The 143,735-nt window shown below is 34.2% G+C and overlaps 2 protein-coding genes and 4 non-coding genes across 6 annotated transcripts; all 6 read left to right on the top strand.

Moving 5' to 3' along the window:
- Window positions 1-234: 234 nt before the first annotated feature.
- On the top strand, window positions 235-1,268 carry LOC133330348 (ankyrin repeat domain-containing protein 54-like). Its single transcript, XM_061538811.1, has one exon. It carries the CDS (start codon window positions 303-305, stop codon window positions 1,257-1,259), a length of 957 nt encoding a protein of 318 aa, XP_061394795.1. The 5' UTR covers window positions 235-302; the 3' UTR covers window positions 1,260-1,268.
- Window positions 1,269-22,283: 21,015 nt separating this feature from the next.
- On the top strand, window positions 22,284-85,173 carry LOC133330337 (voltage-dependent calcium channel subunit alpha-2/delta-3). The gene is made up of 22 exons (XM_061538800.1): window positions 22,284-22,412; window positions 22,496-22,577; window positions 31,362-31,466; window positions 31,601-31,868; window positions 39,524-39,915; window positions 44,986-45,435; window positions 47,992-48,132; window positions 48,202-48,285; window positions 48,645-48,701; window positions 55,872-55,952; window positions 61,681-61,755; window positions 61,832-61,939; window positions 62,014-62,085; window positions 62,151-62,353; window positions 62,435-62,577; window positions 65,823-65,867; window positions 72,059-72,152; window positions 78,488-78,598; window positions 78,673-78,931; window positions 79,007-79,231; window positions 81,354-81,836; window positions 85,057-85,173. The coding sequence occupies exons 1-22, from the start codon at window positions 22,291-22,293 to the stop codon at window positions 85,147-85,149; spliced, it is 3,693 nt and encodes a 1,230-aa protein (XP_061394784.1). The 5' UTR covers window positions 22,284-22,290; the 3' UTR covers window positions 85,150-85,173.
- On the top strand, window positions 50,873-50,990 carry LOC133330359 (small nucleolar RNA SNORA11). Its single transcript, XR_009754342.1, has one exon. It is a non-coding gene; the product is annotated as a small nucleolar RNA SNORA11 (small nucleolar RNA).
- Window positions 51,731-51,848, top strand: LOC133330382 (small nucleolar RNA SNORA11). Its single transcript, XR_009754345.1, has one exon. It is a non-coding gene; the product is annotated as a small nucleolar RNA SNORA11 (small nucleolar RNA).
- LOC133330367 (small nucleolar RNA SNORA11) lies at window positions 52,653-52,770 on the top strand. The gene has a single exon (XR_009754343.1). It is a non-coding gene; the product is annotated as a small nucleolar RNA SNORA11 (small nucleolar RNA).
- Window positions 53,278-53,395, top strand: LOC133330374 (small nucleolar RNA SNORA11). Its single transcript, XR_009754344.1, has one exon. It is a non-coding gene; the product is annotated as a small nucleolar RNA SNORA11 (small nucleolar RNA).
- Window positions 85,174-143,735: the final 58,562 nt, after the last annotated feature.

Below are 143,735 nucleotides of genomic sequence, written 5' to 3'. Positions count from 1 at the left end.
AAAACAAATGTTATCGATTCTGATTGTTTTTCAGTCGATTGTCGACTGCGAATGCTGAGAAAAACAAAATGAATAAATAGAAAAAACAAGGAAGCGAAGAAGAGAAGAAAACACAAAATACACAAAACAAATCAAATTTTCTTTCATCGAGGGTCGAAAAAGTTTTTTTTGGATTGGTATTTTTCTTATTCCCCACATAAAAATAAAAACAATCAATCGCCGAGCGGTAGGACAAAATCGAAACGTCCAAGATTAAGGAATACCGTAATCCAGCACAATCTATTGACGAGGCCGACCACGGCATGGCAGCAGCAAATGACTCAGGTGTTGACACAAGTAATGATAGCAATGATGGAGTTACAGCCAGTGCGAGTATTATGATAACACCGCCACCGCCAATAATGCCGCCCACACCAACATCGTCACCGAATACACATGAGTGGCCCACCATCAATCCCAATGCATTCCATTTGAATTCGGAAGAGCATTTTGCATTTCCTACCTTGCCGCCACTGCCGCTGAACTCATCGTCGTCGCAGTCTCCCGACTATATGTCCAGCATTATCCATCCCAGCACCCTGCCCTCCAGCAGTCACAATTTCAAAATGCGTCCCCGTACTTGTATCAAGAGCAAACTGCGCTTCAGCTATAATAATATTTTTGCCGAATCTGCTGGACGGAAACTGCGCTACGCCGCCTGTACCAATAACATAGAACTCCTGACAAAGGTACTGGAGGCTGGTGCACAGCCAAATGCGGCGGACGAATACAAACGCAGTCCGTTACATTTGGCCGCCTGCCGTGGTTACATACAAATAGTCCAACAATTATTGAAATTCGGGGCCAACCCCAATGTGGTAGATTCTCTGGGCAACACTCCACTCCATTTGGCTGTTATATCTGCAAGTTCAAATAATTTTAATGTGGTGGTACGTGTTCTACTGCAGGGTGGCGCCAGTGTTCATATGTATGATCGTAGTGGCAAAACGCCATTAGAATTGGCCGAGGCCAAATTACGGTTACTTCGTACACGCTATGAGAATCCAACACCGGAAACCAGTAAAATTCTCGAAGATATGTGCATGTTGACGGCCCTCATCTTAAGATATATGGCGAAGCAACAACGCGAATTAGAAGATCTCTCAAATCTGGAGAAACGCCTGCAAGACCTGAGCACCCGCGATGATCAAGAACAGGTTGTTTCTCAGACGGCTGATGAATTATTGGCCAGTATCGAAAGTCTGTCAATAAACAAATAGAGAGTAAATGTTGAATTGAAAAATAAAGTAAATAGATATTTGCGGGTAGTAGAAAACCAATACATATAGAGCATTAATGGATGTAATGGAAGATGGACGGATGAAAAGATGCTGATAGATAATTGATACTCGCAAATTGTCATAATTGTAAGTATTTTAGGTTTTATACATAAATATATTCTATTATATAATTTTGAATGTAGGGAATAGTCCTTAAAATGGATGCATACTATTTAAACAGTATATAGTTAATGTGGATATAGTCGTGATGTTAAGCCTTTCATTAGATGTGAAGTGAGATTGTTGCCACATTTAAGAGCTTTAATAGTTGTCGTTGTAACTAATTGACTGTAGTCGAAGGTTCTTTTCTGAAAATGTCGATAGAAAACCAAGGAATGAAGATGGAAAATCTTTTAACCAATGAATAAACAGAATTGGGAATGGCCCGATAAAATGTACTCATCCATTGGCTTAGGCCATAACAATGTGCTCCTGATATTAATTAAGAACCTTACTATATCCGAACAAGTATGATATCCCTTGGCCTATCGAAGGCCTTCGGTACCGTCAAACCATGCCAAGCTGTTCGAAGATATAGAGAAGACAAATATCCGACCATGTTTGAAACGTTGGATCATCAACTATATGTGTGGACGCCAGTCGTATGTGAAATTCAGAAACAGGAAGTCTAAACCCCGTAGTGAAACAGGGAGTTCCCCAAGGAGGAGTCATATCTCCGGAACAGTTTAACCTCTACGTTTCTGATATTCCACAAAATAGAGATCGTAATGTATGCGGATGATTGTACGATTATTGATGACATATGTGAATAGTTAAACTTCTAAATAGCTGATCTCGTAAATTTCTTCCATCTGGCACAAAATCAAAAGCCACACTGTTCACCACATGGTTGAAATGAAGCTCCCACTGAACGTGATTGTCGATGAAGAAGTGATTCCGACCACAAACTACCCCACGATAACGGGGGTAACGTTCCACTGCCTTTTCAAGTCGTCTTCGCAAGCCACTGCTTTTTGCGATTGGCTGAGAAGTAAGAACAAGGTCCTCAAGTCACTAGCCGGTAGCACTTAGGGCGCTGACAAAGAAACCTCTTATAAAGCATTTGCCGATCAGCGGTAAGCTATGCGGCGCCAGTGTGGTTTGCGAATGTAAGTGATACGCAGTGGAAAAATATCCAGACCTGCCAGAATGCTGCTCTGAGAACTACGACTGTGTCAATGGACGAAGATCTTACCCGTCCATCGACACAATTATATGTTGTCATAGTCCCAGGCACGTCAGGAAAAGCCTTCATGATCTAGAGTGAGAGGTCCAAGGATGTAAACGTGAATCTCTAGATCAAGAAGCCTATCAAGCAGGTCTGAATAGTATTCACACGAACGCAGTCGCTCAGGCACTAGAGCAATATCGTGTGAATAGCATAATCGGAGACTGACATCATCCTGGTCTCACTTTGGAGATGATCGACGTTCGTTACCTGGACATCGTTCCTGTTTACATCCAGTCTTGAGCTGCATTATCTAGTACATTGTTCGTAGCTTGCACTTTCTGCTTTATGTAATTGGAGTGGGAGAGAAATACAGGAGGTTATCGAATATCACATCAAGGATAACCACAATATAATCATATAAGAATCATTTACGGATGATTTCTCGTATTAATGCTTTAATGATGATCTCAAACAATACACAAAATATGAGAAACGCAACGAAACGCTTTTGTATCGATAATTCTACGTTAGAATGTAGTAGGAAGCCTGACTGCAAACTGTAACAACTCGATTACTTATCAATCGAACCCAGGATAATTGTATGGGAACTCTATTTTTTTATTATCAAACATAAAAAAATGGCTCAATGAAAAGAGACTCCTTTCAAATTAGAAACAAATGACTACCATTATTAAATTGTTATTATAGTTTTTAAATTGCTAGTATAAATTTCTCGATATCATCCATGAATATAAATTAACAAAGCATAATTTTTTTTGTTTTCATTTCAGATTGTTTTTGTTTCCTATTTTGGCTGCCGTAAAATATATCGTCTGGATAAATAGTGATAGTAACGTCGATACTTGGACAACAAAAAAATGTTAGAGTTTATATGCAGCAATCTTGACCACTACACTCTATTTGTTTTTGTTTATTTCCCCATTTACACAGACGATGTAATTTGATGAATTCTTAAGTTTATATTTAATATACATACAAACATATATATATATATATATATATTTCTTTGTTAGTTTTTAAGTGACCACTGTTCTATAACAGAAACAATCAAATCAATCCTACAACATGAAAAACAAATATGCATTGAGTTTATTCCTCTATATGATTGTTATGTAATAGACAGCCAATAGTTGGTATGTAAATTATATATATAAAAATACTTGTTTATGTTTCATTTTAACCAAATTATTCCCAAAAAGGAAGATCAACTACTCTTAAACAAAAAATACAAATAAAAATCAAATGTTAATAATTGGTAATTTACAAAAGAGAAAATCGAAGCGCTATGAATTAATTGAACTATTATTGATTGACGATCATTCAGACAAATGTTTTCGAATTTCTATTATTTGAAATTAAATGTAATTGAAAAAAAAAAACAAACATCATCATGTATGTATAACGTTTTATTCTTATGTTCAATTCAGTAGTTCATAAATACTAATGCTTATGTATTTATGTAATATTTGAAAACCAACAAAATAAACAAAAAAGAAACTGCATCTTGTATTCGTAATTAAACACACATTCATATTTGTAGTTATAGCCAGCATACATTCAAAATATGAGTATTTTTTAAAATATATCTACATTGTAGATACAAACATTTCGATAACCATATCGGTTTTAACACAAGATAATTTGATGAATGATGTATGTATATGTATGTATTTTATATGAGTTTCCATGATATCCAAAGCCTCCCGATAACATAACAATGTTTATTAGAACATTTCTCATGAAACAGAGAAATTTATATATCAATATATATATTGAAAACAATCTTTAAATATGTATGTGTGTCTATGATTATAAAGCAATTTACTTAAATGAACAAATAGATATTTCTATAAAATGTAATAAAACGTGAAATCCAATTCAATCTATGAGTGTGAAAATAAAGGCATTTGCCATTATTATAAACATAAACGAACATGTGTTTTAATGAGATGTGTGTGGTATTAGTCATGGATTATTAACAGTTTTTATTACACTAACTCATGAAAACAAATTGGTAAACTTTTATAGGAAAAAAACAATCACCCCTATTCCGTATGTCGTCGTCGTTGTCGACGACGTTTTTCTTTCGACATCACTTCGCATCGACATCGACATCACTTCGACACTGATTTGGTATTCTGTAACACTCATGCGACGATGTCGACTATTTATCGATAATATCAATAAAAACAAAAATTTTGTTGCATATTTTTGGGCAAAAATGTGTTTGTATCCTTCACCGCACTGTGGCACAGGGCATTATGTCTTGGTAAATGTGTTTGCAACGACCAAAAAGAAACGAGATAGACCCATAGTTACTTTTTAGTATATAGTATGTACATAGAATTATTTTTCAGTCGATTTAAGCATGTCCCTCCATTCATGTATTATTTTAAACAAGTTACATGCCACCATTATGATCCGAACGGGATGAAATTTGGAAAAAATCCATCCAATTGGGATGAAATTTTATTTCCACATAGACGAGTCCTATTGACATTGGTCAAAATCGGTTTAGATTTATATATAGATCCCATATATTTTTCTTTATTTACACGTTATTTTGTATTAAGTATTGAATAGATTCTAGAATGATGTATGCTGTTCTTGTCCGGTCATGTTGTTTTTTTTAATTTAAAAAAAAAATGTTCAAACGCTTCAGTCGTCAACAAAAACTATGACGAAGAAATCTTCGACATCGTCGTCGTCACACATTGTTACGGAATACCAAAAATCTTTCAATAGTTATCGATAAATGTCGACAACGACATAGGGAATACCAATTTGCAAAAGACGACTCTCTTCGACGTCGATTCGTGTCGACGACGACATACAGAATAGGGGTGAATATCAAAAACTGAAAACCTTATCGTATACCAAGTCCAACGGTTGTAAACGAAATTGACCTTATTTTTATGATTGTCATCGTATAAAGCAAAGAATAAATCTAGTGTATTTAAAACGGATGGTCTATTCATATGAAAGCTTTTCTAATACATGGTCATCAATTCTTAACTCTTAGTCGGAAAATGTGGTCACGGACCTTATATTGGGACCACTTTATATGGAACCAGGCTAATTAATCACGAGCACAAGATACTACTTCGTACACGCTATGAAAATCAAACATAGAAACCCTGTGGTGAATTAGAATATCTTTTAAATCTGCATAAATATCCACATGACCCACATGCCAGCAATGATTATGAAAAGGTTTTTTCTCAGAAGTCTGATGGATAATTGGCTGATATCAAAAGTCTGTAAATAAACAAATAGAGAGTAAATATTTAAGAAATAAAAATATGTATATATTTCCGGTATATATGAGTGTGAGAACTGGTGCAACATTCGTGGGCAAAGTAAAAGACTCGGGATATGTGGGATAAGATACATTCAGTGTCTGACTCATCTAATTTATCAGCAGGTTCATCTATGACACATTTCATGACCATAAAGTTTCATTTTAATTTCCGTTATATGATTAAATGTACATTCGAAATTTTGCAAAAAGTTCGGGACACTAGCAGGTCCGATATACAGTTTCGCCCGATTTTAGGTTAATGGTGCACCAAAGTGCCTGAAAATCATTCGATTTGCACGAATTTTGGCATAGCGAATAAGTCTAGTATGATGTGTGCAAAGTTTCGAGAAAATCGGTTTAGATTTAGATATAGCTCCCATATATATTTTCGTTCAATTTAATGTAAATGGTGTACCAAAGTCCCTATATATTTTTCGATTTGTACGAAATTTGGTATAGCCAACTGAATTAAGTCTAGAATGATGTGTGTAAAGTTTCGCGAAAATCGTTTCAGATTTAGATATAGCTCCCATATATATTTTCGTCCGATTTAAGGTAATTGGTGCACCCTATATCTTTCGATTTGCACGGATTTTGGTATAGTATACTGAACTAAGTCTAGAATGATGTGTTAATGTTGCACTAAAGATCCATAGCTAGGCCGATTGACACAACGTACTGAAGTTAATATAAATTAATCTCAAGCAAGTTCCTTGAAATCGGTTCTGATATCAATAGAATAGCTTCCATATATAATTTCTACTTATTCATGTTAATTGTCATGGTATAATAATAAAAGGTAACAGCAAGTGTTGTTGTACAACAAACGATACAACAACCACATGGAAATTTGTTGTTGTAAGTTCTACTAGTGTCAATTCTTTTGACAGAAAAATGTAAACAAGAGACAAATTATCATCAATTATTTTTATTTTGAAAATGAAATATTTTTAAATCCACAAAATAAAAATTGAAAAACATGAATGAAAATATATCAAATTTATATTTCTATCGCTTCCACATCTTTACTATAATTGAGCCATTGCCATATATATGTGTAACACATATGCAAATGCTGGGAATAGCGAGATGTTCCTTGAAGAAAGATTTGCTTCATCAAACGATCCCAGCAGGCAGATTGAGTAAATTGAATACGGGAGGACATTTAATAAAGAACAATTTCGAATTGAATAAGTTCCCAATTTTCCTGTTGGGTGATTTTTAAAAACATAATTTGTCAAATGCATATTGACACTAGTATTACGTTGGAATCAAATCAGCTGGGATTTGCTGTTACCTTTTATAATTGTACCATGGTTAATTGTACACCAAATAATCAATGGGTGTCTGATTGAGATTAAGTTTTACTTTAAATAGATTTACAAAATTTAGCATAGGTTGCAGAATGACATGTGTAGGGATTGGTGTTAGTCGGTTTAGATATAGATAAAAATCACATATTTAAGTTTGTTCAATTTCATTTCAAAGTTCCTTCAAAAAGGCGACGTATTTTAGGATATATATATATGTAGAATATACCCAAAGTGGTGAAGGGTATCATATAGTCGAAAAAATGTCAAACACAACAATTGGATGCGTATATTTATTTTATATTTTGGCAAAAAAAGCCACCACTTACATAGTTGTTTTTTTTTTATTCAACTCAAGCTGCCCTACCTTGTATCATGGGGCTACCATAAAAAGTGGACCAATACCAAACATCGTAGGAGTAATTGGATTAAAGCATATATATAATAACTAGCAAAGTACCCGCTACTTCGTATGCGGAAAGGGAATAAAAAAATATTTCATATGGAAATCGTGAATGCCGAATAATTAGTTGTACTATAGTCTGAATTCCAAATCTGTTCCTACATTTAATATCAAGTTTATTACCATTAAGTACTCTTCATACACATAAGCACTATTTTCCGAAATCCACACTTTAGCAAAAACGTACAGGTTCCACATGTAATTCCATTTAGAACTTTTCGAACACATAATTATACATTTTCAAGACTACCTCTATACCGTCACCTTCACTAAATTTAGTACCAAAAACCCTTTGGTCCTTCTTTCTAACGTCAATGACCAACATTCTAAATTTTAGGTTTCCAGATCTCTCCGTTACCCAAATTCAAATTATTCCAAATTTAGTGAATTTTCTTCCACCATAGTCCAAATTGTTCCAAATTTAGTGATTTTCGTACTCATAAGTACAAATTTCCAAATGTACCTCAATCCTTCTTTCAAATAGTCCAAATTTAAGAATTTCAGCTCTGTGTGAAACCATTCCGCACTTTTCGTACCCATATACCAAACCAATCTCAATATTCCAAACCTGCTTTCAATCGTAAGTCCAAATTTAAGAATTTCAGCTCTATTTGTTCACTAAACTGTACCATATTTTTTTTTATTTTTTATTTTTATTTTTTTATTTATTTTATTGCCACGAAAAAGCCATCTGGCCAATAAATATCGCAACATGCCAAAACTACAAAAGTGTACTTCACATTATAAAACGTATCTTATAGCTATACAGTATATATCTTAATATAAATTATGAATTCTAAGTAACAAACTTTAAAGCATATTTAAATTCATTTTAAAACTAAACAGTTCATATACTAACATAATATATGGATTTTAATTAACAAACTACAAAGCAGAAAAGGCTCCCCAGCCATGTAAAAATAAAGCAGTAAAGACTATTGTTGGTAATATCTAAGCAAAAGAACTGAATAAAGTCGCATCTACCATTAAAAATTAAAAAAAAATTAAAAAATACATTAGTCCAGCATGTAATTAACAGCAAAATCTTCAAACTTGCGTTGAAATACACTGCGCGAAAAAGAAAAATGTCGTAGTTCAACAGGAAGTTGATTCCACAAACGTGACGAACGAATAATAAAAGATCTTTCATATAAACAAGTGGAATAGCGCGGGAAAATTAACTGAGTGTTCCTGGTAGATCTAGAGAAAACAAGTCGATCACGCAGGACACCGGGAAGATCTAAAGTGACAGATTTATATAGAAATGAAATAACTCTTTTCTTTACGAAAACAGAAAACGGTACTCCTAGAAATTCAGCCGCATAAGCTGAAACATGATCTGATCGACGTAAATTATAAACGTACCTTACAACCATATTGAACAATTTTTCTATTTTGTTAAAATGCTCATGTGTGGTGCCAGATACAACTTCTATACCATAAGAAATAAGCGATATTAACAGAGAATTAGCAAGATTTCTCTTTACAAATCGTGGCAAATAGAATTCAGTTGAGTATAATTTTCGAAGAATATTCATTACTCTAGGGTGTAGAGCATCAATATGAGCAGAAAAATCAAGTTTGCTATCAACAATAACTCCTAAGCACTTTATGCGATCAACGAACTCAATAATTAATCCATTAACACGTATATCTATACTATTGAGGCGACATAAAGGACCATATCCCATTGCTTTTGTCTTTGTAACATTTATTACTAGGTTATTATTACATAACCAACGCGATACTGCGGACAAGGTATTGTTAATGTTAAACTCCAATAGGGAACTAGATTTGCCATTAAAAAATAAGTGAATATCATCGGCATATAAAAACGGTCGACATCCGCTATTATGTAAACAGTTACCAATGTCATTCACGTATAAAACAAAAAGAAGGGGACCTAAAATTGAACCTTGAGGTACACCACTGTATATATTAAGTTTATTAGAAGTCTTGCCATTTAATGAAACATACTGGGAACGCCCAGACAAATAGGAGAGAACTAAATTACAAGCTGTATTATCAAAAGCATAATTAGATCGTAGTTTTTGAATTAGTCTCGAATAATCTACACAATCAAATGCCTTGGATAAGTCCAAGGCCACGAGAACACCACTTTCACCTCCATCAATTGTCTCTCTGATAAGATCAGTTAAGTCTACTAAGAGAGATGTAGTACTGAGCCCACGCCTGAAACCATATTGGTATTCATTTATATATTTCCGCTCATCAATAAATTCTTGAATTTGCTCCAATATGAGGTGCTCGGCAACTTTTGAAAGTGCGGGTAAAATGCTTATTGGTCTCATATTTTCTATAGTCGGTGTTTCTTTAACTTTGGGAATGGGGACTACTCTAGCAACTTTCCACGCTTGCGGAAAGACCGATGTAGTAAACATAGTGTTAAAAAAGTGGGTCAAATGCCTAGATATGTATGGGTAAATCAGTTTTAAAAATTTAATAGGTATACCATCTATACCCACAGATTGGGACTTAACCCGCTGAAAAGCTTTAAAAACATCAATTTCAAAAACACAATTAAATGATAAAGTATATTCTTGTCTATCAATATCGGGTAAATCTACATACGCATTGCTAATACTGTTGTTCTCAGTAAAATATGAATTTAAAACATCAACATCTAAATTAGTTGTAAAGTTAGTGTCACTACCACATTTGGTACCATTCTGTACTTTTCCTACACTCCCTAAGTTGCAACATTCAGGAATCGAGTTCTACCCGTTCACCGAAGTCCAAATTGTACCAAATTTTTTGGTTGTCGTACCCAAAGTACAAATTTCCAAAAATACCTCAGTCATGCACTCCAATAACAACCTTAGGTCCACATTTAAAGATTCCAGCTCTATTCGTTCACTAACATCCAAATTGTACCATTTATTACTTTTCGTAGACGTAAGTATGAGTTTCTAAAATTGCCTCAATTTCCCACTGAAACAGTAATTTTATTCATTAATTTCAGGATAACAGCAATATCTCTTCACATAGATCCAAATTGTACCATATTTAGTACTTTTCGTACTCATGAGTTCGAATTTCCAACACTGCCTCAATCCTTTGCTATAAGAGTAATTTTATTTTCAAATCCATCCATCTCTATCCTTTCACTCAAATCTATATTGTATAAAGTTAGCACCATTTAGTACAGATATTTACGTATTTTTAAAACTACCTCATCCTACACTCCAACCTTATTTTTAAGTCCAAATATTAGGATTCCCGCTCACACAAAACGAATTGTACCATATTTAGTACCAATTAGGTCTTCTCGTATCCATAAGTACGAAATTCCAATACTTCCTTAATCTTACTTACTTACTTACTACTTACTTATTATCTCTATCCGTTAACTCGAATCAAAATTGTACCAAATTTTTTTTTTACCATTTACCATAATGAAGAATTTTAAAAAATTACCGAAATATCTCAATTCTGCACTCAAACTGTAATTTTAATTCAAAATTTCAGAATACAGCCCTATTCGTTCACACATTTGTAAGTTTTTCGGTAGCATTTAGTACTTTTTGTTTCTATAATTAAACATTTCCTAAACTATGTCAATCCTACACTCTAACAGTGATTTAATTAAAAAATTCGGGAGTCCAGCTCTATCCGTTCACATGTAACCAAGTTGTACCAAATATAGTACTATTTAGTAGTAGGTAGGTGATATGCTTCCATATCTCAATTCTATATTCAAACATCAGTCCAAATTATTGGTTTCCAGCTCTCTCCGTTCACCCAAATCCATCTAGTGCCGTTTAGTACTTTCCGTACACATAAATACGAGTTTCCAAAGATGTCTCTATAGCTCAATCTTCAACAGAAATCTTAATTCCAAATTTCAGGGTTTCAGTTCTATCCTTTTAAGCAACATCCAAATTGTACTATATTTAGTACCATATATACCTTTAGTACCAAAAAGTGTCCTACACTCCAACAGTTATTTTAATTCCCAATTTGAAGACTTCAGCTCTATCTGTTCACCTAAATCCAACTTCCACCAAATTTAGTATCAATTAAGTACTTTTCATACAAATAAGTACGATTTTTTAAAGCTAATTCCGATTATCAAGATTCCATCTCTACTCACTTAACTGAATGTAAATAGTACGGAATTTAGTACCATTTTACACTTTTTATACACATAAGTACGAATGTCTTAAACCATTTCCGTACATCAACACCACTTCCCAACATGTTTTCCATTTAAAATGTCAAGATTCCAGCTATATATGTTCAATATATATACAACAGGAAATAAATTCAGTAAAGTTTAGTACCTTTAGTACACTTATAGGTCGAACTTCCAAAAACCCTTTTGCACATCTTTCTAACTTTCCATCAGTGACCAACATTCCAAATTTCAGAATTCTAGCTCTTCCCGTTCGCTAATAAAAAGGGTACCATATTTTGTGCATTTTAGTACTTTTCATACTCTTCTACTTCCAACAAAACTTCCTGCATACCCCTATCCTACACCCCCATAATGATTCCAAATTCAAATTTAAATGTACTAAATTTAGTACACGGTAGTACGAATTTCCAATACTTCTTACTAAACCCACACCCCCACAGTTATCCTAAATCCAAGTTATGAATTTCCAAAACCTCCAACTTACCCTAACCCTACAACCCCACAGTGACCCTAAATCCAAGTTTCAGGATTACAACTCTATCGGTTCACTCACAATTCAAATTGTACCAAATTTAGTACACAGTGGTACGAATTTCCAAAACCTCCAACTTACCCTAACCCTACAACCCCACAGTGACCCTAAATCCAAGTTTCAGGATTACAACTCTATCGGTTCACTCACAATTCAATTTGTACCAAATTTAGTACACTGCAGTACGAATTTTCAAAACTTCCTACAGACCCCAATCCTACACCCTCACAGCGATCCTAAATCCAAGTTTCAGGATTCCAACTCTATCGGTTCACCCTCAATTCAAATTGTACCAAATTTAGTACATAGTTATACCAATTTCCAAAACATCCTAAATATCCCAATCCTACACCCCCACAGTGATCCTAAATCCATGTTTCAGGATTCCAACTCTATCGGCTCACCTACAGTTCAAATTGTGCGATATTAAGTACACAGTAGTACGAATTTCGAAAACTTCTTACTTACCCCAAACATAGATGCTAAATCCAAGTTTCAGGATTACAACTCTTTCGGTTCACTCACAATTCAAATTGTACCAAATTTAGTACACAGTAGTACGAATTTCCAAAACGTCCCACTGAACCCAAACATTCACCCCCAGAGTGATCCTAAATCCAAGATTTAGGATTCCAACTCTATCGGTTCACCCACAATTAGCACATTACACATTAGCAAAAATTTTTAAAACTTCCTACATATCTCGATCTTACACCCCAACAGTGATCCTGACTCCAAATTTCATGATTCTAGCTCTATTGGTTTGCATAAAATTCAAATTGTACCAAATTTAGTACCATTTAGTACCCATGAATAAAAATTACTGAAACTGGGTAAAAAAATTCCAAAATTACGTACATTCCCAATCCTACACTCCGACGGTAATGTTAATTTCAAATTTCAGGATTCCAGCTCGATTTTTATCTCCAAATTAAATTTGTACCAAATATAGTATCATATAGTACTTTTCGTACACATGAGTACACGCTTCCAAAACCATCTCCTTAAATGGACTCTACATCTCATCCCTAATTCGCATTCCAAATTTCAAGTTTTTAGCTCTATCAATTCACATGGTACAAAATTAAGTACATTTTAGTACTTTTCGGATATTTATAGTTCGAATTTCCAAAAACCCGTTTATACATATATCCTACACTCAGCGCCCACCAATCCAAATTTCAGAGTTCCAGCTCTACCGGTTCGTCAATACAAATGGTATCACATATAGTACTTTTTAGTACTTTTCGTACCGTTCTAGTACGAATTTCCAAAAACGCTTTTGTACATCTTCCTAACTTTACATCAGTGACCCACATTCCAAATTTCAGAATTCTAGCTCTTCCCGTTCGCCTAATACAAATGGTACCATATTTGGTACATTTTAGTTCTTTTCGTACCCGTCTAGTTCGAATTTCCAAAAACCCAGCCTTATCTCACGCCTACACACCAACACCAACCCACACTCAAAATTTCAAGCTTCTAGCTTTAGCCGTTTCGTCTGGGCGATGATCTGCCAGTCACTCACTCACTTAACACTAAGCTCTTTTATATATATAGATGATCATCATTGACATTTGGTATGTTCTTGTACTCAAGAAGTGGTAAAACTTTTCAAAATTATAAAAAGAAGTTAGAAAGAATTATTTGATTGATAGTATATTGCCGTAGTTTCTGGAACAGAACTTGTGATAACAAATATTTCATCATGTGAACTTCTTAATAAAAAACATCTGTTTTTATAATCAATTAAACAGCTGACTAAATCTAAACAAATCAAAATAAACACAAATTTATATGATCTAAATTTGAAATTTTACGTGTTCACTTTGTGTTCAAATATTTATATTCTGCTAATATATAAATTTATTACAAAACAATATAATTAAAAAAATTATTTTAATTTATAGCAACAAAAATTTATAAACAAAAAAATCTTCGTAAAATGACAAAAATTCAGAAAATTACGACTGAAGATTGGACGGTAAGTTATTAATTCAATTAATACAGGAAATTACTGTAGTAATTGACCTTCTTAATATGGCTTTTGTTTTTTCGCTCCAAGGATCTGCCTTTACACACAGTCATCTTTGAATGGGCACACAAGAATATCACCGTACCATCGGATATAAGTAAATTTATAGCTTATATTGCAATGTTTCTTATACTCTGGTATACAATAGTTTGGACGACAAGATTTGTTATTAGCATTATATGGCCGCTATTTTTAATAACATCAGCAATTGTGAGTACATATGAGTAATTAATTATAAATTCTATTTCTATATTTATGTATGTTTTATATTATAGGTTGTGTTTCGTATACTCCAGTATTACGATTTGGATGAAATTACGGAACTTATAAAACAATCATTTACCTATGCTGCAGACACATTTGTAAGATATTTTTCGTGATTATTTTGTAGTTAATATAAGCTGTACGTTAGAATGAAATGTGTGTCGGCAAGTTTTTCATACAGACATTCTGGGTTATAAATAAAATTATTTTCAAATTAAAATGGAAAACAGCCATCATTTGTACAGTATATTTTTAAGATTCCATAATAGATACCAATAATTTGACCTAATGTAAGAGTTAGTACAGCGTCAAAAATACCAGCCATCGTTTGTATAGATGTATTTTTAATATTCTATAATAGATACCAATTAATTGCGCTAATGTAAGAATTAGTACATCGTCAAAAATTATGGGAATTATGAATATGCCAAATTTCGTAATATTAATATAGACTTAACGAATAAATCTTGAAATTTGATATAAGGCTGTCTCGCGCTCTTGGTGAGTGATGTCGAAATTTATGAAAATTTATAATGTAAATATGGACGATTTAGTAACATAAAATGGTTTTAAAATGTTATGGTGATTAACCATCCAGAGAGTTCAATTGCTATTGTATTAAATTGCTTTTGGTGTGTTGAGTTGAGATAAGAATGTGCACCCTTTGAGATGAAAATGTTGCTACGGAACATTTAGTATATTGATTGCTAAGCTAAAGGAATTGGTATCCTTAGCATTATTTCTCTTACTATTCTATTCCTTCGTTGTCATAAACTTTTCATTACAGGAACATCAATTACAATAAAATAGCGAAATCGTTATTTTGTCGTATTTACAAATAAAAAGAAAATGTGAATTTTAACCTCGAATTATCATTATGTATTAAAAGATTTATCGAGACACTATCATATATATAGTGTATAAGTTTTCTGTAAAATCTGTGGATCAGTTATAACAAATCCATTTGGCTAAATCATTACATATATTCGAATTCCATTTTCGATATTAAACATTCTAAAATTTCGGGATATATCAAATCATAAAAAAATCACCCCCCTTACAGGCAAAAACTCAAATAAAAGTTTTGAGTTATATGCATAATATTGAGGGATTTATCATAATAAAAGGAACAAAATCCTCAATTTTGAATATTATACCAAATCATGAATACATTCAGTCTCAATAATAAATGTGGTACATTTTTTTTCCAAATTTCTTAACAATTTTTTTTACTTTTTCATTTTTAGGTTACGGGCATGGCAAAGGCTTTAGAAATTATTTTGAATGTCTTTCAATAAATGGAAATAAAATGTATACTCTTCTATCAGCACAAATATGAGATATGGAAAAAATTGAAATATCTAAATAAAAGAAACACATGCTGTGTTAATATGCCATCAATATATTTAAATTTTATTAAGTGTATATGTCAAGGTATACTCTGCACTGTATACTCTTCCATCAGCACAAATATGAGATATTGAAATAAATTGAATAAGAAACACATGCTGTGTTAATATGCCATCTACATATATATTTTATAAATTTTGTTAAGTGTATATGTCAATATATATAGTTTTTTAAAATTGTAAATAAACTATTTTACACAAATTTATATTTATACAAAATTTTTTGTTTTTCTTTTTCATTATTAAATTTAACGCAATTAAAACAAATAATGCCAGTTGCTGTGCGTTTAGTTGAGGTCTTGACGTTAGTTACGCTATTGGGCATATTAACGGGATTTTCCATTTTTATTGTTGTGGCACAAAGGCTTATATTTTTGTTGTTACTCCTAATAACGGTAAGTATTTGTATTTAACATTTATGTATGTATGTGTTAAGCAATGTATGTAAACATGAATTTTTGTTGTTGTTACAGCCATTGACCTATGTTATCCATAGTATGTTGTGTTTATCGGAGAAGATTCTTGTGGTAACCCTAACTGGGCTATTAAGTGTAACAAATAATGTTGGTGACAATATGGACTAGTACATGGTGTTATCAAACATTTGTACACACATCCGTTTATAATATTGGTTATATTCTTGTACGGTTAAAGTATGAAAGTAATTTTCATAGTGGGCCCAAATCAACTACAATATATATGGAAAAAGCAATATTATTATCTCAATATTACATTTTCTGAATATCGTAAAAATTAAACAACCATTAGTATTAATATTTTACTATATTCCTTATATAACAATGTTACATGTAGGTGCAGAAATTTAAGTTTAGATAATAGTAAAGGTACTAACTCTAATACAATTGAAAATGTGTGGATATGTGGAACAATCAGGTGAGGAGTTGGTAGTAGAAACATACACTCTCAGTGTAACGAAAGTTTTGAATCGAAATACATGTATTACGATTGGAGCTAGGTTTACGAATAGAATTTTCGTTGAGGATCGTTTTGAGTATTGACATGATTACTCAACGTTTGCACAATAATATAATTGCAGAAGATGAAAGAAAAATAAAAACAAGATCTGTTGAAAAAAAACGCTGGCAATGCAATTTCACAAACATTCAATATGGGGTCAAAACATCAAAATATGGATATATATATATACAATTTTCTGCCAAGAAGACCTGGAAAACAAAATTACAACACTTTCGGCCATTAAATGGGAATTGGATTATAAAAATTCTAAAAATATGTCGGAACCCTGCACAATGTTTTAATGTGGGACTTATTGGTTTAATCCTTCTAGTACCTTTCCCACAAAGATTCGAAATTTTGAAATATGGAGCGAATGGAATATCCGATTTCATCAAAACTTTTTCATATATATATTTCCTTTCGTTGATCAAGCTTGAAAATGGGGTCTGCGGGTATACGCCGAGCATCAGAAATGCTGCTGGTGCTAGAAAATTTTACTGTTCAACATAGGTGTTTTTCCTCGTTTCTTTCAGTTGTGACTGATATATTTTCTCATAAAATATATTCTGTACTACTCGAACAATCGATTTGATATAATAAATGCAAATATTAATCGATATTTCCTGATATAAGGCTTTCGAAATCGAATCGATCCTTTAGGTTAATTCCCATTTTTTTGAGTTTTTATTTCAAATATTTATTTATTTTAAAAATTAGTTATTGCTTTCTATTAATTTTAGATGACATCAAGAAATAACTATATTTTTTTTTTGAAAATTGATGGTTGAATCCATTTGTTTCACATTTTACATACATAGCTAATCTAATCGATATTGTTGTAGATTTCTCTTTATTGGTCTGTTCCCGTACTGCAAGAATCTACTATTTTTTACTACGATAACGAATTTTCCTTTATGATATCGAAGAAAATAGTAAAATCGAGTAGATTCTTGCAGTACGGGAACAGACCATATATATTTCGAAAGTTTTTTCACTTTATGCCATGTACAGACGAGCGTTGTTCGCTCTCTCAATCGTTGTTCGACCCTTATGCCATGTCCAGACGAGCGTTGTTCGCTCTCTCATTCGTTGTTCGACCCTTAATTATGAAGTAATTACTTAGTTCCCCATACAAAATTATCTGAGCGAACACCGACTTTTGTACGTTGTTCAATACGAATCACTCTCTGAATCACAAATAATTTTGTCCCATCTCTAACAATTGAGAGAATTTATCGAAAATAAATTAATTTTGACAGCATGAAAAAATTTTTAAAATTTTCAAACTTTTTCAGTAAAATTGAAAATGATGAATGAAAAGTAACCAAAATTCTAGTTTTTATATATGCAGAAGGATGTAAATTTTGTAGTCTACATAATGCAATACGCATTTCTTTTCCCTTGGTTCTAATTAGCGTACAAACCGAGAAACAAAGGTGGGGAAACCCAAACAAAAACTCTCCAATTTTTAAATGTGACATTTGGACTGAGAAAATATAAAAATTTTTTGAAAACAACAATTTTTTCAGAAAAAATGGAAAACATGAATTAAAAGTAAAGAGATAGGGGTTGATATTATAGTCAGGAGAAAGAGAATTATTTTTTTCTATTTAGATCAGAGTTGAACAGAATTAAATTGAGAGTAAGTGTATGAGAGCGTAAGTGAGAGATCCCATTCAAAAATGATTGGCCAAGAGAGAAGCAAAGAGAATACGTGCTTAGCCATCACCGCTATCGTACTATTTTGTGCATTAGTGATTTAGATCCATATGTGATTCACGCAAATATGTTACAATTTTGGCGTAAAACAAGAAACAAAATATTTGAAATAAAAAAAAAACTCTGATGACATGAATTAAGAATAGTGTTGTATGAACGGGTTAATTCATGTACGTTATTCTGAGAGCGAACTACGTTGTTCGAATGCCCGTCAGAACATGGTATTAGATTCTGAAACCGACTTCATAAATGGTCTGTTCCCGAACTGCAAGAATCAACTACTTTTTACTACGATAACAAAATTTTCCTTATGATATCGACAAAAAAGGTAAAAACTAGTAGATTCTTGCAGTACGGGAACAGACCAAAAGTTTGCAATAAACAAATTAGTAAACATTTAAGGCACTGCATGTTAAAAAAAAATAAATAAATAAAAATGGAATAAAGATGACATATTTTAGAAATAGATGACAGATAGAGGACATAACTTTTATAGATGATATCCAGTTAAAATAGATGATTGTCCTCTTTTTTTCCACAATCATAGAACAAATTACTGTTAACAGGTTTAACAGATTTAGGATATGCACAAAATTTGATTTTGCTACATCCTTGCATTCGGGAGATACAGTACATTCTTTCGGAAAAAATTAAAGCCCAATATCAAGAAAACCAAATGCAAAATCGACAGAAAAATTATTTTAAATTATTCTCTATATTAATTTTTACTAGAATCAAAAATAATTCTGATGACAGAAATCGTAAAATTCGAACAATTGTATTCGGGAGATACAGTACATTCTTTAAGAAAAATTAAAGCCCAATATCAAGAAAACCAAATGCAAAATCGACCGAAAAATTATGTTTAATTATTCTCTATGTTCATTTTTACAAGAATCAAAAATAATTCTGATGACAGAATTCGTACAATTCGAACACGAAGCGATTTAAAAAATTTGGACTGTATACACAAATTAGTACCCTCTCCTCTATATTAGTATGCTCATAACTTTAGTCTGGGTTAATACATGCAACTTTATTCTCTTCTGAAATCCTTCCCCCTTGTCACTTTTTACACCTCTCACTTCTAAAAACTCAGCAGAGTTGCTTACAAAATTTACATGTATAAACCCAGACTTACCAAAATTTTGATTCTTTTGGGGTTTTCTTTGATATATGTCGCCCATAATCAGGTCTTGACATATAAAATCCAATTTATATATACTAGCTGCGTAATTAATATGAACTCTAAAACATTTTGTTGTCTGTGGGCAACATTGGGGCACAAAGGGTTAAGGGTGATTTTCCGAACGTTAGGTGTACTGTACAAATCGTTGCCAATTTTAATAGATTTTAGAGATTTTACAGTTTTTTTTTTAATTTTATATATGTAAACGATTATCGGTGCTTAGTTTACTTAATTTGACACATTTAAGGGGACCCCCCATTCTCGGGGTCAAAAATTGTTTTGATTTAATTCGAATCTACACTAATTCAAGAATGTCCCTACAAAACTCTTGAATATATAGCCGATTTATTGTGACAGCATAACGAGACGGCTAAAGAGCTTCTCAAACTTGAAACACGTTTTTCTCTTTTGTGAATGGCGGGCACGATTACTCAAAAACGAATTACCCAATCGATTCCAAATTTTTACACGTTTCTCTGTGAGTGTATAGCTATCGTATGAACTAGGATAAAGCCAATCGGTTAAGATCTTCCTTATTTTTTAACTTGGTTTTTGGTCAAAAATCGGCGATTTTCCAAAAATATTTTTTCAAAGGTCCGCCATTTTGTTAATATCAAAGCGAAGTCAATAATCCTAGTTCATACGAGAGCCAGACATGTAATCCTTTTTTAAAACACCGTTAGAATTTTCGGATTCCGATGTTCCAGTGAGGAGTTATCATGCCCGCCATCAAAAATGAGGACTTTTCTTTAATTAAGTGTTCCCTTAAGGTTTTTTTTTTCAAAAAATGCAGTAAAGTAAAAAGCAAAGGGTTAGACCATGCTTTTTACTTTACTGCATTTTTTGTGACCCAATGTTGCTCACAGGTAAAAAATGTTTTAGAGTTTAATGAGTACCTGATTATGGACGACACATATCAAAAGTAAAATCTAAAGAATTGAAAATTTTGGTTAAGATATGCGCTTTTCAATATAAAGAAAAGGGCAACATGTGTACAGTACCTAGTTGTGTATACAGTACAAATTATTTAAATCACTTCGTATTCGAATTTTACGAATTATAACCTCAAAATCCTTTGTCATTCTTGTATAAATCAACCTAAAGAGTATTTTCAGTGATTTTTTCGCCGATATTCCATTTGCTTTTCTTGATTGTATTTTTATTTCTCGGAAAGAATGTCTTTAATCTCCGGAACGCAAGGATGTAGCAAGATAAAATTTTGCTCATTTTCATTTTCACACTAAATTTTCTTCTATTTTTACACTAAAAGTATTCTGAATAAAAAATATTTAAATACTTCCAACGAATGTATATGTATATTACTTCGATGTAATTACTCATTTCATTTCCTGGTGTCACACCCGGCCATTTTAAATATGTCCACACTCACGGATGTATGCATGCGTGAGTGTAAATGTATTTGAAAGTAATGTATTTAAAGCGAAAAAAAAATAAAGACCAACACACCTTTGTCACTTTACAACAGCAGTGCCAGTGACCTATATTCGAAGCGAATCTTCAACCGGCGATGAATGAATGTTACATTTTCAAGTTCAGTAAAAAAGAAAAAAAAAAAAACAAAGACAACAACAGCCCACAATGGTGGCCAACTGTTGAACATTGGTACGATACCATTCATGGCCTAGAATTCCACTGGAATATAAACCGCGAATAACACACCAACAACGATAACGGCGGCAGTGTTTGGTCAATGAAATCAGACATAAACAATGCCACTGAGCAGAATCCAAAAGTGTGTTTATATTTACGCGATTACCCACCCGCACCACCATCAACCTAAGGAAAACAACCACCTGTTGGCTAACACCAAAATACCGCTACACGTGTCTTCTGGAACACTGTAAACATAAACAAATGCACATGGCATGCGTCGGCTAATGTCAGCTTCTGCGCACAACTCGGCCAGAAGAGTTCAGCAACTATGGACTCCACGTTGCACTGGAGGTCTCTGTTGGATACATGTAAGGCAAATGATGAACTCATCGCTACGTTGTAATTCCGATTGAATTACCAAAAAACTCCAGTATAGATACATGAAAAGTCCATTTTCGTTGACAGCTAAGAAAATTTTAATTCGGAACGGATAAAACTAAAGAAAAGAAAATTCCAGCAAACGTTTCACAAAAAAATATGTTAAAAATTCGTAAAATATTAAAGTGAATTATAAATATTGATGTAAATTTTAAATGAAATTACTGGAGCAATGATAATACGTGAATGATATTGAGAGAAAAAAACGTTGAAAACGAATTGCAAGAGATACGGAAAACTTCTTTGGTATCGGTGTCGTATAGTTTTTTTGATTAAATTGAATTTATATGTCTATACATTTGTGCAGTGTTATTTAATAATAATAAAATAAGAATTTCCTAGGAAATACAAATTAATTCTCTAGCAAAATGTTGCTGAGAAAATTCAATTTCACAATTTTATGGAAAATTTTGTGCCTTTGTGTGATTGTGCTCAGCCCCAAAAATGGTGTCAACCTGGTGGCGACGGCTGAAAAAATCAATTATATGCTGTAAGGATGATTTTCACTGCAGTTTTTGCTTTTCGATTATTTCCCAAAAATATTCAATTCAATGGATTTCTTTTCTATTTCAGAGTTCATTCGTGGGCTGATAAATTGGGCATGGAATTATTTCATTTGGGTGATTTCATTACACGCCGCAAAGAAGTCCAAGAGGTAAGTAGTCCAGAAACTGTGTGTGTACACACACACAGAGGAACATTCACATACAAAAAGTATGTCGTGTGTATGTGTATGGGAATGTATGGGAACATAATGCTGTAATGGTTATAAGGCAGACACTCAGTCGGTCGGTCGTTCGTTTGTCCACTTGAAACATTAGTCCATTGATTTTTTTTCTTCCTACAAATAAAACAAATGTCAATGCAATCGAATGTGGCATGGAAAAATAGAAACAAAACAAAATATCAAAACTAGGCTAAATATATATTTGCCGATATTGTACCATATGCGGATTATTTAGAAGCACTTGTAAAAAATATACGGCTATTTAAACATATGGTTGTTGGTCGGAAAACCAAAACACTTGAAATACATAAATATGAACATACAATGTCAACAAATTTAGAACGCCAAAGTAAATATATGGAATAATTAAAGTATGCAATTAAAACTGCAATTTACCATTTTGTGTGTAATTATAACCGTGAGCGCCTAGATACAGAAGTTCGTGTCAGAATATTGATATTTTTGAAAATGTACAACTAAAAACCAGTGAGCGGAGCAGTATAGTCGGACGGGGCCGACCATACGATACCCTACACAACTTCCAACTACCTTTCTGTGGATCTATATTCTGAGCTTGGACATTATTTCGCGATTTTTGAACCATCTGGACCAACTATTACTAATGTTCAGTACAGCACTTCAAATTACTTGTCCAGATTCCCTTCCCTTGTAAAAATTCGCGATGTTTGGGTCATAATTGCGGCCTCTAGAGCGACCAGAAAAACCGATAAAAATTAAGTATTTGGTCCATTTCATCCCCTAGATATTAACCGATCTTTACCAAAAACAATAGAGGTCTTCATTGGCCAGAACCCATCCTATATGCAAAATTTCGTTAAGATTGGTCCATAACTGTGGCCTGTATCGTGTTTACATAATATAATGGACAGACGGACGGACACACATGTCTAGATCGACTCAGCTAGTCGAGATATGACGATAGTTGTGTAGGGTATAATTACAGGGTATAACGGTATCTTATATGCCGAAGTAAGCAATATAGACACGCTTGAGGGTACACATGGAATCAAGCCGGTTTAATATTGTCAGATCGTTTGTTTTAGGCCATGGAATCAGTATAGAAATGTATGATCGATTTTATTCAAATACTAGCATAGGCCCGCTACTTCGTTAGAGAATGTGAGAATTATTTAAAACCCAATACCGACCATAATTAAAATTTTAGTAACATTTAGTACCCATGTTGTCTTATAGTACGTATTGCCAAAACTACCTCCATATCTCAACCACCCATTCTGACCGCAACAGAAATCCAGATTTTTACATAAATATATCATTTATTACCCTCTTTGTACTCATGTAGTACTTTTTCTAAATCCAAATTGTACCAAATGTCATTAAGTACACATTTGTAGACATTTGCAAGACTTCCTACATACCACAATCCAACACCCCAACAATGATCCTAACTCAAAATGTCATGATATGGCACCAAATTTGTACAAATTAAAAAAAAACGTTCTATATAGTTCAATCCTGCTCCCCTACAATGAACCTAATTCCAAATTTCAGGATCCAAGCTCAGTCAGTTCATCCAAAATGCAAGTTTTACCAAATTCAGTACAATTATGTACCCATAAGTATGAATTTCAAAAACTACATCGTTCACACCAACAGTAACCTTATTTCCAAATTTCAGTGTTTCAGCTCTATCGGTTCATCCAAATCCACATTTGGTACTATTTTGTACAAAATTTCCAAAACTTTCTACATATCCTAATCCTACACCCCAACGGTAGTCCTAACTCAAAATTTCAGGATTCCTGTTCTATTGGGTAACCCAAAATGTAAATTGTACCAAATTTAGTACACATTTGTACGAATTTCAAAAACTTCCTACATAGCTCAATTCTACACCCCAACAGTGATCCTAACTGCACATTTCAAGATTCTAGCTCTATTTGTTCACTCTATTCCACATTTGGTACCATTTAATATACATTGGTGAATTAGTACTTCCCACACATCCCAATCCTACACCCCAACAGTGACCCTAAGTCCATATTTCAGGATTCCAAAAATACATCCATATTCCCAATCCTACACTCCATCAATAACCTTCTTTTCAAATGTCAGTGTTCCAGCTCTATCAGTTCCGGTACCATTTAGTACACATTAATTAAAATTTCTATAATTTCATACGTACCCCTCTTACACTCCGGATCAGGATTTTAGCTCCATCCATTCCTTCAAATTCAAATTGTACCAAATTTAGTATCGTTTAGTACTTTTCGTATGTATCCAAAAAAAAAAAAAATCCCTCTTCTTATATCGACCCTACTTCTCAACCCTAATTTGCATTCTAAATTTCAAGTTTTTAGCTCTTTCTATTCATATGCTACGAAATTGTACCAAATTTAGTACATTTTAGTACTTTTTGTATACTTATAGTTAGAATGTCCATAAAACCCTTTGCTACAATCCTCAATCCAGAGTTCTCACTGCACCGGTTCACCAAATACAAATGGTACCACATTTAGTACTTTCCGTGCCGTTCTAGTACGGATTTCTAAGAAACGCAGCCTTATCTGACCCCTTTGGACCAAGAGTATAGATTGAACATTGTAATCTTTAGTAAAGATCGAAAATGGAGAATATTGTTGCCACTAGTTCTGTTACCTTCTCTACGAAGTGGTCAATATAAAAATGAGGTTGACATTTAGAATATCTAAAATTAAGGGGGCTCCTAGGAAAAAAACAGGTTGCACAAAAATTCGCTCGCGAATGATTCAAAATACATTCTTTTTGTTTTGTGCTCATTTTAAGAATGAATTTATGACAGGCATGCTTACCCATATACGCTACCGTAACTGAGGGTCGATGGGTAAACACATTTTCTCTTTCTTTCTCTTTACGTCAGTCGTTTTTAATGGTGAATTCTCAGTTACGCTCGCACACACTTGCTCTCAATTTAATTTTGCCCAACACTGATTTATGACGATAAAGAATGGTCGCACACACATAACAAACGAGTGAGAGCACACAACAGCGTACGTTCGTTTGGTGGTTGAAATTCTTTCTGACATTCTCTCACGAATGAAAGCAAACATTCCCGAATTCTCGCGAATGCTCAAAACGGCAACTACAATAAAAACAAACGTTCGTGAACTCAATAGTTGTTGGACATGTGTTTTGTTATTCCACACACTTTCTGCTACACACACATTCTTTCGTTGTTTGTGTGTGTTTTTATGATATTTTTGTTTGTGGCTTTTTTAACAGTGCTCGCGAGAATTCCCGAACATTTGTTTTTTGCGTTTTTCAAAAGAATATTCTTCAGCAACAAATGCTCGCGAAAGAATGAATCGACGACGCTTGCAGCGAAATTTTATCGTTCGTGAATTTTCCGTACAATGCGAACATTCGCAAGAGAATGCAAATGCTTGTGCATTCATTGGAACTTTATCATTTACGATAAATTGAAAACATTCAAATTCTCGCCCGTGAGCTTTCGTGAGAAAGAGCGTATTTTGATCATTCTTCACACCCTGGAAAAAAGTCATGTTATGAAAAGACATTGATCATACCGAAAAAGACGCGAGAAAAATATTTTTGAAATTCTCAAATACCGATACCAAAACGAGGATCTATATTGATAATTTCTGGTGGTGAGATTTGACATTCAAAAGGAATACAGGGTAGCAAATTACAGCAAATTCGGTTGAACATGTAACTTCCGTTATGAAAACGTAAACAAAATCAATATTTTGGACATTAGACTTGAAAAAAAAAAACAGATGACTTTCGCTTGATTGGTGACCTAATTAATAGGTCTTGCTTAAGACTATTTGTGTCTGTCTAGTCAGCTGTTTCTAATTTGTTGCTATGGATGGTATCTATGTTCAGTATTAATACGGCCTTCTGCCTGGCCGACTGCATCTGCATGAATTATAATCAGAGCATCCCGATAGGCATGTTGATTTTCAGTTTAAATCTCTATCTCTAGAACAGGATATTTCGCCTGACGTTCCTGGACGGGAGAAGTCTATTCATAAGGCCGTGTCAGGTTTTATTGTTATAGTATGGGATCCACCTGACTCCTGAGAAGATAACTTATTCCATGCGATTGACAATGTTGTTAGCTTTCAAATGGTATGCATACAGATTTATTCTGTTGGTGAAAATCTGGTTCAAAATTTTAGTAATCCGAATATGTCTTCCTGGAATATTTTTTGGTAAAAACTTCAGAAGAATCCGACAGCTTTTCATAATGTTTTCTGAACAAGGATCGGTTAAAAGTGGAAAAGGATGATGTAAACATGCGAATATCCCTTCTTCCCTTTTGGGGACCCAAATCATAAGAGGAAAAATTTTGTAGAAAATTTAGAGGTAAAAAGCTCTAATTTTGTGGAAGTTAGTTTGCGATTCATGAAAATATGGACGAAAATACCGACAAAGGCTCGAGACAGAGGGATGATATGTTTTACAAAAATATTTCCCATTCGATTTGACTGAAGACTTATCTGATTACAAAAATAACCTGCAACAGCCGCAAATAAACATACAGATCTTTTTCTTCGTGAACTTTAGAATTACCAGTAATGCTTGACCTAGTCTTTCTGGGCTTTTAATACAATCGCCGTACGTAAAATGGAACAAAATAGGATTTTCAGAATCCTCCTAAAACCATAGGACCAAATTATTTTTTTTTGTTTTTTGTCCAAACTTGTTTCAAGGTGTCCAAAACGGTAACACTACTCGTCACGAGATTTCATTCACACAAGATATTTCCACCCGCCAGACTACGATCCACGATTTACTGTCACACTGATATATGAGAATGGTAGAGGTTGAACAGTTCTGGAGAAATCATTCCACCTTGAGGAACTGCCTATTTTACTCTATGTGTTCCTGTTTCCGAATTCCACACATATAGTTGAATATCCAAATACGGCCAGAGGTTTGTCTTTATGTTCTCGAACAGTTTGGGATGGTTGACGGTATCGAAGGCCTTCCATAGGTCAAGTGACACCATGACAGTTCGGTTGCACGGTCTGTTCTGGTACAATGCTCTCCTTATATGTGTGGATATGATGTGCCATGCTGTTGCACTACTTGTATTTTACGGAATCCTCGTTGGAAAACTGTCTCTAATCGATGGGAAGAGTAGTGCACTTAGTGTCTTTGCTATTGGCGACAGAAGTGGCATCGGCGTGTACAATTCATCCAAGCTGCCAGGCTTACTAGGCTTCAGGAACTATGATGTTGCTAATGACAAATTGTGGACGACTCCGTGTTCGTCCAGGTGTTTAAGAAATACCATGGCAATTAGGGCAGAGCGCAAAGATCTGGATGACTTAGCGTTCTTGATGACATTTACAACATCACTCTTGTAAATTGTGGCCTTACTTCCTTAGCTGAGAATACTCTGAAGCAACGTGGCATACTACTTTCGGACATGTATTATGTCTAGTTGATATGGGTTGAGATTTTGGATATATGAAGTATACTGAAACTTCATATATTTTGTCGAAATGGAAGCTATATCCAAATCTAACAAAACCCAGCATAATGCAATGCCGGTAGTGGATAAAAAAAAACTTGGCGACTATATTTAAAAGGGTTTTCCGTGTTCGAAGTGGCAGTCAAATTATTTGTATTTTTTTTTTTTTTTGCTTATAGGTCCCTGTTTTGACAATGCCAACATCCCATTATTGATATTTCGAATGTTTCATAAGTATTTTCCAACGAAGTGGCTGTAAATCGGCATTTGGAGTTCGTGGAAGGTGAAAAACATTTTTGTAATCTTCGATATAAGTTAATGTTTTGACATAGTCCCCACAATTTGTATTTTTCTTGGAGGGTTGAAAACTTTTCTGCAGAGCATTTTGAATGTAGGTCAATTTTTTGGGATACCCCGAAGTGGCTGTAATTTGGCATGTTGGGTTCGTGGAGGCTTAGAAAATATTTGCATTATTTGATATACATTCGTCCATGTTTTGACTTAGCCTCTATTTTCGGTTTTTTTCTTGAATGCTTTGATAACATATTTGCAGAACATTTTCGATTTAGGATCATGTTTTAGCATACCTCGCCCACAATTTCGGTATTTTGAAGATTTCAGTGCGTGGTTGTAATTTGACATTCCGTATTCGCGAAGAGTGAAAACAATATCCAGATCCATGTTTTAACATAGACCCGCCCCATTTTATTGCAGAGAATTTCCCCCCATATGACGGGACCGGACCAATTGGAAAATGTTCGACATAGATCCATATTTTGACATAGCCCACATATAAACGTTCCGATCCATTTTCAGTATTTTTATTGTTTTAAGCGAATTTAACTACCGAACTGCCTAAATTTGGCATTTCGTATTTTAAGAAAATAAAACAAATGGTTTGCAGTAACTTTCCTCTATAAAGGTATCGACAATTTAGCCGTATTCAAGCCACAAAACAGATTTTAATTCGATATACCGGGTTCTGGGAGGGTAAAATATTTTTGCAGAACATTTTCAGTATAGCCTCTTACTTTGAGATTGCACCCAAATAATATTTCGGCGGAATTTAAGGTTTTTAAAAACGATTTTTCATAATTATACTATGGAAGTGATAGTGTTATGGAATTGCAGGTTCTCGGAGGGTGATAAGAGAACCTAAGGGTCGGTAATTTAATTTTCTTAAAAAGAAAATAAAAGCCCAAATAGAGGTTCCGATCTGTTTAAAATAATTTTCATTTGTGTTGGAGAGTATAATTATCGATTTTTACACCCTTCACCATAAAGTATATTAAATTGTTCCTTCCGTTTTCAAAAACAAAAATTTCGGTCCGTCCGTTTGCAACACCTTGAAATATTCACCGATGACTCCGCAAAGTATATATATATATTCTTGATCGCAATAAAATGCTATGTCGATTTTTTGTTTATTTTGGGTTCACATGGTATAGCATATCTCCGTACCAATAATGATTTGTATTGATCCAAGTTTCAAGGTAGCCCCCACACAACGGAATCCCAAAATATTTGGTATTTAGTGTATTTGTTATACGTTTTTCAACGGAATTGGCTGTAAATTAGTATTTTTGGTTCTCAATTATTGTTACTGACTCATGTTTCAGGTTAACCTCCTTATAACGGTACGCCCAACATACGTTATTTTTTGCATATTGGACACACGCAGATCGGCCCATAGATCTTTCGGAGAATTTTCTTCCAAACACTCCAAGAGCACATCCTTGTATTAAAAATTATTAATATTATATCAAGCCTCCATGTAACGATGTAGGGATAATCTCTGTACTAAAAATGATTTCACTACCCATAATGACCAATATTGATTCAAGTTTTGGTATTGCCCCACCACTTCACCACTCTGTGGTACAGGGTATTATGTCATTGTGCATATGTTTGTAACAGGCAAAAGGAAACGAGATAGGCACATGGTTCCTTCTGAGAATATGCATCGAATTACTTTTTAAGCCGATTTATGCATGTCCGTCCGTCTGTCTGTCCATGTTAAATTGTAAACAAAGTACAGGTCGTATTTATTATCCGAATTGGATGAAATTTGGCGTACGTCACTTATTTGGCCCAAGGACGAACCCTATTGAAATTGGGAAAATCGGTTCAGATTTAGATATAGCTCCCATATATATATTTAACCGATTTAATGTAAACGGTCCCTATATAGCTTTCGATTTGCACGAAATTTGGTACAGCCTAATCATTTAGGGCTATAATTATGTCTGCCAAGTTTCATGAAAATCGGTCCAGATTTAGATATAGCTCCCATATATAGTTTCGTCCGATTTCATGTAAATGGTGCACCAAAGTCCCTATATATCCTTCGATTTGCACGAAATCTGGCATAACGTACTGAATTGAGCCTAGAGTGATGTTTGCCAAGTTTTGAGAAAATCGGTCCAGATTTAGATATAGCACCCATATATAGTTTCCTCCGATTTCATGTAAATGGTGCGCCAAAGTCCCTATATATGCTTCGATTTGCACGAAATTTGGCATAACGTACTGAATTGATGCTGGAATGATATGTGCTGAGTTTCGTGAAAATCGATTCAGATCTAGATATAAATATTTTCGTCCGATTTAATCTAAATAATGTACCAAGTTCTTATGTTGTATAGCGTTTTGAATTTAATCCAGAATGATGTGTGCCAAGTTTCGTGTAAATCGGTTGAGATTTAGATATAGGTCCCTTATATTATAGATTGATTTTAAGTAATTGACGCACCAAGGAACCAATATATGGCTGATAGGAACAAAACGTACTGAAATTAGTATAACCTAACCTGTGATAAGTTTCGTTGAAATCGGTTCATATTTGGATATAGCATCCATATATAAGTAAATTGTGCATCAAACTCCTCATATATGTTAGATTGACATCAAATTTTGCACAACGTACAAAATTGAGCATAGAATAACGTAGTTGGGTTTTCTAGAAGTACAGACCTAGCCCAACGGATGACCTATTGATATTTGTATGAAGTCGATTTACATAATTTTGTCCCGTTGTAACAAACGAATGACATGTTTATGGATAGATCTAGGTCGTTTCACATTTAGATAAATATCACATATTTTATTTCATACAATTTCATGATAATAGTCCTGTTTAATATACCCATAGTGGTGAAGGGTATCATATAGTCGGACTTTACTACTTTCCTTACTGGTTCCATATTAAATTTTAAATATAAAAAAAATCCTTTCTTTTCATTTTTCAGAGTTTCAAACAGGCCCAGGTTGTATCAAGATCTGGATCAAAAATTGTGGAGAATATGGCCAATGAAGTGAAAACTATGATGGATTTAAAAATAAGTGCTGTTCGCGTAAGTCGGAATTATTTTGATTTTGTTTGCCAAACACATCGTCCATTCAAAGCTTTATACCAAACATTAAATAATAATATTAAATATTTATGCTAACGGATATTTTTATTCTACTTTCGAATATACATATTTAGCGCATTATGGATACCGCCGAAAATACTGCCTTAACATATCAAATGGAAAAACCCAACAAATATTTTTCTTATTATAATTCGAAAGAAATGATTGAGCCACACGAACCAGTACCAACGGAACCGCCACGCGATCTCGAAGATGCGGGCGGGCCGAAAATTTTCATAACACCTAAAACGATTGTTCTAACACCGAAAGAGGAATTTTTTAATACGCCCGTCAATATGACTGTTAGCTCAGTGCATGTGCCGACGAATGTTTACGATAGAGGTTCGAGTTATTTGTTATGTTTATAATTTTCTTTTGTGTTTTTGTTGTTTTCTTTAACTTTTTAATTTTTTGTGTGTATCTATTCGTCCACATCAGTTAATTAGTTGGTATTGCTAACAATAATAACAAAAGTACACTAGTTTTATTTTTGTTTAAAAAATTACATATTTTATGCAAGGGTTTCATAAAACGCACACATTTTGTAAAAACATTGATATTGAATGTAATGGTAGAAATTAATTTTATGTTTTTTCGAAATTCGAATTTATAAAGGAGATTTAATTACATCTAAAAATCATAATAACTTAATTAACCCTTTGTGGCCCAATGTTGCCCACAGGCAAGAAAATGTTTTAGAGCTTATATTTTATATGCAGTAGTAGATATGTATTATTTGGATTTCATATGTCAAGACCTGATTATGGACGACACATATCAAAAGAAAAATAAAAAAAATTAAAATTTTTGTAAATTTATGAGCTTTTCAATATAGAGAAGAGGATAAATTTGTGTACAGTACTAATTTGTGTATACAGTCCAAATTATTTAAAACGCTTCGTATTCAAATTGTAAAAATTTTACCCTCAGAATTATTTTTGATTCTTGTAAAATTGAATATAGAGAATAATTTAAAATGATTTTTCTGACGATTTTGCAGAATGTACTGTATCTCCCGAATGCAAGGATATATCGATGTCAAATCTTGTGCATATCCTATTTAGGATAGTTTCATTAAATCTGTGAACAAAAATTTGTTCTAAGATTGCGGAAAAAAATTCGGGGCTCAAAGGGTTAACAATAAGATAAGGATTATATTTTAGACCTATTTAACACTGTTTTTATGTGTTCTTCCATAATTTGCCAGATTTTCATGTTCGTATAATAGTCCCTTTCGAATTCCATATCCCAGTGTGACTTATACTCCTAGTGTTATAAAAAAATCCTCTCATGTTATACCTTAGTTAGTTTTTTTTTTATTTTAGTAATTTTGAAACTCAAACTAGTGTACTTTATTATAAAATAAAAAAAAAAAAAAAAAAAAGTATCACACTAACATACATATACAAAATTATATATAATTTTTTATCATTAAAAATGAAACCAAAAATATGTGCACCGCTTTTGGCAGTTAATTGTTTATTTATTTTATTTTTTAATATTAAGAAGCACCCAACTTTTTGAAAAAAGTATGATTTAAAGACTAACACGAAAAGGATTTCCATTGGAAATTATTCCGCAAACGTAACCTATGACCGGAATGTACCTAATAATAATACACTTGAATACACGAATACACGCCTCAAGCAGCTCACCAGCAAATATCATGGTTACGATTGCGGAAATTATTTTAATGGAAATTCAAAAAAAAAAAAAAAAAAAACAAAGAAAAAATTGAATGGCTTTTAAATGCTTTTTTTTTGTGGACACTATGCATACATTTACAAAGCAGAAAAAAATAAGACATACACAAATGTAAAGATGAAGGTTCTATTAAAGTGTTACATACGAACATTTTAAAAATCGCAGTGATCGTCATATTTTAAGACCCACCCATTCTCAGTTTCAAAAAATTTACATTTGTTATACCCTCCACCATACTATGGAGGGTATATTAATTTTGTCATTCCGTTTGTAACTCATCGAAATATTCATTTCCGACCCTATAAAGTATATATATTCTTGATTTTTTTAAGTGATTATTTATACTCTTTCAAGTCGAGCTTGATGATCTAAGTTTTCCAAGGAAAAGGAAAGCCAGGAGAAGAACCTACGTACCCACCATTATGCGACGCGTTTCGCCGTTGGTTAAGCGGCTCATCAGGCATATTGGGCTATGTGGCTTTACAAAGGTCGTACGTTGATAACTTGTATTTATTCCGCCCTGATGCGAAACTTGCATATGCGAATTAAATTCAAATTTGTCAAAGTTCGACATTTGTCTTCATTCTAGGAACAGTCCTTTTCAAAGGAGATATTTGTTGTAGCGATGGATAATTAATCCACACACCTACAATTTCTTCCATGGTATACACATGTTTTTGCGCAATGGTTTTGGAAGTGTGTTGATGGCTCAGAACGTTAAGTGGTCTGGCAACATTAGTGTTGCTCCGAGGACCTAGGTTCGAGCCCTAGCCGTGCTCAGCTGAAATTAATTATTGTTTCAAAGTAATTTTAAGTGATTATTTATACTCTTTCGAGTCGAGCTTTATGATCTAAGTTTTGCAATGAAAAGGAAAGCCAGGAGAAGAACCTACGTACCCACCATTATGCGACGCGTTTCGCCGTTGGTTAAGCGGCTCATCAGGCATATTGGGCTATGTGGCTTTACAAAGGTCGTACGTTGATAACTTGTATTTATTCCGCCCTGATGCAAAACTTACATATGCGAATTAAATTCGAATTTGTCAAAGTTCGACATTTGTCTTCATTCTAGGAACAGTCCTTTTCAAAGCAGATATTTGTTGTAGCGATGGATAATTAATCCACACACCTACAATTTCTTCCATGGTATACACATGTTTTTGCGCAATGGTTTTGAAAGTGTGTTGATGGCTCAGAACGTTAAGTGGTCTGGCAACATTTGTGTTGCTCCGAGGACCTAGGTTCGAGCCCTAGCCGTGCTCAGCTGAAATTAATTATTGTTATTTGAATTTTGCCTTGTAAGGGCAGTGATCATTTCAAAGTAATTTTAAGTGATTATTTATACTCTTTCGAGTCGAGCTTTATGATCTAAGTTTTGCAATAAAAAGGAATCAGGGTAAAATTCTAAGACGATCTCGCCATGTCCGTCCTTCTGTTGTAATCACGCTATCTTCTGAAGGAATTGAGATAGGGAGCTGAAATTTTGCATAGGTTTGTCTTTTGTCTGCAGGCAGGTCAAGTTCGAAGATGGGATATGTTGGTCCACGTTTAGGCATATCTCCCATATAATAGTACCCCAAAATTTTTGGGGTTCATGAGCGCGTTTTCAACCAAATACGTTGAAATTTGGTACATTGAGTTCTTATTGGGCACTAAATGTCTCCACAAAAAATTATAAATATAGGTCCACTTTTTCTGGTGGTCCCCATATAACGTTAACTCAGTATTTTTCAGTATTTTGAGGGTTTTGATCGTATTTTTCCACCGAATTGGTTGTAATTTAGTGTTTTGAGTTCTTAATATGTATCAAATCTCTCCACAAAAAATTATAAATATAGGTCAATTTTTTCGGATAGCCCCCATATCAGGGTACCCCCAAAATACCGAAATTTTGGGGTTCTTGAACGCTTTTTTCAACCGAATTCGCTGCCATTTGGTATTTTGTAGTCGTATATGGTAACAAATCTTCCTACCAAAAAATTTTAAACATTCACCCCCTTTTTGGGGTCGTCCCCATATAATCCCCTTTTTTTATATTAAAATAGTTATATGATTTTTTCCGTGTTTGAGTTTGGTTCTTAGACTCTTACTTACTTACTTAGCTGGCTTGTTACAGAACGGTTGTTCCATAAGCCGAGGTCTTGTGCGTATGTCCACCAATTTGGAAAACCACGTTCCAATATGTTGTTTTCTACTTGGTCTTTCCATTTAATTCGTGGCCTTCCCCTTCTACGGGAACCATCAGAAGGCTCATTTGTATATACCTTTTGAGCTGGGACATTTTCATTCATCCGCACAACATGGCCTAGCCACCGTAGTCGCTGCAGCTCAATACTACTGACTATGTCGATGTCCGCGTATAAATTGTAAAGCTCATGGTTCATTCGACGCCGATATTCACCGTCGACGCATATCGGCCCGTAGATCTTTCGGATATTTTTTCTCTCAAACACCCCAAGAGCTGCCTCATCTGCTTGCGCAAGTACCCATGCTTCTGATCCATATTGTTTGTTTGTTGTTGTTTGTGAGTTTGGTTTGGCGGGAGCTGGCCTTGTTTCTAAACTGCTTACTTAGACCATAGTAGCATCTGTTGGCCATCACAATCCTTCTCCGAATTTCAAAACTGATGTCATTCGTTTTATTTATGGCGGTACCAAGGTATATAAAGTATTTAACTACCTCGAAGTAGTAGTTCTCAAGTTCCACAGTTGGTCCGAGTCTACTGGTCGTCTTGCGCGTTGATACCATCAGCTTGGTCTTCTCGCCGTATACTGCCAGACCCACTTTGGCAGACTCCTTTTCAATTTGTTCAAAGGTGGCTGTTACCGCTCGCAATGTTCGACCCATTATATCGATGTCATCGGCGTAGGCGAGTAACATGTGTTGTTTGGTGTACAGAGTGCCATTTCTGTTCACCTTTGCGTCTCGTATGACCTTTTCCAGTAGGACGTTATAAAGGTTCTTAGACTCTGTTGTAATCATTTCATCTGTTGAAGATACCAAAAAAAAAAAAAAAAAAACTAGAACATAAGGTTCGATAATTAACCTTTTATATATATATATATATATATATAACTGTTACCCGTATTTAGCCATAGCCCCTGTATGGGAAGTACCAGAAGGAGTGGACCGATATTCCCCATGTTCGAACTTGAACAAATTTTGGAAGAAATATAACGATGGGCAAAGTTTGGATGAAATCGAAATTTTCTAAAAAAAAATTGTTCCAAAAAACATGGGGTTTAGAACCAATATTTCGATGAGGCTCATTTTCACCGTGTCAAAGTTTATACACACTCATCAGCCATAAGGCTGAGGGTATAATTATCAATAACAATTCTGAAATTTGTATTATGGTTTACATAATCGGTTTGTAGAAATGTCGGTATAGATGCACTTTTTGGTATTTTCCCTATATTTTAATTTCAAGTACCTGTCAGTATATCTATGGTGGAGGGTATCCAAAGTTCGGCTGGCCTTGTTTCTTGATTTGATTCGAACCTACACTAATTCAAGAATGTCCCTATAAAATTTCAAGTGAAAATCTCAACAACTTTTGAAGATATAGCCGATTTATTGTGTCAGCATCAAGTGATGGCAAGAGTGATAACGCGTTTTTCTCGAAACAGTGTTCTTACGAATGGCTGGGAACGATAACTTAAAAACGAATAATCCAAACGGTTCCAAATTTTGACACGTTTCTCTGTGAGTGTGTAGCTATCGTATGATCGATTTAAGTAATAGTAGAAGGTAACAAATTTTAGGGTAAGTCAGAGATTTCATTGCGATATCTTGAAAAGCTGAATAAATTATGCTATGAGTACTTGTTCGTTTGATATGTAACCTATCTTAATGGGGCTCCAACCAACCAATTGGAACAATATTTTTCATAGAGCCTTTGCTTTCTGGAATCCCACATTAAATAAGTGAAGTAAATTTGGTATGATAGCGTATAACTAATGTCAACAATAATACGCACCAATAACTAAAATTGTGTGATCATTTTAAGAGTAACCCTCCCATTCTCGATTTTAAATTTCTAAGATTTCCTCTGGCTGACGAATGTGGGTGCAATATTTTGAGGGCATGCAACTTGGTATATAAGTACATGTTTTTTGATATATTAAAGTTCCTATTCCAATTTTGAAAAAGCTGAATAAATTAAGCTATGAGTACCTTATTCGGGCTTCAACCAACTTAATTCGACCAATATTTTTGTAAATTTGGTACGGTAGCGTATAACTAATGTCAACACTAATACGCACCAATAACTAAAATTGTGTGATCATTTTAAGAGTAACCCTCCCATTCTTGATTTCAAATTTCTACGAATTTCAACCGGCTGTCAAATTGCCGTGCATTTTATTTGCGTGTAACTTGGCATGTAAGTACTTGAAGGCATAAAGGATAAGAGAGTTAGTAAACACCCCTACAAAATGTTCATTATTAGTACCTTTTTCTCGATAGATTGTAGATCCTATTCCAGTTTTGAAAAACCTTGAATTAATTATGCTATTCGGACTCCACCCAATCAATTTGTATCAATATTATTTAGAAAGAATATTCTTTTCTGGAATCTCACAAAAAATGAGTGAAAATTTGGTACGTTAGCGTATAAGTAATGTCAAAACTAATACGCACCAATAATTTAAATTGTGTATCATTCTCGATTTTCAATTTCTTCGAATTGAATTCAAATGGACGTGCGTTGTATAAAATATGTATAACTTTGCATATGAGTACTTGTACACTTGAAGGGTAAAAGGTTTAATAAACGCCCTTACAGAATTTTCAATATTTGTACATGTTTTTCGATATATTAAAGATCCTATCCCAGTTTTGAAAAAAAAAACTGAAAAAGTTATGGTATGAGTAATCGTTCATTTGGTATGTATAGCTCGATGAAGCCCGAATACTTCATCGAACCAAATTCGACCAACACTATTCAGAAAAAATTTGCTTTTCTGGAACCCCACATAAAATGAGTAAAGTAAATTTTGTACGGTAGCGTATAACTAATGTCAACACTAATACGCACCACGAACTAATGTTGTGTGACATTCTCGACCTGCCGATTTAAAGATAACAAAATGAATAGACACAATTTTGTTGTTGTTTTAAAATTGTTATTTTTTTTTAATTAATGAAAAGTTATTCCTTTCGACGTCGGATATAATTTTGATCAAATTCAAAAAATCCATTCATTCGAAAGTGTACATGTCAGGCCCTGGTATGAGCTAATGCTATAAACATCGCACACAAATTAACAAAATCTCAGGCCTATGAAACTTGATTTTTGGAAGATTTCCTATTTTTTATCTGTAAGAAAATAAGGATGATATTGACCGATTACATTTATCCTTAGTACAGAACATCGTTGTTAAATCTTGGAACCGATTGAATTATTAGTTTTTGATTTATTTGAAAAAAAAACATGTGTTTATAGTTTGAGAAACACTATTGCCGTCGCTTGATACTGACAAAATAAGTCTCAAAAGTTGGTAAGATTTTCACCTGCAATTTTAAAGGCACAATTTTGAATTAGTTTCGAATTAAATAGAAAATTCAAATTCATTTTTTTGAAATCGAGAATGGTGGGGGATCCCTATAAAATGTCGAATAATTCTATGCTCTAATGCCAAATAAATATTGTTTTTTTTTTTCAAAATGAATTCGACAGATTCGCGGTAGCGTATGATTAATGTCAATACTAATACGCACTAATCATTAAAATGGGTCAACATTTTTAAGATCATCGTATGTCAGAATAATAAATGATTTGTGTTTAATATTTCGAAATAATCTGTATTAGCGAGGTTCGGATAATCGAGATTTTACTGATGAGATATAATTATAAATAATATAACCATGTACCTTCGTGAAAATATTTTTGTCGAACACTGTAACTCTACAAAGGTTTAGGGAAATGGTTCAAAAATTAGTATTAGCATATTTTACTGAAAATATAGCATATATCTATGAAATATTTATACATAATAATTTTAGGAACCTTTATCTTTACATTAACGCTTACACTATATCAATGGACAAATTAAAAATATATACATTATTATTGTTATTTTTTTCTCTGAGAATTTTTATAATATTTGTGTTTCCTTTTTTTTGAAACTGAAATTATTTTGTCTCGTCTTTTTCAATAACACTTAATATCAAAGGACATAATAATAAAAAAAAACAAAACAAATCGAAAAAAGGAAATCTAAAAAATGTGACTATATAAATTAATTGGCCATATCTTTTTTTTGTTTGTTTATTTTCATCATCATTTATAGCATCGGACACCATAAAAGCCATTGAATGGTCTGAAAATTTGGATCAAATATTTCGTGATAATTATAAAAACGATCCGACGCTGTCGTGGCAATTTTTTGGTAGTTCGACCGGCTTTATGCGTCAATTCCCGGCATCGAAATGGAAAATGGAACCGGTCGATTTGTATGATTGCCGTTTACGGCCATGGTATATGGAAGCGGCGACAAGTCCAAAGGATGTCATCATCCTATTGGACAGTTCAGGCTCTATGATGGGGCAGAGGCTAGATATCGCAAAGCATGTTGTATATACAATACTTGATACATTAGGTACAAATGACTTTGTGAACATCTTCACCTTTAGCGATAAAGTCAAGCCTGTTGTTGGATGTTTCGAGGATACACTCGTTCAAGTATATATCAATTTTCTTTCTTATTTCAATCCTATCTATGAAAAAAATAATTAGTATTATTATGATTTTGTTTTTATTTATTTTTGGTTTATTATAATATTATTTTTTTTTTGATATATTATCTATTTGTATACACACGCGTTTAGTATAACCAAAATTCCCATAGTATATAAGATTATCAAAGAATAACTAACTCATATATTTCCAAAAACAAAACAAAAAAATCATCGTTGTAGTTGAAATGTAATATGATGTGCTATAAAAGTATGGCTATATTTTAATTTTGAACACACATCTTAAAAAAAACAATAACAAAACAAACCAAAATGCTAATAACCGAGTCTTTAGTTCGCCTTACTTTATTTTATATCGTGGTACAATAAGGGGTTTGAAATGCAACATCAAATGGAACTATTCGATTCTAGATTCCAATTTACCTTTCTTGTACCACGATTGATAAAGTTAAAAAAAAAAACTCAAAATATGCTTTTCTGCACTCTAAATTTTAAGTTGTATTTATTGTCCTACCTAAATGTTTGGATCTAGGATGCATATAGAATGCTAGACTGCATTTTATTGCAGGCTAATATATTTCTATTTCAGTACTGAGTCAGACAATACTACCAATTGTATAGCTAGTAAATTTCCTATGACTATTTATGTGACATGGAACACCGTAGCGTATGAGTTATGTCAACACTAATATGCACTATATGCCCACAATAGTCTATCTGTATTTCTTTATAGCATTATACGTTTATTTCAGTGCACACTATTAAGGTATTTCGTTGGAAAGACGAATTATCACAAGAAGCAGTCCATGTTTGGACATATTACTTTTTTCTGACGGAAATTTGGCATTTCGTGTTCTCATTTACCAGAAGATTTCCTGACAAAAATGTTTAATACAGGTTTACAATTTTACATAGCCCTAATATAATATAACGGTTCAAGCTTCGGTCCTTGACCCTTTGAAGACTCTACCAATTGAGTGGGAATTTTGTGTCTAGGGATTCGAGTGCCGGACATTTCTACGGCTCAGTGGCTAGAAAATCTTCTTTTCAAGAAAGATTTTCTTTTTACATTATGATGGGTACACCAAAGTGTCACATTATTTTTGGCATCAGAATGCTGTTGTTAGAAAGTCTAATATGCTGAAATTCTTTGTTCCTATCAAATGTAGTAAAATAAGTGCAACCCACGGTAGCGTATAACTAATGTCAACACCAATACGCACCAATCATTAAAATTGTTATCTAGGTTATAGAATGAATGTTGTTTACAACAAAACTGGAAAAAAATTAATGTATTTTTCAAAATGAAAGCAATTGCATCTTAATTTTTACACATATTAATTAATGACACCATAATGTAAATATGCACATTGATGAACTCGCCATCGTATTGTAGAAAATGTAAATTTCGAATATGAAATAAAAAAGTTTAATTCAACTTTTCATCATGTATATTTTCTAACCCCGATATACAATATTTCATAAAAAACAATTTATATTCGTCCAGTTTAATAACTACAAAAAGATATTGTCGTTGTTCCAATATTTGTCTGAACGAAGTGCGTTTTACGGTAGCGTATGATTAATACACACCAATTATTGAAATTATTGAACTTTTTCAAGTCATCAAAAGCCTGCTGAGCTGATTGAAAATTAATTGTAAATTAATTTAAGTAATAATTAATTTATTCCTCAATCAGTTAATTTTTATTCCCTCTGTCTTATATCTAAAGAGGGTACTCTTCTGAGACCCAACTATAACTGCATCAAAAAATCCCGGTCGATTATAGCGTATCCCTTGTCCGACGTTATAAGCGATTTCGACTGTTTATTTAGTTGAAGACTATTTCACTGTAACGTATGACTAATGTCAACACTAATACGCAGCAAATACTCAAAATAATTGAACCTTTTTTAAGTCATAAAAGGCCTGCTGATCACTCTAAAAGTTAATTGAAAATGTATCTAAGTAATCCAATTCTGATAAACCTATATTTCATAATAAGTTATGCTACATAGGTTTTTTTCTTAGACCAATTTCTGATTGGATAACATTGGCTGCATCGTGGCGTATCGTGGCTATAGTATTGATGGCTATAGAAGAGCATTGGTTTAGTTTATATGTTTGAATGAAGAACGTTTCACGGTAGCGTATGACTAATGTCAACACTAACACGACCCAATTTCTGATTGGATGACGTTGGCTACATAATAGCGTACGACTAATATAATCACTTATAAAAAATATATATGTGTGGCCGATCGTTTTCATGGCTTTTAAAGAATATTGCCTTAGTTCCTATATACATTTGAATAAAATCAGTTTCACAGTAGCGTATGACTATTGTCAACACTTATACGCACCAAATACTCAAAATGATTGTACATAATCTAACTTATCCAACTCAGATAAACCTATATTTCATAATAAGTTATGCTACATAGGTTTTTTTCTTAGACCAATTTCTGATTGGATAACATTGGCTGCATCGTGACGTATCGTGGCTATAACATTGATGGCTATAGAAGAACATTGGTTTAGTTTCTATATATGTTTGAATAAAGCACGTTTCACGGTAGCGTATGACTAATGTCAACACTAACACGACCCAATTTCTGATTGGATGACGTTGGCTACATAATAGCGTATGACTAATATAATCACATATAAAAAAATATATATGTGTGGCCGATCGTTTTCATGGCTTTTAAAGAATACTGTCTTCGTTCCTATATACATTTGAATAAAATCTGTTTCACAGTAGCGTATGACTATTGTCAACACTTATACGCACACACACAACTTATCCAACTCAGATAAACCTATATTTCATAATAAGTTAATTTTTATTCCCTCAGCCTAATAGCTAAATTTTGGCTATAAATTAGCTATTAAATTGTCGTGGCTATAACAACAGTACTAAAAAGTCTGGGGACTTTTTTTGATATCGTCCCTTGATCGTCGTTATAAGCGATTTCGAATGAACATCATTTCACGGTAGCGTATGACTAATGTCAATACTAATACGCAGTCATCAAAGCTTCTTAGACTCTTGGTTGGCTGACGTCCGTTAAATCGTAGTGTATGTCTAATATCAACACTAATACGCTCCAATTTTAAAAAATGGTCAATTTGTGGCCATTTAGTTTACTGATGTCGTCTGAACATTATAATAATCAATATGTAGATCACAGTTATGGACCAATCGTCATGAAACTTAGGGTTATAGTGAAAGAAGAAGCCTAAAGTTTTTGACAGTACTTTCTTAACCCTTTATTGCATGACTTCTTCTTTTTTTTAGCCGAAAAAAGTCAATATGATATATTTCATGCTCAGAATGCAGGAAAAAATATTTAAAAAAATTAGTATACATTTGTATGGTGATACAAAAAACAGCATGGTGATATAAAATTCAATCATATGATATTTTTTTATTTCACTTCAAACTTTTACAGAAATCTATTTAACAGAAATATTTATAAGAAACCGTTTTTATACCTTTTTAAAATATTTCATTACAAGAAAATCATTTAATTTAGATATTTTAAAGACCCACCTCATGGTGTTGGGTGGTAATAGTTCCAACCGATATTTTTACTGGTGTTTTACAAAATCCGTCTTTATTTCTTCAACAAAGTACGATCAAAATCATATCATGGAAATATAAATACTCATACGCACCATGATCGTAAAACAAACACATTGAAGTACTCCTTAGCAAATGCCCATTGTTTTGGCACATCCTCTTTAAAAACAAATATAATATAATAAGAGAAATATTAATTCCCTACATATATATATATGTAAAATGTATGTCTGTATGTATTTGGCTAGCACGCACATGCACCACCAACACAAAAAAACATATGTATATATAACTGCACAATAATCATTTTATTTTCTTTATGTTATTATTGCTAAAAACGGAATAATCGTTTATAGCTTTTGTGAGAGTAAGAGATAAAAAGCTCTCTGTAAAATTAAAAACAAAAAACACTGCACCCAAGTAGATTCGTTCCAAGCACTTTTTTGTGGCTTATTTTGTAATAACTGGATGGATGAATTGAAAGAAACTTGGTAGTTCTATGTGCAATAAATGATACGTCCGGCTCACGGGATATATATATATATATATATATATATTTAAGTATGTGTATGTTGCCAACTATTTTTTTGAAACACTAACACTAAAAACAAGTCTAGTGGCAATTCAATACATGTGCTTTCGCAGCATATTGCTTCCGCCCATATGAATCTCTGTCGGCAAACCATAGATATTGCGCTGCTGTGATGTTTTTCGACAGGATTATATAAAAAACCGCCAAACTCGCAGTCTGATCAGATAGCTAGCTAGGCTGTTGTACATCGATCAATGTTTTTAAGTGTCAAAAAGGATATCAACAGGATAATATGTAAATGGTGACTACGTCAATGGATACATCAACTGAGTAAACCAACACAGAGGTCATGTAAACAAGAAAAACGAAATAAAAATAAATGATTGGAAGAATTTGTATTTCAACTATGACGATGGAATATATGTTAATAATTTGTGTTTTATTTGTTTATTTGTAATTCATTTATTTATTTACATTATTTTACTTGATATTTATAAACATTATTATTATTATTATGTGTTTTAATACCCTCAACATATTGTATGCCGCCTATTTTTAATGTCACTTCTGTTTTTTTCCAACAAATTTCTTTTAATTTTGAAAATCAACAAAATTCTTATGCTCCAATGCCATTTTACGAAATTCTGCTGCATCCCAACAAACAACAACAACAACAAAAAACACATCTTCTTCTACTACTACTTCTTTATAATTTATTTTGCAATTGTATTGTGTTATGGCCTATATACCAACACCAACAAACACACATTGCCACCAAAATACTTTTTTCTCTATATATATGCAATCATATATATACACATAAATGTATACACATACACATGCATACATGAACCCCTCAATACACTTATATCTGTGCGTATACGTATCGTGTATACACTGACGACGTCGAACGCCAAACGTCACGACGTCCCCTAAGGCAAATCTTGGCAACATTCGAGAGCTCAAAGAGGGAATTGAGACAGTTAAAACCGTGTCGATCGCCAACTTCACCGCTGCATTGACAAAAGCCTTTGAGGTTTTGGAACAATTTAGGACCGAAAATCATGGGGCTCAATGCAATCAGGCAATCATGATTGTTAGTGATGGTGCACCGTTTAGCTACGAAGAAATTTTTGAACTATACAATTGGCAAAATTTACCCTATAAACCGGTGCGCGTATTCACCTATCTAATTGGCAAAGAAGTGGCCGACGTTAAGGACATCAAATGGATGGCGTGCGCCAATCAGGGCTACTACGTTCATTTAGCCGATACGGCTGAGGTGCGAGAAATGGTATTGAATTATATACCGGTTATGGCACGGCCATTGGTATTGGGACGACACGATCATCCGGTAATATGGACACAAGTTTATGCCGATGTTGAGGTAAGTTAAAGAAGAGGGGGGAATTATTTGTGTAAAATATTTAAAGGAATGTGTGTGTCGGAATTACTGTGTGGGTAAGTGAATATTTTTGGGTGGCAAAAAACTGTTTTTGATATACTGAAGAAAAATGTTGTATTTTTTTATAGAAGACAATAAGGTTTTTGGTCTGAGAAGGCCTGAAGGTCTTCTACTACATAGAATTCAGAAAGCCTTTTATTATATAGGAGACCTGAAGTCTCTTCAGTACAAAGAAAGCTAGAAGGAATTCTATTATATAGATGACCAAAGGGAGATCAGGCGGAAGACAATCAATTCATATTTTTATAGAAGCCCAGATTAATTACTTCGAACATTAGAAGGTCTTCTATAGAAGGCAAGACATTTTTTAGAACATTTTTTTATTAATTTTATTACACTGTTTTGTTGTCTGAAAATCCGGTTCAAAATTACTTCGAACATTAGAAGGTCTTCTATAGAAGACAAGATATTTTTCTAAAACATGTTTTATAGAATTCCAGAAAAAGTCCTTCATTATTTAGAATATTAGGAGGTATTTTATTACACTGTTTTGTTATCTGGAAATCCGGTTCGAAATTTATATATTCGGATCTGTCTCAAGCATAATAGTATCTATTTGTGGTAAATATGTCCGCTGAATCTGAAAATTATTCATAATTCTATTTTTTAATGTACATAGTAGATATACGTTTTTTTTGAGCAAGGATCGGAACAAAATCGGAAAAGGACGATGAAAATATACGAATATAACTTTCTTGTCTTTAATATCTTCTTATGGGCGACATTTACATAGAATATTTGGAGGCGAAATAATCTCGTCTGGTGGCTTATGAAAATAAGGACAAAAAAGACCCACAAGGACTCGAGATAGAAAGTGGATATATTTTATAAAAATATTCCTCATTCGATTTGACCGAAGACATGTCATCTCAAAAAAAACCTGCAATAGCCTCGAACAAAGTTAAAAACCATGGTAGCGTATGACTAATATCAACACTAATACGCATACATTATAAAAAAGGGTCAATGTATGGCCGTTGAGTTTACCGATCTCGTCTGATGGGCAAGCTGCAGTTATGGACCAATTTTGCATGTAGGTTGGGATCTTCGAATATATTAATATTTGTGGGAGTTGTATAAAATACCTGTCGAGTTATTTTATGTATAGGTGATCTAAACAAGGTCTATAGGAGGATTATATATTTTACAAAATTATTCCTCATTCGATTTGGCCGAAGATATGTCATCTTAAAAAAACCTGCAATATCCTCGAACAAAGATAAAAACCATGGTAGCGTATGACTAATATCAACACTAATACGCATAAATTATAAAAAAGGGTCAATGTATGGCCGTTGAGTATACCGATCTCGTCTGATGTGTAGGCTGCAGTTATGGACCAATTTTGCATGTAGGTTGGGATCTTGGAATATATTAATATTTATGGGAGTTGTATAAAATACCTATCGAGTTATTTTATGTATAGGTGATCTAAACAAGGTCTATAGAAGCTCTTATATATATAACAGATCTTCAGAATGTCTTTTATGTGTATGAGATCTATTTTTAGTATATAAGACCTGTAGATATGATATATAAGACCTGTATATAAGACCTATAGATCTGTAGAAGGTTTTTTATTTATAGGAGACCTATAAAAGGTACTTTATGTATAATAAATCTGCAAAATGTATTCTATGAATGGGAAACCTATAGAAGGCCATCTATGTATAGGAGACCTATAGAAGATCTTTAGAAGGTATATTGAGAAAGGATCTGTAGAATGTCTTCTAAGAATAGAAGACCTATAGAAGGGCTTATATTTATAGAATACCTAAAGCAGACCTATGTACAGGAGATCTATATATAATATAAGAAGACCTAGAAAATACTTTTAACGATATAAAATCATTATAAGGTATTCTGTGAAAAGTATAACTATAGAAGAAGAATAATTCATACCTATAGAAGTCTTCTATGTGTAGGAGACTTATAGGAGGGCATCTATGTATTGGAAACAATCTTCAACGAATTGGAGAACTTTTGAAGGTCTTCTGTTGAAAAAATATGTGAAGGAGTTGTTCTAAATATGTGAGTCCTGAGGATGGGAGACATATTTTCTATGTATAAGAAACTTTTAGGAGGGCATCTATGTATTGGAAAGATATATTCAACGAATTGGAGAACTTTTGAAGGTCTTCTGTTGAAAAAATATGTAAAGGAGCTATTCTAAATATGTGAGTCCTGAGAAAAGAAGACACATAGGATGTACGAAGCCCTTCTGTGTATATGAGACCTATAGAAAATACTAGGTCGCATATCAGGACTTTCATAGGCCTTCTATAAAAACTACGTGTATGAGGTCTTGTATATGTGGGAGATTAACAGGGATCTTCCCAAGTTTTCTTCTAATACCGAAATCTATTATTTTATACGTAAAAACATTATTTTTAAATCTTTCTAATTGTCGGGATATTTTCATATACTAGTATCCTTATATATCCTGCATTTCATTTCCAAATACTTGATCTATTATAGAATACCGAAATGTCCGATTATCTATGGCAAAATGAACAAAATAATGATCAAAAAGAAAATATACTGGAATATAGACGAGTAAGTTTTCGTATGCTGGATCCGGATGAGGTGCGACGACGTGAATATCGTCGAATGAGAAAAGTAAGATAACGTTTTGAACAATTTAACTAATATGATTATATAAAAAAAAACGTTTCCCTTTTCCCTTAGGCGTGGGACCAACCTACTGACACCGATATTTATAAGTTTATGACCACCGTTTCAATGCCAGTCTATGATCGTCGTGAAAATGCCGTAAGTATCTGCATATTTTTGGAAATCTACAAAAACTTGATATTTTTGCGAACAGGAACTATTTTTTTATTATTACATTATTTTGGGAATTGTAAGATTTTTATAATTCCAATATTTTTAAGCTTTTGAGACACGCCAAAACAACAACAATAACACTAAAGCACCGACACTCAAATAAACCACAACCACTAATGACAAAGTAACAGAGATATATACATACATATATTTAATTTTTGTTGTTATTAACATAAACAAACCAACAATTTCAATATAAATATTATTAACTCAGATTTTCTTTTTCAATACTGATGTATAATAAAACCCCAACAACAACAATCACAACAATATTTCTATAACAGAATATCACCGAACTGGTTTTGATAAATGAAGCCCTATGGGAATTACAAACACGTGAGGTATTCAATAGAAATAGAAAACGAAAAAAAAATATGTCAGCTATAATCAAATGACATAATATTTAGAAATCCATAAAAAAATATAATATTTAGCGTAAACCAGTTGTTCTAGAGCTTCCAGTAAAAATCCGAAGAGATATTCGTAAACCAGTATAATCGTAAAACGTAATATTTGGAATATAATCGATATCCAAATAGAAAAACTCTAGAGTAATGAATCAGAACAGAAGAGTATTCCATTTTTATTAGACATTTTGGAAAATAACAAAACAAAAACAAAACAAATTCATATAGAAGTATTGAGTCGATCATAAATCTATTTATATCAATATTATAATATAGTGAAAAATGTATTTAGTCCATATATATTAACCATAGTTTTCAGGGTATATATCTGTGTATTTATTTTGTTTTAGTATAGCTAGTGGTAAAAATTTAAGAAGTTCCCAAGTGTAAACCATTTGTAAGTGAATGGTCTATAAATTTAGTATTGTAGTATTTTGATATTATTATTGAAATATTGAAATAAAAATAATGTGTGGTTCATAATGTTACATTTTTTGTAGTTTCAAATTTGAATTCTACGCCCAAAATAAATACATTAAATTCAAATATCGTCAATGAAGACTACTGAAGGTCATATATGTATAAATGAACTATAGAGAGGATTCCTAGAAGGTCTTCTATGTATAGAAGACCTATATAGAAGGCATTCTATGTATAGAAGACCTATAGAAGGTCTTCTATGTAAAAAAGACCTATAGAACGTCTCCTATGTATGGAACACCTGTAGAAGGTCTTCCATTTATAGAAGACCTATACCTCACCTGCAGGTCTTTTTGCATAAATATAGGAGACACAAAGAGCAGTAAAATGCCGAGTGAATTTGGAGTTCCACAAGGATCCAAATTGGGCCCAATATTATATATCCTATACGCAAATGAAATGATATTACAACTGAAATACAGCACAGCATACACATACGCCGACGACACAGCAATAATCATCAGCAATAAGTCATTAAATGATGCTGTATGTTCCCTTCAATATGACTTAAATAAAGTGACGAGATGGTGTCATGATAGCGGTCTAATCATAAATGCTAAAAAAACTAAAGTCATGCATATTAGACCGAGAAGCGTACCTAAAACTACCTTTAGAATAACATTTCACAATACGGAATTACATAAAAAAGATATAGTGTTCAATCAATCGCAGAACGACAACTGCGACTCTCATCTAGAAATAGTTGAAACTTATAAATATCTAGGCGTTCATCTAGATGATAATTTTAAATGGAAGTCTCATATTCACCATGTTCAAACAAAATTGAGGCAATCATCATACGCTCTATACCACCTTGGAAATTGCGCACCTTATTATGTTATTAAACAATCATATTTTTCGTTAGTGGAATCTCATCTCAGACATGGGATTACTGCCTGGGGAAATGCAAAAATATGCAGTGTTCTGCAATCTGCACAGAACAAAATTGTCAAATCATTAAGCAAAAAACAACCAGCCAGCACACAACACAGAACTAATAACAACAGGCCAACCACACAACTGTACGCAACTCAAAAAATTCTTAATATAAAGGATTTATATTCGATTTCAATCATAAAAGAATTCATGGAAGACGCAAACTTAGCGAAGAAACTAAACCATGAACGAAACACTAGACGCAGAATTGAAGGCCGATATATAGTCCCAGCATTTAAAAATGACTATGGAAAACATGCACTATCTGTTAGTCTGCCTACCATCTTAAATGAACTACCAAATGCGATAATGCAGGAATGCAACAAAAAAATTAGAATAAAATTACTCAAAAATCATTATTTAAATAAGTAATTAATAATTATAAGCAATAAAATAATAATATTTGAAGTCTACAGCTAATTTTAGTCAATCAATGAAAATTGTAATCACTTCTTACTCCACATACAAGCCTATAATAGCTTCGTGGAACTATGTAAATAATGAACTGTAATAATTATTATATTATCAATAAAGAAAAAAAAAGAAGGTCTTCTATTTATAGAAGACCTATAGAAGGTCTTCTATTTATAGAAGACCTATAGAAGGTCTTCTATGTATAGAAGACCCTTAGAAGGTCTTCTATGTATAGAAGACCCTTAGAAGGTCTTCTATGTATAGAAGACCTATAGAAGGTCTTCTATGTATAGAAGACCTATAGAAGGTCTTCTATGTATAGAAGACCTATAGAAGGTCTTCTATGTATAGAAGACCTATAGAAGGTCTTCTATGTATAGAAGACCTATAGAAGGTCTTCTATGTAGAGAAGACCTATAGAAGGTCTTCTATGTATAGAATATTTATAGAAGGTCTCCTATGTTTAGAAGACCTATAAAAGGTCTTCTATGTATAGAAGACCTATAAAAGGTCTTCTATGTATAGAAGACCCTCAGAAGGTCTTCTATGTATAGAAGACCATCAGAAGGTATTCTATGTATAGAAGACCCTCAGAAGGTCTTCTATGTATAGAAGACCATCAGAAGGTATTCTATGTATAGAAGACCTATAGAAGGTATTCTATGTATAGAAGACCTATAGAAGGTCTTATATGTATAGAAGACCTATAGAAGTTATTCTATGTATAAGGGTCTTGTATGTATAGAAGACATATAGAAGGTATTCTATGTATAGAACACCTATAGAAGGTCTTCTATGTATAGAAGACCTATAGAAGGTCTTCTATGTATAGAAGACCTATAGAAGGTCCTCTATGTATAGAAGACCTATAGAAGGTCCTCTATGTATAGAAGACCTATAGAAAGTCTTCTAGGTAAAGAAGACCTATAGAAGGTCTCCTATGTATAGAAGACCTATAGAAGGTCCTCTATGTATAGAAGACCTATAGAAAGTCTTCTATGTATAGAACACCTATAGAAGGTTTCCTATGTATAGAAGACCTATAGAAGGTATTCTATGTATAGAAGACCTATAGAAGGTCTTCTATGTATAGAAGACCTATAGAAGATCTTCTATGTATAGAAGACCTATAGAAGATCTTCTATGTATAGAAGACCTATAGAAGGTCTTCTATGTAAAGAAGACCTATAGAAGGTCTTCTATGTAAAGAAGACCTATAGAAGGTCTTCTATGTATAGAAGACCTAAAGAAGGTATTCTATGTATAAAGGTCTTGTATGTATAGAAGACATATAGAAGGTATTCTATGTATAGAACACCTATAGAAGGTCTTCTATGTATAGAAGACCTATAGAAGGTCTTCTATGTATAGAAGACCTATAGAAGTTATTCTATGTATAAGGGTCTTCTATGTAAAGAAGACCTATAGAAGGTCTTCTATGTAAAGAAGACCTATAGAAGGTCTTCTATGTATAGAAGACCTAAATAAGGTATTCTATGTATAAAGGTTTTGTATGTATAGAAGACATATAGAAGGTATTCTATGTATAGAACACCTATAGAAGGTCTTCTATGTATAGAAGACCTATAGAAGGTCTTCTATGTATAGAAGACCTATAGAAGTTATTCTATGTATAAGGGTCTTGTATGTATAGAAGACATATAGAAGGTATTCTATGTATAGAACACCTATAGAAGGTCTTCTATGTATAGAAGACCTATAGAAGGTCCTCTATGTATAGAAGACCTATAGAAAGTCTTCTAGGTAAAGAAGACCTATAGAAGGTCTCCTATGTATAGAAGACCTATCGAAGGCCTTTTATAGGTCTTCTATAAAGGTCTTCTATACATAGAAGACCTTCGATATATAGAAGACCTATAGAAGGTCCTCTATGTATAGAAGACCTATAGAAAGTCTTCTATGTATAGAACACCTATAGAAGGTCTTCTATGTATAGAAGACCTATAGAAGGTCCTCTATGTATAGAAGACCTATAGAAAGTCTTCTAGGTAAAGAAGACCTATAGAAGGTTTCCTATGTATAGAAGACCTATAGGAGGTCTTCTGTGTATAGAAGACCTATAGAAGGTCTTCTATGTATAGAAGACCTATAGAAGGTCTTCTATGTATAGAAGACCTATAGAACGTCTTCTATGTATAGAAGACCTATAGAACGTCTTCTATGTATAGAAGACCTATAGAAGGTCTTCTACGTAAAGAAGAACTATAGAAGGTCTTCTATGTAAAGAAGACCTATAGAAGGTCTTCTATGTAAAGAAGACCTATAGAAGGTCTTCTAAATATAGAAGAACTATAGCAGGTCTTTATGTATAGAAGACCTAAAGAAGGTCTTCTATGTATAGAAGACCTAAAGTAGGTCTTCTATGTATACAGGTCTTGTATGTATAGAAGACATATAGAAGGTATTCTATGTATAGAACACCTATAGAAGGTCTTCTATGTATAGAAGACCTATAGAAGGTCCTCTGTGTATAGACGACCTATAGAAAGTCTTCTAGGTAAAGAAGACCTATAGAAGGTCTCCTATGTATAGAAGACCTATAGAAGGTCTTCTATGTATAGAAGACCTATGGAAGATCTTCTATGTATAGAAAATCTATAGAAGGTATTCTATGTATAGAAGATCTATAGAAGGTCTTCTATGTATAGAAGACTTATAGAAGGTCTTCTATGTATAGAAGACCAATAGAAGGTCTTCTATGTATAGAAGGCCTATAGAAGGTCTTTTATGTATAGAAGACCTATAGAAGGTCTTCTATGTATAGAAGACCTATAGAAGGTCTTCTATGTATAGAAGACCTATAGAAGGTCTTTATAGAGGACATAGAAGGTCTTCTATGTATAGAAGACCTATAGAAGGTCTTCTTTGTATAGAAGACCTATAGAAGGTCTTCTATGTATAGAAGACCTATAGAAGGCCATCTATGTATAGAAGACCTATCGAAGGCCTTTTATAGGTCTTCTATAAAGGTCTTCTATACATAGAAGACCTTCGATATATAGAAGAACTATAGAAGGTCTTCTATGCATAGAAGGTATTCTATGTATAGAATACCTATAAAAAGTCTTCTATGTATAGAAGACACATATAATAGTGTTATATGTATAGAAATTTATCTAGAAGACCTCTTGAAGACTTATAGAAGGTCTTCTATGTATTGAAAACCTTCAGAAAATCTTGTATGTTTAGACAACATACATAAGGTCTTCTATTGGTAGGAGCAGGGGGATCAAATAATCAATTGTTTATTAATTCATCAATAACTATATTGTCCTTTCGAAATAATCCACTTCAGATTTAATACAGCGCTTTTCCAACAAATCTGAAAGGTCCTTTTTTTGTATAAGCAACATCACCAGTTTTAAATTTTAAACCTTTCGAAATAATAAAAGCACTGTGAAATAAAATTTTGGTGGCGGGATATTTTGATGAAGTACCTTGGGAGTTTATTAAAACCACGAAGAACAAAATGGAGATGCCTTACATTCCCCACTAATAAATAGTTGTTTTTTTATAAAGACCACAAACTGGGATCCAGCCTGACTATTTTGCGAAAACAAAATATAAATGGTATCCCAAATAACCCGCCAACACTACTGATGAAAAATATATTCTTCATCCATCTCCAATTTGTTCTTCGTGGTTTTAATAAACTCCCAAGGTACTTCATCCCCATAACGAAAATATCCCGCCACCAAAATATTATTTCACAGTGGTTTTATTATTTTCAGACTGACTGACTATCAGATTCAGACTGACTATTTTGCAAAAACAGAATATATTTTACGAAAAGAGAATATATCTCAAAAAAACTGTATTAGCTGCTAACAATGATATAACGTTTTTTCTTCATGAACTTACCAGCTAAAAATTCATCACGTCATAACTCAAAAACGAATTTGTCCTATTGAGTTTGTGTTTTATCCCTATAAGGAATCAACCTCATAACTCAAAAACTTGACCTATGGCGAATTTGTCCTACTGAGTTTGTGTTTCATCCCTATAAGGAATCAACCTTCAGATTTTGTGTCACCGTGTAATTTAACGTGTTGTCACTGGAATATTGTCAAAAAATGGTATCACTATTTAACATTGAATTATCAAATGTCTGTAGATACCCATTTATTTATAGAATACCTTCGATAGGTCATCGATTGTCAAATTTTGGTGCAGAGTGTCAAAAATGTTAATTTTATTTGCTTCAAAATTCATAATATATTCATATGTATGTCACGACATAACGTAGTTCCTATATATGTAAATGTGAATCCTTTTTATTGTAAACAGTGTATTGAAATAACTCCGGATTATGGCTTGAAGCATAAACCCGAAGAAGTTGTGTGGCCCAACTGTAATACTGTAAGAATTCAAGCAAATCTAAATATTCTATCTAAATAAAAACAGAAAAACAATGATGGAGGAAAATTCAGCAACGCAAATTAAGAAAAGCTTGCTTGTCAAATAAGAAATGCCGCTTTAAATGCCATTAATAAAATAAAAATGTTTATCGGTGTCTTTTTTTCAAACAATATTCTAAATGTTTTTTCAGTGTAGCTATAGTTTTGATCATATTTAAAAAAAAATGCAAAAAAATATATATATTTTTTTGTATGATAGATGGTACATAAATATTAAAACATACAATTTGTTGTTAACATAAATTCAATTTTTTTTAGTTTATTTTACTCATGTATTATAATTATATAGACCACATAATACAAATAACACATATCAAGCTAATTTTCATTAACAAATTAAAACAATAGTTACAGTTGCTTTATTTCCATATATTATTAATTATATTTTACAATATTATGGTAAACCGTATTATTTTTTTATTATTTTCGAAACCTGGTAAGAATATTCGTTATTAAAAAATATATGTAGGCACTAAGCATTATATACTCTACTAGTAATTATTATATTAATATTTATATATAGATTAAAGATTGGAGTATTTAGAGTAATTTGAAAAAATTTTAAATTTTCAAGATTGCTTACCAGGTTTAGCTTTAATTTTTGTTGTATTTAATATTTTATGTATTCACAATTTTTAGAGCTTGTATTATATTTATGTCGTTATAAGATTTTCATTTAACTAAAATATTTAATATGTTGTTTGCTTTTGTAATTAATCATTTAAAAAATATATATTTATTTAATTCAATTGGTTTTAGTATATCAACAAAATTACATTACTTAAATATACTGTTGTGAATTTTATTAAAATTAATTTTGTTTATATTTGTATAGACGAAAGTTGCCAATTTACTGGGTGTTGCCGGTACAGATGTGCCAATACGGGATATCAAACGTTTGCTGTCACCATTTTTGGTAAGTAAATATGTTATGAATTTTATTTGATGGGCGGTAATAAATAGTCGAATAATGTGACGATATTAATGAAATGGTAATGAAAATAATTAATACTAAACATTATAGGATTGGTAGCTATGGATGTATACAATTTCGGCTGGAACGAACCTTTTATAATGTCCACCATTCAAAATAACTAAAAATTATCAGCACATTTATATGGGAGCTATGCAATTGGCGACCGATATAAACCGATATATAATCAGTATAGGATACTGATTATTGACATTTTTGGTAGAAAGAGATTCGAGTCTATGACAATCCAGAAAGAGGACCGATTGACCAATACCTAATACCTAATGATTACAATTATATACCATAAAATTTTGTTTAATATTCGGTATTCGGTATTTTTAATGCATTAGCCGAATTTTCAATTTGAAATTCAGAAAGGGGCTGTAGGGGCACTGGTACAAATTTTGACATATCCTCCATATATCGATTCATGATTGGTATTTGGGTTTAGAAGCCTTTCCCATCTGAGGGGCTGTAATTTGGCATTCAGGGTTTTTATACCCTTCACCACACTGTGGTACAGGGTATTATGTCTTTGTGCATATGTTTGTAACAGGCAAAAGGAATCGAGATAGACCCATAGTTACTTTTGAGAATATGCATAGAATCACTTTCTAAGTCGATTTACGCATGTCCGTCTGTCCGTCCGTCCGTCCATTGATTTTTGTGAACAAAGTACAGGTCGCATTTATGATCCGATTTGGATGAAATTTGGCACAGTTCACTTATTTGGCCCAGGGACGAACCCTATTGAAATTGAGAAAAATCGGTTCAGATTTAGATATAGCTCCCATATATATTTTCGTCCGATTTAAGGTAAATGGTGCACCAAAGTCCCTATATATCGTTCGATTTGCACGAAATTTGGCACAGCGTAATGTATTAAGCCTAGAATAATGTCTGCCAAGTTTCGTAAAAATCGGTCCAGATTTAGATATAGCTCCCATATATAGTTTCGTATGTAAATGGTGCACCAAAGTCCCTATATATTGTTCGATTTGCACGAAATTTGGCACAGCGTAATGAATTAAGCCTAGAATGATGTCTGCCAAGTTTCCTGAAAATCGGTCCAGATTTAGATATAGTTCCCATATATATTTTCGTCCGATTTTATGTAATTTTGGACCAAAGTCCCTATATATCTTTCGATTTGCAAGAAATTTGGCAAAACGTACTTAATTGAGCTTAGAGTGATGTCTGCCAAGTTTCGTGAAAATCGGTCCAGATTTAGATATAGCTCCCATATATAGTTTCGTCCGATTTTATGTAAGTGATGCACCAAAGTCCCTATATATATTTCGATTTGCACGAAATTTGGCATAACGTACTTAATAGAGCCTAGAGTGCTTTATGCCAAGTTTCCTGGAATGATGTGTTTCCTGGATTTCGTGAAAATCAGATTAAGATATGTATATATATATATATATTTCCGTCAGATTTAATGTAAATAATGTACCATAGTTCTAATATTGCATAGATCGATTGATATTAAGTAATTGACACACCATGGAAACAATATATGATTGAAAGAACAAAACGTACTGAAATTAGTATAACCCAACCTGTGAAAAGTTTCGTTGAAATCGGTTCAAATTTGGATATAGATTCCACATATATTTTCATCTATGGTAATTGGTGCTTTTAAGACCCTATATATCTTTGCACGAAATTTGGCATAACGTGCTGAATTGCGTCTATAATAATGTGTGCCAAGTTTCATGAAAATCGGTTCAGAAGTATATAAAGCTCCCATATATATATATATATATAGTCGCCCGATTTTAGGTAAATGGTGCACCAAAGTCTTTGAAAATCATTCCATTTGCACGAAATTTGTCATAGCGTACTGAATTAAGTTTAGAATGACGTGAGCTAAATTTCGTGAAAATCGGTTCAGATTTAAATGTAGCTCCCATATATATTTTCGTCCGGTTTTATGTAATTGGTGCATAGATAGGATACATCTTAGGATACATCTGTTGAATATACCCAAAGTGGTGAAGGGTATCATATAGTCAGCCCAGTCCGACTTTACTACTTTCCTTACTGCTTTTTTCAGGGGTTTGAAGGCAAATAAATTACTCCGAAGAAACATTTAAAATTTTTTATATCAGGCACCCGACCGATTTTCCCGGTAATATAAATGTCCAACTCATGGTGGCAGATATAAAAACAAAATCTTTTAAAAGGTGTTAACAGATGTTTGAATTTTGTAAGTATTTTGGCTATCTCATAGTGAAGGACATCAAGAGTTCCGTAAAAGTTACTCTAAAAACAGTAAGGAAAGTAGTAAAATCGGACTGGGCCGACTATATGATACCCTTCACCACTTTGGGTATATTCTACATATGTATACGAAAAGACGTCGCCTTTTTGAAGGAATTTTGACATGAAATTGAACGAACTTAAATATGTTATTTTTATGTCTTTCTGGAACCTATGTTAAATTTTATTTCATGTGGGCAAGTTTAGAGTCGTTTGCGCACAGTGGGACAGATTTGTATAAATCGAAATTATATATGGAAGCTACGATATATCTATATCTGAACCGATTTGAAGCAAACTTGCCATAGATTAATTTATATTAATTTCAGTACGTTGTGTCAATTGGCCTAGCTGTGGAATTTCACAGCACAGTTTACTTAAAATCGGACGAAAAAATATATAAGAGGTGTACATATCATTCTAGACTTAATTCAATAGGCTATGTCAAAATTCGTACAAATCGAATGATTTTCAGGGGCTTTGGTGCACCATTTACCTAAAATCGGGCGAAAATATATATGGGAGCTATTTGTAAATCTAAACCGATTTTCACGAAACTTAGCACACATCATTCTAGAACTAATTCAATACCAAATTTCGTACAAATCGAAAGATATATACGGACTTTGGTAGACCATTTACCTAAAATCGGTCGAAACTATATATGGGAGCTATATCTAAATCTGAACAGATTTTCACGAAACTTAGCACACATCATTCTAGACCTAATCCAGTAGGCTATATCAAATTTCGTGCAAATCAAATGATTTTCAGGGACTTTGGTACCCCATTTACATTAAATCGGACGAAACTATTTATGGCAGCTATATCTAAATCTGAACCGATTTTCAGGAAACTTAGCACACATCATTCTAGACTTAATTCAGTACGCTATACCAAATTTCGTGCAAATCGAAAGATATATAGGGACGTTGGTGCACCATTTACCTTATATCGGGCGAAACTATATGTGGGAGCTATATCGTAATCTGAACCGATTTTCTCTAATTTCAATAGGGTTCGTCCTTGGGCCAAATAAGTGACATGTGACAAAATTCATCCAAATCGGATCATAAATGCGACCTGTACTTTGTTCACAAAAATACATGGACAGCCGGACTGACGGACATGCCTAAAACGACTCAGAAAGTGATTTTATGCATATTCTCAAAAGGAACCATGGGTCTACCTCGATTATTTTTGCCTGTTACAAACATATGCACAAAGACATAATACCCTGTACCACAGTGTGGTGGAGGGTATAAAAAGTAAAAAAGTGTCAGTCGGTGTTGCCGACAGATATATACCCACAGCCAATGGTTTGCGGATATCTACGCAATTAAAGAGGAAACAAGGAGGTTCAAGATTTTATCAATTTATCAATGATCAAATGGGTTATTAAATATTTATTTAATTATCCTGGTACGTCCCATAACCAGAAGGAGTGGACAAGTTAGCCCCATATTCGGGTTCGATAATAGGTAGGGTAAAATTTGGTTCAAATCGCCTGATATTGCATTATTAAATATTGAAAATTTTGATCACTTGTGGGGAAGTTACTAGAACTAATGTATTCCATCTTCTTTTTTTATCTGGGCTTGGTAAAGATAATAGGTTGTGCAAAATTTGGTTCAAATCGGATATACCATTCGCCTAATATTCGTTCTGTAAAAATTTAAAATTTTGACCATTTGTGGGGTAGGTAACAGGAGGAGTAAGACCAGTGGGTCGCATCTTCGGACTTGATCTAGGCTTGGTAAATATAATTGGTCGTACAAAGTTTGGTTTAAATTGGGTAGTCCGTTCACATGATATTAAAAAATTAATTTTCAGCCGAATTTTGTGTGGGAGGTACGAGAAGGAACGGACTGATATTTCCCATATTCGAACTTGAACTAAGTTGGGAAGAAATATTACGAAAACTATGGATGATATCGATTACACCATTCGAGAGTTTTCGTGCCCACCAGCCGGCCAGATAGATGGACATTTGTAAATCGACTTCAATTTGTCTGAAAGGGATTTGGTTCAAAGAATTTGGGGTCTAAAAACAGTATTTCGATGAGGCACATTTTTGCCGTATCAAAGTGTATATACCAATGAGGCTGATGGTGTAATAATATATATATAGACTACATTTTATATAGAGTTTTTTATAGAAGTTATATTTTTTAAGAAACAACTTTTGTCGACCCTTTTTACATAGATAGAAGCTAAACTATCTTCTAATAATCTTTCACATGTATTATACTTTTTGTGGCACTTCCATACACAGCCGAATATTTTGTGGACTTCTCTATATACAAATTATTTTATGGATGTTCCTCCGGTTCTACTATATTGTTAAACTTATATATATTATATATTTGACCTTTAAATAAAAGTCGTATTAAATACTTTCTGCCACATATATAAGGTGCACAAAAGAAGACTAAAATGACTTCGTAAAGAATACTGAAAGGATTTCTTATAATACATCAAAAGGTATTTCTATATCAGATCAAAAGGTCCACACCAGAAGATCTTCAGATCGTAATTTTACAGAATACCATAGGAGACCAAAGGGACCTCTTATAAAATTCTATTAGGGCTTATTAAAAAAAAGCAGAAGGTCAGATCGTAATTTAAAAGAATACCATAGGATACCAAATGGACCTCTTATAGAATTCTATTAGGGCTTATTAAAAATAGCTGAAGAGCAAAAATACTAAACAGTATTCTATAAGAAGACTAAAATGATCAATAAATCCTATTATATAAGATCAAGTGGTATTTTTATTGGGCCCGAAGGTTTTTTTTTATGAGCTGCTAAAAGATTTTCTTATAATTCAATAGAATACCTGAAGTTGCTCTAGACCAGACCAAAGGTTCCTCTAAAAGGTATTTTATAGGCAACATGTAATTTTTTGTATATGGAATATCTTCATTGAGTCTTCTTTATAACGAAAATCTTCCATGGACTTGGATCGCCGGATCTTACTCATTTATAAGCCATTTTCTGAACGGTGTTCTGTGGAACCTAATTATATACAAGACCTTCAGGGAACTCTTTTTATGGTTGATCTTCTGTGGGTTCTCTAAAGAAAGCACATTGTCTGAAGAAAAATAAAATGTCATGTGGCCCTTATTCATATGAAGTTAAAAATTCTCTGATATTCATATATAGAATTCCCCATATCATCACATATATGGTACCCAGTTAATTAGCATTCCATGTCTTATGGTTTTCGATGTTAAATATATTCTCAGTGCCTCTCATATTGAGAACATCGTTCTGACCTCAACAAGAATGGAAACGTGTTTTTTACATTTTATATAAAATATGATTCTGTTTCCCTAAGTACCTGTTAGGTCGATCCAATATAGTGTTTTTAAACCTAACTCTCCCATATTTTTTCCAATACAGCTTGGAGTAAACGGGTATGCCTTCATTGTCACCAACAATGGCTATATATTGTTCCATCCAGATTTTCGTCCAATTGTAAGTATAAGCAAGTAAATAGCCCTATTAAATAGCTATCTAAAAATATATATATATATTTTTGTTCTAAAAATAGTTTCAAGGTTATATACTAAAACCGGCCTATAATAGTGTCGATATGATTGAAGTTGAATTATTGGATGATGATCGACCTCCCAGAGATTTTAATCCAGTGCTACTGACGGTAAGAAAAACAAAAACACAAAATGTTATATATCGTATATATAAATTTATTATCAAATTTTATGGTAATTGCAGATACGTGATTCGATTATAAATCAATCAACCGGTAGCAAATGGATGTTGGTTAAAAATCATTTCGATGAAATGGTAAATAACGTTATTTCATTTTTTTGTTAAAAATATTTCATTATTAATTCTATTTCGCATTACAGAAAAGGGTGGCTCGGGTTAAGCGCCAATATTATTGGACAGCTATTAAAAATACACCCTTCACCTTGGTGATAACATATCCCGAGCTATACGGTGTTAATCGTCTTCAGATCCGCACCGAAGATGAAATACATCGTATGAACATTAAGGGCAGTAACACGCTGAGCTTTTTCAATGGCAAACGTTGGAAAATCCATCCCAAATGGTAGGATATGGGTTTTTTCTATAAAAAATAATAGAAAAAAAATGAGATATTATAATATTTTGTTGTTGTTTTTTTTTCTAGGCTATATTGCAAACACAGCAACATGACATTCGATTCACCCGAAGAAGAACTTTTATGGTTTTTGGGTAAAATGTCACAGCCAGGATGGAAATGGCCATCAAGCCGCAGTTCACTGCCTCCCGAGCATACAGCAGCCATGTTTTGTAAGTATTACTTTTTTATTTAGAAATAATTATAAATAAATTTAAAATATTTTTAAGAGATGTCAAAAAAAAAAAATCTATGAAAATTCTCTACAAATTGTAGTGGAAGATCTACCCCTCTTCTTTGAGAATGTCAAAATGAAGATTTTCTTTAAACAAACAAATCTGATCGTAGAAAATAAAAGGACTTTCCGTAGAAAAAAGAATATTTTTTAATTGAAGACTAAATATACTCCGTAAAGAAGACTGAAAGGATTTCCTATAGTAGACCAGTTTAGACCGGAATACCCTCATGTAGGAACAGGATTTTTAATGCCATCAGATGGTAATTTTACAGAGAATCAAAAGGAATTTTCATAGCAGACCAAATGGTCCTCCTATAGAATTCCAAGAAAGACCAAGATATCTTACGGAAAAGCAAAGCCTCTTCTACAAAACAAAATAGAAGACGCAAATGATCAATAGGTATTGTTATATGAGACCGTATTGTTTTCTCTGTCCCACCAGAAGGTCTATCTATAAGCGGCCAAAAGAATTTCTTATGATCGGTCTGATGGTATTCTAATAGAAGGCCAGATGTTTCTCTTATAGAAGACCAGAAGGCCAGCTTATAAAAAACCTCTAGGTCTGCTATATTAGATAGGTAGGTTTTCCTTCAGAATATCAGAAGGTTTTTCGGATAGAAGAAATATTTTTATAGAAGACCAGAAAATCTTCCGATTGAAGATCATAAGGTCTGACTAAAGAATAAGGTTTTCTAATAGAGTAACAGAAGTTCTTCAAATATTGAACTAGAAGGTTTTTCAATAGTAAACCAGCAGGAGTTCTAAAATAAGATCAAAATGTCTTCTTACAGAAGAAAAGAGAGTCTGCTTATAGAAGATCAGACCAGAAGTGCTCAGAACGATAGACCATAAGATCTACTTCTGGTATAAGGTCTAGTAGACCAGAAGGTTTTCTTGAAGCAGCCCAGCTGTAGTTCTACAATAAAAAAGACTAAAATTGACATTAGGTCGGCTTGTATAAAATCGGAAGGTATTCTTATGGAAGACCAAAAGGTTGTTTTTATGGAAGATTAAAAAAATTCAGACTAGATGGCCTACTTATATACCACCAAAAGGGTTTCCTATAAGCGGTCATAAAAAATTCGTATAACCCTTAAAAAGGTATTCCAATAGAAGACCAGAAGTTGCTCTAGACCAGAACATAATTTCTTCTAGAAGACCAGAAGGTCAGCTAATAAAATACGTGTAGGTCTTACTATATTCTATAGGTAGGACTTCCATCAAAAGACCTGAAGATTTTCCCATAAAAGAACTTATTTTAATAGAATACCAATGTATATTTTATAAAAGGCCCAGAAGACCCTCCGATGTAAGACCAGAAGGTCTTATTATAGAACACCAAAAGGACTAGAAGCTTTTTTATAGAAACCTGGTGGTATTCAAAAATAAAATCAAAAGGTCTTCCTTCAGAAGGCCAAAATGTTTTTTCGCATAGAATACATGTTTTATAGAAGACCTGGGAAAGTTTTATAAGAGAAGAAACCCCGATTGAAGACCAGAAGACCAAAAGAATTTCTAATAAAAGAACAAATATTGGAAGATTTTCCTATAGGTTTTAAGGTCATAATATAAGTGGCCTGAATAAATTCTTACAATCGGTCAGAATGCATTTCAATAGAAGACCAGATGTTCCTCTAGACCAGAATTTCTTCTAGACGACCAGAAAGCCAGCTTATAGAATACGTGTAGGTCTTACTATATTAGAAAACCTGAAGGTTTTCCCATAAAAGGCATTTTTTAATAGAACATCAATGGGAGTTTTATAAGAATCCCAGAAGATCTTCCGATTAAAGACCAGAAGGTCTTGACTAGAAGGATGACCTATAGTCGACGTGATAGAATTGTAAAAGGAAACCAAAAGGTCTTTTTACAAAAGACAAGAAGGCCTTCCCATAAAAGACTGGACCGGAAGGTCTTTCTATTGTAGACCAGAAGGCCTTCAACCAGCTGGAGTTGTAAAAGAAAACCAGAAGTTTTTCTTATTGAAGCCAAGAATCGGATGTCCTTAGAAGACCGGAAGGTATATCTATAGAAGAGTTCAAAAGGTCTTTCTAGATGGAGAGGATTTTCTATATAAAATTAAAAAATCTTCTTTTCGAAGTTTAGCTGGAGTTTTATAAGAAGGCATTCCTATTGAATACCATAAGATCTACATATATAACGCCAGAAGTTCATCTTCCAGGAAATCACTTGTTGTTCTACAAACAAACCAGATAGTCTTCCTATAAAAGGAGAAGAAGAACTTCTAATGGGCGTATTTAATTTGGAGATTTTTTATACATAGAAAACAGCCTAGGGGGATGTGTGATTTACTTCTGTAAATATATAACAATCCAGAGTTATTTTTCAAGGATCATCGCATAGGACTACTATATAACACCTCTATTACAATTCATATTTTCTTGCAAAAATTTTAAATTCCGTTTAAAATTTCAGAATGCCTCAAATATGTAGGCGAAGTCTATTTGTTTATCTATTGTTGGACATTGTTGCAGAGAATTTCATAGATTTTTTTTGGAAAAAGTCGCTGCAATTTTTTTTTTTTTTGAAAAATATCTTACAAAAAGTTCTAGTTTTATATCGTCATATTCTGTATATTCTTCATCGATAGTTATCATAACCAGATTTCTACAATAACAATTTTCTATGACTTTTAAATAAAAAAAAAAAAAACAAAACATTTACACCTGTACAAACATAACACACATCATTTTACACTGTGTAACAAATTGTGGTTACGTTAAGAATTCATACTATTGCCGTCGATATAAATGATGGCCGATATTGAAATTATATCCTTTCAAGGTTCGTTTTTAGATTTCCAAATTTGGAGATAAAACAAATCACGTAAAAAATGTAGAGGTTAACAACAAAAACAAATTTTAGAAGTTATCATTAAAAAAAGTTACATAGTGTAACCTATAGACTTTTCTAAACATCAAATGCATTCATAAAACAACACACACATCTATTTCAAATGATAAACGTATTCTGTCTTAAGGGGGGAGGGGAGACGTGTTTTTTTTCGAAAATTTAATATACCTAAAAAAATCCGTCGTCATCCCTCCATTAATGTGTTTTCATATTAGTTATTACCTAACTTAAAATCATTATGTTATCATTCATTAAACAAATAAACTACATCTACAACAACAACAAAACCGACCTGCAAATCCACAGCTAACACATCAACTGGACGCATTCCACCACTCGAAAATTACTATTGTGAGTAATAATAAAGTCATTTGTCTTAGTTGTCAAATTCGGAAATGAAATCATTTTTCTGCATATTTATATTTCATAATCGATTTCGTGTTTACTGCACCTGTAATAAAAAATAAAAAAAATCACAATACGAGCAATATTAATAATAGAAATATTAATAAAAGCAACAACAACATTTTGTTCACAATGCAATTACATAAATATGTATTATATACAATACAATAGACATAAAATATATTTATTTATATTTAATCATTTAATTATTTTGTTTCTTTTTTTTATTAATTAATATAATAATTGCACATCCAATATTGTCACAATACAATAATACTAACAGTACCATCCAAGGTCCCAATACTTTTTTTATTCGACACTGACCCCTTTCAATTTTGAATCAATACCCATAAATCAATGCACAAATCCAATGGATAGTTTTAAATATTTCAGTTAATAATGATATGTGTGTTGGGAAATTATCAAAGGATATGGAAGCGACCCTTGAGAACCACAAAAGTATCAGAACCAAGGGAAATCCCATGTATAAAATAAATATATTAAGGACTTTTGTTAACGGAAAACTCATGAAAGGATTTTTAACCAGTAAGGAAAGTAGTAAAGTAGGCCGGGGCCGACTTTATGATACCCTTCACCACTATGGGTATATTCAACAGGACTAATGGATGAAATAAAATATGTGATATTTATCTAAATGTGAAACGACCTAAATCTATCCACAAACATGTCATTCGTTCGTTACAATGGGACAAAAGTATGTAAATCGACTTCAAACAAATATAAATAGTTCATCGATTGGTCTATGTCAGTACTTCTAGAAAACTCAACTACGTAATACTATGCTCAATTTTGTACGTTGTAAAAAAATTGATGTCAACCTGACTAACATGAGGAGTTTGATGCCCAACATACTTAAAATATGAAGCGATTTCAATGAAACTTGTCACAGGTTAGGTTATACTAATAATATAATAAAATTCGGTACGTTATGCCAAATTTCGTGCAAATTGAAGGATATATAGGGACTTTGGTGCACCATTTACATGAAATCGGACGAAACTATATATGTGAGCTATATCTAAATCTGAACCGATTTTCTCGAAACTTGGCAGACATCACTCTAGGCTCAATTCAGTACGTTGTGCCAAATTTCGTGCAAATCGAAATATATATAGGGACTTTATTGCACCATTTACATGAAATCGGACGAAACTATATATGGGAGCTATATCTAAATTTGGACCGATTTTCTCGAAACTTGGCAGACATCACTCTAGGCTCACTTCAGTATGTTAAGCCAAATTTCGTGCAAATCGAAGGATATATAGGGGCTCTGGTACACAATTTATCTTAAATCGGACGAAGATATATATGGGAGCTATATCTAAATCCGGATCGATTTTCACGAAACTTGGCAGACATCACTCTAGGCTCAATTCAGTACGTTAAGCCAAATTTCGTGCAAATCGAAGGATATATAGGGACTCTGGTACACCATTTACATGATATCGGACGAAACTATATATGGGAGCTATATCTAAACCCGGGCCGATTTTCACGAAACTTGGCAGACATCACTCTAGGCTCAATTCAGTACGTTATGCCAAATTTGGTGCAAATCGAAAGATATATAGGGATTTTGGTGCACAATTTACCTTAAATCGAGCGAAAATATATATATGGGAGCTATATCTAAATCTGAACCGATTTTTCCCAATTTCAATAGGGTTTGTCCTTGGATCAAATAAGTGACATGTGGCAAATTTCATCCAAATCGGATATATATATATATATATATATATGTACTTTGTTTACAATTTAACACCAACAGACGGACAGACGGACAGACGGACGGACATGCATAAATCGACTCAGAAAGTGATTTTATGCATATTCTTAAAAGGAGCTATGGGTCTATCTCGTTTCCTTTTGCCTGTTACAAACATATGCACAAAGACATAATACCCTGTACCACAGTGTGGTGAAGGATATAAAAATTGCAAAAATTTGATGGATGTGCGAAATTATTTTTTTGCGTTCATGAAGGCTTCTTCGGCAGTACATCTTTAAATTAACATTTGCGCAGCTAACAGGATCATAGAGATAATTTCGACAGATAGAATTATTTATATATAAAGTACAATGTCTTTCGTCATCTATAGAATTTCAAAGGTGATTTGCATAGGTAGAAGACCTCATAGAGATTTCTCTGGAAAATCTTTCAGAAGTTCTCCACAAGCCACAAGGGGACAATTTAACCATAGACGATCAACGTCTTGCCATTTTTGTAAATAAAGGATGATATGGAGTTAAATAAATTTATAGAGAGGCATGCTTACTACTTCTGTAGAAATTATACATGTCCCTACACTTGAAATGTTCTTCTATAGAAGAACATAAACTATTCAAATATTGGACTATACCTGTTTCAAATTTTATTCAAAACATTTCAATTGCAATTCGAGAATTTCATTTGTAAATCGAGAACTCAATTTGCAATTCATAACATTTCACTTGTAATACCAAATTGTATGATGTGAACTACAAATGGATTTCTCGAATTTGATTTGATATATTTTAAATAACATGCGAAAAAGGTGTAGAAGTTTTTCCTATAGGTGGAGTTCTAAAAGAAGATCAAAATGTCTTCCTACAGAAGATAAGAAGATTTGTTTATAGAAGATCTGACCAGAAGGTCTTCCTATAACAATAAATAATTCGAGTTATACAGAAAATCAGAAGGTCTACCTGTAGAAGACAAAAGACCTGCTTAAAAAGACGAGAAGGCTAAGCTGCAGAAGACCAGAATATGCTAATAGAACCCCTTTTAGATAACTTCTACGTACATATATAGGCTATATTTTTATACATAGAAGATCTTATAGGGGATTTATGTAGATGTGTTATATAAAATTCCTGAAAACTTTTTATTTCGAAAAACTTTCGAAAAGTCCTAAAGAAAATGGATTTTTAAATACCTCCGGGAAAACATATTAGTCCTTGTGTTTCTTCGGATTGATGAACTTATATATATATATTCATGTAATAGTCCTGCAACTGTGGTATATATAGAAGTTCTCTATAGGAAGACTTTCAACTGTAACTCACAACTGAATGCACCAAACAAAATATTTTTTTTACTCCGAAATGTCACCCTTACAACAAGCTATTGTTTGATCGACACTTTACAAGAAATCTATCAGTACAGTCATCTGCCGAAAAAATAAGGGATTTCTTTTCCCCCAAATTAACATAAACTTTTTCAGGTTCTATCAAAAGCTGAAGAACCTAGAAATAGCCTTCAACAGGGTTCTTTTTCACCAGGTTTAACACATTCAGTCGACCTTCATTAATTTAATTAATTTCAGATATATTCTTTAGATAGAAGTTCTTCCAACTGAAGTATCTTTAGATACTTCTTACCAGAGCCCGATGAATGGTACAGAAAGAGGTCAGAGTATCCTAAATGTAATCCAAAGAACTTCTAATTATAGAAACCCTTCCAGAAGAAGTACAGACAAAGTATGTTTTAAAAGTATTATGTCTTTGTGCATATGTATGTAACAGGCAGAAATAATCGAGATAGACCTATGGTTCCTTTTGAGAATATGCATAGAATCACTTTCTGAGTTGATTTATGCATGTCCGTCTGTCCGACCGTCCGTCCGTCTGTCCATGTTAAATTGTAAACAAAGTGTAGGTCGCATTTATTATCCGAATTGGATGAAATTTGGCACATGTCACTTATTTGGTCCAAGGACGAACCATATTGAAATTGGGAAAAATCGGTTCAGATTTAGATATAGCTCCCATATATATTTTCGTCCGATTTTAGGTAAATGGTTTACCAAAGTCCCTTAATATCATTCGATTTGCACGAAATTTGGTACAGTGTAATGAATTAGGTATAGAATGATGTGTGCTAAGTTTCCTGAAAATCGGTTCAGATTTACATATAGCTCCCATATATATTTTCGTCCGATTTAAGGTAGATGGTGTACCGAATCCCCTTAAAATTGTTCGATTTGCACGAAATTTGGCACAGCGTAATTATTTAGGTCTAGAATGATGTGTGCTAAATTTCGTGAAAATCGGTTCAGATTTAGATACAGCTCCCATATATATTTTCGTCCGATTTTATGTGCACCAAAGTCCCTAAATTTAGTACAGCGTAATGAATTAGGTATAGAATGATGTGTGCTAAGTTTCGTGAAAATCGGTTCAGATTTACATATAGCTCCCATATATATTTTCGTCCGATTTAAGGTAGATGGTGTACCGAATCCCCTTAAAATCTTTCGATTTGCACGAAATTTGGCACAGCGTAATTAATTAGGTCTAGAATGATGTGTGCTAAATTTCGTGAAAATCGGTTCAGATTTAGATATAGCTCCCATATATATTTTCGTCCGATTTTATGTGCACCAAAGTCCCTATACATCTTTCGATTTGAATGAAATTTTGCATAGGCTACTGAATTAAGCCCAGAATTACGTGTGTCAAGTTTCGAGGAAATCGGCGCAGATTTAGATATAGCTCCCATATATATATTCGTCCGATTTAAGGTAGATGGGGCACCAAAGTCCCTATATATTTTCACGAAATTTGGCATAGGGTACTGAATTAGGTACAGAATAATGCGTCCTAAGTTTTATGAAAATCGGTTCAGATTTAGATATAGCTCCCATATATATTTTCGTCAGATTTTATGTAAGTGGTGCACCAAAGTCCCTATATATCCGAAATTTGGCATAGCGTACTGAATTGAGTCTAGAATGATGTGTGGTAAGTTTCGGAAAAATCGATTCAAATTTCGATTTATCTCGCACATATACATATATATTCGTCTGATTTTACATAAACGGTGGACCAAACTCCCAATGTTAATTTAGTTTTATTGAAATTGGTGCAGCTTCCATATGTATTTCGAATTCTGATTAAGATTAAATTTTTAAAATCAATTTTGCTATAAATCGTTTTCCAAAAATTGGTCCCATAGTACACATACGATACTAAATCTGACGGAATAAAATTATATATATCATAGGTTGCAGAAAGACAGGAATACGTTCCTTCGGGGGAACATTGACATGTAATTGTAAGGATACATATGTACAATATAACCAAAGTGGTGAAGGGTATCATATAGTCGGCCCAGTCCAACTTTACTACTTTCTTTACTGGTTTTCATACAGACTTTAACATATAGATTACCTTCTAAATTATTTTCATATAATAAAAGGTCCATATAACGGTACCTCCCATTATTCTGTATTTTGGAAAATTTTGCACCAAATTGTCTATAATTTAATATTTTAAGTATGCATTGGGTGTCAGAGCCCATATAAAAGTCACGAACATCGCAATTGATTTTATGTATATTTAATGTCCAACACATTGTGGAGGGTATACAATTTCGGACCGGCCGAACTTAACGACGGTTTGTTTATTTGTTCCGACATTTTATTGTGATAGAAGCCCTATCAAAAAACAAATATGAAGTCTGATATAGCGAAAGACCTAACTCAAAAGTCAAGATTCTTGATTTAGTCGGTCTTGCAGCAAATGAGCAATATGAGAACATTTGTGAACTGAAGTCCGTAAAACGTTTGCTATAAATGAAATGCCTGTCTGGGGAGTTCTATAGATTAATAAGTAACTACCGAGGTCCTCTATAAAAAATGATTTTTATAGAGGACCTCATGTATAAATAGTCAGACTTTCATTTTTTACGAACATTATTCGTTTTGGGGGTAATCATTTTCTTATGTCATTGCTATTGACTAAATGTTACATATTGCTTTTTATGTGTGTGTATGTGTGTTTATTTAATCACATAATCAAAAAATCAATTAACTCATCTAAGTTATATAGAATTAGCTAATAAAATATATAGCATAATATTAACAATGGTAATAAAAATAAATGCACTGTTAGCTGAGGAATTTGCACAATATTATCTACTAAAACTCACAAAACTTCCACCCCACCGACACATAAATTACAAAATCCACCCTTTGATTTTCAAACATGCATGTCACCGATTCGTATGCATTTATTTGATTTTTTTTCGAGTATCGGCACATTCATTTTAATTTCTTTTTTTGGTATTTTAATGTAAAATACCTATTTTTTGTCGTGTAAATATTTATTGGTTTTGGGATTTTGTTTTTTAGGTGATCGGCAGCTGATGCAATCGTTGGTATTCGATGCTCGTGTTACCGAATGGTTTTCCAAAAATACCAGTTTTAATTCCAAAGATGACAAGGGGTAAGTAATTGAAATTATTTAGATATTTTTATGAGGCATGTGTGAAAAATTTTTTTTTTTACATGAAAAATGTCCTCTTCAAGAAATGAAAAAAAAAAATAGAAAAAAATTGCTCACAGAGAAATGTATTTTTCGACGATGGGTCTACAATCTGGAATTTGTAATTACATAAAATGAGATTCTGACATTATAGCCCACAAAGTAGAGGTGTATTTTTTTGTTGACAAAATATATCGTACCGTGTATAATTGTATCTTAGGTACCACCAGATTTCATTTAGGGTATCTTTATTATGCGAATATGCAATCGTTTGAAAGAAATCAACAAATTAGGTTTACATTTGTATGTAAATATGTGGCATATACCGGGTTAGATTATTTTTTTTTTAATTTTATTGAATGAAAGCAACAAATGTCGGAAATAGCATCAGATTTTAGAATAAGTGTAGATTTGTTCGAATTGGTCACCTTTGGCACGAATTATGACCGTCAAACGTCACACGCTGCCCGAATGTTGCTCTGCGGTACTTTGGTCCATTCCCGACGAAGCGCTTGTTTGAGGTGATCGACACATTGGCCTTTTTTAGTGCCAACCTTGTTTTCCAAAATACTCCAGACACTATAGTCCAATGGATTGATATCCGGACATTTTGGTGGCCATTGTGCGCTGCAAATGAACCGAGGAACCTCATTTGGTAACCATTCTTGGGTGGCGAGTGTTGAGTGTCATGGTGCTGAGTCCTGTTGGAATGTTCAAGGTCTGCGGCCAAAATGTTTGCTTGCCCAAGGCTTTAATACACCCTCCAGAATATTTTCGCGATTATTATATTATATTTTGATGGCCAACCGAAGGTGCTGACTTCTTTGGCAAGTAAACGCGATAATTTTTTTTTTTTTTTTGCTGGACAACGAATGTTTTCTCATCGGAGAAAACCAAATACGGCAGTTCGCCACTTTCGGTCAAGCGAAACAACTCTTTAGCTCTTTCTTTCTGTTGCGGTGTAAGTTCTTGCACTTTTAGTAATTTCAATGGATTTATTCCGAGCTCATTTTTCAATATTTGTCGAATGGAATATTGCGACACTAGTCATTTTTCGGGCACTGCGACGCGGGTTTCCATCAAGTCGCTTTTTTACTTTTCCACATACATATTCCAATGCGTCTTCTTATAGATGGCCAGAGTCAACCATATTAGATTCGCCAAAGTCATTGAAATCGAATGTATCAGTTGATCAGGTATGTCGAGCCATTCTATCGAATCCACTTTTACATTTCCCTTACCAGAAATAAATTCCGTGTTTCTGGCGGTAATGAAACCATCGTTATTGAATATTTTGATTTGGTTGCAATTCTGGAACTGCAAGTGGTAACAGTCGTTTTTTGCACTACTTCCCGTAATATATTTTGGTTGAAATGGCCCATACATACGTTTGATGTTGGAGTTAATTGAACTCCACAAGCTGCTTCCCAATCTATTTTCCTTGCACCATCTTTAGGAACACTAAAAAGGTTACTTCTCCAGTAACATATTTTTTCTTTCAAATGCAACACACTCTCATTTTTTTGCCTCTTTAATCACAAATCACAAAAATTACGACTTCAATATTTCAAAATTGAATTTACGTTATGTATTTATTAAGGCGAATTCTAAATTCGATCGGTCGATGCGACTACATAATACATCTACCTTGCTTGTAAACAATATAATGAGCTGTCTCTGGAATAATTTTAACAGCTGTCGGACGAGTGACTTAGAAATGACAGCAGTCTGAAGTTAGTAGCCTTTTTTCAATCTCACCATGTATGTTGCTGATTTGAAGAAATTTAGTTTAGCATTCCGTTTTTAGCAACAGCAACTAAGCACCAGCTGCTATAGAAACTCCCAAAATAAGCAAGAGGAATAATCAACAAACTCCCAATCAAGCTTGCTCCCAATCGAACAATAGTTATTTGTTTTAAACATCAATTTCGATATTTTGAAATTCCCTCTATTGAAAATATTTCAAAAAAAAAAAAAAAAGAAACAAATAAACACACATTTTCTAAAATCCAAATTACGACGTAATAAAAGACGACTGCAAATATCAGAATGGGCTCCCGCCAATTATACAATTGTGATTTTGAAATATACGGCAAAGTCCAGGGTGTATTTTTCCGTAAGCATACTCAGAAAAAGGCTAAAGAATTGGGTATCCATGGCTGGATTATGAACACACCAGAAGGAACAGTTAAAGGACAAATGGAAGGAACTCAAACGGAATTAAATGAAATGAAATTTTGGCTATCGCATAAAGGCAGTCCAAAGTCGGAGATTGAAAAGGCATTTTTTGGCGATATGAAACCAATGGAAATGTATTCACATAAATCGTTTGCAATAAATAAATAAATGTGTATGTATGCACATACATACATTAGTAAATGCATTTTGTGGATTGGGATGTACATATGCATATATATGGTTAAATTCAAGGAGCAGGATATCTGGAGTGAATTGTAGGCAAGAAAAAAGTCCATTTATGAAAACCTGAAATTATAAATATCGTAAAAAATGTGCTTTTTGGTGAAAATCTGATATTTTAGATCTTTATGAAAAACCCAGTAGGGACCGTTCTCATTATTCGCTGAATGTTCAAGCTTAATTTCGACAGAAGTTTACATATGAGCCATATTTTAAATAATTAATTTCCCTATGGATATAAAGCCTACTATGTATTTTATTTCTTGAGTTCTCAAAGCCAAGACAGACTCTAACAAGGATTATCATCAGAGTTCGCATTGTTGATTATATACTCAGCCTTATGATTAATGAGGGTATATACATTTTGATAAGGCAAAAATGTGCCTCATCGAAATATTGGTTTTAGACCACACGTTTCTTTGCAGTAAATCCGTTTCATATAATTTTGGGTCGATTTACAAATATCCGTTCGTCTGTCTTTCTGGCCCACCATTGCGCACGACATTTCTCCAAGGGAATAACCGGTTTTTGCAAACATAGTTTATGTTCGATGAAGGGGAATATCGGTCCACTCCTTCTGGTACATCCCCCAGAAAATGTTCAAATGTTTGCTGAAAATTATTTTTGTATTAACTTTGCAAAATCTATTATCTTTATTAAGACTAAAGTCCGAAGATGGGACCCATTGGTCCATTCCTTGTGATTCCTTCCCCACAAAGATCCAATATTTTGAAAATTTGTAAATTTAATTAACTTAATTTGTAAATTTAAAGCAAAAGGAATGTCGTTTTTGGACCAAGTCCGTTTCAGAAAATTTGAAGTCATTAACAAATGTACGTCCTTTCGGCCGTAAGCCTTGCTGAACTGTAAATCCAATATCAAGAGAATGATTTGATACAAACTCTGCACATACTTATATTTCTTTTAAGCTTATATCAAGATCGAAGTTGGGGAATATGTCTCACAAAATGGTAAAAATTTAGCAGGAAATGAATTTTATAATTTAATGCGAATAGAATATCCGATTTAAACCATACTTTGCACAGACTAATATTTTAAGCAATGGAACATATGGGCCCATAAATCCAATATCAAGAGAATGTATTGTCCAATTTAATTCAAATTTTATACTTAGGAAACTCCACCCCTTTTGGAACCTCCCACACAAATTGAAATAATTCAAACAGTGATTTGGCACAACTCCACAAACCAAGACCAGTAAGGAATGTAGTAAAGTCGGACAGTGCCGACTATATGATACCCTTCACCACTTTGGGTATATTCAACAGATGAATTCCAACAGATGTCGCATTTTTGAAGGACCAGTAAAATGAAATTGGATTCATAAACATGTCATTCTGCAACCGATACTAAATTTTTCATTTGGTCAGATATAGAGTTTCTTCTTACAATGGGACAAAATTATGTAAATCAATTTAAAGCAAATATAAATCGGATACCCGTTGATTATTTGGATAAATATCTGATCCTATATCTAAATCTGAACCGATTTCAACGAGACTTGCCAGAGATTAATTTATATTAACCAGAGATAAATTTATATTAACTTCATTGTACAAAATTGTGTGGCAGCTGGAAAAACTTAGGGTCTTTAGTGCACAATTTACATAAAATCGAAAGAGAAAATATATAGGAGCTATATCTAAATCTGAACCGATTTCCAGGAAACTTAGCACGCATCATTCTAGACTTAGCCCAGCACGCCATGCCAAATTTCGTGCAAATCGAAAAATATATATTGACTTTGGTGCACCATTTATATAAAAACGGAGGAATATATATATGGGAGCTATATCTAAATCTGAACCGGTTTTCACGAAACTAACAGAAATTTGGTGCAAATCGAAAGACATATATGGGGACTTGGAAGCCCCATTTACCTTAGATCGGACGAAAATATATATGCGAGCTATATATAAATCTGACATGCACGAAATTTGGCATAGGATACAGAATTAGGTCCATAATGATGTGTGTTAAGTTTCGTGAAAATCGTTTTAGATTTAGATATAGCTCCCATATATATTTTCCTCCGATTTAAGGTAAATGGGGCACTAAAGTTCCTATATATTTTTAGATTTTCTCGAAACTTAGCACACTTCGTTCTGGACTTAATTCAGTACTCTATGCCAAATTTCATGCAATTCAAAAAATATATAGGAACTTTGGTGTCCCATTTACCTTAAATCGGAGGAAAATATATATGGGAGCTATATCTAAATCTGAACTGATTTTCACGAAACTTAACACACATCATTCTGGACCTAATTCTGTACCCTATGCCAAATTTCGTGCAAAACGAAAGACATATATAGGGACTTGGAAGCCCCATTTACCTTAGATCGGACGAAAATATATATGGGAGCTAAATGTAAATCTGACCCGTTTTTCTCGAAACTTGGCACACTTCCTTCTGGACCTAATTCTGTACGCTATGCCAAATTTCGTGCATATCGAAAGATATACAGGGACTTGGAAGCCCCATTTACCTTAGATCGGACGAAAATGTATATGGGAACTATAAATAAATCTGAACCGATTTTGACGAAACCTAACACACATCATTCTGGACCTAATTCTGTACCCTATGCCAAATTTCGTGCATATCGAAAGATATAAAGGGAATTGAAAGCCCCATTTACCTTAGATCGGACGAAAATATATATGGGAGCTATATATAAATCTGACCCGATTTTCTCGAAACTTAGCAAACTTCGTTCTGGACCTAATTCAGTACTCTATGCCAAATTTCGTGCAAATCGAAAAATATGCAGGAACTTTGGTGCCCCATTCACCTTAAATCGGAGGAAAATATATATGGGAGCTATATCTAAATCTGAACCGATTTTTCCCAATTTCAATAGAGTTCCTCCTTGGGCCAAATAAGTGACCTATGTCAAATTTCATCCAATTCGGATCATAAATGCGACCTGTACTTTGTTTACAATTTAACATGGCAGACAAGCAGACGGACGAATATGCATAAATCGACTTCGAAAGTGATTCTATGCATATTCTCAAAAGGAACCATGTGCCTATCTCGTTTCCTTTTGCCTGTTACAAACATATGCACAGAGACATAATACCCTGTACCACAGTGTGGTGATGGGTATAAAAACATATAAAAGTCAGGATACGGGGGTAGTACATATGTGATAGGCTGTAGGTATATATCAGCCTGAAAAATCGACTGACAAATTTTCACATATTTCTACGAAAATAACAACATTTTAAATTAATATGGAGTAACATTTCAGATAAACGTAAAATTCAGAAACCAATCTTTGAATTCGAATAAGTTGCATCTCTGAAAAAAAAAATATTATATATTTATTTGAGATTATAATTTTTTGTGCACATTTTATTATATTACAATGCATTTCTAGCTAATATATAAAAACCATTCTCTACATTATCATGAAAATAACTCAAACAAAAACCCCTCCCTTTCTGCACCTTGCATTTTTTTTATTTATTTTTTTGTGTCATTCCTTTGTCTTTTGCCACTCTTAATGACATTATATCATTTGAAATCTATAATGCAATTTAAAAAAAAAAATATTTAACATTAAATTTAATTACAAAACATACAACAACAACAAAAACAAATGTTTTGTTTGTTGCACAAATATATTCATTTTTATTTTGGAAATGCACAGATCAAGCGCATCAAATCCCATTTCAGTTTTGATGGGTTTGTTGCCAAGGTAACAATAACAAAACAAAAAAAAAAAAAAAAAAAACAAATATTTGAAAAAAAAATAAAAAAATGATTTATAAAAAAAATCTTCAATATTAAAATCAAATGTATATTAATATATTTATTTGTTTCATTTACTATTATTTCTATTGCTTAGAAATGAGTTTAAAACACGTTTCGGTATTAATGTGGCATTTTTGGCCACACACAGCGGCCTAACGAGATGGCAGGAATTTCATTCTAATATTGCCGAAGAAGTGGGACCGGGGTAAGTTCACATATATAGATCATTTTTTAATCTCATATTCAATGAAATTTTTGTTAACAAAAATAAACATTTAGTGAGAAATTCAGTGAAACCAATAACAAGGCCATTGATGAAATTTGGTATAAACGTGCCGTCGATCAACATTTTGTGCGCGAAGAAAGTTTCGTGTATTCCGTGCCCTTTGATGCTGGTGAAACGACGGTCGATCCCATTGTCACTGCTAGTCATGCTATATTCCATACCGAGGGTGGTAAATCGGCACCCGCGGCCGTTGTTGGCTTCCAGTTCCAATATAGTGCTTTACACAAGCTGTTCCGCAACATAACGGGAAATGTAAGTATATCCTCGATAATATTACACAATAATATTAACATTTATTTGCTATCTTTTCCTACCGACCTACCTTAGGCCTGTGCTGCCGACGATAAGGCCTGCTATGTCCTAGATAATAATGGCTTTATTATCGTATCTTTGAATCGTCACGAAACGGGTCGTTTCTTTGGCGAAATAAACGGTGCCATTATGCATCGTTTAGTCGAAGAGAATGTTTATAAAAAAGTTACGGTCTATGATTATCAGGCCATATGTTTTGTACCGGATGGCGATATGAATTCATCGCCGAATATGTTAGCGGTAAATATGTTGAAGATTCGTTAGTTTTTTATTTTATTTATTTTTTTTGTTTTGGTTTTGTATTGATGAGTGTTAACACTTGATTGGGATGACATTTTCAAATATTTTTTTAAGGGGACCCCCCCATTCTCGGGGTCAAAAAATTTTTTGATTTAATTCGAATCTACACTAATTCAAGAATGTCCCTACAAAATTTCAAGTGAAAATCTCTAGAACTCTTGAAGATGTAGCCGATTTATAGTGTCAGCATCAAGTGACGGCTAAAGGGCTTCTCAAATTCTAAACGCGTTTTTTTTCTTTTGTGAATGGCGGGCACGATAACTCAAAAACTAATAATCCAATCGATTCCAAATTTTTACACGTTTCTCTGTGAGTGTATAGCTATCGTATGAACTAGGATAAAGCCAATCGTTGAAGATCTTCCTTATTTTTTAACTTGGTTTTTTTGTCAAAAATCGGCGATTTTCCAAAAATATTTTTTCAAAGGTCCGCCATTTAGTTCATTTTACAGCGAAGTCAATAAATCCAGACATGTAGTCTTTCTAACACCGTTGGAATTTTCGTATTCCGACGTTTCAGTGTGGAGTTATCATGCCCGCCATCAAAAATAAGGACTTCTCTTAAATTACAAAAAAACAACAACAAAACAATTACAAAATTTTTTTGTAAATAATTTTTCCTCTCTTTTAAATCTTCAAATATATATGTGCAAAGTTACAAACCTTAACAACCTTTGATTTACCAGTCCATTGAAATTCTTGAAAAATTAAAATCGAGAATGGGTGGGGTTCCCTTAAGTCACAATAATCTGGATGGCTGACAAAGGACAAAAGTAATATCTGACTGAATGATTCACGTTCGATGGAACCCTTGCCAGACATTTTGGCGACAAAGATAATGTCAGACTGAATGATTCACCTTCGATGGAAACCTTGCCAGGCTTTGATCTGCCACCTCAGTGCTTATAAACGATACAGAACTCCGATCATCCGTTTATTTCTGGATTCGAGAGCAACATACTCCTTGAACACAATTCACTAGACCCTATACCATAGTTGCAACACTTCTTTCTTCTCCTTATCGGACGAAATGTCAATAGTGAATACGTATCGAATTACTATTGACATTGTCACCAGTACCACTGACCAATAGCCGGACAACTACATATATTTCCCTAGAAACATTTTATATGAACATGTCGTTCGATAGTGTCATTGTCAATAGTGGGTTAATACCGGCATTGGGGGTGGTGAGTCAATAAAGTCATGAATGTAGTGAGTCACTAAAAACTTTGGATGTTCCACAAAATCGCAAATATTTTCACCACAAAGTCGTCGACTAACTGACAATTTCTCTTTTAATAAAAATGATTGACAACATGTTGACATCGTCGTAGAAAAAGTGTTGACAAAGTCCCCATATTTTTTGACAAATGTGTTTTTAGCTGCCTCTGCTTTAGCTGCCTCTGTTAGGACTTAACTCGGGAAAATCACAAATATTTTCACCACAAAGTCGTCCACCGACTGATAATTTCTCTTTTAATAAAAATGATTGACAACAGGTTGACATCGTCGCAGAAAAAGTGTTGACAAAGTCCCCATACTTGTTGACAAATGTGTTTTTAGCTGCCTCTGCTTGGTTGTTAGGACTTAACTCGGGGAGTCGACCCACTTGGTGTGTGATGATATCTCGGAAATTTCTTTCAGCTGTCCAAACATAAAAGTAATGGGACAGTTCTTTGAACCGGCGTTCAATTAATGTATTTCCTGAACTCGTTCCTATTGGCTTTCGCATGCTAATAAAAAGTACGGCGTTCAGAGGTTATGAAAGTTGCAAGCGTTGAATTGTGACTCTAAGATTTGTTGCAGTCCCAGTTGAAATTTGTTTTTGAAAATTTCTGAAATTGGTTCGACCGATCAAATGTTAACACAATTCTCAAAATAACACAAATATAATATTTTTTTAAAACTTTTTTTAACAACACTTTTCATTTATTTCTTATATATCCCCTTACTTTTTTTCTCTCCATCATTTTTTTCATCAACCAAATTGGACATCCTTGTTTTGTGACTGTGTGTGTGTTTTTTTTATTTCATATAAAATTGTTTTCTTTCCTTTATAGCCTCTAGTCCATGTATTGAGAGCCTTTAGATGGTTACTATCCACATTAGTGCTATTCTTATTAGAAATTAGTAGGGTTGCCGCCGATCTCTTCGAACATTATGTGGATGAAAATATGACAGATTATATGGTAAATGTTAAAAACAATGAATGGGTACGTCTGGTCACGCTACAGAGGACCAGACTGAAACAATGTGACATGCAACGTGACCTCTACACGTTGTACAATGCAACCGGCAATGTTGCCTACAACATGACGGCACATGGCTGCGAACGGCCATTTGTCGTCCTTCCCATACCGGCCAGCAATTTAATATTGCTGGTCATCGATAAGCTATGTCCGCGCGATGTATCGCACGTCTTGACCGTTAATCCGATGGATATAAATTATCCATTGGATGAGAATCAAACATTGGCATGTTTCAAAAAGGATCATGAATTTTCAAGAGTACGTCCGACCAGTTGCATAAATAAACATATAAATGTAAGTAAACCAAAAAAATAAACAAAAATGTCTGATGGCTGTCTTGTTAGACATAACTATGCATGCATTGAACTAACAACAAAATAAATAAAATTATAAGGGATTTTTCCATGGAAATATAACAGCAATAACAAATACTATCTATATCGTATATGAGAAGTTACATTTCATAAGGCTTCCATTGCGTTTTTATTTTACATTTTTGTTTTCATTTAATAATTATTGGTCTTTTATTTTCAAAATTTGTGGTCTTATTTTAAGAGGGTACATTATTGCTTTCATCTTCGATGCGAAGATTTTACGGAGCGAATAAAAATTATGTCTTGAAAATTCAATTATTCTTTTGCATTACTCAATGTTGCTGCATAACATTATTTAGTTTTGTTTCTTCAATAAATTGGGCATTAAATCATGGCATGTTTCTACGTTTTGGTTGTCCTCTATGTAACGGAATCAGGCAAATATTTGAGCATATATTTTTTTTGATATTAAATAAAATAAAAATATTAGATTTAGAGAAGAAAAGGGATATCTGCTAGCAGATCTTTGTTTATGCTTCGAAGTATATGTATTCTAGCTTATTTTGTCTATTTAAAAAAAAGGTGAATACAGACCAGTTGGTCTGTATAGTCTTTATATAGACCAATTGGTCTGTATAGGACATCTTATATAGACCAATTGGTCTGTATAGAGACCAAAGGTCTTTATATAGACCAATTGGTCTGTATATAGACCAAAGGTCTTTATATAGACCACTTGGTCTGTATATATAGACCAATTGGTCTATATAAAGACCAAAGGTCTTTATATAGACCAATTGGTCTATATAGGCCATAGGTATTTATATAGACCAATTGGGCTGTATAGAGACCAAACGTCATTATAAACAGACCAGCTGGGCTGTATATAGACCAAAGGTCTTTATATAGACCAATTGGTCTGTATAGAGACCAAAGGTCTTTGTATAGACCAATTGTTCTATATAGATGCCATAGGTCTTTATATAGACCAATTGGTCTAGGGGCCATAGGTATTTATATAGACCAATTGGTCTATACAGAGACCAAAGGTCTTTATATAGACCAATTGGTCTGTATAGAGACCAAAGGTATTTATATAGACCAATTGGTCTGTATAGAGACCAAAGGTCTTTATATAGACCAATTGGTCTGTATAGAGACCAAAGGTCTTTATATAGACCAATTGGTCTGTATAGAGACCAAAGGTCTTTATATAGACCAATTGGTCTGTATAGAGACCAAAGGTCTTTATATAGACCAATTGGTCTGTATAGAGACCAAAGGTCTTTATATAGACCAATTGGTCTGTATAGAGACCAAAGGTCTTTATATAGACCAATTGGTCTGTATAGAGACCAAAGGTCTTTATATAGACCAATTGGTCTGTATAGAGACCAAAGGTCTTTATATAGACCAATTGGTCTGTATAGAGACCAAAGGTCTTTATATAGACCAATTGGTCTGTATAGAGATCAAAGGTCTTTATATAGACCAATTGGTCTGTATAGAGACCAAAGGTCTTTATATAGACCAATTGGTCTGTATAGAGACCAAAGGTCTTTATATAGACCAATTGGTCTGTATAGAGACCAAAGGTCTTTATATAGACCAATTGGTCTGTATAGAGACCAAAGGTCTTTATATAGACCAATTGGTCTATATAGAGACCAAAGGTCTTTAAATAGACCAATTGGTCTGTATAGAGACCAAAGGTCTTTATATAGACCAATTGGTCTGTATAGAGACCAAAGGTCTTTATATAGACCAATTGGTCTGTATAGAGATCAGAGGTCTTTGTATATACCAAATGTCTTTATAAAGACCAATTTGTTTTTTTTTTTAAGGATTAGGTTTATTTATCTCTTGAGGATTAGGTATAGCCATCTATTTCGAACTTCTATCTTCAGGGAAAAATTATTATTTATTTTTTATTTAAATTATTCTCTATTGCTTTTGATGTCCTATTGTGTATTATTTCTGATCTGTTTTGGCAATTTAATACAAATATGCATGCATACAAAAACAATTATTTATATGCGCTATATATAAGCAATAAACATTTCAAAGTGGAATACTCCTTACACTACTTTGTCGTCGTCGTTACTGTCAGCATATACGACAGCTAAAGGTTTTTTTCATAAGTATGATCTGTCAAGTTTTCAGCTCATGTATTTACAATAACAATTAACAAGGATGGTTATGTCATAAAGTCAGAAAAATACAAATATATTATATATAAGTGGTATATTAACTAGAGGTTAATGTATAAACCATCTGACTTTTGATATAACTCAATAATAATATGTATATATTAATTTTATATTAATATATATGTATATTAATGTTAATGCTTTTGATAGAGCTGCAAGTGTAATAAAATATAAAGGTGTACATAATTTATAAAAAAAAATATATATATATATATACCCATATAAACATGCTATAAAATCGCTAATAGAAATCTCATCATAATATTGCACATTAGATTAAAATGCATTATCAGCACCAGCTTCACTAACATTTTAAGTTTATGTACATATAATTATTTTTTTATTTTCTTTATTTTTGTTTTCGTAATATAAACTGTTATATAAAAGAACTATATTTTTTATTATTATTTGTGAATAATTAATATACAAAAATGTGGCTTATACAATTTGATATAGAGTCCGCAAATAGAAGAAATTCATATTCGAATGTTTTTATCGTTCTTTTCCACTTCGTATGTTTTTAAGTATAATCGGTATATTAAAATCGGTAGAAAAAATGGTTATATTATCTGAAAATCCGGTTAAACACATTCGAAATCCGGATCTGTCTTCTACGAATAATATTTTTAATAATTCAAACGAATCCGAGAATTCTTCAAAATCTCATTGCTATACATATATATCTGCCACCACATCATGTATTATATATATATGCACAACAAATAATAATTAAGTATATATTTATTTTTATTATAAGATAATTTTGAATATTCTTCCAAACCATATTTTCTAACACTTCATTAACACGGAAGTTGTAAGTATATAAATGTTGAATGTGCGTTGCGGTAAGATTGAACTTTAATCCATGGAAAATCCTTTTACGAAAAATAAAAATAAAATTACAATTAAAAAACTAACTTCCAATTTACATTACATACATATTTATTAATATTTATATTTATCTCCATTCCTCTTACCATTACATTACAGGAAAGCAATATTGAATTATGCGGCAGTGCTTCGAGTATTTTTATAAATATTTTCCTATTTATTATAGCCTTATGTTCCAGTCGTTTTCTCTAACATAGCTTTATTAGAACATTTAATACCTAAAAACACAAAAAAAAAGGAAAAATCAATTGTTTTTGTTAACTAAACTGAATTTTTGTTAAAAAAAAAATTAGAATAATTTACCAAAAAACCTACAAACAAACTTGTGCATTGTACATTTTGTAATTTACCAAAGAAAACAACAAAACCAAAAGAACAAACAAACTATTTGTTTAAACATTATTTGGAATAATTTATAGTGTAGCTAATGGAAATTTCAAAGGACCTTAAACGTAAACAATTCTATATATACATACATATATATAAAACAAACAACTAAAAATTTAAATTAAAATAAAATAAAAAAACAAACAATTTTTGTAAATTATATAACTAAGAATCACAAATTAAAAACAAAAAACAACTCATAAAATGGATTTAGCTTAAAATTTTTAGATTTAATTAATGAAAGAAAAGAAAAAAAACAAACACAACCAAAAACAATCAATATGGAAATCATTGTCAGCTTTTATGGCATATATGTGAATTTAATTTTTTTTGTATTATTATTTATTATCGTTTTGAAAATACCGGAAGTACATACCTACAAAATTATATGGACCTATAATGATACTCACTTGAGTCTTTGATTTCGGCTACGATCTCCAAAGTACCTTGAATAGAAGCAATGATAAAACCTTGTCCCATACATAGAAAATAGAAACAAAACACATCTCTGTATAAATATGCTACTGGGATCTTCCAAATTGTCAAAGTCGATGTGTGTGTACCATGTCAAAACTTAATCCTATGCATAAAATTGTCTGGAGACCCGAAAATTTTGACAGCAACTAAAAACGTCGTCAAGCCGAACAGAATTTGTTATACCCTCCACCATAAAGTAGATATGTTAAATACCCGTAAACGTTCAGGACATTTGTATATCATGGTAAATTTTTAGGTAGTAAAATTTGACATCTACTGAGAGCTAATTCGGCTTACCTCCAAAAAGGATCCCCGAAAAGTGGGCCAATATACAGACTTTTGGCAGGAATTTGGGCTATCCGATACCAACCTTCAGCAAATTCGGTTAAAAAGCTTGCCTAAACTTCCTAAAACACTGACATTTGGGAGGTATCTTATAAGGGGCTATCATATAAAGTGAACCATTACTGATAATTTTTGGTAGGGAGTATTACTAACCAATGTTAATTCAAATTACCAAATTACTGCCAATTCGGTTGAGAAACATGCCCATAATATCGTAATTTCAGAGGTGCCGTTATAAAAGGTGGACCAATATTGGGAATTTTTGGAATTTTCAAACCAACTGAAAATTCAAAAATTCAAGTGAAAATCTCAAGAACTCTTGAAGATATAGCCGATTTATTGTGTCAGCATCAAGTGACGGCTGAAGGGCTTCTCAAACTTTAAACGCGTTTTTCTCTAAACATTGGTTTTGCGAATGGCGGGCACGATAACTCAAAAACTAACAACCTAATCGATTGTAAATATTTACACGTTTCTCTGTGAGTGTATAGCTATCGTATGAACTAGTGAAGGTTTTTGGTAAAAAATTGGCGATTTTCCAAAAATATTTTTTCAAAGGTCCGCCATTTTGTTAATTTTAGAGCGAAGTCAATAATCCTAGTTCATACCAGAGCCAGACATGTACTCTTTCTAACACCGTTGGAATTTTCGGATTCCGATGTTCCGATGAGGAGTTATGATGCCCGCCATCAAAAATAAGGACTTCTCTTTAATTACAAAAAACAACAACAAAACAATTACAAAATTTTTTTGTAAATAATTTTTCCTCTCTTTTAAATCTTCAAATATATATGTGCAAAGTTACAAACCTTAACAAGCATTGGTTTTGATTTTCCAGCCCATTGAAAATGTTGGAAAATTAAAATTGAGAATACCTTAATACCAACTTAAGGTATTCTCGATTTTAATATCTATACACTCACAAAGAAACGTGCAAAAATTTGGAATCGATTGGGTTATTAGTTTTTGAGTTATCGTGCCCGCCATTTGCAAAAAATGTTTAGTGAAAAACGCGTTTAAAGTTTGAGAAGCCCTTCAGCCGTCACTTGATGCTGACACAATAAATCGGCTATATCTTCAAGAGTTCTTGAGATTTTCACTTAAAATTTTGTAGGGACATTCTTTAATTAGTGTAGATTTGAATTATATCAAAATCCCGGTAATGGGGGGTCCCCTTAAAGCCAATACGAAAGAAAAAAGCATACAAACTCTCCAGAATACCGAAATTTGAGAGGTACTGTTGTATGGGGACTATCCTAACAAGCACCAATATTGATCATTTTTGTTGGGGGCTATTATTAAAAGTGGGCCAGTATCGATTATTTGGTTTAAAAATTTTCACAAGCTCCCTAAAATACTCAATAATGGAGAGTACCTTAAAAGCGGACCGATATTGATTATTTTCGGTTTTTAGAGTTCCTACCTAATGGGAACCCTATGTACCAAATTACAGTTAATTGTTTTAAAAAAAAAGCATGCCAAAAATCCCCAAAATATCGAAAATCTGGGGTACCGTTATATGAGTACCATACCAAAACCTTGACCTATATTTCTCATTTTCAATAGCAAACATCAATGTATGTTTACAATTTCAAAGCTCTATCATAAATATTACGAGCTCTATAGACAGACGGACAAAGCTAAATTTATATATAATTTAATTCTGATCACGGATATACATGTTTTATGGGATCTCCGATAAATATTTCAAGATGTTGCAAACGAGGTATACAAAAATGTTCCGAAACTTCTCCAACTTCTTCCTCCAGGAGGTATTGAGTTCAAAAGGAGTTCAAACCGGTTCAGAGAGGGTTATTTTTTTCGCCACTGATACCTAATTTTTTTTGCTCTACCACAGGAGACTGTCAAAAATGGTCTGCATTGGTCCACTTTTTTGCATCATTCGATTCGATAAGGGAAAATGATACGTCTTTTGTAATTTTATCTTCAATCAGATAAATCTCAAAGATGGGTTCTATCGGTTCATATTTTCAATTAAATTGCCTGTCTTGGCTACAAAATTTTGTGTATTGCGGCATAGAATGGCACTAGCTGATTTTCGAAGATTTTGAACAAGTTTTAAGACCCAATGTGGTGCAATTTAAAATTTTTGGTTTTCATTGGTTGCAAATTTCCGCAAATATTATCAATATTCGTCTATGGTTTAATATATCGACTATATAAAATTGTTCACATTTTTAGGATTTTGCGAACAATAACAATTTTCGAAGAGTGGCTGTAATGTATTATTTCTAGGCCTCAGCAGGATACAAAATATCTTTGGAAAGACTTCTAAAGTGACTACATTGCCCAAGCCATCCACTTGCTTCGAAGTGTTACTTCCACGAATCATTTTCGTTGGATTTGATTCATCTTGGAAGATCCACACGATCGATTCCTATTTTGTTTCGGGGACATACTGTTACGATTGTATTGTCTTTGAAACACCTATATCGTATTTTTTCAAACATTTCTTTCAATTAATCGATATGAGCTTGTGATATGAGCTCAACGAATGGGGAAATCATGGTCAAACCGTACAGAGTAAATCAAATTAGACTTTCTAATAGACATTGTGTTTCCTTTGTCAGCATATAATTAGCCCTCAATACCACATATATGCCTACTGGTGAAGCTCCCAAGTTACAGTTTCACCAATCCGTTGGTGTATTTTTGGTATTTAAACAACCAAATTATAAACGACAGCAATAAGGAGTAATATTTTTTCTAATTTTCAGTGCTAACATTAAATTCTTTTGTGCCTTTCATGACTAAATTTGTTCTATATCTCCTTTAAAGTTAGTATATATTTTTCCCGAAAAGCTGCAATGATTTTCCATTTATCTAAAAGTCTAGAATTTATACGAAAAAAACAAACAACAACAAAAACGTAATAATAATAACAACAATATGTACCTTTTTTAGAACAATTAAAACCTAAGTTTTTATTTTTTATTATAAAAAAAAACAATAAAATGAAATATGAAATTGCATTTAATATAAAATAGTTAAATTTTAACATTTTAAGAAACGTGACACCATCATCATCACCTCAGTACCTCTCAAAAATATTCGCTGAAATCCATCAAATATTTATGCAATTACAGAAACAAAGAAAAACAAAATACGGAATATATATGAACTCAGCATATATAACAACCAAGTACTGCTTTATTTTTTAAACAATTAAAATAATTAATAGCATTATTTAAACAAGAAATTAGAGTGTTTAAAATATCGATTTTTTTTATTCTATGATTTCTTTTTTTTAATTTCTTTAAAAATGAATTTCGATTCCAAATGTTGTAGTAGCTTAACGCTTTGTTCAATTGATTAGTTCCTAAAGTGCATTATTTTAAAATATTTTTACTTTTTTTATACTCTATATATTCCATAATTTTTATTTTATTTTGATTGAGACCGATTTTAAGTTATTATTTATTGTATTTTTTGATTTAATATTGTAGTCGATATGTTCATCTTTCGATATTTTAACACTCTTAATTAATGCCGAACCATTGAAATAGCTTAGGATACCGAAGTAATAATCATATGACTAATATTGTTGTTATATAGTCCAGAAACTACAATTGAAACAAAATTTTCGAATACGAATAATATGGAAACAAACTAATTGACAAGTTTTGAAAATGTGCTAAAGCTTTTTACTTAATTAAGTAATGATTTATACTTCAACATTTATTATATTAATAAATAATAATAATAATAATAATAACAAAAATACAACAATAACAAAATTAAAAAAATTAAAACTAGCATCCAAACTTTGTTTTATTTGGGATATAGTATAAACAAATAAAAAAGGGTTTGTATGTATTTTAATGTTATAAATAAACCAGTAAGGAAAGTTGTAAAGTCGGACTGGGTCGACTATATGATACCCTTCATCACTTTTTGGTATATTGTACATGTGTATCCTTACAATTGCATGTCAATGTTCCCTCGAAGCAACATACTCATGTCTTTCTGCAACCTATGATAAATTTAATTGCATTCGGGCAGATTTAAAGTCGTCTGCGTACAATGGGACAAATTTATGGAAAACGATTTATAGCAAAATTGGAAGCTACGGCTGCATCTGTACCAATTTCAAGAAAACGAATAACGTCATTCAAATTTCAATTTGATACGTTGTAATTTCGTGCTAATCGGACAAACATTAGGAGATTGGTGTACTAATTTATGTAAGATCGGTCGAAAATATATATGGGATCTGAACCGATTTTCCCGAAACTTACTCATCATTCTAGACTCAGTTCATTATGCTATGCCAAATATCGTGCAAATCGAAGGATTCAATCGGACAAAAATATATATGGGAGCTATATCTAAATCTGAACCAATTTTTAGGACACTTCGCATACATCACTCTAGACTTAATTCAATACTCTATGTCAAATTTCGTGCAAATCGAAAGATATATAGGGGCTTTGGTGCATCATTTACCTTAAATCGGACGAACATATATATGGGAGCTATATCTAAATCTGAACCGATTTCTACGAAATTTAACACACATCGTTCTAGACTTAATTCAGTACCAAATTTCGTGCACCTTGAAGGCGATATAGAGACTTTGGTGCACTATTTACCCAAAATTGGACGAAAATATATATGGGAGCTATATCTAAATCTGAACCGATTTTTAGGGGCCTTGGGGCATCATTTATCTTAAATCGGACGAACATATATGGGAAATTACAAAATTCTTTTAAAATTCCATAAAAAAAAAATTAACAATTTTTTTTGAGAGCACAAACATGATTTTTGATATATAGGTAAAGAAAAATATGTTGATTCGAAATATGTTCGCGTTCACAAATTCGGATGCTGCGCACAAAAGTTATAGCGATTTTAAATCTTGTATTTCAAATATAAATTAAATTAATTCCTATTTGTTGTAATTCGCGAATTTCTTCACAAATGGTTAAACACATTTGTTTTCTTTGCATACTTGTCAAATCACATTGAATTACGGTTAAATTGTCGCGAAAAACAAATAGAAGCATGAAGATATCTGAAAATAAAATAAATTAATTTTTTAATTAAATCGAAATGTTTTTTGAATTTTCGATTTTTTAGTATGGTTAAGGGAAAACGGCTTTAAAATATGCGACGCTTTTTTCTTCAAATTCTTTTAGATGATTGTTAAATATCGGTATTTTTATCTGATAACAGTTTCGACTGTAAAAATGACTAAATATATTGCAGTTACAATACATAAACATTATTAATATTTAAAAGCATGCAATTCGCGTATTAGTTGAAATCAGTTGATGCGCAAGCGGTTTTCGTATAAACCGAATCAGTGTCTTTCAATAATTATGAATTTCTCGATGTTTAATTTAGCGGTCAAAGTGTGCCGCTTGAGGCACTTTACTATGCAAAAACCCTAAAAATGGCTAAAAACGTTGCTTGATTTTACGATTTTTATGAGCTTCCGATTTCAGCAATCTCCTATAAAAATACACAAAAGGACACCTATTTTAAAAGGATCGGTTAAGAACCGCGGATGTGCCTTCACAATCGATTTTGGATAAAATACGCATATTATTCGCGTATCGATATATTTTTGACCTATTTTCACACAGATTCGTGAATATGATAAGACAAAAATGAATGTATGTGAAATCAATTCGAAAAAAGACGTGATTATATACGCGAATTGGTCAAAATAAGTTTTTGCAGTTTTTCCCACATTCAAGGTACCTATATCCGCCGTTTTATTGGGCGAAATTGAACATGGATGGACTCATTAGATCCGACACGTAAAAAAACTAAAATCACGCGGGTTTCCACGAAATTTGAATGGACTTTCTTAATTTTAGACTAAAGAAAATGTTCGTCTTTGGAACCCAATTGCAAAGAAGCTACGGTGAGCACATTCATGAGATATACACTAAACGAAGCAAAGTCACAAGTTCTACAATTAGTTTAGTCCATTATTTAATTATAAGAAAAATTCAAAAAAAACACCGAAAATCCGGCTTCAAAATGTCAGCATCCATTTTGGGTGGATCCATTGATTATATCGAAAAATCATACATTAGAACCATATTGTCCTTGGGGTATTCTGCAACTTAGTCACTGATCACATGTGCGTGCGTTGTGTAGTTTAGTTACAAATCAGGAAGGAATACAAAAAAACTCGTTGGCTTCATAACATTTTCACCTGTTTTTTTTTACATTACCACCATCACAGCTTCCACGAAACTTATTATTTATTACCAATATTTTAAGATTTTGAAAAGAACACTCCATTTTATAGAAATGAATTTGAATTATATGCAATATTTTCATTTTTCGCGAGTTATAAGCTTGCAAACCTCAGTTTCAAGGAATTTAAAAGATTTTTGTAATTTCCCATATATATGGGAGCTATATCTAATCTGAACCGATTTCGACAAAATTTAACACTCATCGTTCTAGAATTTTTTAAATTATTAATTATTTTATTATAAATTAATTGAAGCTTGAAATTTTTAATAATAAACTAGGATAGATACCCTGTTATGTTCTTGAAACTTAAGAAAATTGACGGTATTTTAGTCTATTCAGAGGAACCTGTTCTGTAATCGATAATCCACGATGGACCTTACTTAAATTTGTTTAGTTTATATGCCGTCTTTATTAGACGTACATTTTTTAAAGAATAATTTTTTAAAGTATTTTATAAGAATGTTAATTTTCAAATTTTTTTAAAAGAAAATATATCAGATCAAGGAGAATGATATCATCAAAGATGATATCATTTTATTTTTGATGTATTTTAAGAACGATATAAGCATAGGGGTTTTAAATAATATATTTTTTCAAGGATTATAAAGGCTTGCGTTTTTAATAAATATTTGTTAGTCAAGGAATATTGTTTTAAGGGTTTGTCGTGAATTTTTAAAATAAAATTGTCTAAAACCAATGTATAGATTCCTCAGCTGGCTTGACTTCCACACCTTCATGGAATTTTTATGATAAAACTACCTCGTCGACATCGACACGTAATGTTCAGTTTATGCAGTAATGATGGTACCGCCATGTTCCACCAGTCAACACGATTTTTAAACGAATTGATTTTAATTTGAAATGTTGTGTTCCCATTGGGTGGAAAATCTCCCTATGAGAAATGATCTTCGGTTCATCTTTGGGTATAACACCCTCATAAGAGTTTTTTCACATTATATGTATTTGGCCCAGGCGCATGTTCCCATTTAATTGGCTATATTTTTATTGTAGATGTTTTCTATGCGTAAAACATTTCTTCTTTTTTTCAATATAGGTCCTCGTTTGTTTATACTCTCCATATTGTGGATATACGGCTTAGCCGCATATTTTTTACAAAATATGTTCAATATTGGTCCATTTCTTGACATAACGTATATTTAAAGGTTCCGACCGCAGTCACGTTTTTTATTATAGGTTCAGGTTTTGACATAACTTCCGACCATATTCCTTATGTTGAAGATTCCTAATGTTTCTTTTTTATTTTCCTGTCCCGAATTCAGATCTTCGTTATCAGTACTAATAATTCTCCTGGGTCCATGTTCGGACATAGCCTCAAAATAGGAGTCCCGACAAATTTAAGGTATTTTCAATGTCCATCCTATTATGAGTGTATAAAAAGATCTACCCGGCTGAACATACTGAAGTTTTTACTTGTTAATATAATACAATCATTATCGAATATTGTCACATCGTAATTTCGAATGTAGATTCGATTCTGTTCACATTCGGATAAAAGATGATGCGAGAACACAATCTATTTTTTACTATTTAATTTGTGGTATGGTGTAAATCTGCAAAGGACATCTCTTTCATAGTATGAACGAACACCTTTTCGTGATTGTTTCTAAGAGATTCTGTTGAATGCAAAAAAAAAAAAAAACAACAACAAATATAAGAGAGAACAAAAATGCGGGTGTGGTATCCTCAACATGTTGTCATCGAGCGTGATTGTTAAAAGCATGCGTAATAAACACCACAACATACAACATCAGAAACGTTAGAAGAGGGGAAATAGCCAACATGTTGTTGTGGCATGTATGGGTGGTATGGTATGAATTGAGCCAAAATGTCGGTCTCTACTATTGGTATGAGCATTAATGGTTTCAACGGAGCAATGAAATTGTAATTAAAGTGTTGTACAAAAACAAAAAAAAAAACGAATAAGTCTAATTCACCAAAGTTTTAAGTGTCGCTTTGTGCTGCTGAAAACATACGAACGCACAACACTTCATGTGTGGAATAGCAGTCATAAAGTCTCATATATATAAAATGTTTTAAATTGCTAGCACGCTGTAATGGTGTTGGTGGAATAAGAAAAAAAAAACATCTACAACAACAATATTTGACTTTATGGTATGGATACATATTTTTTTTCGAAATATTTTTATTTGAAGGGAATCAATACCCGAAAATCTGCATACCACGAATGCATTGTGAGTTTCTTAAAATCTACACTTTTTTTGAATAGTTAAACGTTAGATACGAAATGATACGGAATATTATTTGGATACCCGTTAATGTAATTATGCTTGGTCTTCATGAGTTTTTTTAAATTTTAAGTTTTTAGCCGATATTTTGAAGGCGGCAATTTTGCATTCTGGGTTCTTAGAAGGTGAAAAAACATTTAATAACTAGTAGAAAACTTGCTTGCTTGGGCTAGGACATTTAACATACCGAAATTTATGCGAAATTGGGACACCGGAGTATGAGGGCTGTTCTAAAGCGTGGACCTGTAGAAAGATTTAACATTGCAATATCGCATTATAACCAATTAGATTGAAAACGTGTACAAAATTACGAATAATGTAAGATGTCGTTATATGGGGACTACCCTGAAACATAGGTCAATTTTAATAATTTTTTGTATGGAAATATACAAACCAGTGTATTCTAAATCTAATATTTCATTTCAGCCAATCCTGTTGAAAAATTTATACCTTAAAACTGAGTTATATTTTTAAAATATGGAAATATTCAAACCAGTGAGATTCTAAAATATTTAATTACAGCCATTTCGGTTGAAAAATTTATCAAAAAAACCCCAAAATACCCAATGCCTCGGGTAACATAATTTGAGGACTGCATCAAAATGTAGACCGATATATCAGTCATTTACAATACCAAATATCCTAGAAGTAGTGTATTTTCCTTATCATAACTATTGCAAGCTCTATCACGATTTCAACAGATGGGCATGGCCAAATTGACATAGAATTTTATTCCATCAGATCAAGAATATATATGGGGTCTCAGGTATATATTTCGACGTAATGAAATTTATAATCTCTACCATCGTTATAAAAAAACCAGTGAGCGGAGCAGTATATTCGGACGGGACCGACCATATGATACCCTACACAACTTCCACGAAAATCTAACATTCTGTGATACTACATTCTGAGATTGGGCAATATTTCGCGATATTTGCACCCTCTTGATCGACTAGAGGCCAACAAATATTAATAATATTCAGTACAGCTCTTTTAATTACTTGCCCAGATACCTTTCACCAGGTGTTGTGTTGTGATGTTCGGCTTTCAATTGTGGACTATAGATCAATTCGCAAAAACAACCAGTAAGGAAAGTAGTAAAGTCGGACGGGGCCGACTATATGATACCCTTCACCACTATGGGTATATTAAACAGGACTATTAGCATGTACTTGAATGAAATAAAACATGTGATATTTATCTAAATGTGAATCTACGTAGATCTATCCATAAAGTATGTAAATCGACTTCAAACAAATATAAATAGGTCATCCGTTGGGCTATGTCTGTACTTCTAGAAAACGAAACTACATAATTCTATGCTCAATTTTGTACGTTGTGCAAAATTTGATGTCAAACTGACTAACATGAGGAGTTTGAGGCCCAATTTACTTGATATCGGGCCAAATATTAAGCGATTTCAAACAAACTTGTCACAGGATACGTTATACTAATTTCAGAACGTTTTGTTCCTATTGGTTCCTTGGTGCGTCAAGTACTTAAAATCAATCTTTAATAAAAGGGAGCTATATCTAAATGTGGACAGATTTTCACGAAACAACGCAGACATCAATCTAGGCTCAATTCAGTACGTTATGCCAAATTTCGTGCAAATCGAAAGATATATAGGACTTTGGGGTACCATTTACATGAAATCGGACGAAACTATATATGGGAGCTATATCTAAATCTGGACCGATTTTCACGAAACTTTACATACATCATTCTAGACCTAAATGATTAGGCTGTACCAAATTTCGTGCAAATCGAAAGATATATAGGGGCTTTGGGGCACCATTTACATGAAATCGGACGAAACTATAAGTGGGAGCTATATATAAGTTGGAGCTATATAGAAATCTGGACTGATTTTCATAAAACTTGGCAGACATCCTTCTAGGCTCAATTAAGTACGTTATGCCAAATTTCGTGCAAATCGAAAGATATATAGGGACTTTGGTGTACCATTTACATGAAATCGGACGAAACTATATATGGGAGCTATATCTAAATCTGGACCGATTTTCACGAAACTTTACATACATCGTTCTAGACCTAAATGAATAGACTGTACCAAATTTCGTGCAAATCGAAAGATATATAGGGACTTTGGGGCACCATTTACATGAAATCGGACGAAACTATATATGGGAGATATATCTAAATCAGGACCGATTTTCATGAAACTTGGCACACATCATTCTAGACTCAATTCAATACGTTATGCCAAATTTCGTGCAAATCGAAAGATATATAGGGACTTTGGGGCACCATTTACATGAAATCGGACGACACTATATATGGGAGCTATATCTAAATCTGGACCGATTTTCACGAAACTTTGCAGACATCATTCTAGACCTAAATGATTAGGTTGTACCAAATTTCGTGGAAATCGAATGATATATAGGGACTTTGGGGCACCATTTACATGAAATCGGACGAAACTATATATGGGAGCTATATCTAAATCTGGACCGATTTTCTCGAAACTTGGCAGAAATCACTCTAGACTTAATTCAGTACGTTATGCCAAATTTCGTGCAAATCAAAAGATATATAGGGATTTTGGGGCACCATTTACATGAAATCGGACGAACCTATATATGGGAGCTATATCTACATCTGGACCGATTTTCTCGAAACTTGGCAGACATCACTCTAGGCTTAATTCAGTACGTTATGCCAAATTTCGTGCAAATCAAAAGATATATAGGGACTTTGGGGCACCATTTACCTGAAATCGGACGAAACTATATATGGGAGCTATATCTAAATCTGGACCGATTTTCACGAAACTTGGCAGACATCATTATAGGCCTAAATGATTAACCTGTACCAAATTTCGTGCAAATCGAAAGATATATAGGGACCGTTTGCATTAAGTCGGTTAAATATATATATGGGAGCTATATCTAAATCTGAACCGATTTTTTCCAATTTCAATAGGGTTCGTCCTTGGGCCGAATAAGTGACCTATGCCAAATTTCATCCAATTCGGATCATAAATGCGACCTGTACTTTGTTTACAATTTAACATGGACAGACAGACGGACAGACGGACAGACGGACGGACGGACGGACATGCATAAATCGACTTAGAAAGTGATTGTATGCATATTCTCAAAAGGAACCATGGGTCTATCTCGATTATTTTTGCCTGTTACAAACATATGCACAAAGACATAATACCCTGTACCACAGTGTGGTGAAGGGTATAAAAATACAGAAAATTAAGTTGTCGGTCCACTTCATCCCAATATTATTAATTGCTCATCACCGAAAATTATAGGCGTTGTCCTTGACTATACCTGGATCCTCAAACGATCAGCGTTGTATTTCCGCCCTCTAGTGTGGTAATGGGTTACTAAATAATATTTGAATAACTAAGCACCTGTAAATATTTAAGTGTAACTTATAACGAGTGGTTTTAACTAAGGCTGAAGTAAGCTCAGTCGCTGCCAGGGTCAACCTAAGGACCCACAAATCTTAAGTAAAAACAAGAGTGATTACAATTTCAATCTTTATTATAATACTCTGGTGTTTACAATATGAAAAATAGTTTGGATGTGAGATAAGCTTTTATGTTGGAATCTTTTAATCGGTAATGATAGCTGGGTATGGAGGTCGGATCGTGAATAGCCGGCTGGTTATAGTCGGCTCGGGGGTGGTTAAGTGATGTCGGCTCGTAACTAGTCGGCTGGTAGGTATTCGGGTTTGGTTGTGGTCGGCTCGAAGGTGTACGGTTACAGTCGAAGATACTCGGCTAGCTGCTGTCGGTACGTTGGAGATTGGCTGGCTACAGTCGGCTCGAAAATACTCGCTGGCTACAGTCGGCTCGTTGAAGATCAGCTAGCTGATGTCGGCTGGCTACAGTGAGCGAGGAGCTCGGCTAACTGATGTCGAGGAGCTGGCAAAGAGTCGGCTGGCTACCGTCGGCTCGTTGGTGATCGGCAGGATACAGTCGGCTCGTTGTTGGTCGGCGGTTCGGGGTTTTCAGGGTTCGGGTTTTGTCGGGGTTCGGTTAGTAGTTATTAGTATGGAGCTAGCTATGAGCGGGGAGTTGGCTATGAGCGGGGGAGCTGGCAAAGAGCGAGGAACTGGCTATGAGCGAGGAGCTGACTATGAGCGAGGAGCTGGCTATGAGCGATAAGCTTGCAAAGAGCGAGGAGCTGGCAAAGAGCGGGGAGCTTGGAAAGAGCGAGGAGCTGGCTATGAGCGAGGAGCTTGCAAAGAGCGAGAAGCTGACTATGAGCGGGGAGCTTGGAAAGAGCAAGGAGCTGGCTATGAGCGAGGAGCTGGCAAAGAGCGGGGAGCTGGATATGAGCGAGGAGCTGGCTATGAGCGAGGAGCTGGCTATGAGCGATAAGCTTGCAAAGAGCGAGGAGCTGGCAAAGAGCGGGGGGTTTACAAAAGCCAGTAGCTGGCTAAGAGCGGGGAGCTTGCAAAGAGCGAGGAGCTGGCTAGGAGCGAGTTGCTGGCAAAGAGCGGAGAGCTGGCTATGAGCGAGGAGCTGGCTATGAGCGAGGAGCTGGCTATGAGCGAGGAGCTTGCAAAGAGCGAGAAGCTGACTATGAGCGGGGAGCTTGCAAAGAGCGAGGAGCTGGCTATGAGCGAGGAGCTGGCAAAGAGCGGGGAGCTGGATATGAGCGAGGCCGAACCGTCGTTAACATTCACCAGTATACGAGACTGCGGACAAGCCACACATCTTCGTCACACGTAGTTCGTTAACGTCCGAGGACGACACCTTCGGCATGGAAAAGTGGAACATATATCCGTATGGTACTATGAAGTGAATGAGAATTAGTGTGTACTTCAAGGAAATTGTCTGTCGATTAATGCAATGAAGTTGAAGAAAGCAGGTATTAATACCGGCTTATGTTTAGAGTGAGACGTTATTCACTACTAAATATTGAGGTGGGTTGACATTAACTTGGATCGTGCATAATGTATGAAACGTTCACGTTACAAACTCCCACATCCGAGTACACACGACAACATAATTGGTATCGATTTTTGGACCATAATTGCGGCCTCTGGAGCGACCAGAAAATCAGACAAAAATAAAGTTTTTGGTCCATTTCACACCCTAAATATTAACTGGTCTTTCCAAAAACCAATAGGGGTCTTCATTGGCCAGAACTCATTCTACATGCAAAATTTCGTAAAGATTTCGTAAAGATAATGCACAGATGGATGGACGGACACACATGTCTAGATCGACTCAGCTAGACGAGATATGACGATCGGTATACTTAAAGTACCAATATTTCGCGGCGTTACAAACTTTTGGGGCTGCACAAAGCTATAATACCCTGACAACATAGTTGTGTAGGGTATAAATATATGGGGTGGTATTTAGTACCCATATGTACTCCTCGCCTCATTTTACGTAGTTCGATGATTGTAGCACACTGTAATTTGGCATAATATATAGGAATTTTTAATACAGGTTTATGTTTTGTCATTTTTCGATAAAAAGGCCATTACGAATATTCTTGTCGCATTTTTTTGCACCGAAGTGACTTTAATCAATTTCTTGGAACGTAAACACAACATCTTTCTAGATAAATTTCATTAGGGATCCATATTTTGACATAGTTTGCAAGATTTAGCCGAGCTTTCCCGCTAAAGGTTCTGTCATCTCCGTGTTCTTGGAGAATAAAAAAACGGTTTGCAGGAAATTTTTAATATTATATACAGAGTGAGAAAAAAAACTGCAAAAAAGTCAAAAGCCATATTTTTTAAATTTTTTTTTTTTAATTTTATTGAATGAATGCAAAAAATTTTGGAAATATCATCAAATTTTAGAATAAATTTAAATTTGTTGAATTGATCACCTTTGGCACGAATTATGGCGTCCAAACGGCCAATAAAACGTCACACGCTGCCCGGATGTTACTCTGCGGTATTTTGGTCCATTCCCGGCGAAGCGCTTGCTTGAGGTGATCGAAACTTTGCTATTTTGTTAATGCCAACCTTGATTTTCAAAATACTCCAGAGTGCTGGAAATGAAGCGAGGAACATCATTTTGTAACCATTTTTGGGTGGGGTGTGCTGAGTGCGATGGTGCTTTGGAATGTCCCAGGTCTGCGGCCAAAATGTTTGCGTGTCCAAGGCTTTAATACACCCTCCAGAATATTTTCTCGATAATATTCGGCATTTATTCTGATTCATATGAGCGGAGAGTGACAATCGGCTATTATGGCGGCCCACACCATCACCATGGCCGGCGCTTGAGTTTTGGTGGCCAACCGAAGGTGCACATTTTCAGCTGACCTCTTTGGCAAGTGAACACGATCATTTTGTTTGTTTACAAAATGCTGGACAACGAATGTTTTCTCATGGAGAAACCCAAATTCGGCAGTTCACCAATTTCGTCCAAGCGAAGCAACTTATTAGCTCTTTTGAGTCTATTTTATGTCTGTTGCGGTGTAAGTTCTTGCACTTCTTGGAATTTCAATGGCTTTACCCCGAGCTCACTTTACAATATTTGCCGAATGGAATATTGCGATATGTTGAGCTAATGAGTCATTTTTCGGCCACTGCGACGCGGGTTTCCATCAAGTCGCTTTTTTATTTTTTCGAACCATTTCTGCTGATGTTGCTGTTTTCTTCCGTCCACATTCCTGAAGTTGGGCTACGCTAGCAGTATCACGGTAACGAGCGATGGTACGAGACACAAAGGATTTTTTTCACATTTAAATGCTGGAGTGCTCTAACGAAAGCCACTTGTGGTTTTCCAGCCAAATATAAAAAAAATCACACTATACCCTCCACCATAAGATATTCCTTCTAAAAATGTTTATTATTGGTCCACTTTTTATGATCTACTAATTGAAATAATCGTACCTCCCAAATTTTGATATGTCGGGAACGTTTCTAAACCGAATTGTCTGTACTTTGGAACTTTGAGTTCTCAGTTCTCCCGTTTTTGTTAACTGAATTGGCTTTAATTTCATATACTTACTTCTCATTGGACAGTTAATCTTATAAACGTCCTGCCAAATTTTGGGCATGTTTTTCAACTGAATTGGCGGCAAATCGATATCTCGCGTTTTCATTGAGTATGAAAAATATTCCTACTGAAAATATTCAATATTGGTCGAATTTTTTTTATATATATTATTATTTATTTTATTTGAATTATCGGGTCCTTTATCAACAGAATTGGCTGCAATTTGGTACTTTGGGCTTTCATTTGCTAGCAAATCTCTCTACCAGAAATGATCGATATCATGCATTTTTAAGGATCGCGAATTGAAAGAGGTCTGCTTTAATTTAGTTTGAATTTTTAGCAAATCTTTCTACCAAAGTGGTACACCCATTATTCGGTATTATTTAGGCACGTTTTTTAACCGAATTGGCTCCATTTTAGTTATTCTTGGGTGTATTTATGAAGGCAACGAACGATTATAGGTATTTTAAATATCCACCTGATGGTGGAAGTTATAAAGGCAGGTGCGGTCCGGCCGAACTTAACTACGATTTTACTTGTTTTAATTTGGATTGTTAGTACGTGGAAAATTTCTTCTGATAACCCTCCAGCCTTTTAAAGGTCCAGGACCATGTTTGATATTTTAAAGATTTTAGCAAAATTTGTCAATAGAAGTGGCACATAGCTCTCTCTCAACCAAAAATCGATCGATATCGTGCATTTTTTAATTTAGTTCTCCTTGGGGGTATTAATGAAGACAAGAAGTATTATAGGTACTTTAAATACCCACCTTATGATGGAGGACGTTTCTCTGTGAGTGTATAGCTATTCTCAATATAACGATCGCGGCTTATTTAAGTTATTTTAAATGTTCATCTTATGTTAAGGAACATAAAAATTCTGTCCGATTTTTACGGGTAATTTCGATTCGGAAATATGCAAATATCTGTGTCAGTATCTCCCTTGTAACTAGATCAATATGAATTGACATCCTTGGCTAGTAGTACCCCGTTCTCTCTTTTCCATTCTTTACAACGGTTTCCCTTCGAGTTATAATCCAGATGAACTTGTATGAACGGATTTTATTAAAAGCAGTTAAGTGTTGTCATTCCATGTTGACATCAATACACATCTCCCTCGCTCCTTTGACCTCCATTAAACATACATATTTTTTTAGTAAGTCCCTCTAGTGTTTTTGTAGGCTTATTGCCTAGTAGCTGTTGTTTCTTTGTTCTTCTTTTTTGTTGGTGTATTTCACAAAATGTGTTAAAAAGTTTCTGATAAAATGTCTTAAGCGTAAAAAATGCAGATGTTGCAGTTCTCGTTTAAGCTAACGTGTCTAGAATTTTTGTTTCCCGCTATTTTTTGTTTTGTTTTCTTTCTGTGGCTAGTGGAAGTTACTTGTAAAAAAACACAAACACCAACACACACACACACACACACACACACATAACTAAAACAAAAAACCTTACAGAGATTTATGACTGTTCCATGTTGTTTCACAGTAAACTTGTACACACATATTTTGTTATTACTCTTTACACCCGCCCATATGCACAAAAACCCCAAACCCGCGTTGCCATACGGATTCAGGATGGAATTCCAACGACGAGGACAACAACAACAAGAAGAGCAGCAGCCATCAGCTTCATTTCAAGAGGAACAAAATCAGTTAAACTTTGACATCATTCGTTTTTTTTTTGTTGGTGAGTGTTAAGACTCATATTTGAAAAGTTTGTCGGGAGGAAAAGTTGAAGAGGCTGGAATTACCGTCTCCACCGCCATCACCACCACAGTGGTTTTTCAGCATGATGGCCATTTGGTGCATTCGTCAGCTAGGTAAACGAAACGAGACTATAGGACAAAGTTATTTTCAAGTTATAAATTCGATCAATATATACATACATATGATCCATAGAATGTGTCATCATACATGTCACATACATATCATGGACTTGGATGTTGCTGTGGGTGTTGATAAGTAATTGAAGGTGACTTGACATTTGATAGGTTCAAATAGGTTCAAATAAGTTGAAATATGGTTTTATGAATCATTTATTAAATATAATATCGTAGTCAAGCTGATGGTGAACACCTTCAAACGAAGTGTACTTAGGCATACGTAGTCGAGAGTAAACGTCGACTTTTCGATTTTCGCCTCTGACCAAAAATTCGATTTTTAGACTTTTCGATTTTTGCCTTTGACTAAAAAGTCGACTTTTTGATCTTTCGATTTTGTCAATCCTGTTCAAAATCGATTTTCGACTTTTACCAACTAAAGGGAAATCGACTAAAATTTTTCTAAAGTTATAAGATGATTTTATGTAACTATATCAGTGATGGAAATTCATCACGAGGGAGAAGTTTGAAATAAATGAAATCAAGAAAATGTTATTACAGTAAAAAATTACCCATTTAAGAACTCAACGAATTGGTGAGAAGGTTATCGATGGATATAACCTCAAGAACATAGCCTGGGCGAGCTATGGTAGCTATTCTATATGCCCGAAACCCCTTTTTATTTCAGAAAAGAATAGGAAAGTCAGTTTGGCTTTCGCAAAAGCTCATATTAATGGAAATCGGACTCAGTGGAGATATATTATGTTCTCGGATGAATTCCCGGTTTTAAGAAATTTTATTTTGTGTTTTTATTTAATTCGAATCTACACTAATTCAAGATTGTCTCTATGAAATTTCAAATGAAAATCTCAACAACTCTTGAAGATATAGCCGATTTATTATGCTAGCATCAAGTGACGGCAAGAGGTTTTCTCAAACTTTAAACGCATATTTCTCCAAACAGCGTGGCGGGCACGATAACTCAAAAACTAATAATCCGATCGATTCCAAATTTTGGGACTTTTCTCTGTGAGTGCATAACTATCGTATGAATTAGAATAAAGTCAGAGGGTGAAGATCTTCCTTTTTATACCCTTCACCACACTGTGGTACAGGATATTATGTCTTTGTGCATATGTTTGTAACAGGCAAAAATAATCGAGATTGACCCATGGTTGCTTTTGAGAATATGCATAGAATCACTTTCTGAGTCGATTTATGCATGTCCGTCTGTCCGTCCATGTATTTTTGTTAACAAAGTACAGGTCGCATTTATGATCCGATTTGGATGAAATTTGGCACAGGTCACTTAATTGGCCCAAGGACGAACCCTATTGAAATTGGAGAAAATCGGTCCACGTTTAGGCATAGCTCCCATATAAGGGTACCCCCTAATTTTCGGTATTTTGAGGTTATTTACCACGTTTTTAAACTGAATTCGCTGAAATTTGGTACTTTGAATTCTTGTTCGGTAGCAAATCTCCCTACTAAAAATTATAAATATAGGTCCATTTTTTTCGGATAGTCCCCATATAAGGGTAGCCCCAATTTTCGGTATTTTGGGGGTTTTGATCGCATTTATGGACCGAATTCGCTGAAATTTGGTACTTTGAGTTCTTATTGGGTAGCAAATTTCCCTACTAAAAATTATAAATATAGGTCAATTTTTTCGGATAGTCCCCATATAAGGGTACCCAAAATTTTCGGCATTTTGGGGTTCTTGAGCTCGTTTTATAACTGAATTCTCTGAAATTTTGTACATTGGGTTCTTATTGGGTACCAAATTACTCCACTAAAAATTATAAATATAAGTCCAGATTTTCTGGTACCCCCAAATTTTTTGTATGTTGGGGGTTCTGATCGTATTTTTCGACCGAATTGACTGTAATTTAGTACGTCGAGTTCTTATTAGGTAGCAAATCTCTCCACTATAAATTATAAATATAGGTCAATTTATTCGGGTAACCCCATATAAGGAAACCCCCCAATTTTCGGTATTTTGGGGTTCTTCAGCGCGTTTTTCAATCAAATTCTTTGTAATTTGGTTTTTTATACCCTTCACCACACTGTGGTACAGGATATTATGTCTTTGTGCATGTGTTTGTAACAGGCAAAAGGAATCAAGATGGACCCATGGTTCCTTTTGAGAATATGCAGATAATCACTTTTTAAGTCGATTTATGCATGTCCGTCCGTCCATCCATCCGTCCGTCCGCCCGTCTGTCAGTCCGTCTGTCTGTCCATGTTAAATTGTAAACAAAGTACAGGTCGCATTTATTATCCGAATTGGATGAAATTTGGCATACGTCACTTATTTGGCCCAAGGACGAATCCTATTGAAATTGGGAAAAATCGGTTCAGATTTAGATATAGCTCCCATATATATTTTCGTCCGATTTAAGGTAAATTGTGCACCAATATCCCTAAATATCTTTCGATTTGCACGAAATTTGGCACAGCGTACTTAATTAAGCCTAGAATGATGTGTGCTAAGTTTCGTGAAAATCGGTTCAGATTTAGATATAACTCACATATATATTTTCGTCCGATTTAAGGAAAATGGTGTATCAAAGTCTCTGTATACCTTTCGATTTCCACGAAATTTGGTACAGCGTACTGAATAAAGTCTAGAATGATGTGTGTTAAGTTTCGTGAAAATCAAAAATGCGACATCTGTTAAGATTCATCTGTTGAATTTACCCAAAGTGGTGAAGGGTATCATATAGTCGACCCCGTCCGACTTTACCACTTTCCTTACTGGTTTAACTTAGATTGTGTTAAAAAATAGACGAATTTCCAAAAAAGGGAGTTCCCTTAAAGTTAAATATTAAACACTCAGACATGAAATGCCCAAAAACGAAGGGCTCATGCCACAGTATTGCAAGGGTACTGGGAAGCATGGAGGAGGAGGAAGCGTGGTATTGGGCTGTTTTTCTTTTTGTGGGGTTCAAGATATTTACGAGATTTACGAAATAATGGATCGGATTGTTAATACAAATGGTTCCCCTCGCTGAAGAAAATATACCGCTTGGCTGGCTGTTTCAACACGACAATAACCTTAAAGACTGGTTGTGGGAGCCAAAAATCAGAGTTCTACAATGGCCATCACAATCCTCAGATCTTTACCCTATAAAACCAGTAAGGAAAGTAGTAAAGTCGGACTGGGCCGACTAAATGATACCCTTCACCACTTTGGGTATATTCTACATATGTATCCGAAAAGACGTCGCCTTTTTGAGGGAATTTTGACATGAAATTGAACAAACTTAAATATGTGATTTTTATGTCTTTCTGGAACCTATGCTAAATTTCATTTCATTTGGGCAAGTTTAGAGTCGTTTGCGCACAGTGGGACAGATTTGTGTAAATCGATTTAAAGCAAACTAGACACATGCTATTCGGTATGCTACACTGTTTAAAATTCAATCTCAATCAGACATCTATTGATTTTTTGGTGTACAATTCACATAAATAAGTCGAAATTATATACGGAAGCTACGATATATCTATATCTGAACCGACTTGAAGAAAACTTGCCAGAGAATAATTTATATTAATTTCAGTACGTTGTGTCAATCTGCCTAGCTGTGGATCTTCACAGCACAATTTACTTAAAATCAGACGAAAATATATATAGAAGGTGTACATATCATTCTAGACTTAATTCAATACGTTATGTCAAAATTCGTGCAAATCAAATGATTTTCAGGACTTTGGTGTACCATTTACCTAAAATCGGGCGAAAGTATATAGGAGATATTTGTAAATTTAAACCGATTTTCACGAAACTTAGCACACATTATTCTAGACCTAATTCAATAGGCTATACCAAATTTCGTACAAATCGAAAGATATATACGGACTTTGGTAGACCATTTACATAAAATCGGTCGAAACTATATATGGGAGCTATATCTAAATCTGAACTGATTTTCAGGAAACTTAACACACATCATTCTATACCTAATTCATTATGCTATGCCAAATTTCGTGCAAATCGAAAGATATATACGGACTTTGGTAGACCATTTACATAAAATCGGTCGAAACTATATATGGGAGCTATATCTACATCTGAACTGATTTTCAGGAAACTTAACACACATCATTCTATACCTAATTCATTATGCTATGCCAAATTTCGTGCAAATCGAAAGATATATAGGGACTTTGGTAGACCATTTACATAAAATCGGTCGAAACTATATATGGGAGCTATATCTAAATCTGAACTGATTTTCATGAAACTTAACACACATCATTCTATACCTAATTCATTATGCTATGCCAAATTTCGTGCAAATCGAAAGATATATAGGGACTTTGGTACACCATTTACCTTAAATCGGCCGAAAATATATATGGGAGCTATATCTAAATCTGAACCGATTTTCAGGCAACTTAACACACATCATTCTAGACCTAATTCATTACGCTGTGCCAAATTTCGTGCAAATCGAAAGATATATAGGAACTTTGGTTCACCATTCACATTAAATTGGACGAAACTATATATGGGAGCTATATCTAAATATGAACCGATTTTCTCCAATTTCAATTTCCTTGGGCCAAATAAGTGACATGTGCCAAATTTCATCCAAATCGGATCATAAATGCGACCTGTACTTTGTTCACAAAAATACATGGACAGACGGACATGCATAAAACGACTCAGAAAGAAGACTTTCTACATTACTTTAATGCATAGAAACCTTCAGACATTCTTCTGTGACTATTTACCATCTACATATATATTAACACATGCTTTAGTTTGTGTTAAATATATTTTTTAGGGCCTCTATCGATATGTTCACACTACATAAATACGTACTGTAAATAATACATTATTGTTAATATAATTATCTTATGATATTATATCATATCGTAACAGTCTCAAACTTCGAATAAATTATTAAAAATTTTCTGATCAATAGCTACTACCAACTTCAACAAAAATTAACATCATCCATACTATTAACTCATGTTGTTGGCTTCTTAATCAGGTTTCATGGTTTTAGGAAATATTAAAATTTGAGAGTTTCTACAAAATTTGCGAACAAGAATATGCATGTGTGTATGTGCGTATTTCGTATACCAAAATTATTTTTAGTTAATTCAATTACGTTTACACACAAACAAGATCAGAACGAAGCCTTTCCAACATATTGCCAAATAATTGTTATTTTCCTTTTAGTCATCTAAGACCAACTTAGTTAGAAGTGTACAACATCAACAGCAAAACTGAGAAGTATTCTGTGCGTATGCCTAGGTACATGTTTACTGATTTTGTAGTTCTCACACCGATACAAAGACAAATGTTTAGGAAAAGAAATCGTACACTATTTAGGCTTTTCTTAAATGATTGCCTTAAGCCAAACCAACAACCACAACAACAACATCGATAAACATTTACAGTTGTGAGGGAATGCTAAACTAAAACAAAATTTTGTTGTGTACTAGTGATGGACAAAGTATTCTATATACATATAGTAGATACAAATAAGTTACTCTATACATTTAGCGGAAATTTGGATAAAATTTGTTGTTAATAGATTTGATTTTATTAAATTACAAATCGAAGTCATTTTCTGGGGTGTGTAAAATAAAATTCCTATTGGGTAAAATTCCTATTGGGTATGATAACCCTTGGTGTGTATATGAAAAGCCCAGAAGAAAAAAATCCTTATAGGTCACAGTTCGGAGATATGGTATGATATTTTTTTTAATTAATTTAACTATTGCCATATGTAGAGGTAACTCATACAAAAACGTTAAAAGTAGCGATGAAAATAGAATTTTTCACTGCATAGAGATACGCTGCTTCACATTTTCCCATTAGGAAATTGAAGAAAATTGCAAACTAATGGGTAATGATCTTCTGTTGCGATTTCTTTGATTTGATGTATAATTGTTAACGCGCGATTAGTACTCTTTTAAATTAATATAATTGGAATTCTTATGTCAATTTATGGTTGTAAAACCGGTTCAGAAAAAATTAAACGTTCATTCTATATTTTTCCATCGTCTGTAGATTATAAATGTCAAGCATTTCACAAAATGGTGTTGTATTTTTCTGGTTCCCTATATATTGATTCCTTATATATAGATTGATTGAGATATTGATATTTTGATAGTTTGAAGTTTTATCAAAGAATTTTTATTATATTTTTTAGTTTTATATTTGTGATTTGTACATACAAACACACTCACAACATTTATTTGGGATGGTATAATTGCAAAAATCTACAACAAAGGTTTGTATAATAAACACATATAATTTTTTATTTATCAAAACATTTTTTTAACATATACACACGAACTTGGTATGCGATTCTGGTATGACTACCAAAACAAATTTTAAACTTAACTTTTATAGTTCTTTTCTGGAAATGAATAGTTTTTTTTTTAAGATATATACAAAATATGAAAAAAAATCGAAAATTTGGGGTACCCATATATGGGGGCTACCAGCAAAAATGGACCTATATTTATAATTATTAGCAGTGCTACTCAATTAGAACTCTAAATACTAAATTACAGCCAATTCAGTCGAAAAAGACAATCAAAATCCCCAAAATACTGAAACGTGGTGGGTACCGTTATATGGGGGCTACCAGAAAAAGTTGAACGATACTTATAATTTTTAGTGGAGATATTTGGTACCCAATATGAACAAAATGTACCGAATTTCAGCGAATTCGGTTGAAAAACGCGCTCAAGAACCCCAAAATATCGAAAATTGGGGGGTACCCTTATATGGCTATGCCTAAACATGGACATCTTCGAACTTGACCTTTATATGGTCGGAAATGATTATTTTGATGGGTTACAAATGGAAAAACAAAACTAATATACCCTCCATACTATGGTGGATGATATAAAAATAACTATCATTTTTAACAGTTAGGAATCAACGTTTATTTTTTCCGTTGAGCAATAAGTCTTCGCACGAGAATTGAGAGTGTTTTCTCAAGATTATAAGCGATTTTAATAAAATATGGGTAATGTATATAAAATATATATTACCAATATTTGTGGCTTATACTCGCCAAATTCGCCGGTCCATTTACCATTGACCGTTAAGTGGGCCACACACCTCAAACATGTGCGTTCGATCGGTGTGAAGCTCCTAGCCCGTACACGTCAAACGGATCCATTAAACTTCATTTCATATTTATTTTTGAAGCGTGAAGATGGACCGCGATAGTGATGACGGAAAAAAGACGAAATATTTTTTTATGTAATATAAATGTATTAAATACTTTTATTTTATTCCAGGAAAAAACATTTTTATTTGCCACACAGTAGAATCTGTGTAAAAACATCAAAAAATCTTCCAAATACATATGTATTGCATTTGTCCGCTGATCCGCACTCCACGAAATTTCTCAACAAATGAGAAAATATCCACACACCAGGCCACAGACGTCAAACATGTGCGCGTCGCACAACGAAAAATTAAAAATTTTTAATTTTTTTCGATCGGTGTGCGCACCGGCAAATCGGTGTGAACACCGTACCACACACGTCAAACATTGCTTCGATTCACACCGATCGAACGCACATGTTTGACGTGTGTGGGCCACTTTATAGGCGATTTCGACTCTAATGGATTCTTTGGTGCCATGGCACGTATACGCAATGAAATACATAGATCATACGAACACATGTACTTTGTATACCCCACGACATACTGTTGTATTGGGTTTTGTTTTGTTCAAAACGGTTAAGATCTATTTATATATTGCTACATATATTTTCTTCTGATTTCACGTAAATTGTGCAATCGGCACGCATTGATTGTATTGAGCGTAGATTGAAATATGACAAGCTTGCTTTAAATTGTTTGGCATTGCACATAGCACCCGTATATGCAGGATTATCCATTTCGTGGGGTCAAAAGTAAACTTAAAATATTTTTTTATGATATATTTTTAAATCTTACACAACTACGTTGTAAGTCTGTTATAGCTTATCGTAATGGCATCACTTCAATTACTTCAGGATTCTCAGAACCCCAAATTTTTCCAAAATGTCAGTTTTTCAGAAGTTTCACAAATTTTTCCGATTTACATACGTAAATTTGACCAATTTCATGAACATGGTGTTCAAAAGACAGACAGACTCTTTACTGAGGCTATATACATTGATTAGAAATTTGTCTCCTACTAAAAAATTATTACATTATTGTCCGATTTAGCCAATCTTTATTCGACAATTTAAGAATCTCGATTAATTGTGCTGTAATTTAATATTTCAGGGTTTCAATTGAGGGAACTCCACCCCCATTCACGATTTTAATTTTTCAAGATTTTCAATGGGCTGGTTTAAGGTTTGTAACATTGCACATATATATTTGAAGATTTAAAAGTCTCATGATAAAAAGGGCAGAAATTTTTTATGGTGGTCATGATAACTCCTCACTGGAACATTGGAATCCGACGGTGTTAGAAGGAGTACATGACTGGCTCTCGTATGAACTAGGATTACTGACTAAGCTCAAAAAAATTAACAAAATGGCGGACCTTTGAAAAAATAGTTTTGGAAAATCAATTTTTTACCGCAAACCAAATTGAAAACCAGTTAGCGGAGCAGTATAGTCGAACGGGGCCGACCATATGATACCCTACACAACTACCACGAAAATCTAATTATCTTCAGTTCTATATTCTGAGTTTGGGCAATATTTCGCGATATTTGCACTCTCTTGACCGACTAGAGGTCAACAAATATTACTAACATTCAGTGCAGTACTTCTAATTACTTGTCCAGATTCCCTTCATCGTGGGTTGTATTGTAATGTTCAGCTTTCAACTGTGGCCTATAGATCGACTAAAAAACCATAAAATTATGTTTTCGGTCCACTTCATCCTAATATTATTATCTTATCATCACCGAAAATTATAGACGTTGTTCTTGACCATACCTGGATCCTCATGGAACATCTCTAAGCCATCAGCACTATATTGCCGCCCTCCAGTGTGGTAATGAGTTACTAAATAATATCTTAATACGTAAGCACCTGTAAATATTTAAGTGTAACTCCCAAATCCGAGTACATACGGCAATAAAATTGGTATCAATTTAAAGGCCAACTATTCCTATTGGATATGCTATCAACATCTCGGCTTCATGTCATTCAGGAGTAAATATATACGCCATAGAATACAAAATTTGTAATTTTTCACACAAAAGTAAGGGTTCATTTGATCCGCTAAATATTGACCGATCATTATCAAAAGAGGCATGCTTATACTTTGGCCCGACCCCATTCTCCATGTAAAAATTCGCAAAAGTTTTTGGTCCATTTCATCCCCTAAATATTAACCGATCTTTACCAAAAACTGTGGCCTGTATCGTATTTACAAATTATAATGGACAGACATGGACACACATGTCTTGATCGACTCAGCTAGTCGAGATATGACGATCGGTATACTTAAAAGTGGATCTAGGACCAATCTTTTGCGGCGTTATAAACTCATGGGTCTGCACAAAGCTATAATATCCTGACAACATAGTTGTGTAGGGTATAAATACGGATCGATCGACTTTATCCAAGTTCACACGAGAACTATACACTCCCAGAGAAACGTGTAAAAATTTGGAACCGATTGGATTATAATTTTTTGAGTTATCGTGCCCGCCATTCGTAAAAACTGAATCGGCTGAATCGGCTATATCTTCAACAGTTATTGAGATTTTCAATTGAAATTTTGTGGGGACATTCTTGAAGTAGTGTAGTTTCTAAAAAATAAATTGCATTTTTTGACACCGAGAAATGGGGGGGGAGGAGTAGTGGTCCCTTAAGCAGCAAATCTTCTGATAGCAAAAACAATGCATATTTATATTCTCATAATAATATCCGTATCAGATTTCTAATACCCTCAGTCTTGTGTGTAAAAAAGGTATATACACTTTGAAACGGTGAAAATGTGCCTCATCGGTAGGAGTCGATTTAAAAATCCGTCCATCCATTGTCCGTCTATCTTTATGACCGTCTGGTGCGCACAACACTATCGAAGGGAATAATCGAATTCCACCAAACTTTGCCGATCATAACATTTCCTCCATTTCCTCTTTACATTAACTTCGAAGATGGGGAATATAGGTCCACTCCTTCTGGTACATCCCCTACAAAATGATCAAGTTTCCCCCAGAAAGGGCCAGTATTTTATAAAAGCGAATAATAAAACCTTTGTGTAATTTTGAAAATCTCCGCAAACCATCGGCTGAGGATATATATCTGTCGGCAACACCGACTTACACTTTTTTACTTGTTTTTTGAATCTTTGTATTTTTTTAGAATACAGTATTGAGTGAATTTCTATTTTTAGAGCATAAACGTCAGATATAGTTCACTGACAAGTAAAAAAAAACGATTATTCTATATTGTGTTTTTTTTTTTTGCTTTGAAGCGACATGCCAGTAGACATTGTGGCCATTTATCAAATGTGCTTAACAGCATTGAGAGCAATTAAACTCATCAATTAGATTGACGATATAATATGAAGTGTTATGTCCACCATAGTGTGGTGTGTAAAGATTGACTACATACATACCTACATACATGGCAAAGTTAAAAATTGAAATGTTATTTGTTGGTAGAGTCTGATGGGGCCAGGATAAAAAAATGAGGGAAACAAATTAGAATTTGTATTATTGGTATATTTTTAAAATTTTTTATAAACTTATGAAGATATATTCCAAATATGATGGAAGCGAATTTTAAAACTGTATGCGGACAGTTTGCTACTTCGTTTATGTTTTGTATCCATATAAAAATACATAGCCATTTTATGAAATTTTCAGTGTTTTGGAGATATTTTCCAAATGAATTGGATGTTCATTTAAATGTTCGACTATAATTTTAGTAAGAAATGTATAATAATGCACCTTAAACAATATTTTAAGAGCATTTTTCCATTATTATATACAGGGTATTATGTCTTTGTGCATATGTTTGTAACGGAAACAAGATAGACACATGGTTCCTCTTGAAAATATGCATAGACTCACTTTTTGAGTCGTTTCATGCATTTCCGTCTGTCTGTCCATGTTAAATTGTAAACAAAGTACAGGTCGCATTTATCATCCGAGTTGGATGAAATGTGACACAGCCTATTTATTTGGCCTAAGGACGAACCCTATTGAAATTGGACAAAATCGGTTCAGATTAAGATATAGCTTCCAAATATTTTTTTATCCAATTTAATGGAAGTTGCGACCCAAGTCTGTATATATTTTTGCACGAACTTTTGCATAGCGCACTGCATTAAGTCTAGAATGATGTGTGTTCAGTTTCGTCAAAATCGGTTCAGATTTATATATGACACTTTGTTTTTCTGTGTTCTGTGAGCAAAATTATTCTCAGATGCCTTGAGCTTTGTAGAAACTATATTCTAAACTCTATCCGCAACTTGGACATTTACATTTCATACCGCTATTCATTGTGTCCCTCTCCATTCACGCACCATTTAAAATTGATGCTCTGACACACACACTGACACTACTTTCACATTGCAAACTATTTGATTTTATTTTACTCTTCTCCGCAACAATAGATTCTATAGACGCTTTAGCAAGCACATACATATGCATATATATATCCACATATAAGTATGTATGTGTAGAATAAATCGATTGAATACATTTTATATGAAGTCCGGTTTGGTATGGGATAATGTCTTTGCCGCTGTCGATGCTGTCACATGTGATACGAAACGATTACTTTTAGCCTCTTCATCATGCATGGGATATTCTAAATCAAGTCAATGGTGGGTGAATGTGTGTTTGTGTTTGTTTTGGTACTGGCAGCTATGTTATGGGCCAGTTGGTTTGTATATGTTGTTTTATTCGTTCATGTTTTGTTTTCGAAAGTTAATTCCATTAGAATATTGGCATATTTTTAAACAATTCCGGGGATGGCAGTTGGAGCCTATGTCATGTCGTTTGACCATTCTATGGTTTTATTAGTTTTTTTATTCTAAAGTAGAGAATGGTCATTCATTGCAGATTAAATTTGAAGAGAATTTTCTACAAACAATTTGACATAGATTAATTTTGGAAAACAAATCGTTTTTGGTATGTTCTTGCATTATTCAATATAATCCCAGCTATTGTAAACAAACAGATATGGATGGATATAGTCGAATAAATAATTTGTATTTAATTGTAGAATTCCGAAAAGTTAAGCATCCAGATCGATATAAAAATTAACAATCAAAGCAGTGTGATTTTATTAAGCACTCAAAAAACACAATTGGTCAGATAATCATTGAAGTAATTTTTATAAAAAATTGAGCAGATATTTTTTTCTTACAACATCTTGAAAGTTTTTTTCTTTCCTTTCCATGTTGCATTCCTCGAATAATATATATTTTGTGATACGATGCATCCTCAACAAAATTGTTCAAAATAGTTTCCGCCCTACCACATAGATTATGTTCCAATGGGATCAATGTATTTTTAAAAAAACAAAAAGCAAAGCAACAATCTGTATTTTTTGAATGTAAAAAAAAACTTAATGCCAAATGAAACCATTTCCAAAATATTTTTACGTTCTTGGGTTTTACTAAATCCCGTGTAGACGTTGTTTTATTTCCCGATACAATTCGTACCAAATAAAACGAAGGTTCTTTCGGATTACGATTATTACAATGATTTTATTCACACAACTTTACTTTGCACTTTACTTTACTCGACGGTTTCAATTCGCGATCTGATTCACAACTGACTCACTGCCTTTCCATTTCCCCTATTTATATGAGCCTTGCTTGTAGCTACAGAAGTTTCTGGTAACACCTAGATCACGAACAATCTACCAATGCAACAAACACACATACAAACTTACATTGCGTAAACAATAACAACAACACATACAAACTTACATTGAGTAAACAATAACAACAACACATACAAACTTACATTGAGTAAACAATAACAACAACACATATACAGGCGAGGGGGTAACAAAGAAAGAGGAATTAAGCGATCATCAATGATGATGTTTAACAAGAATTGTACGACAATAACAAAATAGAAAATGAAAGAGGAAATGGAAGGATGTAGAAAAATCTATACAGTAGTTGTTGTTGTGAAGTTATTCAAATAAACTGCGTAGTACAAATTAACGTTACAATTCAAATTCTTAAATTAACGGACTTCATCTAAATTTATATTCGTAACATTGCCCCCCGCTTAAGCCTGTTCGTCCCGAATAGGCACAGTTCCCGTTCCGTAGGGGGTCAGCCGCTCCAAATGTACAACTTTCATCTTCGACCTGGGACTGTCGCTCCTCTGGATGCGATAAACGACGTCATTTATTTTCGTGACAATCTTGTAGGGTCCTTCCCAGTGCGTTTGCAATTTGGGGCATAGTCCTTTCTTTCGTTGTGGGTTGAACAATAGTACCAGTTGCCCTTCTCGGAACCCATCGGTATTTGCCGCTCGATCGTACCTTGCCTTCATGCGGTTGCTAACCATTTTTATTCGATGTCGGACTGCGTCGTGGACTTTACTGAAAGAGTTTTGACTGTCTTCATCTTGGTTCACATCGTCGTTTGGGGTAGCACCGAATATCAAATCGCCAGGTAGCTTTAATTCATTTCCGAACAGAACTTTGGCTGGGGTCCGGGATGTGGAATCATGAATGGCCGATCTATAAGCCAGTAAAAACTTTGGAATATGCTCATCCCAGTCTCGTTGGCCACTGTCCACCACTTTCCGTAGATGTTCTTCCAGGGTACGATTGAATCTTTCCACCATGCCATCTGATTGTGGATGTAGAGGCGTCGTTCTGGTTTTCTTGATTCCGTAGGAGTCACACATTTCCTTGAAGATCGCTGATTCAAAGTTCCTACCTTGATCGGAATGAACCTCCGATGGAACACCATAGCGACAAATCCAATTTTTGCTGAACACATCCACAATTGTCCTGGCTTCTTGATTTGGGATAGCATAAACCTCTGGCCATTTACTGAAGTAATCCATGACCACTAAGACATACCGGTTCCCAGAGTCGCTTGTGGGGAACGGTCCAGCTACATCCATTGCGATTCTTTCAAAAGGGGCTCCTGAATTATACTGTTGCATGTAGCCTCGACTCTTCCGTGTTGGACCTTTAGCTCTTATGCACCTTTCACAATTGGCGATCCAGTCGGCAATGGATTTTTGACAGCCGACCCAGTAGAATCTCTGCTTTACCTTTTCTGCCGCCTTTGCTATGCAAAGATGTCCTCCACTTGGCCCATCGTGAAACTCCGACAAGACATTTCTTATTTTGGAGTCTGGGACGACGATCAAATTCCGGTGAGATTTACCGTCCTCACTTTCCCATTTGCGATATAGGCAACCATCTTTTATAAGCAGACTGTCCCACTGGGCCCAATAGGATTTTAAAAGAGGGCTTTCGGAGGTAATTTCTTTGCGACTAGGTCGCTTGCCCGTTTCTATGGCCGAAATTATTTTGCCCAGAATGGGATCCCCTCGTTGTTCCGTCGACCAATCTTCACCCGACTCAAACTGCAATAGCCGGACATCAACGATATTCTCCTTACACTCAGCCTTTGAACAATGCCTGCATTCTACCTTGCATGACCGACGAGACAGGGCATCAGCATTACCGTGTTTTCCGCCTTTTCTGTGCTCGATTTTGAAGTCATAACTCTGGAGCCTCTCGATCCAACGGGCTAGTTGACCTTCCGGATTCTTAAACTGCAGCAACCATTGGAGAGCAGCGTGGTCGGTCCTCAGCAGGAAATGTTGACCATATAGGTATTTGTGGAAGTGTTTAACGCTCTCAAGGACAGCAAGCAGCTCTCTCCTCGTCACACAGTAATTCCTCTCAGGTTTCGACAATGTCCGGCTGTAGTACCCGATGACTTTTTCCTGTCCGTCGATTTCCTGGGAAAGGACGCCACCGATGCCGCACGCACTTGCGTCTGTGTCCAGAGCAAACCTGCCGCCAGGTATAGGGTATGCCAAAATGGGGGCTCTGCATAGCATGTCTTTGAGTTTACTGAATGCCTCTTCTTGGTCGTTGCCCCACTGAAACCTCTGGCCTTTTTGCGTCAAGCGGTGTAGACAGGCGGCGATGTTGGCAAAATTTGGGACAAATCGACGGTAGTAGGTGCAGAGACCCAGAAAGCTTCGCAGCTCATGGAGATTTCGGGGCTGCGGCCAATCTCTGACGGCTTGAATTTTCTCCTTATCCGTCGATATTCCCTCCGGCGTCACGTGGTGCCCCAGGAACTTCACCTCTCGTTGGAAGAGACTGCACTTCTTTGGGTTCAGCTTGAGGCCTGAAGACGAAAGCTGCTGTAGAACATCCTTTAAGTTCTTGATGTGTTCGTCGAAGTTGCGTCCCATGACTATGATGTCATCCAGGTATATGAGGCACGACTTCCACTGCAGCCCTTTTAACACACGCTCCATCAGCCTTTCAAATGTAGCCGGGGCGTTGCAGAGTCCGAATGGCATGACATTGAACTGCCAGAGACCCCCATTAACGCCAAACGCTGTTTTCTCTTTATCTTTCTCGGCGATCTCTACTTGCCAGTACCCACTCTGCAGGTCGAGGGTGGAGAACCATGACGTCCCGGCTAATGTGTCCAATGTGTCGTCGATTCTTGGGAGCGGATAGCTGTCTTTCTTGGTGACATCATTCAACTTTCGGTAGTCCACGCAAAATCGGGTGCTTCCGTCTTTCTTCTTGACCAATACCACTGGGGAGCACCATGGACTTGACGATGGTTCTATTACACCACTCTTTTCCATTTCACTTATCAACTTCTGGACCTCGTCTCTTTTCGCCAGGGGAACACTTCTTGGAGGCTGTTTAATGGGTCTCGCGTCTGCTGTATGGATTTCATGCTTCACCACTGATGTTCTTCCCTGGTGCTCTTTTGTCAACGCAAAGGTAGAGGCATATTTCCATAATAGCTGCTTAGCCTTGTTCCTCTCGGAAGGTGATAATTGGTGTGTCCACTCTTTTATGTAGCCGTCGAGGTGCTTCTTCTCCATGGCTGCTGGCTTTTCGGTGCTAGTTTCCAAATTTATTACAGCTTCAGCTGGTGTGCATTGTCCAACATCGGAAAATTGGCAAATTTGCTCTTGCTTGTTTGACAGGTTCAAAACTCTAACAGGAATCAATCCGTCCTTGTTGCTTTTCACCAGGGCATTCGCTATTAGGATGTTACTGTTTATGTTTTCTGCTGGTTCCACCACCCACAACTTCTCGGCTCCACAATCTCCATTCATTGGTACCCATATTATTGCTTCGGCACAGGGCGGTATTATCTCTGGATGGTCCGTAGTCAGACGTCTAATGGGTGTACTTTCATCGTAGCCCACGTTTAACGGAATTTCAACGTTAGACCAGGTCATCACACGCTCTTTCATATCCAGATTGATACCGAAGGCAATCATAAAATCTGCGCCTATTATCACTTCGTCTACGATATCGGCAACTATAAACTCGTAATTCACCGATTTATTGGCAATAGTCAGTCTTAGGGTAATCTTGCCGTGTACTGCCGCGGGCTCCCCCGTTGCTGTGCGCAGTCTGACTCCATTAATTTGCGTTATTTTTCCCTTTACCAGATCTGATCTTATGATGGACTTTGATGCGCCTGTATCTAACGTCAGAACTCGCTTATCACCATTGATGTACCCAGTTGCTGTTAGGTTGTGACTTTTCTGCTGTACTATTGCTATGGAGATTGTGGGGCCATCGTCGATGGGAGCCAGTTCATGCCCCGCTGGACTGGCTCGATTTAGTTTAACGGTGACTCATTGGTGGACTGTTGAGCCATTCTTCTACCATCTTTCGTTGGAGGTGGTGACGATGACCTGGATCGTTTGCGCTTAGCTCTGCATTCGCGCGCAATATGACCTGTTTTATCGCAGTTGTAGCATCTAACCCTGGGCTTAGTCATTCCAACCAACTTTGTCTCTTCTATTACCCGCCTCATAGCGCCTTCGATCGAGATAACGAGAGATTTGGGATCGCAACCTTCGGTCTCCAGTTGGCGAATCTTGAGGGTATGGGGCTTAACAATTATTCTTGCCGTCTCTTGGGCAAGGGCAAACGACACGGTTTCGGCAAATGACGCTTTTGGTGACGCATATGTTGCACATTTAATCTCAGGGTCACGTATGCCATTCACAAAGGTTTCGATTTTCATACGGTCCACCAATGGGTGATTCTCTCCTGGATACGCCATTAGTACCAAACGTTCCACCTCAGCTGCAAAGTCTTGTAACGTCTCGTTTGCCCTCTGTACTCTTCCCCTTAATTCCATAAGGTAGATGTTTCGTTTATGTTCGCCACCGTACTTACGTTCCAGTGCAGCAATAACATATTCATAGTTATTCCTAGAAGCGACAGGAATACTCTGTATAACATCAGCAGCACTGCCCTTCAATGCCAGAAGTAGTGCAACCGCTTTGTCGCTGTCGTTCCACGAATTTCTAGAAGCCACTGTCTCGAACTGCAACTTGAAAACATTGAATGACGTAGTGCCGTCGAATACAGGAGGTTTGATTTTTAGTGTGTTATCAGGAACTCGCACCGGACCACCTTTAATTTCCAATTCCGACATTTTCTTCTCCAGATTCGTAAACCTGTGGTCGTGGGCCAGAAATTTCTCATCCACAGACAGAATCTTCTCGTCAACCGACTGCACTTTCTTATCCAACTCTTTAATTTGGACCTCCACGGTTTCCACTCTCCTTCCAATAACTTCTGTAATGTTCTCGAGTTTCTCGTTCATTCTACAATTCTCTGCCTTGAGTTCATCTAACTTTCTGGAATTCTCTTCGAACATTCGTCTCGAGTTTTCTTCTGACTTTCTGGAATTCTCTTCGAACATTCGTCTCGAGTTTTCTTCTAATTTTCTGGAATTCTCTTCGAACATTCGTCTCGTGTTTCTGGAATTCTCTTCGAACATTTTAGCCAGCATTTCTCTGAAATCGTCACCCCTGGCAGCTACTGACGAGACTTCCCCACCGTTGGATTCGCCCATTTCCGATAAATCCACTTCATCCATACTGTCAAACTCATATGTATCGATGTTCATACCACGGCGCTCGAACTCATCCAACAGACGTTTTTGTAGCTCAGCCTTGTTGCCAGTAGAGGACAATTCCAATTTATTCAGCTCCTTCTTCAAGTCTTCCACTCGTAGATCCTTAAACTTCATCGTAGTATTATCGTAATCCCACTTCTGACACCAATTGTTACGTTCTTGGGTTTTACTAAATCCCGTGTAGACGTTGTTTTATTTCCCGATACAATTCGTACCAAATAAAACGAAGGTTCTTTCGGATTACGATTATTACAATGATTTTATTCACACAACTTTACTTTGCACTTTCCCCTATTTATATGAGCCTTGCTTGTAGCTACAGAAGTTTCTGGTAACACCTAGATCACGAACAATCTACCAATGCAACAAACACACATACAAACTTACATTGCGTAAACAATAACAACAACACATACAAACTTACATTGAGTAAACAATAACAACAACACATACAAACTTACATTGAGTAAACAATAACAACAACACATATACAGGCGAGGGGGTAACAAAGAAAGAGGAATTAAGCGATCATCAATGATGATGTTTAACAAGAATTGTACGACAATAACAAAATAGAAAATGAAAGAGGAAATGGAAGGATGTAGAAAAATCTATACAGTAGTTGTTGTTGTGAAGTTATTCAAATAAACTGCGTAGTACAAATTTACGTTACAATTCAAATTCTTAAATTAACGGACTTCATCTAAATTTATATTCGTAACAATATGTATATTTATCGTTTTTTCTTATCTTGCACGCCATGTTGTGTTTGTAATTGTTGTCTATATATCACACATAAATACATATTTATGGGTGAGAACAAAATTATCCGTTTTTTTGGTGCTAACTAAGTGGATACATAACAATCCGATAAACACAATTAATGCAACTTAAGAACTATAACCACAACATAGAAATGCTGGCTGGTTGGCTAGCTGACTAGTGGAGAATGCCAGTGTATCAATGTTGGCATCCAACAATCGGCATTTGTTAATATCTCTCTCAAAGAAGAATTGTAGTTAGATTTAAGTAGCATGCCTAAAGCCATCATCTTAACCATAATATGGTCCAACAATTGCAGTAAACCATGCATGCGATCCTTTTGATGATGTTAGGGATGTCAATTCGTAATGATAGTAAATGGAATAATGATGGTGAGATTTGTGCAAAAAATATATTAATTTATAACTATCTCCCTAAGGGTATATTAAATTATTCATTCCTCTCTAAAATTTAGTCGAACACCTCATAAATATGATCAGAAAAAATTCTATGTCAATTTGGAAGTTCCAGTCCGTTCGAGTGCACCTTGATGTACATATTTAAAATACCAGAACCCTTATAAGGGGATTCTGGAAATATTTGCTAAAAAAAATATTTGTTTTAAAAAATAATCTTCTGAGCCTGGGCAATATTTCGCGATATTTGCATTATCGCGGCCTATTAAAGGACAACAACTCCACTTTCTAACCCTGGCATATTTTCCAAATTTTATTTTTCCGATGTGAATATTTATGACATAAAATAAACATTTTGTCACTTTGGGTTTTGGTTGATTTGTTTAGTGATCAGGTAGTACTTAAAAATCCAAGCTTAGCAAATGCTTATTGATCAGATAGTACTTAAAAATCCACGCTTAGCAAATGCTTAGTGATCAGATAGTACTTAAAAATCCACGCTTAGCAAATGCTTAGTGATCAGATAGTACTTAAAAATCCACGCTTAGCAAATGCTTAGTGATCAGATAGTACTTAAAAATCCACGCTTAGCAAATGCTTAGTGATCAGATAGTACTTAAAAATCCACGCTTAGCAAATGCTTAGTGATCAGATAGTACTTAAAAATCCACGCCTTAGTGATCAGATAGTACTTAAAAATCCACGCCTTAGTGATCAGATAGTACTTAAAAATCCACGGCTTAGTGATCAGATAGTACTTAAAAATCCACGCCTTAGTGATCAGATAGTACTTAAAAATCCACGCCTTAGTGATCAGATAGTACTTAAAAATCCACACCTTATTGATCAGATAGTACTTAAAAATCTTCCTAAAAAATCAACGCATTTTTGTTCAGATAGTTCTTAAAAAATTTTCCTGAAAATTTACGACTTTTTTCAGATAGTCCTTAAAAATCTTCTTAAAAAATCTATGTTTTTTGTTCAGGTACTTCTTACAAAAATCTTCTTAAAAAACCACGCCTTATTGTTTAGAAAGTTCTTCAAAAAAATCTTCTTAAAAAATTCACGACCCATCGTTCAGATAGTCCTTTGAAAAATCGTATAAAAAATCCATGATTTGTTGTCAGTTAGCCCTAAAAAATCCACGCCCTATTGTTCAGAATGTCCTTGAAAAGTAATCATAAATAACAAAGCAATTCCTAAAAAAACCTTCTTAAAAATTCCACGCCTTTGTCATCAGATAGAACTTAAAAAATATTTCTAAAAATCCATGCCTTTTTGTTCAGATACTCCTTAAAAAATCTTCTTAAAAACCCAAGCCTTATTGTTCTGAAAATACTTGAAAAAATCTTCCTAAAATTTCGCTCCCCATCGTTGAGATAGTCCTTGAAAAAATTGTATTAAAAATTCATGATTTGTTGTCAGATAGCTCTTAACAAGTTTTTTTTTTTAAATCCACGCCCTATTGTTCAGAATGTTCTTGAAAAGTAATCTAAACCAGTAAGGAAAGTAGTAAAGTCGGCCGACTACATGATACCCTTCACCACTATGGGTATATTACACAGTTTATCTAAATGTGAATCTACCTAGATCTATCGATAAACATATCATTCGTTTGTTACAATGGGACAAAAGTATGTAAATCGACTTCAAACAAATACAAATAGGTTATCCGTTGGACTATGCCTGTAATTCTAGAAAGCGTAACAATTCTATGTTCAATTTTGTACGTTGTGCAAAATTTGATGTCAATCTGACTAACATGAGGAGTTTGACGCCCAATTTACTTAAAATCGGGCGAAAATATATATGGAAGCTATATCCAAATATGAAGCGATTTCAACAAAACTTGTCACAGGTTAGGTTATACTAATTTCAGTACGTTTTGTTCCTACCAGCTATTGGTTCCTTAGTGCATCAATTACTTAAAATCAATCTATAATAAAAGGAAGCTATATCTAAATCTCAACCGATTTTCATCATCATCCATTATTAAATTTAGTCCATCATTATGGACTATATTTAAATTCAATCGCACGAAAATACATATGGGAGCTATATCTTAACCTTGACCGATTTTCACGAAACTTAACCGACATCACTCTAGGCTCAATTCAGTACGTTTTGCCAAATTTGGTGCAAATCGAAAGATATATATGGACTTTGGGGCACCATTTACATGAAATCGGACGAAACTATATATGGGAGCTATATATAAATCTGGGCCGATTTTCACGAAACTTACCAGACATCATTCTAGGCTCAATTCAGTACGTTATACTAAATTTCGTGCAAATCGATAGATATATAGGGTCCTTGGTGCACCATTTACCTTAAATTGGACGAAAATATATATGGGAGCTATATCTAAATCTGGACCGATTTTCTCGAAACTTGGCAGACAAATATATATGGGAGCTATATCTAAATCTGGACCGATTTTCTCGAAACTTGGCAGACATCACTCTAGGCTCAATTCAGTACGTTATGCCAAATTTGGTGCAAATCGAAAGATATATATGGACTTTGGGGCACCATTTAAATGAAATCGGACGAAACTATATGTGGGAGCTATATATAAATCTGGACCGATTTTCACGAAACTTGCCAGACATCATTCTAGGCTCAATTCAGTACGTTATACTAAATTTCGTGCTAATCGACAGATATCCGACGAAAATATATATGGGAGCTATATCTAAATTTGAACCGATTTTTCCCAATTTCAATAGGGTACGTCCTTGGGCGAAACAAATGAGCTGTGCCAAATTTCATCTAAATCGGATTATAAATGCGACCTGTACTTTGTTTACAATGTAACACCAACAGACGGACAGATGGACATGCATAAATCGACTCAGAAAGTGATTCTATGCATATACTCAAAAGGAACTATGGGTCTATCTACTTTCCTTTTGCCTGTTACAAACATATCACGGCTTTAGAAAAAATATTCTTAGGAAATGAGAATTCCTAACATGAGGTGGGACATTTATATGAGGGCTAGGTCCAAATATTGATCAATATTAATTATTTTCTGTCATTTTGGCTTATATCCTTGAACAATGAGGTATGAACAAAGTAATATGCAACCTAAGTAAAACCAGTAAGGAAAGTAGTAAAGTCGGACGGGGCCGACTATATGATACCCTTCACCACTATGGGTATATTAAACAGGACTATTAGCATGTACTTGAATGAAATAAAACATGTGATATTTATCTAAATGTGAATCTACGTAGATCTATCCATAAAGTATGTAAATCGACTTCAAACAAATATAAATAGGTCATCCGTTGGGCTATGTCTGTACTTCTAGAAAACGAAACTACATAATTCTATGCTCAATTTTGTACGTTGTGCAAAATTTGATGTCAAACTGACTAACATGAGGAGTTTGAGGCCCAATTTACTTGATATCGGGCCAAATATTAAGCGATTTCAAACAAACTTGTCACAGGATACGTTATACTAATTTCAGAACGTTTTGTTCCTATTGGTTCCTTGGTGCGTCAAGTACTTAAAATCAATCTTTAATAAAAGGGAGCTATATCTAAATGTGGACAGATTTTCACGAAACAACGCAGACATCAATCTAGGCTCAATTCAGTACGTTATGCCAAATTTCGTGCAAATCGAAAGATATATAGGACTTTGGGGTACCATTTACATGAAATCGGACGAAACTATATATGGGAGCTATATCTAAATCTGGACCGATTTTCACGAAACTTTACATACATCATTCTAGACCTAAATGATTAGGCTGTACCAAATTTCGTGCAAATCGAAAGATATATAGGGGCTTTGGGGCACCATTTACATGAAATCGGACGAAACTATAAGTGGGAGCTATATATAAGTTGGAGCTATATAGAAATCTGGACTGATTTTCATAAAACTTGGCAGACATCCTTCTAGGCTCAATTAAGTACGTTATGCCAAATTTCGTGCAAATCGAAAGATATATAGGGACTTTGGTGTACCATTTACATGAAATCGGACGAAACTATATATGGGAGCTATATCTAAATCTGGACCGATTTTCACGAAACTTTACATACATCGTTCTAGACCTAAATGAATAGACTGTACCAAATTTCGTGCAAATCGAAAGATATATAGGGACTTTGGGGCACCATTTACATGAAATCGGACGAAACTATATATGGGAGATATATCTAAATCAGGACCGATTTTCATGAAACTTGGCACACATCATTCTAGACTCAATTCAATACGTTATGCCAAATTTCGTGCAAATCGAAAGATATATAGGGACTTTGGGGCACCATTTACATGAAATCGGACGACACTATATATGGGAGCTATATCTAAATCTGGACCGATTTTCACGAAACTTTGCAGACATCATTCTAGACCTAAATGATTAGGTTGTACCAAATTTCGTGGAAATCGAATGATATATAGGGACTTTGGGGCACCATTTACATGAAATCGGACGAAACTATATATGGGAGCTATATCTAAATCTGGACCGATTTTCTCGAAACTTGGCAGAAATCACTCTAGACTTAATTCAGTACGTTATGCCAAATTTCGTGCAAATCAAAAGATATATAGGGATTTTGGGGCACCATTTACATGAAATCGGACGAACCTATATATGGGAGCTATATCTACATCTGGACCGATTTTCTCGAAACTTGGCAGACATCACTCTAGGCTTAATTCAGTACGTTATGCCAAATTTCGTGCAAATCAAAAGATATATAGGGACTTTGGGGCACCATTTACCTGAAATCGGACGAAACTATATATGGGAGCTATATCTAAATCTGGACCGATTTTCACGAAACTTGGCAGACATCATTATAGGCCTAAATGATTAACCTGTACCAAATTTCGTGCAAATCGAAAGATATATAGGGACCGTTTGCATTAAGTCGGTTAAATATATATATGGGAGCTATATCTAAATCTGAACCGATTTTTTCCAATTTCAATAGGGTTCGTCCTTGGGCCGAATAAGTGACCTATGCCAAATTTCATCCAATTCGGATCATAAATGCGACCTGTACTTTGTTTACAATTTAACATGGACAGACAGACGGACAGACGGACAGACGGACAGACGGACGGACGGACGGACGGACATGCATAAATCGACTTAGAAAGTGATTGTATGCATATTCTCAAAAGGAACCATGGGTCTATCTCGATTATTTTTGCCTGTTACAAACATATGCACAAAGACATAATACCCTGTACCACAGTGTGGTGAAGGGTATAAATATGAACCATAGAAATACATATCGCTTGATTTTTCCATTCCCAATAAAGCATTCTCTAACTTGGCAGAAAAAAACTAGAACCACGAAACACAATATTTTATTCTGTTTCTCTAATAATGCCAAAAACTATTATCATCTTCATAGTAACATATGGTGGCAAGTCGCCAAAGGCAAATACTCCTCCTGGAAGATATTCCAAATAGAAACTATAAACAATAAACATTTAATGCACTTGGTTTTTTTTAATCTTTGTTTTTTTGGCACCAACAAAACATTGCTTTGTAATTTGACCAAATATAACAACAACAACAAAAACTCATCTCATAATGATACGGTCTTATGGCCCTTGCTTGCATACCAACCAGCACACAACATTTGCCAGCCAATGCGGTGGTAGTATTCTGGCACCCCAATCGAAGAAATTTTCTAATTAACATCATTTGCATAACTCAGACCAACAATAATATGAAAATATTTTATTTCGTATTTGTCGGGTCATAATGGTATGGTTATGCAGAGTGGGAGGAAGCAAGAGCGTGTGCCACACAAAGATTTGTTTCAGGCTATGTTTGTGAAATGGTTCAGCTGGCCCTCTTCTGGCTACATAGTCAGTAGTCATTTACTGCAGCCTGGTTTTAAGGAACAGCAAAACCAACGTTGCTACTGAAGGTGGTAATGTTGGTGTTCCGTGTACATTAAGCTGGTAATTGGAATACTTGTCACTTTTTATGTGCTGTCTTCTTAATTGGAAGTCATTATATAATTTATTATATTTTATGCAATTATGTTTCGTATCACCCGAACACCCATAAATGTGAGACATATTGTCGTTCAGATGACCAAGTGAATTTTATGTAATTGTTATTAAAGAGCGATTAAATAAAATATTTACAAAACCAGTTAATGCCATAGGGCTTATGGTCCGACAGTACCAAGTTTAACTCAGGGTGGAAAATAGCATCGTGTTTTATACCCTACAACTACACATTGGTACTGAGTGTTATGGAAATCGGCGCCAGAAAAAAAAAACTACTGAATGTTGCTTTAGTACAAGAGACCATGAAATGGACAACCTTGTATTCATATATTTATAGATTCAGAATATAATTTCGACCGATGCCACATGATATGATGTTGCTATATTTGTTCCAGAAACTGGTGTAATCTACAATGGTAAGCGTCAAGTTTGGTGTATCAATAATTCGTTTCCTTATTTTTCCTGGGCGCCATTGTCATTACAAATGTTAATATAATTTTACGGGTTTTTTGTACACCAAATGTAGTTATCAGTCAATGTAGTTATCTCTCTTAGCATCAACTTAATAGAACGAATTCCAGCTTTCTTTTGGGCGTGTGATTTCATCAATCACGCAGAGCTATTTAAAACAATTTCCGCCAATTTGGCCCCAAAAATATCCACAGCAAAACAATAAGATTTCGATTCGAAATAAAGCATCCAATTACAAAGGGAGATGGTCATGGAATACGGTAATCGGATATTGACTTCATTTTGTAAGTCATTAAAATTCTCCGGCGTCTTTAAATCTCATTTATTTATTCCAGGTAAATAGTACAGCCATCTATTCACCCAGCCATCCATCCATCCATCCATCATTGACGAAAATGATTTGCATGGCCGGTGACATGTTGAGAAATTCATTAAAAGCCACTTAAAATTGTTGTCAACAACAAGAAAAGCAAAAAAAAAAAAAAAAACAAACGGCTCGGATGTTCATTTGTTGACAAGCTATTAAAAATATCCTTCGGAGAATTACCTTTCTGCATAGTGGTATGTGTATGCGTGTGCGTATACTATTTACACACAGAACCTATCCCATTCTCAATGTATGTGTTGTGCTAACATAATTGTTATGTTTCTATATATTTATATAAGTATATAAGTATACATATATACAGGTATGTGAGTGTGTATGTTCATTTAATTTCCTCATCCCCCCTTACTGGCCGATGACATGAATTGTTAACAAAATTATACCAGTAATTCGAATTAAAACAAATATCGATTTAATAAATTTATTGCGTTGTAAAACATGTTGTATATTTTTTAATAATAATTGAAATGTTTATCGCCAATGAAAAAAAAAAAATAATAATTTTTCGTGTCTGGTAGGCGTTTGTAATGTTCATGTTATGTACAGTAAAATGTGACATATACAATTGATATTGGATATTTTGATATGCGGCTGGAGGTTGGTGTATGAAACTTGATGTATATATGAAGGAAGTATATCTGAAAGCCTATATATTTAAGGGGGCCCCTTAAATTATTGAATCAGACTCCAACTTTTAACAACATGCAATTTTTCATTCTTGCAATATTCTACAAAAATGATGCACATTCGATTTTAGGTGGGGTCCTCAATGACATATTAACTTTTTAAACCCAATATGTATGTACTAGCATATGCCCGCTACTTCGTCAGCGCATGTGAGAATTATTTAAACATGCTTAAATATATAAATTTCTTTGTTGTTCAGATAGTCCTTAAAAATCTTCTTTAAAAATCCTTAAAGGAGCATGTTTTGGGCATATTTGTGGGGTGTCCGAGGAATTTATATTTCCGAGTCACTTTTTTGCAATAAATCTCATAACAAGTTCCATTTACAACCATCCTTATTGTTCACATAGTCCTTGAAAAAATACCATTGAAAATCATCTCCTTGTTGTTCAGATTACTTATTTACTTAGCTGGCTTGTTACAGAACGGTTGTTCCATAAGCCGAGCTTAAAAAAGATTTCCAAGCGCATCGGTCTTGTGCGCAAGACCGATGCTTGTTTTTTACTTGTTCTTTCCATCTAATTCGTGACCTTCCCCTTCTACGGGAACCATCAGTAGGCTCGTTTTTATATGCCTTTTGAGCTGGGGCATTTTCATTCATCCGCACAACATGGCCTAGTCACCGTAGTCGCTGCAGCTCAATACGACTGACTATGTCGATGTCCGCGTATAAATGGCAAAGCTCGTGGTTCATTCGACGCCGATATTCACCGTCGACGCAGATCGGCCCGTAGATCTTTTAAATAGTTCAGATAATCCTTGAAAAATTCAAGGTATATGATTCAGATAGTCCCTAAAAAAGTGTTTAAAAATCCACACCTTATTCTTTAGATAATCCTTGAAAAAATATTTTTCAAAAAACATTACTTAAAATATCACCCATTTTGTTGTTCAGATAGTCCTTGATACACACCAATATTGACCATAATTAAAATGTAGTACTATTTATTTTATTTCTTTTCTTATAATACGTATTTCCGAAACTACCTCCATATCCAAACACTACACAACAATTCTTGGTACAACTATTTATCTTTCGTATTCTTGTAATACTTATTTCTCATTAGTTCAAATTTCCAAAACCAAATTTAGTACCAAAGGGTAAGAATTTTCAAAACTACATCCATACCCTAATTCTACATCCTAACAGTGACCTTAACTCTAGATTTCAGGATTCCAGCAATATCGGATCACCCAAAACTGAAATTGAATCAAATTTAGTGCCATTTAGTGCACATATTTACGAATTTCCAAAATTTCTTACATACCCCAGCACTACACCTCAAAAATGATCCTAACTTCAAATTTCAGGATCCCAGCTCCATCGGTTCACCCAAAATCCGAACCCTACCTGTCAACCTTAATTCGCATTCCAAATTTCTAAGTTATTAGCTCTATTCATTCACATGCTAAGAAATTGTACCAAATTTAGTACATTTTAGTACTTTTCGAATACTTATAGTTAGTGGTTTATGGTACCACATTTAGTACTTTATAGCACTTTTCGTGCCGTTCTAGTACGAATATCCATGCCTTATCTGACACCTACGGACCAAGAGTGACCTTCACCCCAAATTTCTTCGTTACTTTACTCTTTTATTAGTGTAGATTTCAATAAAAAATACAATAAAAATACCAGTGAGCGGAGCAGTATAGTCGGTCGGGACCGATCATTTGATACCATACACAACTTCCACGAAAATCTAACTTTCTGGGGTTCTATATTCTGATCTTGGTAATATTTCGCAATATTTGCACCCTCTTGACGGACTAGAGGTCAACAAATATTACTAATATTCAGTACAGATTCCCTTCACGGTAGGTTGTGTTGTTCGGCTTTCAATTGTGTATAAATCGACTCGAAAAATCACCAAAAATTAAGTTTTCAGTCAAATTCATCTCAAAATTATTTTTGTCATTTTTCATACAAAAGTCGGGGTCAATTTAACCCCTTATATTGACCGATCTTTATGAAAACACGCAAGGTTATTCTTTGGCCCGATTCCCTTTTCCATGTAAAATTTCGTAATGTTCGGACCATAATTGCGGCGTCTAGAGCGACTAAAAAAACCGACAAAATTAAGTATTTGGTCCATATCATCCCCTAAATATTAACCGATCTTTACCAAAAATAATAGAGGTCTTCATTGGGCAGAACCCATCCTACATGCAAAATTTCGTGAAGATTGGTCCATAACTGTGGCCTGTATCGTGTTTACAAATTATAATGGACAGACGGGCGGACACACATGTCTAGATCGATTCAGCTAGTCGAGATATGACGATCGGTATACTTATAGGTGGGTCTAGGACCAATATTTCGTTACAAACTTCTGGGGCTGCGCAAAGCTATAATACCCTGACAACATAGTTGTGTAGGGTATAATAATACAATAAATACATTTCAAGGAAAAAAGAACCGATTTCTAAATTTTTCAGCTGGATATTGGGATAATAAAACCGGATTCAGTACCTAATATGCATATCATAAGAAAGCTAGTTAACAAATATGCTTAATTTATTGAACCGGACTATTAATTGGTTTTATTATCTAAATATCCTTTTCAAAAATTTAGAAAACCGGTTATTTTTCTTCATTTCTCGTCTTTGAGGACCCCACCTCAAATCTTAGGAGTAACCTTTTTCTAGAATATTGCGATGATGAAAATTTTTATCTTGTGATAATTGGAGTCCGGTTCAGTAAATTAAGAAATAAAAAAACACACAAGGAGTCGAGTTAGAATATCACGCCACATCTCCGAACTTTGATTTACCGTGAATTTTTCATTCTAGGGTTTTCAATACCCACCAAGGTCTTTCCTCAATCTATACAGCGTAACCTCATACATACAAAACGGTGTACCACTTCAAAGTTCAGATCCACTGTTTACGATTGACTTTAATAAAATTTTACATGTTTTTACTCAATTGCCTTCTTTACCCTCCCCTATGATTGCTAATTAAAAATAAAGTGTAACAAAAATTAAAATGTTCCAGTGTATATCTGTATGTATGTGTATGCCCTGTATATACAATTTAATCACGACAGTAAATGGACGTTTGGTATGAAAAATCATGCAAAACGTGTTAACACTTTTGTGCAACACACAAATTACAGCTTATTAATTGCATTCGAGCACACATCCACACACGCACACACGCAAACATACATATATACTCATATACAACCATTTGTAAATACACTCAGTCATATATATTTATATATAGTATAGCGCGAACACATAGCTATAATCTGACGACGATAATCATGACACGGACAAATTGGACTATTAATATTGTTCAATGTTTCGTTCGGTTGGAATATTGAAATGTTGGTCAAAAAGAGAAAATGATATACATATTTGCAGATATCGATTATGGCTGGAAAAAAAGATATCAAGAATGAAAAATGAGAATATTTGCATATCCTCTATATGGTAAGGTGGTGGTATATGGGTTTCGGAGAATACTCTAGTAATTGAAGATAGGACATCACATCCAGAAAAAGTCACTGCGCTCTTTGGTCCAAGGATGTCATTGGACCTTACTTCTTCGAAAACGACGATATCAAATCCAAAATGGGTCTTCAAACCCAACTTACATTTGTTCTCTGCCTAAATTGGCTGGAATTTCTTCTATATTACGGATTCCTAATTGATAGCAACCCATCTACTTACCTACAAAAGTGTACTCTATCCTTTTTTTAATATTTCCCAAAAAATTCTTTCAAAATCACATCATATATTTAATTTAAGAAGTCAAACATCTTGTGTCCCATACAAATTATATTAATATGATAAATTTACAAATATTGTGAGGATAGCCTTTTCTGTAACGTTGCCCATAACAATACTTTTTATGCCCATTATTTACTTAATAGAAATTCCACTTGAAAAAGAAAATGGAAATGATTGAAGCATCTTCTATTCTGGAGGGCATCGTTTACGCTTTCGTTTGTCATTTATTTACTTAACCATTTTGTTGTTGAGTCAAGGATGAGAATATTGTTGCCATGTCACCAATTGGCCCTGCATAGTACAGACGGCATCCACATCATCATCATCATGTTCACCTAGTTCCGGCTAGTTGTTGTAGGGTTTTTTCCTTGTTGTTTCTTTGCGGTTCGTTTAATATTTGATGCAAACTTGTTTCTTTCCGTTTTTTTTTTATTTTATTAATATCGGTCTAAGTGGTTTCTGTTTATGTTTGAGTTCGTATTTGTATTTTATGTTTTCTATTTGCCATCCACATGGTCGAAGTTGACGAACTTATGAAATTGTAATATTAAGACGTGTATCAAGTGTCTGCCGACTAAATGCGCTCAAGGGAGATAAATGGTGGGAGCTTTATTTATTCTTGTTGTTTCGAATATTACACAGTGACACATTTTTCAACTTTAAAATCTTGAACCAATCGAGACCCCCAAAATCTTGAAGCTTGTGATGGTGGAAGAAAATCCCTAGCTGGGTTTTGCATTATTAGCTAAGGTTTTTTTTAATTATTTTTTTAAAATATTCGACTGGGGTGGATTTTAGCACAATTTTCGAATAATATGTACTTGTTATTGAGTCTATATCTCGTGAACTATTCGAAGTATTGGTTTTCTCTCTTAAGCAATATTTTTCCTCTTACTTAGATCTAAACATTTTCTCTTGAGATAAAATCAATAAAACAACACCATCATACTGAAAATAGCACAACTGCAAAAGAATTAAAATTTCGACATACTTTTTCCATGTTTTTCACACTTATTTCAGAAACTGCTACGGACTCGACCAAACAATATATGAAAAGACGGTAGCCAATAGCAAATCAAACAACTCTTCTTAAAACCTTGATTTCATTGGTTGATTCCTTCACATAGTTATAGCCTCACAAATTCATCAAAATGAACCAAAGAAATTCACTGCAAATTGTATGTTTATAGAAATAAAAATTGTTATGCTTTTTTCAATAAATAGGTACAAAATTGAAGTAAAAATTAAAATGTTTGGGCCCTTTGGTTTTTTTTTCGAATACATGTCGCACCGATATATGTACAGGGTAAACGCAGGAACTGGAGGTGGATCGACCATACATTAAGGAAAAACTGGAATAGTATTACATGGATGGCACTTGAATGGCATCACCAATGGTCGTGGAATAGTGGTCAACCCAGAAACACCTGGCGACGTACTATTACTCAAGAAGTAAGACAAACAACCTTACATCAATGAAGCAAAAAAAAAAAAAACTACAGCAAGTGTAATGGTGGAGGACCAATGTACGCGACATTCGGAGCAGTGCGGGATCAACATTGCCAGTATGAAAACCTTGGTTGTTGATTTCTAAAACGTCAGAATAAAATAGTTTGCCTATTTTCTTCTGGCAATGTCATATCACTCGACGGAGCGGAGAAGTTGAAGAAATGTCAACTTTGCCGATGCTTGGGGAAGTATGCTGGCCTAGTCATAAAATATTTTCTTACGAAAGCAAAGATATGGAAATGGTCGGAAACGTGTTTTCAGATGATGAGATTGGCTCCGAAAACGACGAATAAATTTCAAAATATGTATATGTAAAAAAATGTTTGAAGTGTCCTTATTTTTATTTTAATGTTTATGATTTTTCTAAGTATCAACAATAAAAATCTCATTTTTTATTTCAATTGTGTACCTATTTATTGAGTCAGTAGTAGTTTCTGAAATAAGTGTGAAAAAACATGGGAAAAGTATGTCGAAATTTTATTTTTTTTTCAGTTGTGCTATTTTCAGTATGATGGTGTTGTTTTATTGATTCTATCTCAAGAGAAAATTTTTAGATCTAATTAAGAGGAAAAATATTGGTAAAGAGAGAAAAGCAATATTTCAAATAGTTTACGAGATATAGACTCAAAAATAAGTACGTATTATTCGAAAATTGTGCTAAAATCCACCCCCAGTCGAATATTTTAAAAATTAATTTAAAAAAACCTTAGCTAATAATGCGAAACCCAGCTTGGGATTATCTTCCACCATCACAAGTTTCACGATTTTGGGGGTCTCGATCGGTTCAAGATTTTAGTGCTGCACAGTGTTATTGTTCTATTTTGTTGCTTCCATTGTGGCACATAATGGATGTCGAACAGAAATGTCTTATGTTTTTGTAACATAATTTACTCGAATTGATACTGTTTGTGCTGTGTTTATTTATGGGACATACATACTTACGAGACAGAACATGTGTTCCATAAGCCGAACTTAAAAAGATTTCCAGACGTGTCGATCTTGTGCGCAGTTTTTCCAATTTGAAAGACTATGTTTTGATATGTCACCCTCCACTTGATCTTTTCATCGCATCTGTTGGCCAACACTATCCTTCTCCGAATTTCAAAACTAATGTCATCAGTTCTATTTATGGCGTTACCGAGGTATATAAAATCGTTGAGTACCAGGAAGCTGTAGTTTTCAAGTTCCACTGTTGCTCAGTAGACTACTGGACATCTTACGTGTTGATACCATCAGCCTGGTCCTTTGGTCATTTACTACCAGACCCACTTTGGTAGAATGCTTTTCCATTCGTTCAAATGTGGCTATTACCGCTCGCAATGTTCGGCTCTTTATGTTGATGTCAACAGCGTAGGCGAGTAACATGTGTTGTTTGGTGCACAGAGTGCCATTTCTGTTCACCTTTGTCTCACGTTTCACCTTTTCCAGCAGGATGTTGAAAAGATCACATCAGAGGTTGTCAATTTGTCTGAAGGTATTGAAGGGCTTCGAAAGTCCTTTCCGGCTTTAACTGCTGACCTTGTGCCAGTTAAAGTTATCCTGTATAGACGTATTAATGCCGAACGTAGACATGGCTTTAAACACCTTTGAACAGATAGAGCTGTCGAATGCGGTTTTATAGTCGACGACTAGGTGGAAAGTGTCAATGTGTTTTTCGTGGATTTTTTTCCAGGATTTGGGCAGAATGAAAAATTGATCTATGGTGGATTTGCCAGGTCTGATGCCGCATTGGTATGGTCCAATAATATCATTGATCAATGAAAAATTGATCTATGGTCGATTTGCCAGGTCTGAAGCCACATTGGTATGATCCAATAATATCATTGACTCTTGGCTTCAGTCGTTCACACAGTACGCTGAAGGAGGCTTAATTCCTCTGTAGTTGGCACATATCGTATTTTATCCTTTTTTGTGCACGGGACACAGGATGCTAAGGTTCCAATCATTGCGCATGTATTCCTCTAGCCAAATTGTTCTAATCAGTTGGTGCGTGCTCCTGATCAACATTTGACTTCCGGTCTTGAATAGTTCGGCTGGTAGACACTCAGCACCTGCTGCTTTTTTATCCTTCAACCGATTTATTTATATACTGACTTCATTTTGGTTAGGTGGTATCCTCTTCACGGCCATTATTTCATACCAGAAGCTTTGCAATATGCTCCTTTCAGATCCTCAACACGCTATCTGCATTTATCCCCAGGTTTCTATATTCATATCTAGGAGGATGTGCCTGCACCAAACCTTCGGTTTGGTGTTTTACTCGCTGGACAAATTTCAAGACTTCGTTCTGGCTTCATAACATCTCGATTTTCTCACGTGTTTCTTGTTCTTTCTTCTTTTTCCTGAAAACGCGTTTCTCCTCTCTCCTTTTCTTCGGATTATTCTCTCTCGCATCCGAATCGATATTCGCTCCTCGTCTAAAACAATGGATGAATGCCTTCCGTCTATCACAACATGATCAATTTGATCTCTAGTTGTTTGATCGGGAGAAAGCCAAGTGGCCTTGAGTCAATCAACCTCATGTGATTGCCTGATGTTATATAACGGAGGCAGAATTTCCCGACGATGGGACCAAATATATTTTCCCTTTCGATTATATATTTTCTCCTCACAGCGGTCATATGCTGTTTCTAGGCGCTCGTAAAATATGACTTTGGTCTGTTCATCTTTAGAGCAATTAAGACCGATGTAGAATAACTTCGCATTTATACGGATTATTGCAATTCGTTCATCTACTGGAGTGAACCTGAAGACAAGTGCTTTTGTTAACCATAAATCCGTTTTATGGCAGCTGTAATACAGGGCGTAATCATCTGATTTACTTACACCAGTCCCTTTTCATCGCATTTCCTGTAAGGCAATAATATCGGTTTTATATTTTTGGGTCCAGATTTAAATTTGTTTAAATAAATTTTACTATTTTTTCTTTTTCTTCCTAAAAACATTTGATATTTCGCTCATGTTATATATGTATGTTATTAGTTGATTTTACGACAACACAAAGAAAGGTCTACTGTAAATAATATGTCCAATACACGCACACATGGTCATAAATTGTATCCTTGTTCAGATTCAAGTGACAACGTAAAGAAAATATGATAGTGGGATAAAATAAAATAATATATATAATCTTCCACTTAAATTTTTTAATATTTTCTTGTGAATTTTTTCATGTGAATACCTCTTTTAACTATTTTATTGTAATATCACAAGGATCTTTGTGATATTAATCGGAGCGAAAAAGGGATCCAAACCATATTATTCGCTTCACGAAATTTACTCGTATTGGATTAGTGAACCAATGGGTCATATCTCGGTCTTGATCTGGGTTTCGTAAAACTATTCCATATGCAAATTTTTGATTTAGAAATTTTCAAAATTTATACACTTTGTGGAAGAGATCTAGTTCTGGTAAAAATATTACGAAAATATTACTCGCTTACATGATAAATCGATTATATTCTCAATATTTTTTATAAGCTGTATTGTATTGATCAGATTAAAATTCTATGTCGATTTGTGCGGTTTCCGCCTGTTTGTCTGTTGAAATCACGATAGAGATAGCAATAATTTTGATAGAGCTTTAAAATTTTGCTCCTAGGATGGTTGGTATTGCAAATGGAGTAAATTGGTTCTCGTTTTGGCATGGCCGCTCAAATATTCAGTATTATGGACATTTTTGACACAACCGAATTGACGCTAATTGGCTACTTTTGGTTCTCATTGGGTATCAGATCTTCCTACCGAAAATTACCAATATTGGTACCATCCCATTTTTCGGTATTTTGATGATAATCAATATTGGTCCATCTCTTGGGGTAGCCCTCATAAAACGATACACGCTAAAAATCGATCAATTTGGGTGCAATTTAATATGTTGGATTCTCATTGAGTAGAAAATGTCCTAACCAAAAATTATCAACATTGGCACCCATATAATTGTAAACTCCATTATTCTGTGTTGGATACTTTTTATAATCGATTTTGCAGGTTATCACGGTATTTCAAATTTTCCTACTAAACATGATCAATATTGGTTAATTATTAAGTGAATCTCCATATATCGCTATATCCAAAATTTCGGTATTTTGTGGAGCTTGGAACCAAATTAACTTTAACTTTTTTATTTTGAACTAGCATATGCCCGCAACTTCGTAAGCGAATGAATGAAATATTTAAAAATGTATTAACATCGACCATAAATTAAATTTGAGTACCATTTAGTAGCAAATTTCATGATTCGAGCTTAAAGGTTCATCCAAATCCAAATTTTCCATTTTAGCACACATTATTTCCATAAGTACCCTGTTCAACTATCCAACAAAACTTCATGCATAAACCGATCCTACACCCCCACAATTGGTTCACCCACAATTTAAATTGTACCAAATTTAGTACACAGTAGTACGAATTTCCAAAACTTCTTAAATACCCCAATCCTACACCCCGACTGTGATTCTAAACCTAAGTTTCATGATTTCAACTTCATATGTTCACCCACAATTCAAATTGTACCAAATTGTGTAGCAGTAGTACGAATTTCCAAAACTTCTTACTTAACCCAAACCAACAACCCCACAGTGATCCTAAATCTAAGTTTCAGGATTCAAACTCTATCAGTTCACCCACAATTCAAATTGTACCAAATTTAGTACACAGTAGTAAGAATTTGCAGAACCTCCTTCTTACCCCAAACTAACACTCCCACAGTGATCCAAAATCCAGGTTTCAGGATTCAAACACTATCGGTTCACCCACAACTTAAATACAAAATTTAGTACACAATAGTACCAATTTCCAAAACATCCTACATACGCCAATCCTACACCTCCACAGTGACCCTAAATCAAGAGTTAATGATTTCAAATCTATCGCTTCACCCACAATTTAAATTGTACCAAATTTACTACAAATTTCTAAAACTTCCTACATATTTCAATCTCACAGCTCAACAGTGATCCTGACTCCAAATTTCATGATTCTAGCTCTATTGGTTCACCTAAAATAAAAATGTACCAAATTTAGTACCATTTAGTACCCATAAGTATTAATTTGTTAAACTGAATCCTGACCCTAATCCTACATCCCTATAACGATCCTAACTCCAAACTTCATTGTTCCAGCTCTATCGGTTCACCCAAATCCAAATTGTACCAATTATAGTACGATTTAGTACTTTTCGTACACATAAGTAAAAAATTTCCAAAACTGCGTACATATCCCAATCCTACACTCCGACGGTAATGTTACTTTAAATTTTCAGGATTCCAGTTCGAATTGTACTTCCAAATCAAATTTGTACCAAATATAGTACCATATAGTACTTTTCGTACACATGAGTACACGCTTTCCAAACTCTCCTCATATCGACCCTAATTCTCAACCTTAATTTGCATTCCAAATTTCAAGTTTTTGGCTCAATCCATTCACATGCTATGAAATTGTACCAAATTTAGTACATTTCAGTACTTTTCGGATACTTATAGTTCGAATTTCCAAAATGTCCTTTGCTACATCTATTCGACACTCCATCAGTGAGCCTCAATCCAAATTTCAGAGTTCTAGCTCTACTGGTTCGCCAAATACAAATTATATCATGTTTAGTACTTTAGTACTTTTGGTACGGTTCTAGTACGAATTTCCAAAAACCCAGCCTTATCTGTCACCTTTGGACCAAGAGTGACACTCACCTAGAATTTCAAGATTCTAGATCCAGCCGTTTCGTGTGGGCGTTGATGAATAGTTAAATCAGTCGGTCAGTCAATCAATGTACTCTTTTATTAGTACTTTTTAGTACTTTTCGTACCGTTCTAGTATGCATTTCCAAAAACCCAGCCTTATCTGTCACATTTGAACCAAGAGTGACCCTCACCTAAAATTTGAAGATTCTAGCTCCAGCCGTTTCGTGTGGGCGTTGATGAATCTTTAAATCAGTCAGTCAGTCAATCACTTTACTCTTTTATCAGTATAGATTCTCATTGAGTTTCTACTCAATTGAGAAATCATTGAGAAATGGTCAATATTGGCCCAAGATTCCTGGTAGCCCGCATATAATGGTACAACAGAATTCCCATTCTTCCTACCAAAAAATATCAATGTAAATATAAGGTTTTGTATAGCTTTTTTTTTTTGAAGACTTTAGCCACATTTAAAACCGATTGTGTTGGAATTTGAAACAAAGGGTTCTCACATATATATATATATATATATATATTTGTGCTGTGCATATATATAGGTCCACGTTATGATATAACGCCTCATAAAGTTCCGCTTTCGGTATTAATAACTAGAGTGTCCGTAATTTGGAACTTTCTTTTTTCGGGGCATGAACAACCTACTATCACATAACACTATAACATAGTCCCCATGAATGCATGTTCGGCCTGGCCGAACTTAACGATGTTTTTACTTGTTGAAATTTCATTTGAAGTTTCAAAGAGACATTTTTGAGAAGTTATAGCTTAAAATAAAATTCAAATTAAAAAAATATATTTTTTTTAAAGCGAGAATGGTTACAATATGATCATATCTTACATATATCGAAAAAGTAGTAAGGTATCGCATAGTCGGCCCCTTCCAACAGATTTTCGTTATTTATTGGTTAAAAGTAGAAATGTGCATATAATGGATGGTAAATGTGGTTCTTTTTGGTACTGTCAGTAACAAGAACGTGTGAAACCGAATAATTATTTTTTGATGGTTGATGTTTCCATATATCATAGCAGAGAATTTTTGCATATAATTTGGTTTTAGTAGCTGAAGTAAAAAAAAAAACAGTATTTGAACAAGTATTTTGAGAGTTTTCGAACAAAATACTAATTAATTAATAAATATAACAGACAAATGCAATCTCCACAATTATCGCAATTTTGAAAAATCGCAAATATTATTTTGGGCCGATTTATACCATCTCAATACCAAACAAAATTTCAAATTTTATCCTAAATATTGCGAGGACGGACACACAGACGAACATGCATATATTGACATAGAATTATTTATTTGGGGGTTTCCAGAATTTATTTCGAGATGTTGTAAATGAAATTACAAATTTTCTATACACTACACTTTAGAGGATATACAAATTGGCAAAAAATATCATCCATGTATCAGTCGATAACACACACTGATATTTTCTATTTATACCCTTCACCACACTGTGGTACAGGGTATTATGTCTTCATGTCAGGCAAAAGGAATCGAGATAGACCCATAGTTCCTTTTGAGAATATGCATAGAATCACATTCTGAGTCGATTTATGCATGTCCGTGCGTCCATGTATTCTTGTGAGCAAAGTACAGGTCGCATTTATGATCCGAATTGGATTAAATTTGTCACAGCTCATTGGTATGGCCCAAGGACGAACCCTATTGAAATTGGAGAAAATCGGTTCAGATTTAAATATAGTTCCCACATATATTTTCGTCTGATTTTAGGTAAATGGTGCACCGATGTCCCTGAAAATCATTAGATTTGCACGAATTTTTGGCATAGCGTACTGAAATAAGAGAAGAATGACGTGTTATAAATTTCTTGCAAATCGGTTCAGATTTAGATATAGCTCCCATATATAGTTTCGCCCGATTTTAGGTAAATGGTGCACCAAATGCATGAATTTTGGCATAGCGTACTGAATTGAGTCTAGAATGATGTGTGATAAGTTTCGTGCAAATCGGTTCAGATTTAGATATAGCTCCCATATATAGATTCGTCCAATTTTAAGTAAATGGTGTACCAAAGTCCCGGAAAATCATTACATTTGCACAAATTTTGGCATAGCGTACTGAATTAAGAGTAGAATGACGTGTGATAAGTTTCGTGCAAATCGGTTCAGATTTAGATATAGCTCCCATATATAGTTTCGCCCGATTTTAGGTAAATGTTCCATCAAAGTCCCTGCAAATCTTTTGTCTTGCACGAAGTTTGGCATAGCGTACTGAATTGAGTCTAGAATGATGTGTGTAAAGTTTCGTGAAAATCTGTTCAGATTTAGATATAGCTCCCATATATAGTTTTGCCCGATTTTAGGTAAATAGTGCACCAAAGCCCCTGAAATCATTTGATGTTCACGAATTTCGGTCAAGCGTACACAATTAAGTCTAGAATGACTTAGATTTAGATATAGCTCCCATATATATTTTCGTCCCATTTTATTCAAATGCTTCACCAAAGCCCCCTGTATATTTCGATTTTGGTATAGTGTACTAGAATGAT

Source organism: Musca vetustissima, unplaced genomic scaffold (genome assembly GCF_032173495.1).
Source record: "Musca vetustissima isolate MV318-11 ecotype Yass unplaced genomic scaffold, APGP_CSIRO_Mvet_v1 utg15409, whole genome shotgun sequence".
In the NCBI taxonomy this organism is placed as follows: Eukaryota; Metazoa; Arthropoda; class Insecta; order Diptera; family Muscidae; genus Musca; species Musca vetustissima.
Note: the sequence above shows the minus strand (reverse complement) of the source record. Positions and strands in the feature narration are given on the sequence as shown.

What these genes read in the sequence shown, in the direction of transcription:
- LOC133330348 (XM_061538811.1), top strand. Translation starts at nt 303, where the DNA reads ATGGCAGCAGCAAATGACTCAGGTGTTGACACAAGTAATGATAGCAAT.
- LOC133330337 (XM_061538800.1), top strand. Translation starts at nt 22,291, where the DNA reads ATGTTGCTGAGAAAATTCAATTTCACAATTTTATGGAAAATTTTGTGC. An exon ending in GGGAATTACAAACACGTGAG is followed by an intron (nt 48,702 to 55,871) that starts GTATTCAATAGA and finishes ATATTTGTATAG; the next exon opens with ACGAAAGTTGCCAATTTACT. An exon ending in GCCGAAGAAGTGGGACCGGG is followed by an intron (nt 78,599 to 78,672) that starts GTAAGTTCACAT and finishes ATAAACATTTAG; the next exon opens with TGAGAAATTCAGTGAAACCA.